Genomic DNA, 144,179 nt, shown 5'->3' with positions numbered 1-144,179 from the left:
ATTCAATGTGACTCCAGGATGGTATGTTCCCTCCCTGGTGCCAGGGAGGCCACTGAATGGCTGCAGGGCATCCTGAAGGGGGAAGGTGATAAGGCAGAGGTCATGGTACATGTTGGTACCAATGACATAGGTGGAAAGAGGGATGAGGTCTTGCATTAAGAATTCAGGGGGTTAGGCAGTAGACTAAAAAGCAGGACCTCTCGGGTTGTAATCTTTGGATTACCACCAGTGCCACATGCTAGCAAGCACAGAAATAGGAGAATAGCGCAGATGAATATGTGGCTTAAGAGTTGATGCAGGAGGGAAGGTATTAGATTCCTGGATCACTGGGACCATTTCTGGGGAAGGTGGGACCTGTACATGTGGGACGGTCTACATCTGAACCAGAGCGGGACTAACATCCTTGTGGGCGGGTTTGCCAGTGCTTTTGGGAGGTGTTTAAACTAATTCGTCAGGGGGAGGGGACACAGAATGTTAGCATACTAGGGACACATCATAATACAGCAAAACAATCAAGTCAGAGGGAGTACAGCTGCAATAAGCTTCAAGGGAGTAAGGCAAGGCTGGATGGTCTATACTTTAGTGCCAGGAGTATTACAGGTAAAACGGATGAGATAAGGGTGAGGATTCACATGTGGAATTGTGATATAGTAGCCATCACTGAGACGTGGTTGAGGGAAGGGCAGGATTGGCAGCTCAACATTCCGGGATATAGAATTTTCAGGCGAGAGAGGGGAGGCAGTAAAAGAAGAGGAGGCATTGCATTATTAGTTAAGGAGTCTGTTACTGCAGTAAGGAGAGATGGTATCATGGAGGGGGCATCGAATGAAGCTTTGTGGGTAGAGTTTAGGAATAAAAAAGGGGCAAAGGTGTTTATTATAGACCCCCAGATAGTCAGCGGAAAATTGACGACCAAATATGTGCACAATTTGTGAAGGTGTGTAAAAACAATAACAATAGGGTAATTATATTAGGTGATTTCAACTTTCCCAACATTAATTGGGATAGACATCGTGTTAATGGCTTGGATGGAGTGGATTTCTTGAAATGTGTACAGGAGAACTTTTTAGGTCAATATGTAGAGGGTCCAACAAGAGACGGCGCAGTGCTGGACCTAATTCTGGGGAATGAAGCTGGACAGGTGGCTGAGGTGGCGGTGGGGGAGCATTTTAGTGATAGAGACCACAACATGGTACAATTTAAGTTTGTTATGGGCAAAGAAATCGACAAGTTGCAAAAAAAATTTTTGGATTGGGGGAGAGTGAATTTTAGTAAAATAAGGCAGGATCTGGCCATGGTAGACTGGGAACAGCTACTTGTGGGGAAATCTACAGAGGAGCAGTGTTGGGGGGGTGGGGGTGTTCAAAAAGGAAATGGGAAGGGTACAGGCTCAACATGTTCCCTCTAGGGTGATAGGAAGGAGTAACAAGCCCAGAGAACCATGGATGACCAGAGATATTCAGGATATGATGAGAAGGAAAAGAGAGGCTTTTAGCAGGTACAAGGGGAGCAAATCAGCAGAGGCATTAGTGGAGTACAGACAGTGCAGGGTGGAGCTTAAGAAAGCCATTAGGAGAGCAAAGAGGGGATATGAGAAAGCTCTGGCTGGTAAAAGTAGGGAAAATCCCAAGATATTCTATAAGTATATCAATGGGAAGAGGATAACCTGGGAAAGACTAGGGCCCTTTAGGGACCAAAGGGGCAATCTATGGGTGGAGCCAGAGGACATCAGTAGAGTGTTGAATGAACACTTCATGTCTGTCTTCACCCAAGAGAATGAGGATGAAGGTATCGAACTGGGGAAAGAGACTGCGAGGTTTTTGAGCAAATTGATATAGGGAGTGACAAGTTTTTGGAGGTGTTGGCTGGCTTAAAAGTGGACAAATCTCCAGGTCTGGATGATTTGTGTCCCAGACTGCTGAGGGAGGCAAGGGAGGAGATCGCAGGGGCTCTGACCCAAATTTTTAATTCCTCTCTGGCCACGGGGGAGGTGCCAGAGGACTGGAGAACAGCTAATGTGGTTCCAGTATTTAAGAAGGGTTGTAGAGATAAGCCAGGGAACTACAGACCAGTGAGTCTCACGTCAGTGGCAGGGAAACTATTGGAGAAAATTCTGAAGGAAAGAATCTATCTCCACTTGGAGATGCAAGGCTTGATCAGGGATCGTCAGCATGGCTTTGTCAGAGTGGGTCAGGCCTAACAAATTTGATTGAATGTTTTGAGGAGGTGACCAGGTGTGTAGATGAGGGTAGTGTAGTTGATGTAGTTTATATGGATTTCAGCAAAGCCTTTGACAAGGTCCCACATGGGAGACTTCTAAAGAAGGCAGATGCACATGGGATACAGGGTAATTTGATAAGGTGGAGTCAAAATTGGCTTAGTTGTAGGAGACAGAGGGTGATGACAGAAGGATCCTTTAGTGACTGGAAGCCAGTGTCCAGTGGCGTACCACAGGGATCTGTGCTGGGTCCCCTATTATTTGTCATTTATATAAACAACATAGGTAACTTTGTGGGGGGTAGGATTAGTAAGTTTGCAGATGACACAAAGATTGGCCGGGTGGTTAACAGTGAGGTTGAGTGTCTTGGGCTACAGGAAGATATAGACGGGATGGTCAAATGGGCAGATAAGTGGCAGATGGAATTTAACCCTGAAAAGTGTGAGGTGATACACTTTGGAAGGAGTAATTTGACAAGGAAGTATTCAATGTACGGCATGACACGAGGGAGTTCTGAGGAACAAAGAGACCTTGGCACGTGTGTCCATAGATCTCTAAAGGCAGAGGGGCATGTTAGTGGGGTGGTGAAAAAGGCATATGGAACACTTGCCTTTATCAATTGAGGCATAGATTACAAATGTAGGGAGGTCATATTGGAGTTGTATAGAACATTGATGAGGCCACAGCTGGAGCACTGTGTGCATTTCTGGTCGCCACATTATAGGAAGGATGTGATTGCACTGGAGGGGGTGCAGAGGAGATTCATCAGGATGTTGCCTGGGATGAAACATTTAAGTTATGAAGAGAGGTTGGATAGACTTGGGTTGTTTTCGTTGGAGCAGAGAAGACTGAGGGGCGACCTGTTTGAGGTGTACAAGATTATGAGGGGCATGGACAGGGTGTATAGGGAGCAGCTGTTCCCCTTAGTTGAAGGGTCAGTCACAAGGGGACATAAGTTCAAGGTGAGGGGCAGGAGGTTTAGGGGGGATGTGAGGAAAAACTTTTTTACCCAGAGGGCGGTGACAGTCTGGAATGCACTGCCTGGGAGGGTGGTGGAGGCGGGTTGCCTCACATCCTTTAAAAAGTACCTGGATGAGCACTTGGCTTGACATTCAAGGCTATGGGCCAAGTGCTGGTAAATGGGATTAGGTAGGTAGGTCAGGTGTTTCTCACGTGTCGGTGCAGGCTCGATGGGCTGAAGGGCCTCTTCTGCACTGTGATCTCTGAACCTTTTCTGAACTGCTTCAAATGCATTTAATTCCTTCCTTAAATAAGGTGACCAATACTGTACACAGTACTCCAGATGTGGTTTCACTAGTGCTCTGTATAATTGAAGCATAACCTCCCTACTTTTGTATTCGATTCCCCTCACAATAAATGTTAACATTCTATTAGCTTTCCTAATTACTTGCTGTACCTGCATACTAGCCTTTTGCAATTCATGCACTAAGACACCCAGATCCCCTGCATCTCAGAGCTCTGCAGTCTCTCACCATTTAGATAGCATGTTTCTCTTTTATTCTTCCTGCCAAAATGGACAATTTCACATTTTCCCACATTATGCTCAATTTACCAGGCCTTTGCCTACTCACTTAACCATCTATATCATTTCCTAGCCTCCTTATGTCCTCTTCACAACATACTTTCCTATACTTTATACTTCCCTACCGATCTTTGTGTCATGAGCAAATTTGGCAATTATCCCTTGATCCGAGTCATTTATATAAATTGTAAACAGTTAGGGTCCCAGCACTGATCCCTGTGGCATACCGCTCGTTACATCTTGTCAAATTGTAAAAAGACCCATTTATGCCTTCTCTCTGCTTTCTGTTAGCCAGCCAATCTTCTATCCATGCCAATATATTACCCCCTATACCATGAGCTTTTATTTTATGCAATAACCTCTATTGTGGCACTTTATCAAATGCCTTCTGGAAATCTAAGTACAGTACATCCACCAGTTCCTCTTTATCCACAGCACATGTTACTTCCTCAAAGAACTCAATAAATTGGTTAAACATGATTTCCCTTTCACAAAGCCATGTTGACTCTGCCTGATTACCTTGAACTTATCCAAGTGCTCTGCTATAACTTCTTTAATAATGACTTCTAACATTTTCCCTCTGACAGATGTTAAGCTAACTGCCCTGTAGTTTCCCACTTTCTGTCTCCTTACCTTTTGAAATAGTGAAGTTACATTTGCTATCTTCCAATCTAATGGGACCTTCACCGAATCTAGGGAGTTTTGGAAAATTAAAACCAATGCATCAGCTATCTCACTAGTGAGGAAAAGATGGTGGGGTAGCTCTGTTAATTAAGGATGACATTAGTACAGGGAGCAGGCTATTCGACACCTGGTAATGAGCAATGAGACAGGTTTAATCAATTACCTCACAGTAAAGGAGCCTTTGGGGTGACATAACATGACCATAACATGATAGAATTTCATGTTCAGATTGAAAGGGTGAAGCGTGGGTCTAAGATTAGTGTTTTAAACCCGAATAAGGGCAATTATAAAGATATCAGAGTAGAGCTATCTAAAGTGAAGTGGGAAACTAAGTTAAAAGGTAGGACAGTAGAGATGCAGTGGGAGACTTTTAAGGAGATATTTAATAACTCTCAGCAAAGATTTATCCCAGCAAGAAAAACTCTTTGAGAAAGATGCATCATCTACGGCTGAATAAAGAAATTAAGGATTGTATTAAATTGAAAGAAGCACTGTACAAATCTGCAAAGATCACTGGTAGGTCAGAAGATTGGTCAAGTTTCAAAAACTTGCAAAAAATGACTAAAAAAAGAAAAAAAGAGGGAGAAAGTTGAGTATGAGAGAAAGTTAGCTAGTAATATAACATAGATAGTAAGAATTTCCACAAGTATTTAAATAGGAAAAGAGTAACTAGAACCAGCGTAGGTCCTCTAGAGAGTGACTCTGGGGAATTGATAATGGAAAGCAAGGAAATGGCGGAGGCATTGAACAGGTATTTCGTGTCTGTCTTCACTGTAGAAGATTTCGAAAACTTCCCAAAGATACTTGAAAATCAAACGGTGAATGAGAAGGAGGAACTTATAACAATCACCATCATTGGAGAAAAGGTGTTGGGTAAACTATTAGACCTAAAGGCTGACAAGTCCCCAGGGCCAGATGGTCTGCACCCTAGGGTCTTAAAAGAAGTGGCTGCAGAGATTATAGATGCATTAATTATAATTTTCCAAAATCCCTTAGATTCTTAAAGGATCCTAGTGGATGGGCAAATAGCTAATGTAACACCTTTATTCAAGGAAGGGGTGGGGGGGGGAGTGGAGACAGAAATCAAGGAAACTATAGGCCAATTAACCTAACATCAGTCATAGGGAAATTGCTGGAACCCATTATTAAGGAGGCTGTGGTAGGATGGTTGGAAAATCATTATGTGATTGGGCTGAGTCAACATGGTTTTGTGAAAGGAAAATCGTGTTTAACTAATTTATTAACATTTTTTGAGGAATTAACAAGCAAGATGGATAAAGGGAAACTTGTAGATATGGTGTATTTGGATTTTCAAAAGGCACTTGATAAGGTGCCACATCAAAGCTTACTGTATAAGATAAGAGAACATGGTATAGGGGCAACACATTCGTATGAGTAAAGGTTTGGTTAGCTAACAGGAAGCAGAAAGTAGGAATAAATGGATCTTTTTCAGGTTGGTAAGCTGTAACGAATGGAGTGCCAAAGGGATCAGTGGTGGGGCCTCAACTATTTAAAATCTACATCAATGATTTGGATGAAGAGACCAAACATATGGTAGCTAAATTTGCTAACAAGACCAAGATAGGTAGGAAACTAAGTTCTTAAGAGGAGGTAGAGAGACTGCAAAGAGGTATAGGTAGGATAAATGAATGGGAAAAAAATTGGCTGATGGAGTATGATGTGTGAAAATATGAACTTGTCCACTTTGGCAAGAAGAATAGAAAAGCAGCATACTATTTAAATGGAGAGAGATGGCAGAACTTGGTGGTACAGAAGGACCTGGGTGTTCTGATACATGCATCACAAAAATTTAGTATGCAGGCACAGCAAGTGATTAGGAAGGCAACTGGAATGTTACTGTTTATTGCAATGGGAATGGAATATAAAAGTATGGAGGTTTTCCATCTAGAGTACCAAGTTTTGGTTTCCTTATTTGGAAAAAGATATTATTGCCTTGAAGCAGTTCAGAGAAGGTTGACTCAAATCATTCCTGGGATGAAGGGCTTATCCTATGGAGAAAGGTTGAACAGATTGGGCCCACACCCATTGGAGTTTAGAAGAATGAGAGGTGATCTTATTGAAACATATAAGATCCTGAGGGGAAACCTCCCTGTCTCAATTTCTGGTGATAGACTGTCCACCAATATTCATTACAAGCCCACTGACTCCCACAGCTACCTCGACTACAGCTCCTCACACCCCACTTCCTGTAAGGACTCCATCCCATTCTCCCAGTTCCTTCGCCTCTATCGCATCTGTTCTGATGATGCCACTTTCGAAAACAGTGCTTCTGACATGTCTTCCTTTTTCCTTAACTGAGGTTTCCCACCCATGATGGTTGACAGGGCCCTCAACTATGTCCGACCCATCTCCCATGCCTCTGCCCTCACACCTTCCTCTCCCTCCCAGAAAAATGATAGGGTCCCCCTTGTCCTCATTTTTCACCCCACCAGCCTCCGCATTCAAAGGATCATCCTCCGCCATTTCTGCCAACTCCAGCATGATGCCACCACCAAACACATCTTCCCTTCATCTTCCCTGCCAGCATTCTGCAGGGATCGTTCCCTCCGGGACATCCTGGTCTACTCCTCCATCACCCCCTACACCTCAACCCCCTCCCACGGCACCTTCCCATGCAACTGCAGAAGGTGCAACACCTGCCCCTTTACTTCCCCCCTCCTCACCGTCCAAGGGCCCAAACACTCCTTTCAAGTGAAGCAGCATTTCACTTGCATTTCCCTCAATTTAGTCTACTGCATTCGCTGCTCCCAATGCGGTTTCCTCTACAATGGAGAGACCAAACGCAGACTGGGTGACCGCTTTGCAGAACACCTTCGGTCTGTCCGCAAGCATTACCCAGACCTCCCTGTCACTTGCCATTTCAACACACCACCCTGGTCTCGTGCCCACATGTCCATCCTTGGTCTGCTGCATTGTTCCAGTGAAGCTCAACGCAAACGGGAGGAACAGCACCTCATCTTCTGACTAGGCACTTTACAGCCTTCCGGACTGAATACTGAGTTCAACAACTTCAGATCATGAACTCGCTCCTCCATCCTCACCCCTTTTTGATCCCCTTTTTTCAAATATTTATTTTTTAATTTTTATATATATATATTCCCACCTATTTCTATTATTATTTTAAAAATTTATTTCCATTCATTGTTTTATCCCCACCTTTTAGTCTATTTTGATCTTTTCTCCCACACTGTCCCCTCCCCTCACCCCTGTCACCATTAGCACCTCCTTTAGCCAGTATCACCACCAACGACACCCCTTCGACCTTTTGTCTATGACATCTTTTGCAATCTGTCCTTTGCCTCCACCTATCACTGGCCTTCAATCCAGCTTCATCAGTCCCACTCCTTTTAAACAGCTTATATTTCACCACATTTCTACTTCTCTTTAGTTCTGATGAAGAGTCAGACGGACCCGAAACATTAACTCTGTCTCTCTCTCTCCACAGATACTGAGTTTTTCCAGCAATTTCTGTTTTTGTTTAAGAGCCTGAGGGGACATGATGGAGTGGATACCAGGAGGATATTTCCACTTGTGGGGGAGATTAGAATGAGGGGACACAATTTAAGAATAAAAAGTCGCCCTTTCAAGACAGGGATGAGGACTACCTGGAATTCTATTCTACAGAAAGCATTGGAGGCTGGGTCGTTAAATTTAATCAAGGCAGAGTTAGACAGCTCTTTGATAGACCAGGGAGCCAAGGGTTTTGGGAGGCAGACAAGAAAGCAGAACTGAGACCAAAACCAGATCAGCCATGATCTGATTGAATGGTGGAGCAGGCTCGAAGGGCTGAATGGCCTATGCCTGCTCCTAAGTCCTATGTACCTAGATCAATCCTGATCTCACTGAAAACTGGTAGAACAGGTTCGAGGGACTGAATGGTCTACTCTTTCTATATGTTCCTAGAAAAGAAAGACTTGCATTTATGTAGCATTTTATCACTCCTTCCCTGCCTCCATCCGATTGCCCAACTTCTCAGTACAGTTCTGCTCCCTCAGAAATAATGGCTACAAGTTAATTCATATCCACCTCCACCATCCCCCCTGACCTTGTTGTCTATCACGGGATCTTGACACTTCTAAGACCCCGATCACTCACAGGACCTTCACGAATCATTTCTTTGCCCCTCTTACACTTTAATGAGCCCCTCCAGTTTATGGACCTCTTTTTTAGATTCAGATTTGCAGCTTGCTGTTTCGCGAGTTGGATTCAGTAGATCTGCCTCTCAGACTTTATGTCCTCGATTGTCTGAGACCCCCCCACCCCCCCCACCCCTGTCCTCCAACCTCATCTCACTTTGCAGGTTTTGCCTCTGTATCTCCTGCTTCCTTTCCACCACTGAACTGAACCAAACATTGACATTCCCTGTGAAACATCCCAAATGTGCGCTTGGACTGGGATCGTTGGCCAGCTGCTGATGGTGCAGTCCTATCCAGTAGTTTGTTTTTAATTTAGAGATGATTATGGAAAGATGGTATCTAATGTGAGACGTTTCCGATGCAGGTGGGGATACATCTGGGGAGGGTGTGCCTGGCAGCCAGCTGTGTGAACTGGAGACCTGGAATCATTTCTCTTTGGATGGGTTAGCTGGCCATCAGGTTTTGATTACTGTGTGTTTTTTTTTTGCAGTTTCTCGGATAAATCAGGGTAGAACTGCTCCCAGTCCTTCCACTTGCTTTGAACACCATGCAGCTGAGAGGAACCTCCCTCGTGCTCTTGGTTCTGTATCTCCTGCAGACGACCCATGAGCAGTCACCCAATACCAAGCCAAGGAAGAATGCGGCCCTAAAGAAAGGTACACCGGTGATCTAGTCCTTTTGCTTAGAGCAGGTGTAGGCTCCCTCGATTGCCCAGCGTTGGTTACAGTTACTGACCCACACAGAGGTCGACAGACTCAAGCCCTGGGTCTGTGCTGACCTCCGCTGAGGCAGTAACAAGGAAGGCAACAGCTGACTTCAGCCCAGGGACAGAATTGCAATGCCCACCAGAGTCAAATAGCTGCAGTCATTCACCGCAGGGACTCGCAGCAAGTGAGAGATGCGAGCTTCAGTAGGGGACTAGTTGAGGAGGGGGAAGAGGAGGCTGTGGAGCAATTATTTTCAGGACAGGAGGGAGAGTAGAGAAATAAATGTGGGATTTAATAGAATAGAAATTGATGCAGAAGATGCTTGTCAAAGGACCGTGTGATAAAATTTCACATCTCTACCTGTTTGTTCATGAAACTAGGACATTTATATAGGAATTCATTGGCAGTGGAAGGGTCTCCTGTGCTTAAAGTTCTCTTGTCTCTCTATACATTACAGATAAATATGTTCATCTGATCTGTAAACTGTACTAACATGTGTACTGGTTGTGGTCATGCCACTCTGAACTGCATTTTTATTATTAGTAATCATGCTGTCACTTGTTCTCAATTATGAATTTATATAATCTCCATGAAACAGATAGAACACTTCAAGGAAAGGATAAGTGAACCGATAGCAGAAAAGAGATTATAACAGGATCCATTGACTTAGAACAAAAACAGAATTACCTGGAAAAACTCAGCAGGTCTGGCAGCATCGGCGGAGAAGAAAAGAGTTGACGTTTCAAGTCCTCATGACCCTTCGACAGAACTGAGTTCTGTCAAAGGGTCATGAGGACTTGAAACGTCAACTCTTTTCTTCTCCGTCGATGCTGCCAGACCTGCTGAGTTTTTCCAGGTAATTCTGTTTTTGTTTTGGATTTCCAGCATCCGCAGTTTTTTGTTTTTATCCATTGACTTAGAGCAGCACATTGAGGCAGTGATGATGTGGGATCTTTTACATCCATCTGAGGGAGCAGATGGGACTTCGGTTTAACTTCTCTTCTGAAAAATTTTACCTCTGACAGTGCAGTGCTCCCTCAGCAATACACTGGAGTGTCAGCCTTGATCGATGTGCTCACGTCTCTGGGTTTTTGTGGAGTTAATCAGCACAATACAAGCTCTCATTGGTTGCAATTATGTGCTACACACAATGTCATTTATAAATGGAGCACTGAGTGGATATTCATTCCAAGGAAGAGTGGAGTGTGGTGGTGATCTGTTGCCAATCTGTTGCACAGTACAGAGCCGCACAGACCTTCGGGGTCAATGTAGCGAGACCTGGGTCTATATGGACCTCCGCTGTGGTGGTAATAGGGAAAGGCAACAACCAGCTTCACCTGCACCCCCCCCCCCCCCACCCTCCACCACCCCTGGCTGTGGAAGCGCAGGGACAGAATTGCAATGCCCACCAGAGTCAAATAGCTGCTAGCATTCATTGGAAGGACGTGCAGCGAGTCAGGGATGCAAATTTTGGGAAGGGACTGGGGGAGGGCAGCTGTGGGGCTGGGACACCAGGACCATGTGCCATTTTCTGGGCAGAAGGAAGGGAGGAGGAATTAACTGATGGCTGGTTGACACACCCAAAGAGAAATGATTCCAGATCTCCAGGTCACATTGCCGGATATCCCCTCCCCTGACTCAACCTCACCCGAGTAAGAAATGTCACGCGTCAGGGGTAAAACCGAGGCAGTCTCAATAAAGGACCAGTCACTGACCGATATTATTTTCAGAATACTTTCAAATGGTTCTTCCTTTGTATGTGTTTGCCTCAATATTGAAACTCCAAGAGATATAATGACAATGCTGCATGGCCCCTACTCAAAACTCTCCAGGAGGATATGTAAGAACCTTCAACAAGCAAGGCTTGCATTTATGTAGCGCCTTTCCTTTTAAACTCATCTGTATATCGCCAAATGCAAAATCTGCTGCTCAACAGCACAATCGGTCAGCATCTTAGATGGTAATTTTAAAATATATATATATTTAAGAGTGGTAACTTGGTAAATTTTGATTAATGCAGATCAAAATGTAAAAAAATTAAGCATATTAATCAGCATGTCAAGCTCACTATCTGTGAGTAACCCCAATTTTAAATAACTGAATAAAATAAATTATTCAGAACCACTGACTAGTTAGATTGGTGTGCTCAGTTTCTTAGTCAATTTAAATTAAAAAAAAATATATTCAAAAGCTTTTAAAATGTGTCTATTAGTGTCTTTGTGCTTAAAGGAACCAGTTCAATTTTTGGAGCAGACTTGTAGGCCCACAATGAGTGAGTGGAAATAGCAGGAACCTGTCCTGGTGGTTGATTCATGCTGGGGGTGGCATGGCATTTTTAGGGGGCAGGGCTGTCTTGCAGCATGATATTTTTTAAAACATGCGCAATGGGTCACGGTAAAGCAAGTTACATTGAACACAATTTGTGCTTGAAATTCTGTGGCCTTTTGCACTGGTTTTGCCTTAAAGTGGAGTCTCTGGGCCACAAGGTTTCTCTCCAAGGAATATTGAGAGCAATAAATTGGCACTATTACAGAAAAAAAGAGACATGCTGTCGAAGTTTTTCGTCTTGTACTCATCAGGACAGATGTAAGAATGCCAAATTTTAGAGGGAGCAACATTGACAGCATGTCTCTTTTTTTTTTTAGCAGTGCTTAACTTCTGTACTACCAAATTGGTATCAGTTGTATTTTGTGGGTGAACAATTCCTTGATCTCCCTGGCTGGTTTTGTCATCACTTTTAGACTGATTTTATTCATACTCAGCGTTTTGAGGCCTGACCACTCACTTCATTTTCTTCACCTTTGTTCAGCGGTGGTGACACTAAATATGATTGATGACATCAAGAAGCAGATTGCTCACATCTTGGAGGAGGTGAGCCTACTGAAGGAGAACCAGGCACTGCACACAGGTAATGGGGGGGTGTTGGGGGGTGGGGGGGGAGGGATGGAATATAAACGTCGGGAAGCCTTGCTACAACTGTATGGGGGCATTGGTGAGACCACACCTGGAGTACTGTGGACAGCTTTGGCCTCCTTACGTAAGAAAGGATATCCTCCCATTGGGGAGTTGGAGTTATTGGGGTGGGTGTTGGAGGGTTGGTGGGGGAGGCAGAAGGTCGGTTGGGCCGGAGGGTCAGGGTTCTCAGAGGGTAGGGGTGGAGTCAGAGGGTCAGGTGTGGGGAGGTGCTCAGCGGACAGTTGGGGGGGTGGTCAGTTTTATAGTTACCCAGGAGTTAGATAGAGTTTTTGTTTCAATCTAACATTTCCTGGATAACTATCTGGGAAGTGAGGTAAGCAAGTTGGAACCATCCAAAATCTCCGACTCTAACTCAGAGTTGGAGACTTGTTCTGGATGCAGGGGGCTTGCCCATTGGAAGTTGAAACTTCCCAGGCAATTCTCACAGAGTACTTGTGTTGGAACTTCCAAGAGGTCGCATAGCACATCCTCTGGGGTACGTCTGGTCTCTGACCATTGGGAGACTAGAAGATCTGGGCCATTATCTCTGTTGCTCCCTCCATAGATGCTGCCAGACTTGCTGAGCGTTTTCCAGAATTTTCTGTTTTTGTTCCTAGTAGAAGCTTGGTGGGAGTCGGCTGGATAGATCATGGCTGGGACAACATGCTCCTGTGTTTGCCAGCTGGTCATGTAGGATTGGAGACCTCTACCTGCCCCTTCAAGAGTATTCTTGTAAGGGGAGGCACTGGAAAATGTGAATGTGGGGCTAGTGGGTTGAGGAGTATTGATTTGGATATTCTTGGTGGTCAAAATGTGCTCTTCTGGTACAGGCCTGACATGGAAGCCTGGGGCCTACATTGCCAAAGGCTTTCCCACAATAGCCTCTGGTGCCCCTTCCCCCCTCCACCTTACTACCCACCCAACCAACTGCCAGTGACTGTTCCCACGGGTCCCTGGCTGCTGTTTCCGCTCAACAAATTCCTCCTGAACTGCACCCTCAGTACTGCAAAAAGGACATAACTGGGCTCAGGTAGGTCTCTCTGGGGGAATTTATGGAAATGAGGCCAGGCCTCCACATATCTGGGTTTCCACCAGCCCCCACCACTGGCACTCCCCTAATCACTGCTTCAGGTTTCACTCACAACACCCCACCCCTCTTCCCCCATTTTAAAATCGGGGCATCGACGGCTGGGTTGGCACAGAACAAGAATGGCCACTTGGATAAAGTATGAGAAAGTCCAGCACTCAGAGAACTGTATTCCTGAAGGGGCCAACACCTTCAGCTGAGGAGGAAGACAGGAGAGATCATTTACTGAAAGATGAACAAAGATGTTCCTCTCTTCAGTCGATATTGCTTTCAGTTCAGTCAGGTTTTACCAGGCTGTCCCATGATCTGAACCTCACAAAAAAGAAATCTCCCAGTGTTCCAACTTAGAGGAGAATCCATTCTTTACAGTCTGAAATATCTAATTGGATTTTTACATAAGAACAGAAGAAATGAGCAGGAGTAGACCATTCAGTCCCTCAACCTTGCTCCACTAGTCAATAAGATCATAGCTGATCTTAATTCCACTTTCCTGCCTATCTCCGTCACCTTTGACTTCCTTGTCAAATCAAGAATCTGTCTAACTCAGCCTTGAACATATTCAATGATCCAGCCTCCACTGCTCGCTGGGGAAGAGAATTCCAAAGACTAATGACCCTCTGAGAGAAGAAAATCCCCCTCATCTTCATCTTAAATGGAAGACCCTCTTATTCTGAAACTGTGTCCCCTTGTTCTATATTCCCCCACGAAGGGAAACATCCTCTCAGTATTTACTCTGTCAGGCCCCCTTTAGAATCTTACATGTTTCAGTGAGATCTCTTCTGACTCTGTCGTTGGATGTGGTTACCTGGTGGCTGTGGTAGTGTGGCAGCAACTTGGACTCAAACTTCATGGTGGCAAGTAATAAAACTGAATTCAATAATTCTAATAACTCCTGAGGTGGCAGCAGAAAAGTAATTAATAACATGTGCCAGACTATTGTAAAAACTCAGTTAGTTGATGAAAGTCCTTCAGGGAAAGGAAGCTGCCACCTAAAGTTGGTCTCGCATGATGGGGTTGACTTTCAATGACCTTAAGGCAACTAGACATGGCACAATATATATAGGTTTGCTATTGGTGGGTCGCAAACAAAACAAGCCCTCCGTCCAAATTAACTCAAGTCACGTTAAGTGTTGGGAAATGTGTCGCTGCAGTATCAGTAACTCATTCCAACCCCTATATTCCCTGTCCAGTGTGCCTGAGAGGTATGAAAGTTTACAAGAAGTGCTTCCTGCTGATGGCTGGACAGAAGAGCTTCCACGAGGCGGCTGACGACTGCATCTTGCATGGGGGCACTCTCAGCACGCCCCACAACCACGACGAGAATGACGCTCTGTACGACTACGCCAGGACGACCTTGGGAGAGGACCACAACATCTGGGTCGGCGTGACCGACATCGCGGTTGAGGGAGTATGGATGGACGTAACCAGCAAGAGCGCCAACTACACCAACTGGGAGATGGAAATCACCAAGCAGCCCGATGGTGGTACAAAGGCCAACTGTGTGGCGCTGTCGGGTCTGTCCATTGGCAAGTGGTTTGACGAGTCCTGTAGGCTTCAGAAGAATTACTTTTGTCAATTTAATATTCCTTAAGCATTTTGGTGTTTCTCCTCAAGTATAGCCTGACTGGTTTAGTTATGCTACTGATGCTTAATGAGTTACTGTTTCAGAGAAGATATCTTGTGAGTGGTGCAGATTATCATTGACTTTCAACTCCCTCAGGTTGTATCTATTCTGGATCTTCCATCAGGATTTTTGGAGAAGATAGAGAAGAGTAGGGAGCTTGATCCTGTGATGCCATCTGTGCCAATCACGCACGCAGCTACCGCTGGATGCAGCCCGATGGAACCCCCACCCCTGTCCCTTGTGTTTCCCTGGGGAAGGGGGTCCACCTGGTGCCTCAGTGTGTAGTGTGGTGGAGATCAGGATCTGAGCTGAGTAGGGGGCGGGTGTGGGGTGGGGAGGGTGGGGGTGGGGCCTCCCTTGAATGGCCCTCCCACCTCTCAATGCCAGTGCACTTTGATGCTCCAGCACACATACAGTCCTCAATGCTGCCCTCGGTGTGGAATGTTTGTAAACTCAGGAGTTCACGGCTTGCTTGGCTTTGAGGCTAGTCCAGTTTCCTTGCAGTGCACGGTTGTAAACACACTATGCATGCTACTGTTCTGTCCAGAAATAAAATCCATTCATACAAAAATGAAGTTGCTGTATCTTATTCCCGTCCAGTTTCCTTCCATTTCAGGGAGACTTTTAAACACCTTCGTTCAGAGTGCTGGGGGCATTGGAATATCTCCATGACTATCGGCCAAACGACCCTTTGCATCCCACTAGTAGAAGCAGGGATGCAGGTCACAAGTGCAACAGGTGGAGGTGCTCCCCTCTCCCCCCGACCCTCCTCCCTCATGGACTCCGCTTCCCCCGCCAGGGGCATTTGCTCAAGGAACGAAAAAACCACACAACATAAGATAACTTTAGTTTTCTCTACTTAACGAGGTTCCTCATAAGCAAAGGTTACAATCACAGTTTAATAAAGGTTGGCCTCTGTCCTCATGTTCCAGTGATGCTTAACACAATCTCGAAGAACAATGTCTCACCTTTTGAGTCGGTGCCAATATTCATTTCAATAATTTCAGATCATAGCCACTACTCCTATTTCTTGGAAAGCGGATGCTAATAATGGTTTTTGCTGTTGCTATTCACACCCATCTTTTGTTTTGTGACCTACCCCATCACCACCCTCTTTTGCCTTGCAGCATCAACCCTTTTGTCATTTAATCTCTCCTGCCTTCCACCCTATCATAGACTTTCCCTTACATTCTTTCCTTCCTTCCCTCCTCCCCACCCCCTTTCCCCACCCCTGTACTTCCTGAAAACCTGTTACATCTCCAACTTCTTCCAGTTCTGATGAAAAGTCACAGATGGTCCCTGGTCTGCTGCATGTTTCTGGCATTTTCTGTTCGTGTTTATTTATTAATAATAAATGTTGTATCATCTCAAACTCCAACAACAATTCTTACTGGCATAATGGAGACACAGTAAGAACACATAATTATGAGTAGGAGTCAGCCATACAGCCCCTTGAGCCTGCTCTGCCATGATCATGGCTGATCTGATCTTGGCCTTGACTCCAATTTCTTGCCTGTTTCCCATAACCCTTGACTCTCCTATAGTTCATGAACCTGTCTAACTCAGCCTTGAATATATTCATTGATTCAGCCTCCACTGCTTCTGGGATAGAGAATTCAAAGATTATTTTTTCTTTATTCTTTAATGGGATGTGGGTGTCACTGACAAGGTCAGCTTTTGTTGCCCATCCCCAATTGCCCTTGAACTAAATGGTTTGCTAGGCCATTTTGGAGGGCAGTTAAGAGTCAACCCCATTGCTGCGGACTTGGAGTCACATTAGGCCAGACCAGGTAAGGACAGCAGATTCCCTTCCCTAAAGGACATTAGTGAACCAGATGGGTTTTTACAACAACCGATGATAGTTTCATGCTGTTACCACTCTCGATTCTGTAAGCTTCAAGTTACAAAGGACTTTATTTACAAGCATTTGTTGGGGGGGACACAGCCTGATTCTTCACTAGCCCTCTATCCAGCTCTACTGGTCCCACCCCCCTTAAACCAGCTTATATTTCACCTCTTTTCTATTTTTCCTTAGTTCTGTTGAAGAGTCATACAGACTCAAAACGTTAACTGTGTTCCTCTCTGCAGATGCTGTCAGACCTGCTGAGTTTTTCCAGATATTTTTATTTTTGTTCAGATTCTACGGGGTGTCTCTCTGATACAAAGGCTGCGTAGCATACTTAAATCTTTTAGTTATCACATTTCACTATACTGCCTAGTACAACCTCCAATTACATACCTAATGAGCAGAATTATTCAGGCTGCAGATGTCCTCTGTTACTTCACTGGGAGACTAGGAAATGTTTTGCATCTAATACCTCCCATTCTGTGCTCTTATTGCCCTAACATTTGTTTACCCATCCTGTGAAGGTCATTAAGTTTTATGTCTTGTGATAGTTAGTTGGGTTCCTGCAGTGCTGGCTATATATCCATCATTCCTATGTGTTGGTTATATTTCCCATCATGCCTAGAAAGAGCTCTCATAACTACATTTGTCTATTGTACAACTATTAATACATGTCCTAATATAAATCTTATGAAGTGTTACCCCACTTCAATGCTCGCCATTTCTGAGACTAGCTTTATATTCCATATTTATTAATTGAATTTAAATTCCACCAGCTACTGTGGTGAGATTTAAACCCTTGAACCCAGGGCCTCTAGAGTCCAGTGATATTACCACTAACCAACTTCTCCCCTCGTTAATGATCCTCTCAGAGAAGAAGTTCTTCCTCAGTTCCATCATAAATGGGCGATTCCTTAATCTGAAATGATACCCACAGTTCTAGACTCCTCCCACTTGCTTCGGGAATTGAGAAATGAATAAACACTCCCTCAAACCACCCCTTCCTCCAAATCTGGCCTCTCCTCCATCCACACCACCAGTGGTGGTCATGTCTTCAACTGCTTGGGCCCTGAGCTCTACCCACACCAAAAATAAGCAGGTCTATGAGGTTCAGGTCCACGTGGGGAGATTAGGGAAGGCAGAGCCAGAATCTGTTCACCTGGCAGAAAAGGAATTCCAAGCCAGAATAGATCAGAACTTGAATCGACTTGATAAACTGACCAGCAAAGACCCTCCAAACGATGGCAGAACATCAAACTCGAGTAGTTAAATTCTCTCCCTAAACCTCTCCATTTCTTGACCTCACTCTCAAGATCCCCCATGATAGACACCTTCTTGGACCCAGCTTTTGGCTGCCTCTCAAGAGTATCTCGGTGTTTGTCTCAGTGTCAGTTTTCCCCCCTGTGATGCATCTTGAGATGTCTTTTCCCGTTAAAAGGCACTATGCAAATATAAACTGTTGTTGTACAATGGAATAGGTGAACTGAGCAACTGCATTTGTGAGGTTTGGTTTCAAGCAAATGAAAACTGAGAGAAGGCATCATTAGAAATTTTCAAAATCCAGAATCTACCTGTGAAATTGCCGGTTCACTGCTAAAAAATAGCTTGTAAACATGTGCCCATTCTTTAGGTAGCTTTACAACCCAGAAATAGGCCATTCAGCCCAACATGACCATGGCAGTGTTTCTGCTGAACACTAGCTCCCCCTCGCTTCATCTAACCTCACTGACATATTAGAAGGACATAATAAATAGGAGCAGGAGTAGTCCATTCGGCCCCTCAAGCCTGCTCTGCCATTCAATAAGATCATGGCTGATCTTCTACTCAATACTACTTTCCCACCATTTCCCCATATCTCTTAATTCCTTTAGTGCCCAAATATCTACCCAAATATCTACCGATCTCTGTCCTGAGCATATTCAATGCTCTGGCATCCACAACCCCATGGGATAGAGAATTCTAAAGATTCACAATCTTCTGGGTGAAGAAATTTCTCCTCATCTCAGTTCTAAATGACTGACCCCTTATGGCTCCTAGTTCTGGACTCTCCAACTTCTCAGCATCCATACTCTCAAGCCTGCTAAGAATTTTATACATTACAATGTGATCACCTCTCATTCCACTAAATTCTAAGGAATCTAGGCCAATTCTACTGAATCTCTCCTCATAGGACAGGCCTCTCCTCCCAGGAACCAATCCAGTGAACCTTTGTTGCAAGTATAATGTTCTTAGTTAAGGAGACTGAAACTAACATTGTTCTGCATGTGCTGTCTGACCAAAGCCCTATATAATTGCAGCAACACTGTTAATGTGACATAAAAGAATTTTCAAAAGGTATTTGAAACAGTGCCACACAACAGACTTTTGAGCAAAATTCTAGCTCAAGGAATAAAAGGGAAATTAGGCACTTGGATAAGAAATTGGCTGAGTGACAGGAAACAGAGAGTAGCGATAAATGGTTGTTTTTCAGATTGGAGGAAGGTTTATAGTGGAGTTCCCCAGAGGTCAGTGTTGGGACCCTTGTTCTTCCTGATAGATATTAACGACCTAGACTGTGGTGTTCAGGGCATGATTTCAAAATTTGCAGATGATACAAAGATTGGAAATGTTAGCAATTGTGATGAGGATAATAGTGAACTTCAAAAAGACATAGAGATGGTGGTGGATTGGGCAGACAAGTGGCAGATGAAGTTCAATGCAAGGAATGTGTGGTGATTCATTTTAGCCAAAGGAATATGGAGGGACAGTATAAAATAAAGGAAGAAACTCTAATGGAGGTGCAGAAACAGAGGGACTTCAGTGTACATAAGTCATTGAAGATGGCAGGGCATGTTGAGAGTGCAATTAATAAAGTATATAGTATCTTCAGCTTTATTAATAAGGGCATTAAGTTCAAGAGTGAGGAGGTAATGTTGAATTTGTAATAAGACACTTGTTAGGCCTCATCTGGAGTACTTGTCCAGTTCTGGGCACCATGGTTGAGATATGAAGGCATCGAAAAGAGTATAGAGGAGATTCACAAGAATGATTCTGGGGGATAAAGAACTGTAGCTATGAGGATAGATTGGAGAGTTTGGGACTGTTTTCCTTCAAGAAAAGAAGGCTGAGAGGAGACTGGATGGAGGTATTCAAGACCCTGAGGGGTATGGACAGGGTAAGCAGTGAGAAACTGTTCCCACTCAAGAGAACATCAAGAACTAGATGGCACAGATTCAAAATAATTGGCAAAAGGAGTATTACTGATGTGAGGAAAAATGTTTTCACCCAGAGGGTGGTTGGAGTCGGGAACAAACTTCCTGAGAGGATGGTGGAGGCAGGTTCGATTGAAGTATTCAAAAGGGAATTGGATTACTATCTGAAAATAGAGAATGTGCAAAGTTACGGGGTTAAGGCAGGGGAATGGGACTAGGTAGAATGCTCTTTCAGAGAGCCAGTGCAGACTCGATGGGCTGGATGGCCTCCTTCTGCACTGTAAAGATTCTGTGATTCTATGACTTCCTTAATCTTCCACTGCAACCTTTTTGTAATAAAGATTAACCCATAATTTACCTCTCTAACTGCTTGCTCTATCTATATGTTAATTTTGTGTGTGCGGTGTGCATGAACACCAAACATCCACTGAACATCAACATTTGCCACTCAGTCTCTCACATTTTAAAGAATATTCTGCTTTTCCAATCTTTCTACCTAAGTGGAATTTCATGTTTCCCCTCGTTGTGCCACCTTCTTGCCAAATCATATAACTTGCCAATATCCTTTCATTTCCTTTCTCCCTCAACTGTTTATCTAATTTCCCCTTGGCTGTACTATTTGTCTCAACTGCTCTGTTTAGTCATGAGGCCCACATTCTAACCACTCTCTGGATAAAGAAGTTTCTCCTGAATGCCCTATTGGGTTTGTTAGTGTCTTATCTTGTATATATGGCCCCTGGTTCTGGTTTCCCTGCAAGGTGGAGGATCTTCTCTCCGTCTATCCTATCAAACCTTTCATCATGTATAACCTCTCAGTTCTAGCATCAGTCTAGTAAACCTTTTCTGTGCCTTCTACAGTGTCTCTATATCCTTTCTTTAAATAAGAAGACCAAAGCTGTTCATAGTATTTCAAGTGTGGTCTAATCAAAATTCCATAAATTTTTAACATAACTTCCCTGCTTTTCAACTCTATCCCAATAGAAATGAACTCCGGAGATTTGTTTACTTCTTTATTCGCCTCTGTTGCTGTTTTAAGTGATCTGTACCCTCCCCTGTCCCTTAACTCACTTACCTTATTTTCCAAAGCGTATGTGACACCTTTATTCTTATGACCAAAATGCACCACCTCACACTTATCTCGATTGAAATCCACATGCCGATTCTGAAAGTTCTGTCTTCCTATATTTTGTGCCAATCCTTCTCTGTATCAACCAAAGGCTGCCAATTTGGTGTTGTCCACAAATTTTGAATTTGTTCTTCCATTCCCGAGTCAAAATTGTTTACAGAAATTGTGAACAACTACAGTGATCCCAGGATTGATCCTTGTGGAATATCACTTTCACCAGTCTGAATACCCACCTAGTGCTCTGTGCTTTGGTTTGTATAAGCTTATGATCCATTCTTGTCCCCTAGCTGACTCCACGTATCCTGACCTTAGTCATGATGTGGCTCCTTGTCTATCAAATGCCTTGCATTGAGCCATTAGGAACAAGCTGAGGAACATCGTAAAAACTGTGAGACGTTTGAGCTAAATCTGACCTGATGAACGACTGTACCTAAAAGCTGTTAACTTTGATTGTCATATGACAGAGTGCACATGGCAAAGGCACTTAGAGGACAGATTCTTCAATCAGTGGAAAATTGCCATCTAAGCAACAAACTCAATGGACTAAATTACCCTTTTTGGTTCCCATCAAATTTTTGTGGGAGGCATCTGTAACTTCTCTAGCTTTCTTCAGGACACGTTTTGTCTTTGAATAAGCAAAGCCTAAAAATTATAAGATATAACTAATTTTTCTTTTGGGTATTTGGGTGCCTGACACTCAGCTAACTAATAATAAGCATGCAGCATTTTAGTTTTAAACAATCGCTTGGTATTACAGAACGTGAAGATTGGTGAAAAGAGAGACATATTGCTGAAGCTTTTCATCTTGCATTCATCAGGACAAATGCAAGATTGTCAAAGTTCAAACCATAATGACAATTTATTTTACAGGAGACAAGGGTGCTGATTGGTTGGCAAGTCAACTCTGATTTTTTAAAATTCATTCATGGGATGGGGACAACACCAGCATTTATTGCCCATCCCTCATTGCCCTTGAGAACTGAGCAACTTGCTAGGCCATTCCAGAGGGCATTTAAGAGTCAACCACATTGCTGTGGGTCTGGAGTTACATGTTGCCAGACTAGGTAAGGATGGCAGATTTCCTTCCCTAAAGGGCATAATGAACCAGATGGATTTTTACAACAAACATTATTAGACTTTTAATACCAGATTTTTTTTTTAAATTCAAACTTCACCATCTGCTGTGGTAGAATTTGAACCTAGGTCCCACAGAGTATTACCCTGGGTCCCTGGATTAATAGCCTAGCGACAATGCCACCACCTCCCTTGATTGGCTGAGGCGTTGCCATGGAGAAGGCAACAGGAACCATAGGCACACCCATGCTAATGGGAAATTCAAAAAAAGTGCAAAGCTTGAACATATTCCTTTTGTTTGCAGAGAATGGGTCCCTTCATCTGCAAGCTTAAATAAGGCACATTACTAGCTCGACTGATTATCTTAACAAAGTGTCACGAAAGTACAATAATTCTCATATTATTGCGATTTATAGAAAAGTAGGATAATAGTGGTGTTTGGACTGTGTTTGTGTGTGTGTGTGTGTGTGTTTGTGTGTGTTTGTGTGTGTGTTTGTGTGTATGTGATTTAATTCAATTGGAGACAGCTGGTTTGGAGGCTTTGACTCTTCAAAAGAAGCTAGGTTTGAAATGCTAAATACGTAAACAGGGCTGAAATTTTAGAATGTCAGGTGAGGAGAATTTATATTTTTAGATAAATCAGGGTAGTTTGAATTTCAAAGAGATGGTAAGATGTTACACCTAGCCAGAGAAGCTTATTTATTTTTCCCAAAGGCTACTGATAATATTAGCACCATGATAAGATTTATATCATGAGAAAGATAAAGTTCCAAAGACACATGGGGACAAAGGGATTTATATTAAAAGGGAGAAATATTTATAAAGGGGAGTGAGGCTATGTGTCAGAGAAGGCATTGTCAGATCTACCAGAAGTGTGAAAAGCCTCCATTATTTGTGCATTAAGCTGCTGTCTACAGAAACCAAAGCTGGGAAAAGCCATTTTGAATTCTCCTGTCCAGGGTATTGTGGTGTTTTGCCTGGATCTGTTTAAAATCTATTTTTTTTTTACTGTTGCCTTAACAGGGTTGGAAGCCAGATTAATTAGGGGTTTTAGGAGTTACTGCAGCAGTAATTTGTAGACCTATGTGTGTGCTTGAAATCTTTTCTTTTGTTAATAAATGTTTAATTTAGTCTTCTAAAAAATCTCTGAAGTCCTAGTGGACTTGTTACTACTGAATTCAGGGCCCACATATTGAACTAAAATACAAATTGAGAAACCATTGTGACTGCGTGATCAACTTTCCCTTGTGGATTTGATCCACCTGGCACACATCATCTGTCACATCATAAAACAAAGTTTATCATCTCAAACCTTTGTCAGTTCTGACGAAAGGCCATCAACTTGAAATGTTAACTCTGTTTCCCCCTCCTCTAAAGATGTTCAGATTTGCTGAGCATTTCCAGCACTTTCTGTATTTATCCCCATAAGATAAATGAAGAAATTGAAAGGACTCTTAAAAAGTGACATCCAGAAAAGAAAATGTCAGCATTTCTACCACTTAATCAGACCTGAAAAGCTACAGAGATTTCTTCTAGAGGGCAAAGTGGAGGGCAGCAGAAAGAAGGGTCAACCTAGGCATAGTTGGACGATGGGTGTCACAGAGAAGTTGTGGACGAGCTGCAGTGGGTGTGTGAGGATGGGGCACGACGGACGAGCTTGGCAAACCATGACAGCAGATCTCCTGGTAGGAGTAACTACAGGCAAGTAGACAGACAGATCCTTATTTGGTCATTCCCGGCAAACTTTGACACAGATTGGCAAGAAACCAAAGCTGAGCGATCCCATGCATATGTACAGCCTTATTTGGAACTTAAGCAGTTAAAACCAGGATCCCTGCCAACATAAAGCACTTGTAGGTTTCTATTTGTTCCACTAACTTGACCCTATCTGAAGACAGTATAGCAATCCCAGAGACAGATCAACCAAATCAGATTCCATTGATGAGCTAGGCTTGCTGACCAATCATCAATAATGCTTCAGAATATTTACAAAGTATTATCAGTAATGATTGCAGAAAACCTCTCTGTAGGGCAACAAGAACTTTCACTTATATACAGCAGCTTTAACATACTAGGATGTCACCAAGCACTTCTCTGGAGTGATAATCTGACAAAATTTGACACCCAACCACATAAGGAGGTATCAGGGCAAGTGAACAAAAGCTTAGTTAAAAGTAAAAAACTGCAGATGCTGGAAATCCAAAACAAAAACAAAAATACCTGGAAAAACTCAGCAGGTCTGACAGCATCTGCGGAGAGGAACACAGTTAACGTTTCGACTCCAAATGTCCCTTCAACAGAACTGTCAGAACATCAGTTCTGTTGAACTGTCATTTGGACTCGAAATGTTAACTGTATTCCTCTCCGCAGATGCTGTCAGACCTGCTGAGTTTTTCCAGGTATTTTTGTCTTTGTAAAAGCTTAGTTAAAGAGTTTTCAGGAGCATTTTAAAGGAGGAGGAGAGGTAGAGAGGTTTATGGAGGGAATTCCAGGGCTTAGGCTCAGGTAGCTGAAGGCACAGCCACCAATGATGGAGTGATTAAAGTATGTTTATTAGTCATAGGAGAAGCAGGCCATTCAGCCCATTGTGCCTGCAGCAGCTCTTTGATAGAACTATCCAACTAGACCCACTCCCCTGCTCTTTGCCACAGCTCTGCAAACTTTCTCCTTTCAAATAATTACCCTATTCCCTTTTGAAAGTTACTATTGATTCTGTTCCCACCACCCTTTCAGGTAGTGCATTTCAATTCACAACAACTCACTGAATAAAAAATGTGTTTCCTCCGTGTTACTCTGATTTTTTTTTACCAATCACCTTAAACCTGCATCCTTTGATTAACCCTTCAGCCAATGGGGAACAGCTTCTCCTTATTTACTCTATCAGAACCCTTCATGATTTTCAAACCTCGATCAAATCTCCTCTTATCCCTCTCTCCTCTGAGGAGACTCTCCACATAACTGAAGTGTCTCCTCCCTGGTGCCATTCCAATAACCCTCTTCTGCATCCTCTCCCTAAAGCTTTGACATCCTTCGTAAAGTGTGATGCCCAGGACTGAACAGAATATTCCAGTTGAGGCCTAACCAGTGACTTGCAAAGGTTGAGCGTCGGGAGAATTGGAAACTGTTCTTATGCCGCCCGGTTTCCGAACTTTTGGCTCCAGCTCGATCCTCTGCTCCTGCCTGTCAGGAAACCTGCCATGGGCAGGCTGGGAAAAATTCCCCCCCCCCTTAGTGTGGGGATTACTGATTTGAATCTACGACCTGGAGACAGTTTAGGGTGAATCAGGTTCGGTAAGTGTGCACCTGCCAAAATGGAAAGGTACAGTGTCGAATCAGGTTGACACACACACATCACGCCCCCTCCTATGAATAGTTGGTTGGTAGTACGGAACTTGAACACTGCTGAAAAAAAGAGACGTGCTGTCGAAGTTTTTCCTCTTGCACTCATCAGGGTAGCTCGCAAGAACTTTCCAACAGTAACATAACGTAACATTCTCCACCAGAGTCCACTTGCCAACCAATTAGCACTTCTCAGGCAGTATAAATTGTTGTTCCCACCTATGGTTGGTAATTTCTTGTGAGCTATCCTGATGATTGCAAGATGGGAAGCTTTGACCATGTCTCTTTTTTTCAAGCAATACCCTCCCTATGAACTTTAACTCATCCAAAAATTGGCTTCCCCCTAAATTATTCTACATCAATTTGATGGAATTGTAGAACCTTACCTCACAGAAGGAGGCCACTTGGTCCATTGTGTCTGTGCCAGCTCTTTGGAAGAGCAATCCAATTTGGTATAGACATCCTACTGTGCTCAGTGAAACAGCGAATTTTAATTGTGCAAAGTGTTGACTAATCAAATTAATAGTTTTTCCTGCAACACAATCAATGATAATTATTGCCTTTGTCATTGTCTCCCTCAGGGAATCAGTGAATATATATCGCCATTCCTTCATTGTTGTTGGGTCAAAATCCTGGAACTCCCTCCCCATCACTGTGGGTGTACCTACACCGCAGGGACTGAAGCAGTTCAAGAAGGCGGCTCACCATGACCTTCTCAAGGGCAATTAGGGATGGGCAATAAATGCTGGCCCAGCCAGTGATGCCCACATCCTGTAAATTTAAAAAATGTCTTCTCTGCAGTGTGCACCTTTCATATAATGTAACTGATGCAAAGCAAATCTTAGAAGAAATGATACAAACAGAAAATGCTGGAAATACTCAGCAGGTCAGGCAGCCTCTGTGGAGAGAGGAAGAGAGTTAATATTTCAGGTCGGTCACCTTTCATCAGCAGTTCTGACGGTGGGTCACAAACTTGAAATGTTAACTCTGGTTCTCTCTAAAGCAAAAGAATAATGTGTAGCGTAGAATGTTACAGCCCCCATCACTGCTGGGGGGGGGGCCAAAAAATACAGTGCATGGCCTGTCCACCGCCTACCCCAGCCTGTCTCCTGTTTTATGGGGTGGGAGTGATGGAGACGTCAGGCAGTCCGCCCGCTCTTGGGCCCATTAAGTCCTTTAAGTGGTCCATTGGTGGCCACTTAATTGCGTCACTCCACCAGCCAGAGTCCAACAAATTAGCACTCTCTTCTCAGGCAGTATAAATTGTTGTTCCCACCTTTGGTTGGTAATTTTTGCTTTTACTCACTGCAGAGGGAGGTCTGTGCCTGGTTGATAGCCCTGCAGCTTTTACTGGGTGAGCTGGTGTGGGACAAAGGGAGAGAGGGGGGACCTCCTTTAAAGATCCTCTGTGCCCATCAGAGGGGCTGCCCCCACACGATCATACCCACCCTTTAACCCAGCCCTCCCCCACCCCCTCCCTGGCCTCTCAACCCAGCCCCCCAACCCCCTCACCCCACTCCTTGCTGGAGTCCTGCCGACCTCACCAATAGCCCAGACTGACCTTCAATCTAGTCTCCAGTAACTCCGCTTCTTTGCGGATTGCCTGCAGTCCCAGAAGTGGCCACCATTCAAACCTGGCGCTGCAGGAACCATGGAGCTGTTGGCCAATCGGGTGGTCAGCTCTCTAAGATGGGACTTCCTCCCCAGAGGGGGGCGCAATCCTCACCCTTAGCCAATGAATGCCCCGCCAAACATGAAATGGCTGCAGGGCAGTCAGCATCGGTGGGGATGTGCTCCCCACCAACTCTTCACGCACTGGGGGGGGGGGGGGGAACACTGCCAATCAAAAATTCCCATTTTAGTCATCGTGATCTGCCCTAGGGGAGGTCTTCTGCTCATTTCTCCACCCCTCGCGTTCCTGCACTTTCCTCTTCAGTTGTTCATAAGAGCCTCCCATTTTCAAATTAAATGAGAAACATGACTGGGGAAAAGGCTACACAAGGTAGTATCCCCTCTGCATTCCTCACGTGTCCTTAAAATAAGCACAAGTCCTCTTCCTGAAGAATCTTCTGCCTGTAAGCAGCTGGTGTCTGCCAAGGTTTTAGCCCTTCCACCATCTCCACAGAAAACCTGCTGGCTCCGCTGTTGGCCATGGCTCATAATGCCAAGCACAGGACCCCTACCTGGGTATGCAGTGCATAGTATAATAGTCTATTACTTGTCAACAGCTTATCCTTTGGCTTGGGAGATTTGCTAGTGCAAGAAAAGTGGTTTTCAAACAATGGAGCTTCCTACCCAGAGTAACTGGAAAGTCCAAGTGACTCAGAGTTCCTGAACTTCTCCGTGCACTGCTGCTTTAATGCGGACTCAGTGGCAATTCACCACCTTTGGCCCAAGATCAAGATGCGTAAGGAGCACAGACAACAGATGGACCTGAGTCAGAGGACAGATCACTAATGTGGATTTATCTCATCTGTTTGAGTTCTGAGTGACGTTTGTGTTCTGATGCTCCACCCATTCTAGGTATTCTGGAAATCCTGAGTGCTGACTAGATGAGTTTCTTCATCGCAGACCTATTTCTGTTCAAGTTTGTAAGTACTAAATGCCCTCTAAATTTTAGATTGCCAGTAAACCTTTCACCCCCTTTGCTTATCAAGAATCTATCAACCTTTGCCTTAAAAATATTCAAAGGCTCTGCTTCCACTGCCTTTAGAGGGACATCCAAAGACTTACTTTCTCCCTGGAGAAAACATTTCTCCTCATCTCTGCCTTAAATGGGTGACCTCTTATTTTTAAATAGCGACCCCTAGTTCTAGATTCGCCCACAAGAGCAAACATCCTCCCCAAATCCAGCCTGCCAAGACTTCTCAGGATCTTAAAGGTTTCAGTCAAGTTGCCTCTTGCACATCTAAACTCCAACCTAGTCTGCCCAGCCTTTTCTCACACGTCAACCCGCCAGTTCCTGGTATCAGTCTAGTAAACCATCTGTGAACTGCTTCTAACGCATTGGACAATTGTCAAACCAAGTAGCTCAACGGTTGCAGAACACATTGGGGGTGTGTTGAGGCCGTGGAAAGTGTTGTCACGATACAATGTGAGTCACAAGCCCACGCTTTTGCAGCCTTTTCTCATGGTGCAGGAGACGTGAAGGTCAAGGGGACAAGGCCAAGTTAATGGAGTCCGGTCCTCGAGAGGAACAAAAGCGATTAAGAAACGAATGCGTGATGAATAAAAAAAAATCTTTATTAAAATGTTTCAAACAACAACTGCAATTTTGTAGTTTCAAATATTTGCATTTTCAGATTTGTAGTTACAAAAACTTGATGGTAGCGAGCCGCACCTGACCATTCGCTGACTCTCAAACTCAAGCATATTTACACATCCAGCCTCATAACGAGTGCTTTGTACCATAAATAAATTACATATTGCCCCAAGTTCACTTACATCCACATCCTGTCCACTTATTTTACATAATCTATTTACACGTGTTTGATTAAAGTGGGGATTTGGCTGTAGCGAATTAAACCTGGGGAGCAGCAGGCAGCACAACATCCAACAGTGCAAGCTGTCACTCGAAGATCCAGGGCTGAGAGATATCATCGGTATCTGGAGAGCAGAATGAAAACTGAACACCCCAAAACCAAAATTGACACCATCTGTTTGAAGTGCATCAGTGCTTACATGGCACTCATTTGAAGTTTCTCTCCATGCTAATTCTACCAGAGACATTACCTGGTTTCAGTAGTGTTGCAGACCAAGGTGTTTCAATTGGGTTAAGTGCTCCTGCCCTGGTAACTCTCTGTACCGAGCTCAGGGCCAAAAGTGTCTGCCTGGCTTTGGTTTTCCATTCGGGATGTTGTGGTTGGGAGTCTTGTAACATAGTAAAATTCTTATGCAGACATTCTGTGCCAAGGACTGTACAGCCTTGCTTAAGTGCCCACAAGTGCTTGGTGGGCTGCCATTAACAACCACCCAACCTAGTACTTGGGGAATAGAGTGACATGCTAGGCACCCAATGTATAAAATACAGAAATCAATAATACAATAGGAACTTTCCATTTTTCTATTAGCAGTGCCAACAGGTACAGGGTATACATAATAACCTGAAACACACAACAGCAAATTCAAGTACATTCAACTAACGAATTACATGCTCCACAAAACACAAGTCACTTTGAAAGAAGTCTATTTAATTTTGTACAAGCTTTCAAAACAAGCATAGGCAATTTTTGGAACCAAAAGAATAATTTTATTTTAAAATGAAACGAATTTAAAAAGTAATTTTATTCTGACCTGCCAACGTGCTAACCATGGAAAACTATTCCGCTTTTAAGAGACAGGAGCCCATTGTAACAAGCCAGTTGCCAACAAAGCCCCATGTGAACTGGAAGCGGCTGCGACCTGGTAATAAGCTGTAGACCACAAAGGATCTTTGGCATCTCCCTGTTAGAGAGAGACAATTGAAAGCTTGGGAGGCACAACTCCATAAGCATGGAGCATGGCGAGGAGGTAGGCCTTCAAGAACTACATGCAATGAAAGCGTGCACGCAGTGCCTAGTTCAGTGGCTCATCTGGCACTGCATCATCACTTTAAGGAATGTGGTGTTAGGGCTGGATTTTCCATCTTGGATCATAAGGAGTATGGAATACGAGGGAAAAATGCCAATCTCTGTACGCAGTGCTACTTTCAATTGACCTGACTGGCAATGGTTCTGCCCCAGGATACCACGGAGGGGAGGTCTAAAAGGAGATGGACTTTACAGTTTTAAAATGGTTCTCTCTTTATTTCCAAGCTCAAGAAAGATAATCATCAGTCTTGAATGTGGAAGAATAGACCATGGAAACTCTGAAGGGGAGAGGTTCTGGCCAATTGTCAATGCTTGTGGAACTAGACCCCAACGCAGAAAGAAGCAAAGTTGTGGAGGGCAAAACATTATGTTAAAACAAAAAATGCCCCAAAACTTTGCTACATTCAGAGGGTTCAAACCAGGGAGGCACTGCCCATCAAAAGTGGAATTAATTTGTTTGTACAGAGTAGATGTTATGCACATACAAACACACACACAGTTGTAAAAATCAGATAGATTTGCTATGAACTGGAATCTTTTTCACTATTCCCAAGAAAAGTGACCATCTCCCCATTGCTCTTCTCCACATCTCGCTTCTTTACCGAAAATGTGTACAGGTCATTGGACACCATAGGCACAGCCTCTGGACTGGCATCCTTGGACGTGGCGCCGCGGGGAGGGGGGAGATTAGGTGGCATGATCGGACCATTGAAAGATCGATACACGTCCACCTCCGGGATGGACAACATTCCCGGCTTATTGAAGTAATCGGCATAAATACGGTCCTCGTCGATCACAGCGTAAATGTGTGAGTCATTGTCCTGCCTCCCCTTCACAAACTTCCGCCTCCGAGCCAGCATTCGGCTGTTCACACCAGGATTGTAAATGCTGAGATTAGGCTGATGCTGCTGCCTTTTCCTGTGTGGGATTCAGAGTAAAAGAGCTTAATATTTGAGAAGCCTCCGATCACCTCAGCACGAACGTTAAGAATTGAAAAATACAAGGTGCAACCAATTGGAACTGCACAGAGACTCAAATCTATGCAGTCATCCTTGCAATTGAATGCCCTACCAATATTGGAGGTGACATTTTGAGAAGCGTAGTTACCATTTTGCCTCGGCAGAAATTTGAACACCAAAAAAGAAGGGGGTAGGGTGGGAGGTGGAACTGTCCAAATTCTGGAAACTGACTTTAACCTGTCTCCTTCTGGGTTTCACTGAAACAAGGGCATGTCAGCCAATCCACCCAAAGGAAATGGATTGGCAATTTAAATACATTAATTTGATCTGGTTTAACCTGCTCTCCAGTTTTTACACCAACGGCCTGGTTCGCAGGAAACCTGGCAGCTGAAGGGAGGCAAGGACAGCTTCAGGAAAGGTAGGTGCCTTTTACAGCACTGCTTGTGGACCAGGAGGAGCAGTAGTGGTGCTTCCTCCCAGCTCCCGAGCACTTAGAACAATCAGCCACCCAACACGGCCAGCCCCCACTAAAACAATCCAAAGACCCCACTATGGCCATGGATCACACCCTGAAGGGTCAGATATGCCCTCCTTAGCTATTCCCCACCCCTGGGTCAGAGATCAGTCCTGCAGCCTGCTGCAGAGGGCCTCTTGCTCAATTGGACTCCAAGCCTGCTGACTACTGAACCGGCACACACCACACACCAACAAAACCCCAGGCAGTCTGCAGACCTAGGTTTTTAGCCACTCTCTCAGATCAAGAATTTCATGAACGCTGCTTTAGTGTCAACTGAATTTAGTATTTAATTCTAGAAAATAAAGCACAAAAATCTGAAACATAAAGTTGGCTAGACACCAGAAAGGGTAAACAAAACAAGGTAAGAAAATGTTCCTTGAATCTTTGTGAAATATAATCTTAACAAGGAGACAAAGACGATTAACTAAATATTTTCTGCATCTCACAGTGACTTTGAAAAGACCCCCAAATGCATCAAATATTTCTCTGAACTGTACTAGTAATTTGAATACACAATACTTCTGTCATTCCCCATGCTCTCCCTGCCAAGAGTAGCCTCGGGCAGAAAACAATACGAAAATAAAACGTGGGCAGAACACAATAGAAAGCTGCCACAGGCTTAGACACATTGGAAAAGCTATTGTAATGATAAACCAAAGCTCGCCATCAGTTACAGAGCATGAGAGCCTGCAACAGGGTAAAGGATTAAAGCAACTGCAGTTTGAGGAGTCGGCAGAGAGATTAACGCATCAGTCGTCTCAAACTGAGGGGCCAAAAATGGGGGAGTCATATGTCAAAAATGGGTGGCCCAGTTCAACAGCATCGGTGCCACTACTAACAGCCCGAGTCTTCATGCATCAATTGAGGGCAATTACATTGGAAGAACAGGAGAACAAGGTAAACTGATAGCAACAGATGCCAAATTGAGTGGATTATCCCAACAATCAAGCAGATGGTAGAATTAAATCAACAGTTAAGCTGTGGTGACACATTAAGCACGGAAAAAACCCACAGTGACTAGATATAACATGATTATTAATATTATACTATTTGATCTGTTGCTGAATCACAGGCACTAAGGGCTGGATCTTGCTTGCGGACAGACCGAAGGTGTTCTGCAAAGCGATCGCCCAGTCTGCGTTTGGTCTCACACTTTCCTCTCCCTCCCAGAACCATGATAGGCTCCCCCTTATCACCTCACCAGCCTCCGCATTCAAAGGATCATCCTCCGCCATTTCCACCAACTCCAGCATGATGCCACCACCAAACACAAGTTCCCTTCACCACCGCACCCCCCGCACCCCCATCCCGTTGGCATTCCACAGGGATCGTTCCCTCTGGGACACCCTGGTCCACTCCACCATCACCCCCTACACCTCAAACCCCTCCCACGGCACCTTCCCATGCAACCGCAGAAGGTGCAACACCTGCCCCTTTACTTCCCCCCTCCTCACCATCCAAGGGCCCAAACACTCCTTTCAAGTGAAGCAGCATTTCACTTGCACTTCCCTCAATTTAGTCTACTGTATCCACTGCTCCCAATGCGGTTTTCTCTACATTGGAGAGACCAAACGCAGACTGGGTGACCGCTTTGCAGAATACCTTCGGTCTGTCCGCAAGCATGACCCGGACCTCCCTGTCGCTTGCCATTTCAACACTCCACCCTGCTCTCAAGCCCGCATGTCTGTCCTTGGCCTGTTGCATTGTTCCAGTGAAGCTCAATGCAAACTGGAGGAACAGCACCTCATCTTCCGACTAGGCACTTTACAGCCTTCCGGACTGAATATTGAATTCAACAATTTTAGATCATGAACTCTCTCCTCTATCCCCACCCACTTTTCTATCCCCCCCTTTTCCCCCCAATAATTTATATAGATTTTTCTTTTCCTACCTATTTCCATTATTTTAAAATGTATTTCCATCCATTATTTTATCTCTAGCTTTTAGCCTATTTCGATCTCTTCCCTTCACCCCACCCCCACTAGGGCTATCTGTACCTTGCTTGTCCTGCTTTCTACCCTTAATTAGCACATTCCTTAGATAATATCACCACCTTCAACACCTCTTTGTCCTTTTGTCTGTGACATCTTTTGGTTATCTCCACCTATCACCGACCCTCTATCCAGCTCTACCTGTCCCATCCCCCCTTAAACCAGCTTATGTTTCACCTCTTTTCTATTTTTACTTAGTTCTGTAGAAGAGTCACACGGACTCGAAACATTAACTGTGTCCCTCTCCACAGATGCTGTCAGACCTGCTGAGTTTTTCCAGGTATTTTTATTTTTGTTTTGGATTTCCAGCATCCGCAGTTGTTTGTAATCTTTTTAAATGTACATGTTCCAGTTGTCACCAGAGCTCATCCCCATATAATGCAGTAGGTGGGCAGGCACTGAAATCAGCAGCCCACTCACCTTATGTAACTAAATAATTAAGGGTCAACTGAGCTTGTTAACAAGCCAATTGACCCCAATAATGCGCTTCGCATGCCATAATATGGTTGGTGTGGGCAGGCGGTCAGGAGTGGGTAGCCCGTGTTTTAAAAATGTTTTTAAAAGGGTAGAAACAGAGGGAGGGGTACTATCTTCAGGGGGTGCCCTTTGCACATCGGAGGCAGATAGTTAATGCCCCATTCCTTGCTACCTGCCTGCCCTCCAAAACCCATCACCCCTCCCTGTCACCCCTCCCTCCCTAAGCTGGCCAAACCCTCAACTGCCAAATACCCCGGACTTACCTCACTCCGGGATCCATTGGGCTTTCTTCTTGGGGCTGGTTGCAGTTCCGGCAGTGCCCACTGCAGAGCTCTTGGCGCTGCTTGAGCTGCCGGCCCATCTGAACGGCTGGCAACTCCTGAGGGCGGGACTTGCTCCCCAGTGAGGGGCAGAAGTACCACTGTTTGTCCGCCCACGGCATCTTATGGCTGTGGGGTAGGCTCACACGGAGCAAGGCGCCTTCCAGCCAGCTGGGGGGGGGGGGGGGGGGGGGGGGGGGTGGGGAGTGAGGTGAAGGTGGTAGCTGTCTGCCACCCCCATCCCCCCCCACACCAATAAAATACAATCCTATGTTAGAAATGGTTGTTTTATAAAGACAGGGCGTATCCGCACTACAGAATATTAAGGTGCAGTAATAAGTATTCCATTGTAATCTTTTTAAACATACATGTTCCAATTGTGAGGTCAGTTAGGGAGACATTTCCTTTCAGCAGAGAACTCAATAGAGGTCAGAAGGAAACTAAGGCTTTTCATTAAAAAGCAGGAAATGTTTTATGTATGACAGAATGGCTTCAAGACAGTTTACTGTACACCAGCAGATCTCCCGTGGCATTGCTCATAAGACAGACGATACAACGATTGAAAAGGATTGAAGTTTTACACATTCCGTTATGAAGTTAAAGGCACAAAATCTATTTATGAAGCAAAGACAAAGCCAGACCATTCAGTTAGCATTTGTTCAAGGAGGTTTGCAAATTGTACGCTTTTCATCAGCTTTGTGCTCGGGTTTGGAGCACCCAAGGTTAAGTAAGTTTTAAAAAAAAAATGTTCTTATAGAATCATAGCATGGTCAACGGTCCATTGAACCCGCATTGGTTCTCTGGAAGAGGAACTTAGCTAGTCCTACTCTGCCACCCTTTCCCTGTAGCCATGCAAATTGTCTCCCTCCAGGTGCTTATCTAACTCCCTTATTAAGTCCACCATTTCAGACAGTGCATTCCAGAGTATAACCACCTACTCAGTAAAAACGTTTTCCCTCATGTCACTTTTGACTCTTTTGCCAATCATTCATGATCTCTGCTACTTGACCTTTCTGCCATTGGGATCTCGTTCTCCCTATCTGCTCAGTCCAGACTCTTCATAGTTTGATGCAACTCTAATAAGTGTCTCAACCTTCTCTTCGAGAACAACCTCAGCTTCTCCAATCTATCTATCTATCCACATAACTGAAGTCCCTCACCCCTGGGGCCATTCTCATGAACCTTTTCTGCACTCTGTCTAAAGCCTTCGGAAAGTTTCGTTTATGTATTTAAAAAGTGTGACATCTGGATTTCGTTGACAGCATGTTAACACATTATTGGTGGATCTCCTGTGTTGCAGCTCACAGTGGTGTAGGTTTTATGCTGTTTGATAAGGACATTATCCCATTGTAAAGCACAATGTATTATTCTGGTGCTGAGTTGAAACTACGTCCAAGACAGCAAAGTATAAATGTGGTTAAATGCTGGTTGGAGTCATACCCAGCACAAAGGGATGATGGTTGTGGTTGTAGGAGGTCAATCATCTCAGTTCTAGGACATCACTGCAGGTGTTCCTCAGGGCAGTGTCCTAGGCCCACCCATCTTCAGCTGCTCCATCAATGACCTTCCTTCCATCATAAGGTCAGAGATGGGGATGTTCGCTGATGATTGCACAATGTTCAGCACCATTCACGACTCCTCAGACACTGAAGCAGCCCATGTCCAAATGCAGCAAGACCTGAACAATATCCAGGCTTGGGTTGACAAGTGGCAAGTAACATTCACACCGCACAAGTGCCAGGCAATGACCATCTCCAACAAGAGAGAATCTAACCATCGCCCCTTGACATTCAATGACACTAACATTGCTGAATCTCCCACTATCAACATCCTGGAGGTTACCATTGACCAGAAACTGAACTGGAATAACCGTATAAATACTGTGGTTACAAGAGCAGGTCAGAGGCTAGGAATCATGCTGTGAGTAATTCACCTCCTTATTCCCCAAACCCTGTCCACCATCTACAAGGCACAAGTCAGCAGTGTGATGGAATATTCTCCACTTGCCTGGATGAGTGCAGCTCCAACAACACTCAAGAAGCTTGACATCATCCAGGACAAAGCAGCCCGCTTGATTGACACCACATCCACAAACATTCACTCCCTCCACTACCCGCGCAAGGTGGCAGCAGTGTGTACCATTTACAAGATGCACTACAGCAACTCACTAAGCCTCCTTTGACAACACCTTTCAAAATCATGACTGCCATCATCTAGAAGGACAAGGGCAGCAGATAGATGAGAACACCACTATGTGGAAGTCTCCCTCCAAGCCACTCGCCATCCTGACTTGGAAATATATCGCCGCTCCTTCACTGCCATTGGCTCAAAATCCTGGAACTCCCTCCCTAACCGTGGGTGTAGCTACACCACATGGACTGCATTGGTTCAAGGAGGCAGCTCACCACCACCTTCTCAAGGGCAATTAGGGATGGGTAATAAATGCTGGCCTAGCCAGCAACACCCACATCCTGTGAATGAATAAAAAGACACTAGACAAGGATCAGCTATAACTGTTCTCTGAAATAATGGCATCTTTTCTTTATATGTAGAAAGGCTGGTTCCCATGGCTGGAGTATCCAGAACTATGCTTCACAGTCTCCAGACAACGGGGTCGGCCATTTAGAACTGGGATTAGGAGAAATTACTGTACTCAGACGGTTGTGAATTTTTGGAATTCTCCACCCTGCAGGGTCTGGATGCTCCATCACTGAGCATATTCAAGACAGAGGTCATTAGATTTTTGTGCATTATGGAGTAAAGAGATTTGGGAGCAGGTGGGAAATGGAGTTGAGGTGGAAGATCAGCCATGATCACACTGAATGACAGAGCAGACTCGAGGGGCCGAATGGTCTACTCCAGATCCTAATTCTTATATAAAGGTTTAACTGGTAAAGTCAGTTGAGTTGGTGTCAATTAAGGTACTTTCAATTCTTAGAAGACTCAAAAGCAATATAATGAATGGGAAATGCAAACTTGACATGCACGCCAAGTATTAGTTTTCCTGACAAGCTGTAGAACAGCTGGAGAGAAAGTACAAGGCGAGTTTGAAAAGAGGCAGTTGAAATCTTGATGTTTTGATTATTGGGAGATTTTAGTGTTCAGCTGGACCCTCTGTCAACAATGTCCCCCAGCTGTTTAGAATTCCTGGCAAACCCTTCTGTGGTTGCTGCTGAAAGGAAGCCAAAATACAGAGTCTTCACCATCCACCATATTCAATCTAAATAAATCTGTCTGGGAAACTTTCCAGCTCAGATGGACTGGATTGTTGTTTTTTCTGGAGCTTCTTGTGATCTGGAATGAACCGCTTGAAAGGGTGGTGGAAGCAGTAACTTTCTAAAGGGAACTGGATAAGTTCTTGAAGGCAAAAAAAAAAAACATTTACAGGGCTATGGGGAAGGAGCAGAGGGCACAAGATAGCTCTACCAAAGAGTCGACGTTTGCAGGATACCTTAAGTGACCTCCTTCGGTGTTCTACAATTCTATGATTTGAGTACAATAGCCCCCCACCACCCCCAGATTGTCACTTCTGCACAAGGCACAGGGTTGCCCTAATGACAGTGGTAGTATTCCAGAGCAGGTTTACTGGCTAGAAAGTTGAAATATAATGTTTTTTTTTTAAAAGAGGCTTGTTATCAAAAATCTATAGCTGGATTATAGCAATTTGGTTCATTCGCCTGGATGAACTTTCACTCATTCATCCAAAAGCTTGAGTGCTTATTAAACAGCAATTTGCAAAATATTATTAAATAAATTAAACCTTTAGCAACTGGAAGGCAGATTAACACAAGTCGGGAAACGGAATTGTTCACACAGAGTAAGAGAGAACCGGGCAGTGACAAACTTACAGTTACCCAAGATTATACACAGAGTGATCAAAGGAGCGATTACGTGCAGAGTAATAAGCACCGAATAGCAGTCATACAGATGATAATGGGCACTAGGGAGTGATAATGCAGGCAATAAAAAATCCAAGTGAACAAGTGTAAGAAAGAAAATGATCGAACCAGGGAATCAGAAAGTGGGATGTCTCTGACCAATTTATGGTTATCATCAAAATGAGGTTATGCCCTTGAATTCACTTCAACACAAGTACTTGTACAGGGGCTTTTTAAAACTGTATATATCATACATTTTATGAACCTTTTATGCTCATCTTTTTTCCAGCAGCTGCCAGTGGACCCAAATTTAAGTGCACTTAAACGTATTACAAAATTCTATTAATTTCTAGAATTCTAGGCAAGGCAACGTGTCAAAAAAATAATCTCCCATTCATTGTAGGCCCATTTTTAAAGCTATCAGTTGGGTGAACTGCACGTATGTAAGCATTTCAAAATGCAGCTTTTGGTTTGTAATATTGTAAGGGACGTTTCTCTCTTATAATTAGAAAAGATTCCAGGTTCCCAAGCAGAACTAATAAATACTACAGAACACAGGAAATATCGGACTGGTTTTTGAGATGGTTCTAATCCCAGCCATACCTCAAAGTTTCTCAAACAGAGGAATTGGAAACTTTAGACATATTTTGGACAGCCGAGTATCTGAAGCCATTGAACCCTTGACAGGCAAAAGAGAAAATCCCAAGTTCAAGGTCCAGACATCCACCCAAATTCATCCTGTTTAGTAAGCGAAGTTCAAGAAGCCTCTAATGGTGTGCTCCATGGTGATCGCAGTACTCCAAAGCCAAGAAGTATTTACAGTAGGGAAACAAGCCATTCAGCCCAACAGAGTCCATGCTGCTGTTTATGCTCCACACAAATATCCTCCCAAACCTTCTTAGTCTAACTCCACAAGCATACCCTTCCATCCCTTTCTCCCTCATGTGCTTGATCTTGCCTTTCCTTGAATGCACCAATGTGATTCCCCTCCACTACTCCTTGTGGCAGCGACTTCCACATTCTAACCACTCTCTGGAGAAAGAAGTATCTTCTGAATTCACAATTGAATTTATTAGCGACCAGCCTACACTAGTGGCCCCCAGTTCTGGTTCTATTCCACAAACTGGTCTTGTCCAGCTCAGTTCTCTTGTCAGCCCATCACTGTACAGCATTCAGGCGGTTGCCATGAACTAGGTGCTGATTGTCTCAACCCAATTGAACAAGATACCATCGAGATGAAGGGTCCCTGGGTAGGAGGAGGAGGTGGGGCAAAGGAATAGTATAGAAGGTACATACCGTCGCTTCATGCAGAAGACTATCACAGCAATAATGATGAGCAGGGCGAGACCTCCAGCAACAGCAGCGGCAATAATTATAGTGTCCGTCATATCTGTTTTATTTAAGAAAAAGCAAATGGTATTACTCTTCAACTGGCATATTGGAAGAGTACATTGTTACTAGCCCCATTTCTATGTCATGAGTCTTACAAACTGACAAATTAGGGCTTACCACAGTAAACTATTGCCTAGCTGGCTTCAGAATTGACCAAGAGTAGGTTCTTGGCAGGAGGTGGCCATTCAGCCCCTCAAGCATGTTTTGTCATTCAATGATATCAAGGCTGATCTGTATCTTAACTCCAAGCACCTGCAAAGGCCCAATGCTGTCCAACACTGAAGAACACAGAGCTTCAAAAACAATAGCTCACCTTGCAGGTTGAAATCTAAAAGAAAATAGAACTTAGAGATGATCTCATTACTTGGCAGGGTAGGCTCAAAGGGCTGAATGGCCTACTCCTGCTCCTAATTCTTATGTAACATATTTGGTAGTAACGAATATTCAAAAGGAAGTTTTGAAGATTGAAGGGTTCAACAGCAGTTGGATAATGGGTCATCTGGTTCTGTGATAAAGCCCAAGTGCTTACAGAATATTAAAAGATTTGCTGGAGTTGATCAGAGTGGGAGATTACCCATTATTGGGGCCAGTTGCTATCACAGAAATTGTTGAAAATTTCAATAGTGGCTGCTAACGTTTTCTTCTTGAGTCCTCTGCCCAGAGGTAGGTCCACCCCACAGCACTACGACCTCCATCATGGCCGCAGGTCATGGTTAGGACAAAGGGGCAGGTCCCAGGTGGAATGGGGATCGAGACCCGTTACTGTCGGCAACGCTACGGCGGCCATCCAGCCAGCTAGCCTCCCAAGCAGTCAGTTGCTGTGGCAACGTACACTTTTACATGCATGTTGTAGCCCAGAGCTATGGCTGGTGATGCTAAAGGAACTTTCTTCCCATCGCATGGCTGACCAGGAATCTGTCCTACTCTTACCGCCTGCCATTGGCGTGTGTTGGGAAAATTTACAGGTTGATACTCAACCTGTCACATTACGAACACAGATCCTGGGGTGGGATTGAACACAAAACTTCTGGCCCAGAGGCAGGGATGCTACCCATTGCGCCATAAGCTCTTCCTGGCTGACATCCCAACCTGTGGAAAAGCTATCGAAAATCACTGTACAAGTGATAAATAATAAAGGTCTGTGACCATGACTACAGCTCCAAGGCAAAAGTGGAATTGCTTTTTATTGCATTAAGTTTCAGGCTTTTTATTGCTGTTTGGAATGAAGTTTGGCAATTAAGTTTGTTATCTGTGAAAACCGAAATAAAATTTTAAAAAAAGAAACCCACAAAAACATGTGATGCAGTGCGGCTGCAAGAGGACGTGGCATACCCAATACTAATTCAGGTTTATTATTGAGGGGAAAAATAAAGTCAACAAAAAGTGCATTAATGGGATGAATGGGGCAATTGCTGCAAAATATATTTCAAGGGGAGGTCTGTGGGCACGCCCCTGAATGAACTTTGATTTCTGATGCTATTGAAAGTGCATTTTGCCTTAAATTGAAATGTTGTGTGAGTCCTGCATACATTACAGCAGTAACTACACTTTAAAAAATTCTTCACTGGTTGTAGAACACCCTGGGACCTCATGGGCAGCATCATAGCCTTTACTTTCTCAGCTTTTTCTGCTCCTTTGCTGCGCTTTCACTTTTTGATACAAAATTTCTAAATGTTATGCCCTGCAATTGAAACTTACCCCAATTATGCATCTTTATATGTGCCTTCACCAAAACCTATATTCCATAACCATTACATTAATCTCATTTAAGTTTGGAATCAAAAAGCCTGAGAGAGTTTACATGGTGTTAGAAGCATTGGGCCACACTCACTGACCTGGATCTTCAGAATAAAATGGTGTCTTTTAATTCAGCGCTCAATTCCTCCATTTGGTAGGCAGCTAAACAACTTTGGTGGTGCGTTCGTTTCGTCACAACATTTTACTCTGATCAGCAAATACAAAATGCTTAAAGCTTCTTACAGGTGTTAGTGACTGTGATTTGAACGCTAGTTAGAAATTTGGTTGGGACAACTACTTTTAAAAAACACATGCACATGCTCCTTAGATCCACCTCTGGGACATATCTGTTGTGCCTTGCTGGTAGACCTCTTTGCACCCTGGTTGCACTCCAGGGTGCTGGCAAGTGACTCTTCATTGTTTCATGGGATGTGGGTATCACTGCAACACTGGCATTTGTTGCCATTCTCTGGTTGCCCTTGAACTGAGGGCAATTAAGAGTCACTCAAATTGCTGTGGATCTGGAGCTGCATCAAGGCCAGACCGGGTAAGGATGGCAGGTTTCCCTCCGTTTGGGTCTTTATGACGATCGATGATAGTTGTAGACTCATTCTAGCTTTATATTCCGGAATTATTAATTGAATTTAAATTTCTGCCATGATGGGATTATACCACGGCATTAGGCTTGGCCTCTGGATTACTGGCCCAGTGACAGTACCACTACACTATCATCTCTCTCATATCCCAGAAGTTGACATTCATCAACTACAGTGGTGTATAGTGAAAGGCGTTCAAGTCATTGGCATTATACCTGCAAGGAAGCCCCTCTGTTCTGATGTGAATAACCTGTGGCTCCTGACTTTTTCTGCCATCAGGACATTGCTGATGTGTGGAGGTTTATCAGAATCAATCTGGTTTAAATTTTGCAAAGAAATGTTTCTTTACAGCTTTTGTTCAACCTCATATCTGATCAAATTATTTCACTTAAAGCAAAGCAATACTGTAAGAACAATAATATTATGAATGCCTTTTTGTAGGCTTACTGATTAGGTGAAGTATTCAAGGATAACCAACATGTGGATTTGAAAAAAACATACAAAACACACTGGATTTAATAGAAGTGCTACTGTACAGGGCACAGGTGACACCACATCTGGAGTATTATGTGCAGTATTGGTCTCCTTATTTAAGGAAAGATGTAAATTCGTTAGCAGTTTAGAGAAGGTTTACTAGACTAATACCAGGATTGGATGGGTTGTATTCTGAGGAAAGGTTGGACAGGTTAAGCTTGTATCCACTGGAGTTAAGAGTAAGAGGCGACCTGATCGAAACCTTTAAGATCCTGAGGGGTCTTGTCAGGGTGGAAAGCGGAGAGGATGTTTCCTCTTGTGGGAGAATCTAGAACTAGGGGTCACTGTTTAAAAATAAGGGGTTGCTCATTTAAGACAGATGAGGAGAATTTCTTTCTCTGAGAGTTGAGTGCCTTTGGAACTCTCTTCCTTAAAAGGCAGGGGAAGCTGAACATTTTTAAGGCAGAGCTAGGTAGATTATTGACTAGCAAGGGGCTGAAAGATTATCGGGGATAGGTGGGAGGTTACAATCAGATCAGCCATGATCTTATTGAATGGCAGAGCAGGCTTGCGAGGCTGAGAGGCCTACTCCTCCTCCATGGTTGTATGTACCTTCGAGTCAATTCACTGCTCTTTTTTCTGAATGTTGTAAAGTTACAACCTTACTCTCCATTGACCTACGCAAACAAAGACAGCCACTCTCCGAGCCTCATCAGTGACTGCGTGCTGGGCAGCTCCTTTTGAAGAAATATTTTATTTATTTTGATGCAATGAGGTCAGGTTTGGGGGTCGAATTCAAGAAAGAAAGAAAGACTTGCGTTTATATAGCACTTTTCACGACTACTAAACACCTCAACGTGTTTTACAGTCAATGAAGTACTTGTAAAGTGTAGTCACTGTTAAAATGTAGGAAACGAAAGAACCAATTTGCGCACAGCAAACTCCCTCAGAGTCATGTGATATTGAACAGATAATCTGTTTTTTGCAATGTTGATTGAGGGATAAATATGGCCAGGACATCGGGGATAAATCCCCTGCTTTTCTTCAAAATAGTGTCACAGGATCTTTTGCATACACCTGAGGAGGTAGATTTGTTGTGGGGGGGGGGGGGGGTCTCAGTTTAGCATCTCATCTGATGTGCAATATTCCCTCAATGCTGCACTGAAATATCAGCCCAGTAGTGGGAACTGAGCCCGGGTCCCTGGGACTCAAAGAGGTAAGGCTGCTGCTAAATGAGCCCCAGCTGGCACACAAATTAGGCTGACTGCTTCCTACCTTCATATTCCAACACACGCACTTCAAGCATAAGGTTTAGCTGTCCACTGGAAGACTCGCAGTTGGACACGTTCAGCCAGAATGTGTGGGTCAGAGAGTCGAGCGATTGTGGCAGGCTGTCAGTTTCCCTGAAACCCAACAAGGTGGCATCCTCCCGTTGTTCTATGATGCCAATCACCACATGGCTACGTTCACAGTGGGGAACAGAGTGATTCACAAAAGTAAGCTCAGCCACATGGTCTGGAGGAACGGAGATATTCCACGATGCTGTTAACTTATTTGGCATTCCAGGTCCCCAGTTAGGAGTTAGGAGAAGCACTGGGGAATCGACATCTGGGATGACGTTCATAATATAGTCCTCTGCCGAAAAAAGACAAAGACAAACAAATGAGTTTAAATGGAAAGAGGGTGATTGATGGTGAAATCTGATCATCCCCATTTGTAAAATACACCAACAAGCATTACCATTACTGCAACACTCCTGAAGCAAAATGTCGTCTCAAAACACTTAATAACAAGGGTGGAGAAAGCTGCGGAAATCAAGCAGGAAAGAACAAGAGGAAGTAGACAGGTCTGGAATGGAAGACAGCCCTGGTGAATAAATTCACAATTCAATCGTGGCCAATAAATTCACAATTCAATCGTGGCCAATAAATTCACAATTCAATCGTGGCCAATAAATTCACAATTCAATTGTGGCCAATAAATTCACAATTCAATCGTGGCCAATAAATTCAGAATTCAATCGTGGCCAATAAATTCACAATTCAATTGTGGCCAATTACCTGCCATTTCAAGTGGGTCAATATCGAGGAGCCATCGGTACAAAATCATTATGAGGGTGTTGCCAGGACTGGAAAAATTGCAGCTATGAGGGAAGATTGGATAGGCTGGGGTTGTTCTCCTTCGAACACAGAAGGTTGAGGGGAGATTTGATTGAGATGTACAATATTGTGAGGGGCCTGGATAGAGTCAATGGGAAGGGCCTATTCACTTTAGCAGAGAGGTCAGTGACCAGTGAGCATTGGATTTGAAGCGTTTGGTAGAAAGATTAGAGGGGAAATGAGGAAAATTATTTCAGCCAGAGGGTAGCAGGGCTCTGGAACTCACTGCCTGAAAGGGTAGTAGAGGCAGAAACCCTCAACTCATTTAAAAAGGTGTCTAATATGCACCTCAAGTGCTGTAACTTGCAAGGCTACGGACCAAATGCTGGAAGGGTTGCTCGCTTTTCAGCTGGTGCAGACGTGATGGGCCAAGTGGCCTCTTTCTGTGCCACAAACCTTCTGCAATTCTATGAAGGGCAAAAGACCTAACGAGAAGAGGAGGAGAAATGTTTTCACTAACTTGTCAGGACCTGGAGTGTCCGCCCTGAAAAAGGTGGTGGAAGTTGATTCGGTGAAAAATTTTTTTAAATGAGTTGGACGGGTAGCTGAGGATAAGGAATTTACAGGATTACAGGCGGCGGGGGTGGTGGTGGGGAACTTAGCACGATTGCTCTTTCAAAGAATCAGTTCAAGCACAATGGGCTGAATGGCCTCCTACAGCGTGGCAATTTTCTATGATTTACTCTGGACAATATACTAAAGCTGCTGAATCATTACAGATATCACAATTAGTTGCATGAAATTGCTGCATTAATGTGTAACAGCTGGGACACAGGATTCCCTCATGAATCTGTCTTTCATCCTCCATTAACATTGCAATGTTTTCTCTGAAAAAGAAGAGGGCTTGGGTTGAATGCACAAAGAGAAACAAACCTTTATTTATAGTTTACCCTTATAACTAACAATGCAAATGCACAACCAAGTCCGTTTAGCATAATCCTTTTTACGTCAGGTACTCAAGTTAGTTTGACATCAACCTCAACTTAACACACAAAGCCCAGCTAAACGTACTCATAAATCTGCTAGAGAGAAGTTTTCAAATCCTTTTTGCGTTGGCCCAGATGAGATGGGGTGACTTTGTGTCAGGTTAGAACTAATTTACTTTTTGAGCGCAAAACAGAAAACGCTGGAGAAACTCAACAGGTCTGGCAGTATCTCCGGAGAGAGAAACACAGTTAACGTTTCAAGTCCGTATGACCCTTCTTCAGAAGATGCACCTCCTGATGATGCTACCTTCCAATCGACTCTTCTGGCATCATTTTTCCTTAACCAAGAGTCCCCCCCATTGTGGTTGACAGGGTCCTCAACTGTGTTTGGCCCATCTCCCGCACCTCTGCCCTCACCCTTTCCCCTCCCTCATAGAACCATGATAGGGTCCCCCTTGTCCTCACTTTTCACCTCACCAGCCTCTGCATTCAAAGGATTCAGCCTCTGCCATTTCTGCCAACATGATGCCACCACCAAAAACATCCTCCCCTCACCCCACCCTGTCAGCATTCCATAGGGATCATTCCCTCCATGACACCCTACTCCACTTCTCCATTACCTCCAATTCCTCATCCCCTTCCCACGGCACCTTCCCACCCAAATGCAGAAGGTGCAACGCCTGCCCCTTTACCTCCTCCCTCCTCTCCATCCAAAGCCCCAAACACTCCTTTCAGGTGAAGCAGCATTTCACTTGCACCTCCTTCAATTTGGTTGACTGCATTCGTTGCTCCCAATGCAGTCTCCTCTTCATTGGGGAGAATAAACGCAGACTGGGTGACCGCTTTGCGGAACACCTTTGCTCAGTCCATAAGCATGACCCAGACCTTCCTGTCACTTGCCATTTCAACTCACCACCCTGCTCTCATGTCCACATGTCCGTCCTTGGCCTGCTGCATTGTTCCAGTGAAGCCCAACACAAACTGGAGGAACAGCACCTCATCTTCCAACTAGGCACTATACAGCCTTCCGGACTGAATGTTGAGTTCAACAACTTCAGAACATGAACCTGACCCCCCCCCTTTTTAAAATCCAATTTTTTTTTACCTTTTATATGTTTTAATCTTTTATTGATTGATTTTTATTTATTTATTCATTTAAAATGTTTTATTTATTTTATTTTTTTAATATCCTTTTTCCCTAACCTCCCCATAGCAACAGGACTGTCACTTGTTTCTATGCTTTGCTTTCATGGAGCGCTGACTCTTGTTCTACTCTCTTACCTTTATGCCACTATCAGCACCTTCTTTATGCTTTAACGCTACCATTATATCTCCCTTTGTCTCATGTCAATGACATCTTTGTCAAATCTCCCCTGAGCTCCCAACTATCGCTGACCACCTATGTTGCTCCACCTGCTCCACCCCCTCTTAACCGGTATAAAATCCATCACATTTCTACTTCTCTTTAGCTCTGAAGAAGAGTCATACGGACACGAAACGTTGACTCTGTTTCTCTCTCCACAGATGCTGCCAGACCTGCTGAGTGTTTTTTTTCTCTCCAGCATTTTCTGTTTTTATTCCTAAAAATAGATCATTTGGTCGCTATCTCATCAGGGTTTGTGGGAGCTTGCTGTGCGCAAAATTGGCTGCTGCATTACAACAGCGACTACACTTCAAAAGTTCCTTCACTGACTGCAAAGCACTTTGGGACATCCTGGGACACTATGTAAATGCAAGTCTTTCTTTCTTAAGCAACGTGTTACGAGAAACCTACAGCGGGATTGGTAAAATCCCGAATGAGGAGTGGGGAAAATCGAGGGTTGAGTCCAAGAAGTACAGAACCAATGCCTCAAGAATCTAAAACATGGGGTCAATCTCAGAATAACAGTGGATAAAAATTAAGCATTTTTGAAAAAACTGGTGCAGATATGACGATGGGCTGAATGGCCTCCTTCTGTTCCATGGATTTTCCATGTTTCTATGTTGTTGGTTGTTGGTTCGCAGGTCACCATTTAACACATGGCACTTGCTGCTGGCATTACAATAAGCTACTGATTTATGACAAGTATCGAAATAACTTGGATAAATTTACTGCATTTGCATGTAACACAGCTGGGACACAGGGACCGCTTATTAATCTGCTTTCATCCTCCATCAACATTGCAGTTTTATCTTCGAAACAGTGTTGTAATATAAATGACTCTAGTATGCCTTCTCTATCAAGGGCACTGCAAAAGATTGCTACCAATGGCTCCATTTACAACAACAATGGATACCTATATAGCACCTTTAACACAACAGACCATTCCACATCGCTTCACAGGAGCCTTGTAAAGTACAATTTGACACTGAACCACAAAAAGAGATTTTTTAAAAATTCATTCATGCGATGTGGGCATCGCTGGCTGGGCCAGCACTTACTGCCCATCCCTAATTGCCCTTGAGAAGGTGGTGGTGAGCTGCCTTCTTGAACCACTGCAGTCCATGTGGTGTAGGTAAACCCACAGTGCAGTTAGGGAGGGAGTTCTAGGTTTTTGACCCAGCGGCAGTGAAGGAACAGCGATATAGTTCCAAATCAGGGTAGTGAGTGGCTTGGAGGGGATTGGTCAAAGAGGTAGGTTTTAAGGAGCAACTTAAAGAACGAGGGAATTCCAGAGCTTAGGGACCAGGGCCTAGACATGGCTGCTAACGGTGAGGCGTTTAAAATGCTCAAGAAACCATAATTGGAGGAGCGCAGATATCTCGTTGGGTTGTGGGGCTGGAGGAGATTACAGAGATAGGGAGGGACGAGGTCATGGAGGGAATTGAAAACAAGGGTGAGAAATTTAAAATCAAGGTGTTGCTTGGCCAGGGAGGGAGGGGATGATGGCTGAATGGGACTCGGTGCGAGCGAGGAGTTGGGCAGCAGAGTTTTGGGATGACCTCAGATTTACAGCAGGCAGAACGTGGGAGGTGGGCAAGGAGTTTGTTGCAATAGACAAGTCTAGACAAGCGGGTGAGGGTTTCGGCAGCAGATGAGCTGCGGCAGGGGGGCGAAGTTGGGCTAATATTAGCATATTCCTACAGGAATAGACCCATTGATGCATGTTTTTGATGTGCCAGCCTGAAACCTTTGCACCACAACCCGCAAGAAAGTGTTCAGGTTGGCAGGATAGGGAGCTTCGGCGATTCCTCAGCAACGATAATAAACTCAGCATAAAATTCGTCTGATCAATTCACTTCTAAATAGAATATTTCAATATCCACATCTTTCAAACCAGTGATTGTACTGACATATTAGGGCTGTGTGGAGCCATCTAGCAATCAGAAATGGGATTGAACACCATGGAGCAGAAATTGGTGCCTGCTTTCTGGGTGGAAAAAGGAGTGGGTAAAAAGGAGAGATTTCGATGAGGCTGGGGGGTGGGTGGCGTGGGTGCCTGCAACATCTCGGGTACGATCACCTGCTGCATTGCGGCGCCACCCTATAGGTTAAAGTTGCATCGCAACATAAAAGGGACCTGCTAGATGGCTTTGAGTATGTTAATGAGGGGCCTGTCTAACCAGGTTTTGCTGAAATATGCTGGCACTGCTTCACACAATTGTTTGGTTCCTAATGTGACCAAATTAGTGGTTCATGGAAAAAAAAAAGAAAGTAAGAAAAGCAAAAAGAAAAAAAAATTTTTTGCATTTATATAGCGCCTTTCACAACCACCAGTCCTCCCAAAGCACCCTACAGCCAATTAAGTACTTTTTGAAGTGCAGTCACTGCTCTAAAGCAAGAAATACGGCAGCCAATTTGCACACAGCAAGCTCTCACAAACAGCAATGTGATAATGACCAGATAATCTGATTTTGCAATGTTGACTGAAGAATAAACATTGTTCAGGACATGGGGAACTCCCCTACTCTTCCTTCAAAACAGTGGCGTGCAATCTTTTATGTCCAAGGGGCCTCAGCATAATGTTTCATCTGAAAGACGGCACCTCCGACAGTGCAGCACTCTCCCAGTACTGCACAGAATTCCTGTCTTTGGAGTGGGACATGAACCCACAACCTTCTCACTCAGAGGCAAGAGTGCCACCCACCGAGCCATGATTGGCAATAACAGTGGAAGAATTGCTGAAGGCCAAAGGTAGCTGCTGAAGGTAAGTGGATGGAGGGCTAGCAGGACTACTCCTGGTTCCACAGAATTTCCAAAGGCCACTACTGGCTCGTGATCACCCCCTTCCAACTCAACCATCTCCCCTTCCTTAGGAGCCAGCCAATGGCTAGTGACGGATAGGCAGCCCAGCCCACCCAAGTTTGCCCCTGTCAACATAAGGACATAAGATATAAGAGTAGGCCATTCAGCCCCTTGGGCCTGCTTCGTCATTCAATAAGATAGAGATGAGGAGAAAAAAAATCAGAACGGATCACAATAATGCTCCCTTTTGTCTATTTAGTGGTGAAGATGAGAACATAAGAAATAGGAACAGGCATAGGCCATTCGGCCCCTCAAGCTTTCTCCATCAGTCAATAAAATCATGGTTGTTCTGATGTGACCTTAATTTTCCTCCACCTTCCTGTCTGATCCCATAACCTTTCGACTCCCTTGTAGATCAAAAATCTGTTTAGCTCAGCCTGGAATATATTCAATGATCCAGCCTTCGCTGCTCTCTGGGGAAGAAAATTCCAAACACTTAAACGGCCCTCAGAAGAAATTTCTCCTTATCTCCATCTTAAACGGGAGACCCCTTATTTTGAAACTGTGTTCCCTAGTTCTAGATTCCTCCAGGAGGGGGAACACCCTCTAAGCATCTACACGTGGGCTGTCTCGGAGTGCCGAATGAGCGGCCGCAGCTTACTGACAATTTACTGACAAGGCCCAAGGCCCATTTCTGGGTGAGCCTCCAGCCAGCTGGGAGCGCGCCATCCATTCCAGGGCTGGTCACCGCATCTCAGCGCATTGTTAGCCCCAGCAGCTCAGAGGACAGCGCAGCTGCATTTTGAGAAGAAGGTGCTGCATATTCTCCAAGGAGGAGGTTTGCAAATAGGCCACAAGCCTCCAGATGGTGTCCAAACAGAGATGGGAATGGAATGGGTCATAAGAGGCTGTAAGAAAACGCTACGGAAGCAATAATAACTTGCATTTATGTAGCGGCTTTCACGTAGTAAATTATCCCAAAGTGCCTCACAGCAGTGTGCAACATTGAGCCCTGGAAGTTATTTTCAGAGCATTTCTTAAATTGTGAGAGATTGGGAAGTGTTGATGTCCAAAGGGATGTTGGTGTCCTTGTTCATGAGGCACTGAAAGCTAACATGCTGGTACAGCAAGCAATTAGGAAGGTGAATGGTATGTTGGCCTTTATTGCAAAAGGATTTGAGTACATGATATAAAGATGTCTTGCTGCAATTGTATACAGCCTTGGTGAGGCTACACCTGGGGTATTGTGTACAGTTTTGGTCTCCCTACCCAAGAAAGGATATATTGACCATAGAGGTAGTGCAGTGGAGGTTCAGCAGGCTGATCTCTGGGATGGCAGGATTGCCTTAGGCAGAGAGATTGAGGAAACTGGGCCTGTATTCTCTAGTGTTTAGAAGGAAGAGGGGAGATCTCATTGAAGCGTACAAAATTTTTACTGGGCCTGACAGGGTAGGTTCAGGAAGGATGTTTTCCCTGGCTGGTGAGTCTAGAAGCAGGAGACTCAGTCTCAGAATAAGAGGTGGGCCATTTAGGACTGAGACGAGGAGGAATTTCTTCAGAGAGTGGTGAATCTTTGGAATTCTCTAGCCCAGAGGACTGTAGAGGCTCGGTTATTGAGTATATTCGAGACAGAGATTGATAGATTTCTAGACATTAAAGATATCAAGAGGTATGGGGGTAGTGTGGGAAAATAGTGCTGAGTAGAAGATCAGCCATGATCTAATTGAATGGCGGAGCAGGCTCAAGGGGCTGAATGGCCTACTCCTGCTCCTATTTCCTATGTATTAGGAATAGGTTGGCCAAAATGGTTGATTTTAATGAGTGGCTTATGTTATGGCACATCCAATGGTAAATGTTGAGTTGTCCAGATCCCAAAAGGAAACTTGAAACAACTGCCACAACTTGTTTTGCAATTTGTATAAATTTCGAGATGTGTGCCCTGAATTCAGTAGTAATAAGACCACCAAGTCTTATAGGTTTTTACAAAACTAGATTAAACATGTATTAATAGAAGAAATGACTTTAAATACATACATAGATTTACAAATTACTACTTTGATAACTTCTAAATCCCCTACTTAATCTGACCCCCAGTTAAACTTTCATTAAGGCAACAGTAAGACACACAGATTCTAAAAGACTCAGGCAAAGTAAACGATACTCTGGGCAGTTGAATTCAAAGTGAGTTGTCTTAGCTTCAGTCCCTGGAGGCAGCAGTTTTGTAGATACAGGCTGAAGGCGTTTCATGCTTGTTGGATCTTAAACTGTCTTCCCTTACACACATATTTTCCCCTTTGAATGCAAATACTCGTTGTTTCACTATGGCTTTGGACTTTACCTTCCTGATAATAAAAATCTCTCACAGAGCTAACTTTTACCAGTAATCTTTGGGAAAAATAAATAAACACACTATTTCTTACTACTTCTGCTGGCTAGGTATTCATTACAACTCCACTTTTGAATTCAAGCCATACTAGTTTGTTTAAAAAAAGCAAATTTCGCCCTTTACACTTCACATTCTAAGACTTCCCCATGCTTACCTAATTAACATTCCAACACACACACACACACACACACGCACACACACTTCATTATGGGCATTATTTTAGCTTCCTGACAGTTAAAATGGAGAAGAGCAGGACAGAGGTTTGGGGAGGAAATTCCAGAGCTTAGAGTACAGGTTAAATGGGAAGAAATGAAAGTAGCATCGAGTATATGCAACAGCAACAGTTAGAAAGAAACCAAAGGTTGGGTCAATACTTTGTTCTGTAGAATACGGTGAGGAACTGGAGGAACACAGAGGAAAAGGACAAATGGAACCCAAAATTATTAAACAGGTGGGTTTGAGGGAAATTACACAGTTTAAGCAATTATTTAATATCATGTGAAGTTTTTGAAGTCCTTTTGAAGTAAGATGTTAATGTTTTTCAGAAGCTGAAAAATGATATTGATGCATAAACACAATTGGGTCAAAACTCCTTAACCCAGTAGGAGTGGGGCAGGGAGAGGCCTTGGGAAGTCCAACGTTAAGGCAGGATGTGGAAGTTTTCACCCCAAAGGCAACAGCCCTTCCAGTTTGTACAGGAGCCGGGATCATTGGAGCTTCTCTCCAGCTCAGATATGACCCCTGACATCAAGGGCGGGGGGGAATTTTCAGGCTGAAAACCCTCTTAAGGTCCAGCATCCTATACTCACTGGGATGAACCTTGCACACAAGCCTTTTTAGTGTCAGGGCTTGGGCTTGGTAGGGTCTCGATTTCCCATTAGAACGCTGCAGGGGCAGGTCACGGACCCCCTGTAGAGATGCCTCTCCAGCATGGGCCTAGGAGTTTTGGAGAGGCAGGCAAGAGAGCAGCTTAGATGCACCTCATTTCCCACCCCACTCCACTGCACGGTCACCCAAGGTGGAATTGCATTGATGTGGATGCCCATCACTGCTATTTAAACGCAGTTAACCGACAGTACACAGTGGGGCCGGGATCAATAGAAACCACATTCTGCTGGCAGAGCAGCATTGAAGATTTTTGGCCCAAAGAAGCTCAAAGGCACACAGCTTCCCGAAGGTTGTTGTTGGAACACAGGCTATGAACCTACTGCCACCACTGACAGATCTTGTTCTGCCATGTGACTTAGTTAGTAGCACTCATCTCTGAATCACATGGTTCATTTTAAAAAAAATTCATTCACAGGATGTGGGCATCGCTGGCTAGGCCAGCAATTATTGCCCATCCTAATTGCCCTTGAGAAGGTGGTAATGAGGCATCTTCTTCAACTGCTGCAGTCCCTGTGGTGTAGCTACACCCACAGTGCTGTTAGGGAGGCAGTTCTAGGATTTTGCCCCAGCGACAGTGAAGGAATGAGATATGTTTCCAAGTCAGGATGGTGAGTGGTTTGGAGGGGAACTTGCAAGTGGTGGTGTTCCCACGTATCTGCTGCCCTTGTCCTTCTAGATGGTAGTGGTCGCGGGTTTAGAAGATACTCTCGAAGGAATTCAAGGTTCTGGGCCCTGAACCCAGGGCCTGAGAACAATTATCAAGGCCGACACTCCAGTGCAGTACTGAGGGAGTGCTGTCTTTTGGATGAGCCATTAAACAGAGGCCCCATCTGCGTTGTCAGTGTGGATGTAAAAGATCTCATGGCACCATTTTGAAGAGTAGCAGAGGAGTTATCTCTGCTGTCCTCAATGATATTTATCCCCCAATCAACATCACAAAATCAAAGTACCTGGTCACTTATCACATAGCTGTTTGTGGGAGCTTGTTGTGCACAAATTGGCTGCCACATTTCCTACATTACAATAGTACCTACACTTCAAAAAAAAGTACTTTATTGGCTGTAAAGCTCTTCGAGACATTCAGTGGCCGTGAAAAGCTTTAAATAAATGAGAGTCTTTCTTTAACTAGTTACCTGTAAGACGTGGAATGAAAGATAGTCTGATGTCCAAGTCGCTGGGATCCCACCCTTCAGACGTCTTCAGCTCCAGTAACACATGGTCAGCTGTCTGGATCTTCTCCATTGCTCCATTTGGACAGAACTGGCCGACAATAGATCTGGCCCCATCCTGGCTGAATGTACTCATGTTGTACATCAAGCCACCATCGCAGGTCTTGCCTGGAAGGAGCTGGCGCAGCTTCAACCGCTCGGAGGCCAACTCTACCGTCAAAGATGGCGGCTGTTCGAGTACCCATTTGAAGGTTTGCTGAGACACTGGTAGCGTTGAAAGTGCCTCTGGCAAGGTCAAGCCCATGTTAGTCACATGACAATCTTCTGTATTGTTACAGGCTTTGCGAGAAAGAAAGAAAAATCACAAAATGGTCACAGCACAGGAGGAGACCATTCGGCCTATCATGCCCATGCTGGCTCTCTGCAACAGCAGCGCATTAGTCCCACTCCCCCGCCTTTCCCCCATAGCCCTGAAAGGCTTTATCTCTTCAGATATAATTATCCAATTCCCATTTGAAAGCCACGAATGAACCTGCCTCTGCCATCCCCTCGGGCAGCGCATTTTAGATCCTCAACACCCGCTGCATAAAAACAATTTTCCTCATGTCACCTTTGGTTCTTTTGGCAATCACCTTAAATTGGTGCCCCCCCCCAACCCCCCCACCCAACTGCTGATTCCGCCTACTTAAGTCCTATTACAAGTCTAACTTTTGCCAGTTCAGGCGCGAGATCATCGACAGGAAACGTTAGTTCCATTTCCCTTCCTACAGATGTTGCCTGCCGTGAGTACTCGCAGTATTTTCTGTTCTTATGCAGGGTGACCACTTGCTCGGTTTCAAATTAGTTCAGCCTTTAAAAAGTCAGACAAATTTTGTTGTTTTTCTCGTTCTTGAATAAAGAATTAAAGGCTGGAGTGTGTGACTGACCAGCTCCAGCATTCTGCCTGAACCTGCATGTTGCGTCAACCCAGCTGGTTCTCCTGCCCCCATCCACTTTGAAACTTTGGCCTAAGGCAGACCTGAGGAAGCCTTTGACAAACCACAGAGAAACTATGAGGCTTGTAACTCAATTACCAAACCGCGTTGCTTTACCTGATCTCATTTTGGCAGCTGCAGATACAGAGTTACAAAGGGTCAATATGGGCCTTATTAATTGGGGCACAAGAGCAAAGAGGCTGAACGTGAACAAAACATTGATTGGGCCAAAGTTGGGCTGAATTTTACAGAGGCGTTGGGAGTAGTGGCCAGCGAGAGGCCAGTGATGCCTCCTCTGGGAAGGCCTGCCAGTACTAAGTGCCACTTGGGCCTCTAGGTCAGCCCAGAGAGCTGCCCCTCAACTGGCCTGCTGCCAGAAGCCTGCCTCTAGGCAGCTAACCAGCAAACCCCCCCGACCAGTGTGGGGAACAGGGGGCTGATGGGAAAATTCCACACTGCCACCTTTAATTGGAGACAAGGTCCTTAAAGAGCCCAAATCATCACATTGGGAGCGGGTAGACCGCCCAGCTCCCGAGCTCACCTCCTGTAAAATGGCCAACGCCAAGAACGGTATCGGGAAACTGGCAAGTCGGCCAGCACTGGTATTTACGGCCCCCTCACCCACCACCCTTCACCCAGAGGGCCCTGAAAATCTGGCCCCAGATCTTGGCCAAAGCCGGTAAACTTCCAGGTTATTCCAGTCGTTTCTGCCATAACTCCAAGAAAGAAAACGCGAGACCCAGGGACAGCACATTCTTCAACAGACCTTATGGTTTCGAGAAATAAAGACTACTTACAGATACTCTTGGTGGCTTCTATACTGAGGTCTCGCGTGGCGTTGCACCCAAAGTGGAAACAGATGTACAGGTGGTCCCCAGGCTCCAGCAGCAACTCGGAGCTGCAGTTGGATCTCCAGTCAGGACACTTGCAGATGCAGAACGGAAACGAAGAATCTCCCCCGGCTTCCCTCATCTGCTTAATTTTCACCCTGAAACCGTCCTCCTCTTTCAGTTTAATCTCGAATCTTTCTGCAGGATTGAAAACAAAAGTTTTAGAGAAAAAAAAACATCCCAGAGGAGTGCCAGAATCAATCAGTTCCTTTTTGTTTTTGAAAAGGGAAACTCGATTTCGGATTTTCCGGTCTGATTTGTGAGGCAAAGCAAAGAGTGCCGGGTGTAATATCGATGCGCACAGCTCCAGGAAGTTCGATCCCAAGTTTGTTTTGGCCTAGTCGCAACCGGTGCACCACAATCTTTTACATGGCTCAAGGGAAGTTCGTCGGACTTGTAACGTAACAACAGCAACAACTTGTGTTTATACAGCGCCTCTCATGCATCCCAAGGTGCTTCACAGGGGACGTCTTAAAACGAAAGCTGACAGCGAGCCACATAAGATGATATTATGTCAGGTGATCAAAAGCTGGGTCATGGAGGTAGCTTTTCAGGAGCTTCTTTAAGTGAGGAAAAGAGGTGGAGAGCAAGAGGAGGAGAGGTGCAGGGAGGGAATTCCAGAACTTGGGGCCTAGGCAACTGAAGGCACCGTTGCCAAGGGCGACGCGTTGAAGCTGGCCAGAACTGGAGGAGCGCAGACATCTTGGAGGCTTGTGGGTTTGGAGGAGATTGCAGAAATGGAGAAGGGTGAGGACACGGAGGGATTTGAAAACCAGGATGAGATTTCTAAAATCATAATGTTGCTTGCGGTGGGGGGGTGGGGGGAGGGGGGTCACTGTAAATAAGAGAGCACAGGGGTGAGGGGTAAGTGGGATCTGGTGCAAGTTTTGGATGAACTCAGGTTTATGGAGGGTCAGGAGGGTCTAACAAGAGGTCAGCCAGGAGTCCATTAAAATAGTCACATCTGGAGGTAACAAAGGCATGAATAACAGCACACACTTCAACTTCAGGTTTATCTAATTTATACCATCTTAACTGCTTAAATCGGGGTCTAAATATAAGATGAGGAAACAGCATTTTTTTTTTCATTCAGGGATGTGGGCTTTGCTGGCTGGGCCAACATTTATTGTCCATCCTTAGTTGCCCTTGAGAAGGTGGTGGTGAGCTGCCTTCTTGAACTGCTGCAGTCCATGTGCTGTAGGTACACCCACAGCGCTGATAGGGAGGGAGTTCCAGGGTTTTGACCCAGCGACAGGGAAGGAGCGACGATATATTTCCAAGGTCAGGATGGCAAATGACTTGGAGGGCAACTTCCAGGTGGTGGTGTTCCCATGGATCTGCTACCCTTGTCCTTCTAGATGGCAGAGGTTGTGGGTTTTGAAGGTGCTGTCTAAGGAGCCTTGGTGAGTTAACTAAGATTAACTTAGGCTTAAACAAAAAACAAAACATCGAGAAGGTCAGTTTGCTTGATGGTTGTATAGCGAAATCTGAATTTCTGGTTTGCTATACTTAAAATAATGATAATTGCTGATGTCCTTATATTATTATCAATGCAGTTTTAGTCTGAATAATGCAGGTCCACAAATCCAGAGCCATTTCAGAATACTGGACTCTTTCTAAAATGTTGATAAGACTCTGCTGGGATAATATGGACACACAGTTTCGCCTACATAAAGGCACTAAAAAAAAACTGGTTTTGACATCAAAGTGCTTGAACTGTCAACTGTAGCTCAGTTGGTAGCACTCTAACCTCTGAGTTGGCAAGGCTGTGGGTTCAAATCCCTCTCCAGACTGACATTCTGGTGCTGTACTGAGGGAGTGCTGCACTGTCAGAATATTTCATCCCAAAGACAGGATCTAAACCAAGGCCCTGTCTGCCCTTACAGTGGATGTAAAAAAAAAATCCCATTGGCCCTAAGCAGGGCAGTTGTTAGAGGTGTTCTGGCTGATATTTATCCTTCAAATAAACCTCATAAAAACAGATTAAAAGCAAAATACTGTGGATGTTGGAAATCAAATAAGAAAGGAAAATGCTGGAAAAACTCAGCAGGTCTGGCTGCACCTGTGGAGAGAGAAACAGTTAATGTTTGGAGTCCGTATGACTCTTCTTCAGAGCTTAAGAGAAGTAGAAATAAGGTTGATTTTATGCTGTTTAAGAGGCAGGTGTAACAAAATTGAAGGTCAGGGATAAGTGACAGCTAAGAAAAGATTGACAAAGATGTCAGAGACACAAGACAAAAGGGAGTGCTAATGGTAGCGGTAAAGAGTAAAGAAGGTGCTCATAGTGGCATAAAGATGTTAATAGCAGAACTAGGGTCAGTGCTCTGTGAAAGCACAACATGAAGACGAGTGACAGATGGCCATGGGGTGGGGGGGGGGGAGTGGTTTAGGGACAAAGGATAAAAAAACTGAACAAATAAATAAAATAATAAAGAATGAATAAATAAATAGAAATTGGATTAAAAAAGGGGTGTAGATAGAGGATAGAGTTCATGACCTGAAGTTGTTGAACTCAATATTCAGTCTGGAAGGCTGTAAAGTGCCTAGTCGGAAGATGAGGTGCTGTTCCTCCAGTTTGCGTTGGGCTTCACTGGAACAATGCAGCAGGCCAAGGACAGACATGTGGGCATGAGAGCAGGGTGGAGTGTTGAAATGGCAAGCGACAGGGAGGTCTGGGTCATGCTTGCGGACAGACCAAAGGTGTTCTGCAAAGCAATCACCCAGTCTGCATTTGGTCTCCGTAATGTAGAGGAGACCACATTGGGAGCAGCAAATACAGTAGACCAAATTGAAGGAGGTGCAAGTGAAACGCTGCTTCACCTGAAAGGAGTGTTTGGGGCTTTAGACGGTGCCGGGGAAGGAGGTAAAGGGGCAGGTGTTGCACCTTCTGTGATTGCATGGGAAGGTGACGAGGAGTTGGGGGTGATGGAGGAGTGGATCAGGGTGTCCCTACAGAATGCTGACAGGGGAGGTAAGGGAAAGGTATGTTTGGTGGTGGTATCATGCTGGAATTGGTGGAAATGGCAGAGGATGATCCTTTAAATACGGAGGCTGGAGGAGTGAAAAGCGACGACAAGGAGGACCCCATCATGGTTCCGTGAGGGAGTGGAAGGGGTGAGGGCAGAGGTGCGGGAGATGGGTCAGACACGGTCGAGGGCCCTGTCAACCCCCACTGGATGCCTCGTGTTTTTCATTAAAAGTTGATGGTGGTGGTGGGTTACAGTACACTCAGGGAGCCCAAGCTCCGATGTTGTAGCCTGGAGCTATGGATAGTGATGGTAGAGGTACCAATTTCTTTCCATCACATGGCTGATTAGGAATCTCTCCCACCCCTATCGCCTGCTATTGGTGTGTGTTGAAAGGATTTGCAAGTTGATACTCAACCAATTTGGCCACATTATGAACACACCTTCCTTGGCCATGAAGTCCTGGGGTGAGACTTGAACCTGGAGTTTCTGGTTCAGAGACAGGGACACTACCCACTGCACCATTAGACTGCCACCTTTAAAAAGGTGCCATTACCTTTAATTGTCCACACCCAAGGGATAATTTTAAACATAACCACCGATCATTAGTATGGTGAAAGCTTACTTCATTCAAATTGCAGTCAGCAAGTTCAGTAGCACATTAAATATTTATTTCATTCTTGGTCCATAGGCAGAAATTATACTTAAAGTGATAAAAGTGCTGTACTAGGATCAGCAGAATCAGATCATTAATTTCAACCTTGCAGGTGGGGGGGGGCTTCAAGTTTCTTTAATGATCTTTCCCGGCCTTTCCTCTGTTGGGTAACCATGGTGACAGACTTTGGAAAACCCGGCAGGAAGACAAATTGAAATTATTTAATGCAGCTGCTCCGATTTGCCTGACAGTCAGAAGCTGCCACCCTTTGTCCTGTCGTAGAGTCACTGGAACAGGCAGAGCCCACTTAGTCTCTCAAACCCACTACCCATTCAACGAGATGGTGGATAATCTGCTTCATATACTCATCTTTGCCCAATGACCTTTAATTCCTTTGATAGGATTTTTGTTAACCAATCTCGGTTTTAAAATTAACAAATGACCTAACATCAATTGCTATTTGTGGAAGAGAGTTCCAAACCTCTAGCACTCTTTCTGCATAGAAGTGTTTCTTAACTTCACTCCTGGAAGGTCTGATTCTAATTTTTAGGCCATGTCCCCTAATCTTAGGTACCTCAGCTAGCAGAAATAGTTTCTCTCTGTTTTCCTTAATGTCTTGAAAGATTCAACCAAATCACATCTTAATCTTCCAAATTCCAGGGAATACAACCCTAATTTGTGAAATCTCTCCTCTAAATTAGTTAGTAAACCCACTGGGTTTTTATGACAATCGATGATAATTTCAGAGTCACTATTATGGAGACTAATTTTCAACTCCAGATTTTATCAAATTTAAATTCTACCAGCTGCCGTGATGGGATTTGAACCCATGTCCCCAGAGCATTAGCCTGGGCCTCTGGATTATTAGTCCAGAGAATCCTTGGAATCCAGGTATCATTTTGATAAATCTATGCTACATTTCCTCCAAGGCCAATATATCCTTCCTAAGGTTGGTGCTCTAAGGTGTACATGGAGCCCCTAAATCTCTTTGGACCGCCAGTGTTTCTAGTTTCTCCCCATATAGAAAGTGCCCTGTTCGATACTTTTTAGGTCCAAAGAGGATGAACTCATATTTGCCTCCGTTGAATTCCATTTGACACAGCTTTGCCCGTTCACTGAATCTATCAACATCTCTTTGTAATGTTACCCTCCTTTCTACACTACTCACAAAGGGAACATAGGAGCAGGCGTAGGCCATTCAGCCCATTGAGCTTGCTCCGCCATTCAATATGATCACGGCCAATCATCCACTTCAATGCCTTTAACCCACACTATCCCCATATCTCTTAATGTCATTGATATTTAGAAATCTGTCAATCTCTGCTTTGAACGTACTCAATGACTAAGCTTCCACAGCCCTCTGGGGTAGAGAATCCCAAAGATTCACAACCCTCTGAGTGAAAACAATTCTCCTCATCTCAGTCCTAAGTGGCTTCCCCCTTATTTTGAAATCATGTCCCCAGTGGCACCGATCTTTGTGTTGTCAGCAAATTTGGATATGTGGCTTTCTATTCCATCATTTAAGTCATTAATAAATACAGTGATTAGTTGAGGCTCCAACACTAATCCTTACAGGATACCACTTGGCACATCCTGCCAATTAAAGTACCTGCCCATTATCCCAACTCTCTGATTAGTAAAGAACCACAATATAATTGGGCACACATACTTAAACTCTTTTTAAAGTTATCTTGATCAGTGGGATCAATTTGAGACATCTGCTGTGCCACAATTCTTTGACTTTGCATCTGAGGTTGGAGAAGGAATTGGAGACTTGTACCAACTGACTAAACTGGAATGTGATACTGAAGAGTTACAAGTGGATCTGGGTAGTGATCTGTTCATGTAGAATGCAATGTTACATCAGAACCATTCATGATTAAACATGCAGAGAGAGTGAGTGGTCGCATTGCTCATTGTGGCCATGTATGACTGTTCATACTTGAAACATAATGTTACATCAGACAAAAAAGGGGTGATTTTCCTTGCTGTTGCGGGTGGATCATTGATGCTGAAAAGGTGTGGGAAATTTCTTCCAGACAGGAAACTTACAGGGACTGTCTCTGGAGCTTGAATACTTTGCATAAACTTCCCCCGACTCCCAAGCTTCCTTGAACTTTGAGGCATCCCTTGATGCACCAGTTGAGTCACCACTGGCCTCATTCACCAGTAACCGCCTGTCCACCATCAATCCCAAGCGCAGGGGTTTCCTGGACTTACCCCGCTATTGCATTCGATGCAAGATATTCTGCCTGAATGAGGTTTAGTTCTTAAAGTTGGAAATGAGATTTTCTCCAAGAGAGACAAGAGCCTTCAGGTCTTGTATTGAAGAGTTCTGAAGTTTGGAGATATTCTTTTGCATATTTCAATTCTTTGAATTCTGTCTATGGATACCTACTCTCATTTTTGAGTGCTGCTCCAAGTGTACTGCACATGTTAGAAGTAGTTCACATCTAAAATATTGGGTTGGCTTCATTCATTGAGCACAGCAGACTGTCTGGTCTGGCAGATAATTTAGTTCCCATGACTTCCATCCAAAGGAGGAGAAGGGGCAGGTTCCTCATTTTCAAAGCTACCAGATCTCCTGCTGATTAGAGTCAGGGTTTAGAGGAATGACCATCTCCCTGTAGCAGTGCCTCCTGATCTATTCCCCAATGTGACCCCATTTCAAAGCTTCAGACTTCAAATGACCCTGGAGTGGAAACTGGGGGAGGGAGTTGTTGAGTGTTTGGGAGTGGGAAGGTTGGAGCCGGGTGTTGAAACTGCAAGGTTTGCAAAAAAAAACCTACCCTTTTACAGGCTGTGGCGGTAACAGCTATCAGGCCCCATAGATCAGATCATTCGGGTATGCCCACCAACAGAAAAAACCCACAAATATTTAAAGACCATAAGACATAGGAGCAGAAATTAGGCCATTTGGCCCATCAAGTCTGCTCCGCCATTCAATCATGGCTGATAAGTTTCTCAACCCCATTCTCCCGCCTTCTCCCCGTAACCTTTGATCCCCTTACCAATCGAGAACCTATCTATCTCGGTCTTAAATACACTCAATGACCTGGCCTCCACAGCCTTTTGTGGCAATGAATTCCATAGATTCACCACTCTCTGGCTAAAGAAGTTTCTCCTCATCTCTGTTCTAAAAGGTCTTCCCTTTACTCTGAGGCTGTGCCCTCGGGTCCTAGTCTCTCCTACTAATGGAAACATCTTCCCCACGTCCACTCTATCCAGGCCTTTCAGTATTCTGTAAGTTTCAATCAGATCCCCCCTCATCCTTCTAAACTCCATCGAGTATAGAACCAGAGTCCTCAAACGTTCCTCATATGTAAAGCCTTTCATTCCTGGGATCATTCTCATAAAGGCATTTTGCAAGCTGTCAAAACTCAGTCCGAGCTCCACAGCTGTCACCTCTGCCTTCAAACTCGCAACACCAAAATCTTGTCCTTTGACCCCCACTGGCAGACCACAGTCTGGAAACCCCTACCCTATGGGCACCTATTCTTATTTTTCTTGCAGATGCCTTGCAAGAGTGGATCAGAGGAGATGGATGACTCCCCATGCTTTATAGAAGGGTCAAGGGGCTGAGGGGCCAGGGCAGCTGGTTGTATCTCTGGACATTGTTGTTGAGTCTTGCTTCACTCAAAGACTTGCATTTATATAGCGCCCTTCATGACCACAGGGGCATCCCAAAGCACTTTACAGCCAATGAAGTATTTTTGAAGTGTAGTCACTGTTGTAAGTTAACATAGGAAACCCAGCAGTCAATTTGTGCACAGCAAGCTCCCACATATAACAATGTGATAATGACCAGATAATCTGATTTTGGTTGTGTTTATTGAGGAATAAAAAGTGGCTAGGACACCAGGGATAACTCCCCTGTTCTCTTCGAAAACGGGATATTTTAAATCTACCTGAGAATAGATGGGGCCTCAGTTCAACATCTAAAACAAGGTGTACTGATCACTTCCTTCTACCCTGAGCTAATGAAATGAACGCAAGGGAAGAAGTGTTCACGACAGAGTCTGCACAATACTTCATCCCATAAGGTGTTCCCACATCCATAAAATCTGAAATAGACCTTTACTGTGCAATATCTAGCTATGTAGTAGTATGGCCCAGGGAGTTGTAATAATGCAACCCCTCCTTATATTAACTGGACACCATCACCTTGTACATGCCTTCACCTAGACCTCTGCCATCTCCCAATGGGTGAACTGATTTGTGTGGCATCCAATTGTGGCCTAAACTGATCTTGTTATCTTGGTGAGCTGCCTTCTTGAACCTCTGCAGTCCGTGTGGTGTAGGTACACCCACAGTGCTGTTAGGGAGGGAGTGCCAGGATTTTGACCCAACACAGTGAAGGAACGGTGATATATTTCCAAGTCAGGATGGAGTGAGGCTTGGAAGGGAACTTGCAGGTGATAGTGTTTCCATGCATCTGCTGCCTTTGTCCTTCCAGGCGGGGCCAGGAAGAGAAATCATGGGCGTCGGTGCTTCTCCTGTCTCCGGGCCTCTTATTCCTCCACCTCAATCCTGCATGATATTTTTCCCCTTTCAAGATTCACCAAACAATCACAGAAAGGTCCTAGTAAAATGATAACAGCCATTGTTGGCATCTGGTTGCAAATATTATCCGATATATATGTAGCGTGGTTCGTTAATATTAAGAGCAGCAATGATATAATGTGGTGTTAATTTCTGTGCATCGTATAGGTGACCCCACCATGACTATTAAACAAACCAGAAAGTACAAATTTTACTTTAACAGCATTGTGCAATACTGTTAATATGACAGGAAAATACCCCATTAGTTATTTATAACACTGTGCAGATGATAACACTGATTTTGGTGACTGCCTCAGCCCTGTTTAACATGTTCTGCACATCGCATCATGTGGACACAGTGACAGTGAATTCATATTTGGGGGAATGCTTCAATACTTGCAGCCCAGATAAATTGCACAAGATATTTTCCATTCCGTAGGAAGAGAAGACGACGACTTTCTTCTGCCCGGGTGCATGACATCATTCAATATAATTATTTCATACAAGGGGTGTAATTGGATTCTATTTTATCAGTAATCTCACAGGGTAGAAAGATCTCCTGAGCAACAGAGCGGAATGATTGAAAAATATAGGTCTCCACCGTCGATGAGAAGCGTTAGAGCCCTCAGGTGTCTCTGTGCATCATAACTTTTAAGAGGCCAGAGCACAAAGACTGAATGGTTCACAATTCTATCTGTTTTCTTGATCAAGCCTGAAGACTCTGCTGATTGTTGCTTCTCGCTACAATACATTTTCAATACCTACTATGCAACACAACTTTATCATGATAGTTCAATACCTCAAAAAACTCATGCAAGATAAAGTGAGATAACAGGTAAGTAACAATGGGATAACAGATAAAAGGACAAGATTGAAGTCAATGGAGAAGATTCTTGAGAATCTTGTGCAGTGTAAAACAGGTTACTGATTCATTATGAGCCCATTACGCACTCCTGTCCTGGCAATCTCACCCCATAAAACCTGCTCAGTAAACTTCCATTAATTAAAATAAACAGAACTCCAGCCACAATTCCACCCTCCACTCGCAAGATAATTATGGATGACAAAGGCCATCTGGCTCAGCTCATCCCATCCATCCAGAATGATATATGAACATTTGTATTAGGAGCAGGAATAGGCCATTCAGCTCCTCAAGCCTGCTATGCCATTTGATAAGATTGTCTACATTATACCAGTGACTACAACTCAAAAATACTTAATTGGCTGTAAAGCGATCTGGGACATTGTGAAAAGTGCTGTATAAATGTCTTTCTTTCATTACACCCGCATGCAGTGGGTAGAGTGACTGTAGCAATGGTGAAATTGGGGGCCCAATGCTGATTCTCTAATGATAATTAACCACAGAGTAATCAACTGATGTTAGGAAAGTGGCTACAAAGAAATCACTACATTTACAAAAACAATTCACTCTGTAGCTAACCTCCCCACCAATGCTGCCTGAAAACTCCCTCTAACTTCCCCCCAACCTCCCCACCCCAATCCTTTGCTCCAAACTCCCCCCAACTCAACCTCCCTCCTAACTCCCACCTGCCAACCCCAACTCCCCTCTACCCTCTCTAACCTCCCCTTCTCTCCCCTGCAACCTCCCACCAACCCTCCTCCAACCTCTCCCCCTCTGGACTGTCTCCACGCCCCCCCCACCCCAACCCCCCACCCCCCCCCCCCCACCCCGCCTCTCCCACTCACACACACACATAAATAGCATCAAATTTGACTTAGCATTTTTCAAGAATGACCGCACTGATTACTTAGCCCTATCGCATGCTACTTTTGCAGTTTGTCACACAAGTAGTCCTGTGTTGTTGTAGCGTCATCAGGATTTTACTTCATTTTCAGGTGTACCTGATGCTGCACTCTTCATTGACCCAGTGTTGCTCCTCCAGCTTGATGGTAATGGTAGAGTGGGGGATATGCCGGGCCATGAGGTTACAGACTGTGTTTTGAGTACAATTCTACAGCTGCTGATGGCCACAGCACCTCATGGTTGCCCAGTGTTGAGTTGCTAGATCTGTTCTAAATCTATCCCATTTAGCACGATGGAAGTGCCACATAACATGGTGGAGGGTATCGTCAATGTGAAGACAGGACATAGTCTCCACATGAACTGTGAGGTGGTCACTCCTACTGATACTATCATGGGCAGCACCAGGTAGATTGGTGAGGATGAAGTGAAGAAGGTTTTTCTCTCTTGATCGTTTCCCTCACCAGCTGCTAGACTGGGTCTGGGGTAGCTATGTCCTTTTGGACTCAGTAGTGGTGCTAACAAGCCACCCTTTAATATTGAAGTCCCCCACCCAGAGCACATTCTGTACCCTTGGCACCCTCAGTGCTTTTTCCAGGTGGTGTTCAACATGGAAGAGTACTGATTCATCAGCTGCTGGAGTGGTGGGGCGGGCTGGGTGGCGGTAGTTGGCAACCTTGCCCATGTTTGGGCTGATGCCATGAGGCTTCATGGGGTCCACAGTCAATGTTGAGAATTTCCAGGGCAACTCCCTCCTGACTGTAACCACCATGCCGCCACCTCCGGTGGGTCTGCCCTGTCAGTGCTGGGATGGTGATGGTGCCTGGGACATTTTCTGTAAGGTATGACTCCATGAGAATGACTATGTCGGCTGTTGCTTGACTAGTCTGTGGACAGCTCTCCCAATTTTGGCACAAGCCCCAAGATGTTAGGGCCGGGTTGGCCTCTGTCATTTCTGGTGCCTGGGTCAATGCCGAATGATCTGTCCAGTTTCATTCCTTTCTGTAGGCTTTGTAGCAGTTTTGATACAACTGAGTGCCTTGCTAGGCTATTTAAGAGTCAACAATATTACTGTGGGTCTGGAGACCCACACGTATGGTAGGCCAGACCAGGTGAGGATAGCAGATTTCTTTCTGAAAGGGGTGTGAGGTAAACCAAATGGGTTTTTATGACAATTGACAATGGTCACTATTACTAAGACTAACTTTTTAAGTCCAGATTTATTAATTGAATTTAAATCCCACTAGCTACTGTGGTGGGTGGGATTTGAACTCATGTCCCCAGAGCATTAGCCCGTGTCTCTGGATTACTAGTGCAGCGAAATTACCACTACGCCACCTCCTCCACTTTCGAGTGGGAAGGTTGAGGCTGCTTTTACCAGAGCCAGGGACAGGCTGGGAATAGGTTGGTTACTTAACATAAAAACAGTCACCCAAGTTCCAAAGAAGAGTCATACTGGGCTTGAAACACATACTCTGTTTCCCTCTCCACAGATGCTGCCAAACCTGCTGAGTTTTTCCAATATTTTGTTTTTACATCAGATCTCCAGTAACCTCTGGAGACTTTTCACACTTCAGTTTACATTTTCATCCAAGATTGGGAATTGCATTTTTTCATCAAGGGAATTTGCTCGATATTATTGAAAACGTGTACTCACTCGCAATTTCAAAATTAATTATTTCTTTTCCCATTTTAAGACTTCGCTTCTCCAATGACAGTGAATGATCAATTATTTGGAGAGAGGAAGTCTTAAAGTTACAGCAAACAGCACCAGGTGTTACTAACCACAGGACGATTGCAGCTCGGTCTGTAGGCAGCAAATTTTAGAGTTGTCGTCCTCTCAAATTCTGCACCCTCATTCCCTTCACCTACTTGTGCATTTTTAAAGTGGTTCAGGGGTATGTTCTTTAGAAAACCTTTGTACATTAAAACAGTCTATGTTCCAGCTTGTATTTTGCTTTTAAAGTTTAAGTTTAAAAGATCGAAACAATATTTGCATTTTCAATGGATCCACTAAACTCAGCGCCTCCAAAAGCAAACAACACTTACGCATTCTCTCCCGCCCCCGAAATTCGTAGAGGTGCCCAACCCTGCAGATGCAGTTCCCCGGGACTCTCAGCAGGATTTTTAGGCCTGATTGGGATGGGACAGGACGGGACAGGACGGGACGGGTAGGTGTGAAAATCCACAGATGGCTAGCAGCCAGTTAAGGGTCTTTAAAGCCCAACTAATGCCCATTGTTTGGAGGTACCCTCCAGGCAGAAGATGGGAGGTGGCCCCTCTCCAGGCAGGTTCTGAGGCCCTCCCCAGCTGCCTAGCTTCAGCTGCGGCCACAGCCGCTTACTGCCCCTCCCAAAGCCCCCAAGAGCTGCAGCCACAGCCACAGTCCCACCCCACCACCACCCCCCCACCCCGCAACACACCCCTCACCCCGTGTCCAACCCCACCACCCCAAACCCAACCCACCCCCTCTGCCCAACCCAACCCCCCAATCCAATCCAACCCAACACCCAACTGGTGGCCAGGCTGCTATGGCCATGTTTTGTTGAGAAGTTTGAAAAGTTGAAGAGAGGACACATTAGGAATGGAGGAGCCCTCCCTCCCCCTTACCTAAAAAGGCAGCCCATAGTTCCCTTCCATGCAGGAGCAGCTGTAGGCCATTCGGTCCACCAAGCCTACTCCGCTGTTTGACAAGATCATGGCTGATTTGATCGTGGCCTCAACTCCACTTTCCTGCCTGTCCCTATAACCCTTGACTCCCTTGTCGATCTCCATCTAACTCAGCCTCGAATATATTCAATAACCCAACCTCCACCGCTCTCTGTGGAAGCGAATTCCAAAGGCCAACTATACCCTCCGAGAGAAGAAATTCCTTCCGATCTCCATCTGAAACCGTGCCCCCAGTTCTAGATTCTCCCAGGAGGAAACATTCTCCCAGCAACTACCCTGTCAAGCCTCCTCAGAATCTTATATATTTCAATAAGTTCACCTCTCACTCTTCCAAACTACAATGGCTAGAGGCTCAACCTGCTCAAACTTTCCACATAAGACAAGCCCTTCAGCCCAGTAATTAGCCGAGTGAAGCTTCTCTGATCTGACTCCAATCCTTAAGGCAATGGCCTCCTACTGGCCCTCAGCTTCAAGTGTCCACCCACCCTCCTTAATTGAACGGTGAGCCTGCCCTCTAGACACTAATGGGCCAATTTAGGAAACACACCATCGGGTGACTGTTCCCGAACAGTTGTGATTCCCCCATTTGACACAAACATAGGGGTCCCGAGCGAGAAGGACAAAATCCTGCCCTTAGCTTCCCTTCATGCCTATGCTGGCAACTCTGCTCCATCTTCATGATGGCAGACCACCCCTCTCCTCAGAGTTCATCCTACCATCCTCTTTCCCCTCCGTTAACTCTGGAACCTTCCTACCTTCCTTCCCCCTCTCTGTTCATGCTGTCCCTATCCTCCTCCCCACAATCCCTCGGTTCATGGAGAGAATTTAGGCATTTGACTTCCGTCCACAAATTCAGCCACTTCTAATACACGCTCTGTTGTGCTTTGCATCAGTTACATTTGCTGCTTTTATGATCTTTTTCTCTCAATTAGATACGAGACCCAACTGGGTCTGGTTAAAAAACCTTAATTCAGTACCAGAATTATTTCATCAACCTGGCCACCCCATAGTCAAATCAGTAAATTGTTCAACCAAAAATTTTGATTTTTAATAATCTGTCTTACAATTCCTTCCATGTTTTGGTGTCCAAAATGCAATGTTGATCTAAAGGAATGCGAATTATATCACCCTTCAGAGAGAGAAATCAAGTTTGCAGTCCTACTCAGATTGGGACAAAGGAAGGCTTTTATGCGGGGAGACAAAGGACTTGAGAAAATATTGAACTAAATTGCATCTTAAAACACCTCCAAAGTCATAGGAGGAGGCCATTTGGCCCATCATGTCTCTGTGCTGCCCCCCTGCAAGAGCAACTCGCCTCTTTTCTCTCTCCTGCCTTTTCCCTGTAGCCCTGCAATTATTTTTTTTTTTGTCTTCAGATAATTACCCAATTCTCTTTCGAAATCCAAGATTGAATCTGCCTCCACCACACTCTCTGCTAGTGCATTCCTGATCCTAACCACTCACTCCGACCTGAAATGCTGGCGTCCTTTCTCTCTACACCAATACGGCTCGTGGATTTCCTGCATTTTCTGTTTCAGATTTGCAGCATCTGTAGTATTTTGCTTTCAGCTTAATTATTTAAAATGCCTCCACTCGCTGAAATAATTGTCTAGTTCTTCCAGGATTGTCCTCCTTAAAGTCAACCACCTCTCTGCTGTTTTTCCAGTTCCGTCTTAGACACGCACAAATTTAACAAGATTCAACCAAGACAACTGCTCAGGAATTATTACAAATTGAACAAGCAATACAAGATGCCAGATAGGAAATTTAATTGGTCTCACAGGCAGTTTTCTTTCTTATGCCCTTTTCATTCTAGCCACCTTTCTCCACATCTACAATTTACTAGAAAGTCAGTCTTTGCATTTATATACCGCCGTTCACCACCTCAGGACGTTCCAAAGTGCTTACAACCAATGAAGTACTTTTTTGACGTAGAATCACTGCTGTGATGTAGGAAACACAGCAACCAATTAAGCACAGCAAGCTCCCACACAGCAACATGCTAATGAGCAGATAATCGGTGTGCTTGATGTTGATCGAGGGATCAAAACTGCCCAGGGCACAAGGGATAACTCCCCTGCTCTTTGTCACAATAGTGCCATGGGATAACCTGTGGCCTGAGAGCGCGGACAGGGCTCTCAGTTTAACGTCTCATGATGGCATATCCAACAGTGCAGCACTTCCTCAGTACTGCGCTGGAGTGCTAGGTTTCTGGAGTGGGGCTTGCACTTTCGGACGAGTGTGCTACCAGCGGAATCATGGCTGGCACTATCACATACTATTGGCACAATCTTGCGCCCCCTCCTAATGTCAAAGCACTTCTTCATCTATCCAATCTCCAGTGGTCGCTGCAAGAACACTGCAGCTTTCCTGAGCTGATAGTAGCAGCAGGTAGGAGATTCCAATTGACATGTCGGGAGCAGCAGGTAAAAGAAGGAGGGAAAAAAACAAAAAAACTGCGGATGCTGGAAATCCAAAACAAAAACAGAATTACCTGAAAAAACTCAGCAGGTCTGGCAGCATCGGCGGAGAAGAAAAGAGTTGACGTTTCGAGTCCTCATGACCCTTGGAAGTTGGTCAGGCTTGATATTAAATTGGCAGGGGTCCTAAGATGTAGGCTCGCTGCCAAATGCAGACACCAGGTATAAAAGAGCTATTCATCGAAAGAAATGAATCATCTCTCGATCAGTAATGCTTAGTGGGGACTGGATGGCACAGTGGACGAGCTTCATGTCAATCAATCGAAATCAGCCCAGGAAACCACCTCTCCACTGAAAGAGCGCTATTGATTTTAGCTGGCTGCTTACTGAGGGGAAGAGAATCGAGTTGTGTGATGTTCTTTGAACTGTGCACACATTAATTCAGTTCTCTCACTTCCTCGGGTTCAGCCATTCTTTCAGTTCTCCCGCCCCCTCACCCACCCCCATATCATTATCAGCACCTGTCAATTAGTTTGGGAAAAAGAAGAGGGAGGAATGGTACAAAATGCAAATCTGAGTTTATGATGCCTAATGTTTAACCGTGGAAAAAAAAAACTAAGTGGATGTTGAGCTTACTTTCCTAACGCCTTGTTGCAAGCTGTTTATGTTTCCAAGTGAATCGCAAGCCCCATCCTGAACTCATTCCCAGCCGAGTCAGATACAAACACTAATTCTTACAATGAAGCGGCCTCCAAGCGTTACGCAAGCAACGATCTTTGTTCAGTTGCAGACACCAACTGGGTGACAAGCAGCCAGGAGGCAAGCAAGCCCAGGAACGTTACCAAAGAATTAATTCCTGTTGCTGTGGAAACAGGGTAAAATTCTAACAAAACGCACAATTAGAAATGCTGAATGGGCAGCGTTAATTATATCGGACAGTGCCTCGGGCTCATTTGTCACCTGGATGTATCTTCAATTAAATTGTTCGGCAATTTCCTGCAAAAGGGAGTGCGGGGAAAGCAGGTAGATGCAAAGTACCACCTCGCAAAGAGTTAAAAACACCTGTACCTTGCTCGCACAACCCAGTTATCAGCTGCAGAGTATCTCAGGAGACACAGGGATGGATCATCCCTTGGGCAGGGAGGGATATGTTGGGCGGGGTGGGGGCTAGAGCAGGAAAGTGGGGAGGGAGGTGGAAGAAAAAGTGGAGGAGAAGGATTAAAAAGTAAGCACAACAGAGAGAAAGAACTGCATTTTCATAGCGTCTTTCACAACCTCAGGATATTCCAAAACAGGCAACAGGGACCAATGAACTGTAGCCATTGGTGTAATGTAGGAAAGGCCAATTTTTGCACAGCAAGATCCCACAAACGTCATTGTGACAATGACCTTTAGTGATGTTGGTTGTGCAGGACGAATATTGGGCAGGACACTGGGGAGAACAGAACGACCTTGCTCTAATTCAGAATCATGCCATGGGGTGTTTCACATCCAGCCAAGAGGACGGTCGGGGCTTTGGTTTAAAGTCTCATCTGAGAAGCAACACCTCTGACTGTGAATCAATCCCTCAGTATCGTATTGGAGTGTCCATGCAGTGGGACTTGATGCCTGACTTGCTGATTGTCAAAAGGATCAGAGGTGACACAAGGAGAAACTTGTTTTTTTTTTTAAAAAACGCACGCGTGATTAGGATTCAGAGCGTACGGCCTGAGGGGGCAATAGAAATAGCTTCAGTATTAGCCTTCGAAAGGAAATTGGATAAAGACTTGAAGGAGAAAAACATTGCAGGGATTTGGGGAATGAAAGGTGGAGTGGGGCCAATAGGGTTGCTCTTCAAAAGAGTCTCAACGCCTCGATTGGCCAAATGGCCTGCTTCGGTTCTATATTTTAAAAAATTCTTTCATGGGATGTGGGCGTTGCGGGCTAGGTCAGCGTTTATCGTCCATCCCCAACTACCCTTGACAAGGTTGCCTTATTTCAACATGTGGTCCATGTGGTGTAGGTACACCCACAGTGCTGTTAGGGAGCGATTCAGAGGTGAAAGTGTTACCCATTGACCTAGGATGGAGACGGAACATAAAAACTGAACAAGAATGAATCCGTACTATTAAGGACCCAACCCGCAGTATTAAAGGAGCGACATCGTTATAAATAATGAGAAACACTCACCTCCATAGTGAAAGAGTTCAACTTTGAACATAAAGGTTAACACTTCAGAACTCGTTTGGTCCGTGTCACAGTTCTGCAAGGTCAGCCCAAAATCTGCTTCATATTTCTTTGTCATCATCTCGTGCAATGGTGGGCCGTTGCACAGCTCAACCGTCCTCTTCACACACTTAGGAAGGGTGGAAATCTCTACGGTGACAGTGGCATGGTAGTGCGAAGGAACAGAAAAATTCCACGACATCAGCTCATCATTTGGAAACCCACCGGACCAGTTTGCTGACATGAAGTAGGCAGGAGGACCTGGCTGTAGCACCACGTCGACAACACCGAAATCTTGAATTAGGTAAGAGATCGGTAGTTAGAATTCAGCACCAACAACTCAAGTATCTTCATGAACAGAAGAGGTACCATAGGTCCAAGAGGATTGGCTTCGCTCTACCTCCCCATCCCTAAGAGATCAATCCCACTAACCTATTCCCCACCCCTCCCCCCCAACTTGGAACAATTTCCTCAAACCCCTTCATAACCATGAAAATTTCAAATGACTTAGCTCAGATTTTACCTTTTCCGAAGACAACACACTTAATTTTCTTAACATTTCTCATTGAATTGCTTGATACCTACCATCGTCTTTGCTAATCACCTCTATCTCTTTTTGAGCACAATAAAATCCTTCTCGAATGTCGATTGTGGAAACCTTTTCACCCACCACCCCAATATCAAGTTGGAAGAATTGGAGCTGCATGATATTGAACCACCTTGTAAAGTCAATGCCTACATATGTAGTACACACACATTCACACGCAATAGTCAATGGTTATGGTAGTGAACCAGTTTGCCCATCACCCCTGGGCTCAAGGACCTATATTGGCTCGTTGTTCAGAAACACCTCTATTGTAAAAAGCTCAGCCTTGTCCCTCCATGGCCTCACACCTCCCTACCTTTATAATCTCTTCCAGCACTACAATCCTCAAAGATATCTACACTCCTCCAATTTTGTTTTCCTGCTCATCCCAGAGTCATAGAGGTCTACAGCACAGAAAAAGGTCCTTCGGCCCATCAAGTCTGCGCCGGTCAAACAAGTACCTAACCATTCTAATCCCATTTTCTAGCACTAGGCCCATAGCCTTGTATGCCATGGCGTCGCAAGTGCACACCCAGATACTTCTTAAATGTTATGAGGGTTTCTGCCTCTACCACCCTTTCAGGCAGAGAGTTCCAGATTCCCACCACCCTCTGGGTGAAAAAATTCTTCCTCACATCCCCTCTAAACCTCCTGCCCCTTACCTTAAATCTATGCCCCCTGGTTATTGATCCCTCCACCAAGGGGAAAAGCTCCTTCCTGTCTACCCTATCTATGCCCCTCATAATTTTATACACCTCAATCATGTCCCCCCTCAATCTACTCTACTCCAGGGAAAATAACCCCAGTCTATCCAATCTCTCCTCATAACTAAACTCTCCAGCCCAGGCAACATCCTGGTAAATCTCCTCTGCACCCTCTCTAGTGCAATCACATCCTTCCTATAATGCGGATTCCAGAACTGCACGCAATACTCTAGCTGTGACATAACTAGCGTTTTATACAGTTCCAGCATAACCTCCCTGCTCTAATATTCTATGCCTCGGCTAATAAAGGTAAGTATCCCGTATGCCTTTTTAACCACCTTTGGTACCTGTCCTGCTACCTTAAGGGACTGGTGGACATGCACACCAAGGTCCCTCTGATCCTCGGTACTCCCCAGGGTCCTACCATTCATCGTGTATTCATGTGCCTTGTTTGTCCTGCCCAAGTGCATCACCTCACACTTATCTGGATTAAATTCCATTTGCCACTGATCAGCCCATCTGACCAGCCCGTCTATATCCTCCTGTAATCTAAGGCAATCCTCCTCACTATTTACCACCCCACCAATTTTCGTGTCATCCACGAACTTACTGATCAACCCTCCTACACCATTCTTCACCATTGCTTCACCATTGGAGCCATCCTTTTAGCTGCCTGAGCCCTAAGCTCCAGAATTCTAGAATTCCTTCCTTAAACCTCCTGATTCTCTTCCCTCTTTTAAGATGCTCCCAAAATACCAACCTCTGGCCAAGCTTTTGGCCATCTGTCCTAATATCTTATGTGGATTGGTGTCAAATTTTGATTGCTAATACGAACATAAGAAATAGGAGAAGTAGGCCATTTGGCCCCTTGAGCCTGCTCCAACATTCAATAAGATCATAGCTGACGTGTTTGTGTTTCGAAATCCACATTCTCATCTACGCCCTGTAACCTTTGATTCCCTTGCCTAGCCAGAATCTATCTAGCTCCGCCTCAAGAATATTCAATGACCCCGCCTTCACTGCGTTCTGAGGCAGAGTTCCAAAGTTGCACAGCCCTCAGAAAAAAATTCTCCTCATTTCTGTCCTAAAAGGGTGATCCCTAATTTTAATACAGTGCCTCCCAGTTCTGGACTCACTCAAGAAGAAACATCCTTTCCACGTCTGCTTTGTCAATACCCCTCACTCTTCTAAACTCAAGTGGAAACAAGCCCAGTCTGTTCAACCTTTCCTCATAAGACAACCCACTCATTCCAGGTATCAATCCAGTAAACCACCTCTGAACCACCTCCAACGCATTTACATCCTTCCTTAAATAAGGAAACCAAAACTGCACACAATATCTGAAATGCAGTCTCACCAATGCCCTGTATAACTGAAAGATAACATCCTTACTTTTATGTTCAATTCCTCTCGTAACAAAGGATAACATTCCATTAGCCTTCTTAATTACTTGCTGTACCTGCAGACTAACCTTTTGTGACTCATGCACTGGAACACCTAGATCCCTCTGCACCTCAGAATTCTGCAGTCATTCTCCATTTAAGTAACTCTCTGCTTTTTTATTCTTCCTGCCAAAGTGTACAACTTCACATTTTCTGACATTATGCTCCATTTGCCAGATGTTTGCCCACTCACTGAACTTATCTATATCCATCTGCAACCTCATGTCCTCTTCACAATATACTTTCCTACCTATCTTTGTGTCATCTGTAACTTTAGCTACCATGCCTTCACTCCCCTCATCAAAAACATTGAAATAAATTGTAAAAAGTTGAGGCCCCAGCACAGATGCCTGTGGACTACACTCATCACATCCTGCCAATCCGAAAAAGACCCATTTATGCATACTCAGGTTTCTGCCAGCCAGCCAATCCTTTTATCCATATCCATGTTACCCTATACCATGAGCTTTTATTTTCCACAATAACTTTTGATGTGGCACCTTATCAAATGCCTTCTGGAAATCCAAATATAGCACGTCTACAGGCTCCCCTTTATCCACAGCACATATTACTCCTTCAAAGAACTCCAATAAATTGGTTAAACATGATTTCCCTTTCACCAAACCATGCTGACTCTTCCCAATTACCTTGAGTTTCTCTAAGTGCCCAGCTATAACCTCCTTAACGATCGAATCGAACACCTTCCCCATGACAAACATCAAGCTAACTGGCCTACAGTTTCCCATTTTCTGCCTCCTTCTCTTCTTGAATAGCGGGGTTATATGTGCTACTTTCCAGTCTGATGGAACATTTCCAGAATCTAGCAAATTTTGGAAAATTAACACCAATGTATCTACTACCTCATTAGGAAAGGTGGTGGCGTAGTGGTATTGTAGTAGTGGACTGGTAATCCAGAGACCCAGGGTAAGGTTTTGGGGAACCTGGGTTCGAATCCCACTATGGCAGATGGTGGAATTTGAATTCAATAAAAATCTGGAATTAAAAGTCTAATGATGACATGAAACCATTGCCAATTGTTATAAAAACTCACCCGGTTCACTATTGTCCTTTAGGGAAGGAAATCTGCTGACCTTCATATGACTCCAGAGCCACAGCAATGTGGTTGACTCTTAACTGCCCTCAGTTCAAGGGCAATTAGGGATGGGCAACAAATGTGGGTCTTGCCTGAGATGCCCGCATCTCCTGAAAGAATAAAGAAAAAAAAAAATCTTCTCCAACCCCACAACCCACACAGCAATGCGGTTGACTCTTAAATGCCCTCTAAACAAGGGCAAAAGGGGTGGGTAATAAATGCTGGCCTAGCCAGCAACGCCCACATCCCATGAATAAATAAAATTTTAAAAAGCCACCTCTTTTAAGATCCTAGGATGAAGTCCACCAGGACCCGGAGACTTGTCAGCCCGCAGCTCCATCAGTTTGCATAGCACCACTTCCCTAGTGATTGTAATTTCACCAATTTCCTCTCTCCTCCCAATTTACAGCTATTACTGGAACATTTTCTTGTGTGCTCTATAGTGAAGCGCCTATTAGAGATGCTATATAAATGCACTTTGTTGTAACCCAAAAATAATACCAGAGTGAGCTCAATAACTCTGGTAACATGTGGGCTAGCACCAGAAATGATCAAGGCAGCTGATTGCTTCTTGTAAAAGCCGACTAAAGCATTCACCGAAGTCCTGCCACCCCCAACTACATGTGACTCTACAATGTGGTTGACTCAAAGCCCTTGGCAAAATTAGGCATCAACAATCAGTAGCAACTTTTCAAGTATTGTCCACATCCCACCAACAGATTAAAAGCAGAAGTCTGAATGACTTCTGGAAGCAACCTCATATAGTACGACATGGCCATGTTCACACTAGGCCCCTAAACATACAAGCTCCACGTGTGGGTGAATTATCCCATAAGCTGACACTCTGATTTGGGTAAAGTCACAGCAATGTTCCAAAAACATTATTTATCATTTGCATGCACCCCACCACCCCCTGGACTTTATTCCAACAAATAATGACATATGAAGTAGGAGCTGGAGTAGGCCATTCGGCCCCTTGAGCCTGCTCCATCATTGATGATCTCCTACTTCAACTCCACCTTCCTGCACCATCTCCATATCCCTTCATTGCCACAAGAGTCCAAAAATCTATTGGCCTTCGTCTTGAATATACTCAACAACTGAGTATCCACAGCCCTTAGTGGGGGAGAGATTCACAATTATTTGAGTGAAGAAATTTCTCTTCATCCTAGTCCTAAATGGCTGAACGCCTTATTGTGACCCTGTCTTCTAGATTCCCCAGCCAGGAGAAACATTTTCTCAGCATCTACCCTGTCGAACCCCTTAAAATAATTTATACCTTTCAATTAGATCACCTCTCATTCTTCATTTGAGGTCGTATGGACCTAATCTACTCAATCTCTCCTTTAAGACTATCCCCTCATCTCAGCAGTCAGTTTAATGAACATTTGCTGCATTCTCTAGAGGGCAGGTACGTCCTTCCTAAGATCTGAAGACCACAACTGTGCACACAGCTCCACGGGTGGCCTCACCAACGCCCTACATAATTGTAATGCTGACATTATAGCCCAGTTCCCTTTAATAAAAGCTAACATACCATTTGCCTTCCTAATTGCTTATTGTATCTGAACGTTACCTTTCTGTGGTTCATGCAAAGGATTCCCGGGTCCCTCTGAATGCAAATATTTTCCGATCTGTTACCATTCAAAAAAAAAATGTTTTTTACTTTTCCTATCAAAGTGGATAACTTCATGCTTTGCTAAATTAAATTCTATTTACTGTGTTCTTTTGCATTCACCCAGCCTCTATATAGCCCTCTACAGTTTCCTGACACAGTTTCCTGGTTTCATACTTTAGAGGGAAGTCACGTTGACTTCATTGGAAATGAGGATGTAGAACAGATGCCCATTTTACACAAGGCACTTGAAGTCAAAATAAGGCCCCAATTCTCTCAAATATATCATCAACACACTCCAGCGTGAACAAAGAGGGAGAAAACACACTGGTTAAAAATTGAACCTTTGTAAATGGAAAATTATTCTTGAAGATTAGCAAATAAAACACATACTTCCAATGGGGGGTACAAAGGTCAGCTCAAATCCTGGATCCACTACCGTCTCATACCAGGGGACCTTCAGCTCTATCAGTGTTTTGCCTTGGGCCTTCAAGTTAGAGATGGTGCCATTCTTGCAAAAGTAGCCTATAAGGACGGCACTGGTAGCCTCGTGGCGTAGGTGGCCTGTAATCGTGTATGTAAAAGAATCTGGACAGGCGGCCGAGTCTATCTGCTGCAAGTGATTTCCAACAAAACTCATGTGCACGCCAACTTTGTAGGGCACGCCAATGTTCCAGATGTACGTCCTGTTGAGGTTTGGCAACTCCGGCAGACGCACAGCCTCTTCAGGGTCAGCATCTTCACCTGCGGGAAGAACAAAATAAATTAGCGTGGAATGTATATGCTCAATTTTTGCTGAATTGTGGCCTAATTGGTGCAGGTGGCGGCCAGGAGCTGGCAGCTTCTGATTTGCCATCGAGAGGCCCCCTCAGAAAGAACCTGCAGGCACAGGGACATTGGCCAGGGACAACAGGAGAGATGCGCCCACATTCTTATTGACAGTCACTGTTCAAACTTCAAGCACACAGGCGGCTAGGCCAGTGGTTCGGAAAACTTTCTGGTTGAGGGACCCCTTTTCAAATGGATTACTAATAATGTACCCCCACCATCTACATTATAATACTATACAGCACTCATAATATCTGTATATCCTGGAAAAAAAACTTGCCTTTCAGTTCAAAGTGATATTGAATATTTAAAAATCTCCCCTCTCTTGAACCAGGCTGGTGTCCACCACTCACTTTGGGGGTCTATTAGACGATTTTCACAGTGTTCCTTCAAGCGTGGCCCCCACCCCCCTCCTGGGCTGGTCCTATGCGGTAAGCACTACCCACATTATTTCACAGAACCCCTGGAACATTTCCATGGGCTTCCACTCCCCCCCCACCACACACACACACACACACCACCCCCCGCCCCACCGCCACAGGGTCCACATACCCCAGTTTGCGAACCAGGGAAGGTGACAGGAGGGCTCGGGTTCCTCTGAATTCTACCCAAGGAAGAGAGAAGAGGAAGTTTTGTGGACAGGACAGGACCCTTCAACAACAGTCGATGCGGCGAAAGACAAAGGCCAGTATCTCACCAACTTCTTTTTGAACTTCGATAACAAAGCTGTTTTCAGGGTCAATGCAGTTGAAGTCAAACTGGGAAACCTCGCCTGGATTCAGCTTGTGGTCCTTGTAACACTCCCCTTCATTGATGCATATTTCACAATCAGAAGCCTCCAAGCTCCCAGGCACTTGCTTGATGTTTATTGTCATACCGTCGTCAGCAGTGACTGAAGTCATCTCACAGCCTATTCGTGAAGCAAATCAAATACAAAAACATTCAAACCAATATTTTCTATACACATTGTATGAAATACTATGTAACTTTCCCAGTTAAAAGGGGGAGATTTCCTATGCAAATGGGATGAAGTAAAATAGGAAACCTGTTGAAATAAGATTCGCTAAGTTTCACTAAGCAGGGTGGATGGAAGAGAAAGACCTTCCTGTGCTCCTTAGAAAAATTTTGCAACTACTTCTTCATTTCTGAACAGGGTTAAAAATGAAATTTCAGCAGCTTTCAGTATTTGTCAGCCATGGCTTAGTTTGTAGCGCTCTTGCCTCTAAATCAGAAGGCTGTGGGTTCAAGTCCCACTCCAGAAACACGAGCACAAAAATCTAGGCTGACACTCCAGTGCAGGACTGAGGGATTGCTGCACTGTCAGAGATGTTGTCTTTTGGTTGAGACAAAGGGCCCTGTCTACCTTCATGGGTAGACGTTAAAAAATCTTGTGGCACTATTTCGAAGAAGAGCAAGGGGTGCTCTCTCCGGTGCCCTGGACAATATTTATTCCTCAATCAACAGATTATATGGATTATTGCTGTTTGTGGGAGCTTGCTGTGTGCAAATTGGCTGCAGCATTTCCTGCATTAAGACATTGGTTACACTTCAAAAATACTTCATTGGTGATAAAGTATTTTGAGTTCAGTGTGCATGACAGGTGCTATATAAATGCAAGTCTTTTTTTTTCTCTTTAAAGAAGAAAATTTGTGCAATTTCATTTACACCACTCCTCTCCCACCTAATTTGCAAATCTTCTGCACTGACAGAGAAAGACATGGCGGAGTCGAAAGGTTCTGAAGGACAGATGCCATGACTGTCCATTACCCAAATCCCACAACCTCAGCTAGGCTTGCATTCACTGGAATATAAATGGTTAAGGGGTGGTTTAATTATGGATTTTGAAAGGAATTGGTAGGGTAGGTTGAGAGAAATGTTTTTCTTCTGTTTAGGATAAGGCAACATAAACTGGAAATCAGAGCCAGGTCATTCTGGAGAGAGGTTAAGAAATACTTTTTCACACATATGATGGTAGAAATGTTGAACTGCGACCCACAAAGAACAGTTGACGCCCAGGCAATTAATAACTGTTGCTCTTTGTGGCACTGGATCACGACACAGGGGGAGATGGTGGTGCAGCGGTAATGCCACTGGACAGGTAATCCAGAGGCCCAGCCTAATGCTCTGGGAACTTGGGTTCAAATCCCACCACAGCAGCCGGAAATCTGGAACATAAAACTAGTCTAGTAATGACTTCTGGTTCACTAGTGCCCTTTAGGGATGGAAATCTGCCACCCTTACCCGTGACTCCAATTTAAAATGTGCACTGGGATCCTCCCCGACCTCAGGTGAGCCAGCACACCCAAGGGAAGCCCTCTCATCAGGTGAGAAGGAAAGGGAAGAGGTGGAAAATCAAACTTTAGTCAACGAGTCACTGGGTGACATTAATAACAATAATATCGAGGATGTCTGTAGCCTTGGGCAAGGAGATTTTAAAAAAAAGATGAAAAAAGCCAATGAAGATCTGTAGAATGCAAATCTGTATTAAGTCTATGTGATTACTATGCCACTAAATTGAATAGATTTAAGTGTTCTCTTCATATGACAATATGGTGAATTATTAAGCGGCTCTCAAAACAGGGGTGATAATGCAATCAACAGTATGCAATGCCTAAGTGATGAGATTTGGTTTCACAGTTGAAATCCACCACTTTCATCTGGCAGAGGGAAGAGTCTTCAAGGCGGTTGAGAGAGGGATAAAAACGAGGAGAAAATCAGAATAGGCAGCCAGTGGGCCCCCCTTTGTGCATATACCAGTGGCTACGATGAGAACATAGAATAGGAGTAGGCCATTCGGCCCCTCGAGCCTGTTCCATCTATCAATAAGATCAAGGCTGGTCTGATGTAGCGTTAACTTTATCCCGCCTAACCCTCAACTTCCTTGGTCATCAAAAATCTGTCTAACTCCACCTTGAATATACTCAATGACCCAGCCCCCAGCATGTGCTGGGGAAGAGAATTCCAAAGACTAACAAGCTCAGAGAAGATATTCATCCTCATCTCCATCTTAAATGGGAGGTCCCTTATTTTGAGTCTGTGCCCACTAGTCCTAGATCCCTCCATGAGGGGAAACATCCACTCAGCATCAACCTTGCCAAACCCCACTCGCAATCTTACATGTCTCTATAAGATCATCCAATTCTTTTAAACTCTAAAGAGTATAAGCCCAAACTGCTCAATCTTTCCTCATAAGAAAAACCCCTCACACCAGGAAACAGCCTAGTGGACCTTCATTGAGCTGCCTGCAATGCAAGTAAGGTGACCCAAACTGCACACAGTACTCTTGGTATGCTCTCACCAATGCACTAAGGATCCATTATGGACACTTGTAATATATTGTAAATAGTCGACTACTTGGTTATGCTGCCCTCTCTGTTGGGGAGGTGTAAATAAAGTTGTTCAACAATGGCTGCCTGCCTTTGAGCATGTGTTTTACTCTGCTACACATACACACACACAACAGGACTTGCCACATTTTTGAATCTTCTTCACCGTCATTCACTCCCCGTTTTTCTTCTATCGCTCTCCTAGATGAGGCACCAGTCTCTGCAAATCCCCTGGGTGTCAAATTCCATCACGGCGACCACAGAATTTAAAATCAGTTCATTAAACACAATAATATAGAATTATAAAATAGCAACAGTAAAAGGAACTACTGATTAACAGATGGTTCAGGGAAGTTGATTCCTGGGTTGAAGGGGTTGTCTTTTGAGGAAAGGTTGGACAGTCTGGGCCTGCATCCATTGGAGCTAAGGAGAATGAGAGGCGACCTTATCGAAACATACAAGATCCTGAGGGGAATTCGACAGGGTGGGTGCTGAAAGGATGTTTCTCCTCGTGGGTGGGTGGGAGGGGGAGGAGTCTAGGACTAGGGGACACAGTTTAAAAATTAGGGGTCTCCCATTTCAGACAGAGAAGAGGTGGAATTTCATCTCTCAGAGGGTCATTAGGTTTTTGAATTCTCTACCTAGAGAGGAGTGGAGGCTGGGTCCATTGCAAATATTCAAGACTGAGTTAGACAGGTTTGTGATCTATAGAAAAGTCAAGGGCTTTTGGGGGCTGCAAGCTAAGTGGAGTTAAGGCCATAATTGGATCAGCCACGAGTGGTGGAGCAGGCTCGAGGGGCCAAATGGCCTACTCCTGCTCCAATTTCATATGTTCTTATGATCTTATAACATAAAAACTGATCTGGCTCACTCAAATCTTTGAAAGGAAATCTGTCACCCTTACCCGGTCTGGCCTATGTGTGACTCCAGACCCACAGCAATGTGGTTGACTTTCAGCTGCCCTCTGAAATGGCCTAGCACACCAGGCAGATAATGGGCAATTAGGGATGGGCAATAAATGCTGGCCATGTTAGTGATGCCCACATTCCATGAATGAATATTTAAAAAAAAACAGGATAGGACATTCACCAAGAAATCCAATAGGGGATTCAAGAGAAACCTCTTTTCCCAGGGGGTGGTGAGAATGTGGAACTCGCTGCTACAGGGTGTGCTTGAAGCAAATAGTATAGATACAGTTAAGGGGAAGCTAGACAAGCCTATGTGGGAGAAGGGAAGCACAGAATTGTTACATCACAACAGAGTATGATAGTAGATTTAGCTGAGGCTCGAGTGGAGCATAAATGCCAATATGGACTGAATGGGCTGAATGGCCTGTTACTGTACCATATTGTCCTGTGTAACCCCAATAAATGTACGCAATCATATGCAAGGATTACAGCACGTAGAGCTATCTGCAAAACCGCAAGCCTATCCCTCAGGACTCAGAAATGTTCCTTTAATCTTATAGATGAAGCAACAGCTTTTTGCAATCCACGCAGATGTTAGCTAACTAAATGCGTTTGCCGGTAATAATTTTTCACCAATGGTCAAGACCATCAATATTAGGTTTCATACAATACATCACCCCCTTGTTGCAGTTCCACAGAGACGGAAATCACTTTCAGCCATAGATTCACTGTCACTTTTCAACCAATTAACTGCAGTTGGGAAGTGATGTTTCAAATTGCCAGGCACAGCTGATAACATTAGGAGTGCACAACTGAAGCTCTAATAGTCAATTAACTGAACATTCTTGCAGCTTCTTGTCCACAAAAAACACTGTGATGCAATTAAATCTAGAACTTGTCCTGAAACAACTTATTTGATGTGGCTGAGCGACCCAGGCTCCGACTTTGATGAAAACTCCAATTAACAGTGCCTTTTCATTTAACACCGCCGATGTAAAATGATCGTGCCGTTCTCGGTTCTGACGGATCCTGCACCTACGTAGAGCTCCACAGCTCCTGGGCCTGGTCGGGGTGGCCCATCAACAGGTCCAGGCAGTGGCTGGTCAAGTGGGTCATCCGGCCTGACTGTCTGCCCCTCTGCCGCGGCCATATTCGCAGCCGGGTGGCCCTGGAGAGGGAGTGCGCGGAGTCCACCTGTATGCTCCAGGACTTCCACGACCAGTGGGCACCACAAGGGGCTGGGGGTGCATCATCACCCCAGGCAATGACATTTTGGTTCAATTGGTTTAAGTTTCTTTTGACGTTTTTGTTTTAGTTACAGGGTCCTACCAGGGGCTGTCACCCCCTCTGATTTATTGATTTTTTTGTTCAATTAATGGATTTTTGTTTTACTAAAAAAAAGAGTATAAAGCTCTACAATTGCTCCAAATCAAAAATGGAGTAAATTTATGGTGAGAAACCTCCTCAGTCTTTTGGCCAACTTGGCAGCAATCGGGCCTCAGAAGAGAGGTTGGGGTTTGGAGCCACACTCCAGGATTTGTCTACATTTTTGCTTTACTCTTTCATAGGATGTGGGTGTCGCTGGCAAGGCCAGCATTTGTTGCCCATCTCTAACTGCCCTTGAACTGAGTGGCTGGCTCGGCCATTTCAGAGGGCATTTAAGAGTCAACCACGTTGCTGTGGATCTGGAGTCACAAGTAGGCCCAGACCAGGTAAGGACGGCAGATTTCCTTCCCTAAAGGACGTTAGCGAACAAGTTGGGCTTTAATCGATGCTTGTTTCATGATCACCATTACAGAGACCAACCTCACATTCCAGATTTATCAATCAAATTTGAAATTCTACCAGTTGCCATGATAGGATTTGACTCCATGCCCAGGGCATTAGCCTCAGCCTCTGGATTACCATCCCAGTGACATTATCGCTATACCACCATCTCTCTTACATAACCTGGGTGACGCTTTGGTGTTGGACTCAAGAGCATGACGTGTTTTTGGTGATGCGGGGCTGAATTTATAAGCCCTGATGGAGTGGGCACAGAGGTCAGCGTGACAGGTCCCCAGCCCCATCCCCACCCCGGGGCATTTTCCTGGAGGCAGGCTGGGTGGGGCAGTGGGTTGGTGAAAGGGCTACCCTGTCCAAAATGGTGGGCAGCCCTTCCACCTCATCAAGGCCTATTGCTGGAGGCCAGCTGGTGTTTTCCAGTCAGCCTCCAGACCCCCCGATGGCGTAGGGGGACAGCTTAGCTGCCTGGAGGTGGCTTCCCAGCGGAAAACTGGGGGGCACCAATACTCCAGGCAGCATTAGGGGTCCTTCCTGCCTGCCAGGCTTCAGCTGTAGGCACAGGTCGCCCTGTGAGAGGGGCCCCCTCCACAATGGTGGCCTGGTCTCCATCTTGATGCACCCTGTCTCTCACTTAACTGAAAAAGGCAGCCCGCCACTCCCTCAGTGTTGGAAGGCCTCCTATTGGCTTCGAGAGGTCCACCTGCCATCCTTAATTGGCTGCCGGACCTGCCCTCTGGCCATTAATTGGCCAATCCATGGAAAATCACTGGCGGGTGAATTTTGCCCCCACAGTGCGGGCTTGTGACCCCATTTGAGCACAATGGTGGGATCCTGAAGCAGGCAGGAAAATTCCTGCCCTGTGGTCTTTCTCACGAGTTCTTAACTGAGCGGGGTTGGGGGGGGGGGGGGGGGGGGGGGGGGTGGTTGCGGGGGGTGGGTCACCATCAGATGGATGTGTCAAGTTCTAGAAGGTCATTCGCTGTCATAAGCATTTGTTCAGCACCTTTAATCAGGATATCACTAAGCATTTCACAGACGTGATGGGGGGGGGGCGTGGTTACCAAGCCAAAACAGAAGAGATTACAGGGAACGACCAAAAGCTTTGCCAAAAAGCTGGGTTTAAGGAATGCCTTAAGGCTGAAGATTAGAACATAGGGAGGCAATTCCAGGCAGCAGGGTACAGGCAACTGAGGGCACAAGCACTGACAGTGGGGAGGATGCTCATGAGGCCAGAATGAGAAGCAAGGGGAAGATGGACTGGAGGAATTGAGGAGTTTGCAGAGATTGGGTGGAGCCAAACCAGGGAGGAAGTTAAACACAAGGATTGGAAATTGAACTGAGGCATTAGTGCATTGGGAGCCAAGAGAGGTTAGCAAAGGTTGATGTGATGGAAGAAGCAAATTTGGTGTGGATATAATGCTGGCAGCAGAGCTTTGGTTTAATTGAATTTTGTGGAATGGGCAAGTTGGGGAGCTAGCCAAGGGAGCTTTGCAGTTCCCAAACCTGGCAAAGGGCCATCAGTGGCAGATGGTCTAAGGAAGGATAGAGATGGGCGACATTATGGAAGTGAAAATTGACAAACACGCTGCTGGAGAGGATACGTGGGTGGAAACACAGCTCTTGGTCAAACAGTTTATACGGACAAACGACTCAGCCTTAAGACGATGGCAGGAGGAGAGGGAAGAAGGTCAGAGCAAGGGTCCAGCAACCCAGGCAGAGGCCAAAAGCAATGGCTTTAGTCTTCCTAATGTTCAGCCTTTGGCTACAGAGAGATTGGATATCAGACAAGCAGCCTGACAGAGCAGAGGCAGTGGAGGGGTGAAGTGAGATGGTGAGAAAACAGTTGGCACTGGAATACATATAGAATCTAACCCAGTGTCTGTGGATAAACAACAACAACTTATATTTGTAGAGCACCTTTAACATTATGAAACATCTCAAGGCACTTCATGGGAGTGTCATAGAACAAAGTATGGCACCGAACCATAAGAGGAGTTATTAGGTCAGATGACCAAAAACTTGTTCACATCGACTCTGTTAAGGCTCCTCAGGATCTTATATGTTTCAGTCAAGTCGTCTCTTACTCTTCTAAACTCCAGCAGATAAAAGCCTAGCCTGTCTAACCTTTCCTCATAAGACAACCCACCCATTCTAGGTATTAGCTTAGTAAACCTTAACATCATAAAATGTCCCAAGGTGCTGAATAAAAATACAACAGGGAAACAGGCCATTCATGCAATGTCAGACAGTCCTCAACCAACGGGGCCAACCTGTTCCCATATCCCTTTAATCTCTTTTCCTACAACCATCCATCTGACCCATTCTTAAATGTTGGCCTGGGACAGGATTGTCCCTGTGGGTTCCTGAACTCCACCATCAGGGTCAAATGGGCAGAAACAATCACTCATCTGTGGTTTGCCCCAAAGCGGTTAATAAATAGCCAGAGGGTGGGCTCACTCTTCAATGGATTCATTTGCTGGCCGTTAATTGGCCAGCCAGCGTGAATTCACGGTTGGGGGCCGATTGCGATCAGCAGACTGTTTCCCGGCCACTCCTGGACCCACCGATTGCGCGCACCCGCCAAAGGTAAAATTCAGGCCATGGAGAAAAATTGGCTCCACCTTCAATTCTCCTTCCAGGCCATTATATCAATCCCAAGTCAGTTGGTGAAGTATGAAACTAGACACTAATACTTTTCTTGACAGTAATTTATTTACAGAATGCAGCGTTACATATATGTCTATTTCCTACCCACTAGCTCAGTGTCCCAGCAGGCTCCCTTTATACTCTGGTGGAAACAAAAACTAATTAACTGATAAAGAAAAGCTAATTCAACCAATTAGTAATTCTTTAAAGTGTGCTGTAACTAAAAGAAAGTTTAAAGGAACCTTACATAATTAAATGAGAATGTAGTTTTGAGGGCTGATAATGCACTCCAGTCCCCGAGGTGCCCACTGGTCACGGAAAGCCTGAAGTATGCCAGTGGGCACTGCGTGCTCCCTCTTCAAGGGCATCCAGCTGCGAACATAGCCATGGATGTCTTTTCTTTACAAGCACTCTAAGTACCGAATTAAACAATCTCCTTCACGTACGTAACTTAACAACACAGTTGACACACCATTAACACAAGTGATCTGATTAGTTCTGATAGCCACCAGTTAGGTCTTCCAACTGTTCTGATTGGTTTATACCTGGGAACCTCCAATCCCCGGAGTGGAGGAAATGACTTTTCCTGTGAGACACTGACAAACTTGACACGCGAATTGAAAAGTCAGCAGTCTCATTGAAAGATGTCATGTTAATTGTGCTTTTTAAAAATAAAATCACACGAATGCCCTCAGGTACGAAGGAAACTGTGATCACAGCTGTACATTAATGAATAAATAAATTATCACATCACTTTATTTGAGGGGGAGGGGAAGAATGCATTCTCTAAAAGGTCAGCTTCAGTATATTGTCGCCCTAATGCACACATGGCATTATTAAATGTTTTATTTAATAATAAGACATCCTGTAACAGAATGATTGCAATAATGCAAACAACCCAACATTACACCAAAGACTTAGTGCTGGTAATATGATCTCTAAATTTGGATCTGTGACTGAATGCAGTTGGGTTGCTGGCAGCTGGTTCCACTGAAGGATTTGGACTTTGCATTAACAATCTATTTGCATTAATAATACACACATACCCACCTCAAAAATGGCAACTATGTATACAACAGACTGGCTTCAACTTCCTTATCTACCTGCTGGTAAGAGGGATGATACCTGTTCCACTGGGAGAGGAAGAGAACACAGAGGTTAAACTGATTACTGCCCTCGATGGGCCTTGCTGATTCCAATAGGAAGAAGGAAGATTGCTTTAGTAGTTTATAACTGACAAACGAGGGGTCAGATTTCAGAAAGCCATTTTTTTGGACCATTGTTGACTCTCTCCAAGAGCAATCCAGCTAGTCCCACTTCCCTGCCCTTTCCTCATAACTTGGCAATTATTTTCTCCTTCAGGGAGCTGTCTAATTCCCTTTTGAATGCCATGATGTAGAATAGAAAATGAAGCTGGGCAAGTGGAAGGAGTGACAGTGTGAGATCATTTGGTAACAGTGATCATAACTCAGTTAGTTTTAACGTAATTATGGAAAAGGACAACGATAGAACAGGAGTTAAGGTTCTAGATTGTGGCAAGGCCAATTTTACTAAGCTGAGGAGTGAATTAACAGAAATGGACTGGAAACAACTACTTGAAAGTAAATCAGTGTCAGAGCAGTGGAAGCCAATCAAAGGGAAGATTCAAGGGACGAAAACAAAAATTGCTGGAGAAACTCAGCAGATCTGACAGCATCTGTGAAGAGAGAGACAGAGATAATGTTTCGAGTCCGTATGACTCTTCAAATAAGAAGAGTCATACGGACACGAAACGTTATCTCTGTCTCTCTCTCCACAGATGCTGTCAGACCTGCTGAGTTTCTTCAGCAATTTTTGTTTTTGTTTCAGATTTCCAGCATCCGCAGTATTTTGCCTTTATTTTAGGGAGATTCAAGGGGTTCGGAGTAAACACTTTCCCACAAAGAAAAAGGTGGGATGGCTAAATCTAGAGCCCCCTGGATCTTTCAGGGTGAGATAAGTCAGAAAAGGAAAGCTTATGCCACACACCGAGAACTCAATACTACAGAAAGCCGTGAGGAGTGCAGAAAGAGAAGAGGTGAAATCAAAAGAGAAATTAGGAAAGCAAAGAGAGGGCATGAAAGGATTTTGGCAGGAAAATTCAAAGAGAACCCAAGATGTTTTATCAATACATTAAATGTAGGAGGATAACTAAGGAAAGAGTAGAGCCCATAAAAGACCAAAATGGTACCCTATGTATGGAGGCAGAGGATATGGGTATGGTTCTTAATCAATACTTTACATCTGTCTTCACAAAAGAGGGGGACAATGCAGGCATTGTAGTTAAGGGGGAGGAGTGTGAAGTATTGGATATGATGAACAGAGAGACAGGAAGTATTAAGGGGATTAGCATCCTTGAAAGTGGTTGAATCACCATGACTAGATGAAATGTACCCCAAGCTGTTAAAAAGAGAAAAGCCAGGGAGGAAATTGCGGAGTTTCTGACCATCATTTTCCAATCTTCACTGAATACAGGTGAGGTGCCAGAGGATTGGGGGTGGGGGTGGGGGGTTGGTAATGTTGCACCTTTGTTTAAGAAGGGAGCGAGGGATAGACCAAATACTTATAGGCCAGTCAGTCTGACCTTGGTTGTGGGCAAATTATTGGAATCAATTCTGAGGGACAGGGTATACTGTCGCCTAGAAAGGCAGAGATTAATTAAGGACGGCCAGCATGAATTTGTTAAAGGAAGATCGTGTCTGACTAATCTGATTGAGTTTTTTGAGGAGAATTATTGAGGGTAGTGCAGTTGATGTGGTCAACATGGATTTTAGTGAGGCTTTTGACAAGGGCCCACATGGCAGGCTGGTTAAAAAAATAAAATCTCATGGGATCCAGGAGAATGTAGCAAGCTAGATATAAAATTGGCACAGTAGCAGGAAACAAATGGTAATTGTTGACGGGTGTTTTTGTGACTGGAAGGCTGTTTCCACTGGCGTTCGGCAGGGCTCAGTATTAGGTCCCCTGCTTTTTGCAGTATATATTAATGATTTAGATGTAAATGTAGGGGGAATGATCAAGAAATTTGAAGATGACATAGAAATTGGCGACCTGATTGATAGTGAGGATGATCGCTGTAGACTGCAGGAGGATATCAACGGACTGGTCAGGTGGGCAGAAAAGTGGTGAATGAAATTCAACCCAAAGATACTTTTGGGAAGGTCAAACAAAATTAAAGAGTACGCTATAAATGGGAGGATACTGAGAGGTGTAGAGGAAGGGAAGGACCTTGGAGTGAATGTCCACAGATCCCTGAAGGTAGCAGGACAGGTTGACACAGTGGTTATTAAAGAAGTTGATTGTATTTCAAACAAGATGCACATGAACAAAAGATTTAATGGGTTCGTAACAGCTTCAAATCTTGGAGAGAAGAGTTGTGAATTAGTCAAAGCTCCTCCCAATGTTTTTGGCACATTAGGCAAAACATTTAAAAAGCAGCAGTTGTTGCCAAGGCAAACAACACAGATTAGACATTAGTCTGTTCTATGTTAGCTGTTGATTTGGACTAAATTAAGCATCATTGAGTGACCAGATCAAATATTAAGAAACTCCGCTGTTAGGGAGTCAGGCACAGCATAGATTCAAAGGTACCTCATTTATGTTCCAGTTATTCTACTGCACCACCATTATACAATGTTCGACTTGCCAGTGAGTGAACCTATATCTGGTGAACGAATAAGAAAAAAAATATGCAGGTTGTTGTTAAGAAGGGTTTAGCTGAATAAAGTATGATTCCAGTGGAGGTCAAATGGATCATTGGTTTGTCAACATTAGGTTGGTTTCAAGTCAAATCCTAAAACTAGTTTTACCAGTATTACTGAGATTTTTATACAGTACTGGCTGAAAGGTTCAGAATCTAGCTCTTACAAGTATTGGATAATTAACTCAAAGGACACCCTGAACAACAAAAACCAATGTCGAGCACTGGGTGAGGGAAGGAGACGGGAATTAATTTTCCTTCGATCGTCTCCAGCTCTCTGGGAGCTCTTGTGGCCCAGTGGGTAGTGTCCCTGCCTCTGAGCCAGAATGCTCCAGGTTCGAGTCCCACTCCAGAGCTTATTGGCCAAGGAAGGGTATGTTCATGAGCATCAACCTGCAAATCTTTCCAACACATGCCAATGACAGGCAGTAAGATCCCTGATCAGCCATGCTTGATGTGGAGTGGCACCTCCCAAGCTATGGCTTCAGGCTAGCGACCTCTCCCAGGAAGAACAGGCTATGGGAAATAGATGTAAGCATGTGATTTATGTGTCACGAGGTGAGGGGAGGGGAGTCTAAGTTTTCAGCTCTGAAACCACTACTTCAGTAGAAGTTTAAAGGATACCCCATTTACGTACCTTAATGGTGCACTGTTTTAAAATTAGGGGTCGCCCTTTTAGGACAGAGATGGGGAGAAATTTTTTTCTCTGAGGGTTGTGTGACTTTGGAACTCTGCCTCAGAAGGTGGTAGAGGTGGGGTCATTGAATATTTTTAAGCCAGAAGTAGATAGATTCCCTTGCCAGACAGGAATCTAAGATTATCAGGGTTAGATGAGAATTAGGAAATCGAAACACCAGATGATCAGCCACGATCTTATTGAAGGGTGGAGCAGCCGAATGGTCTACTCCTCTTCCTTTTTCTTACGTTCTTATCTCCCAAACCTACGCCAAAATGACCATGCTGGATCAGGAGATGGTTTGGGTAAAATTCACCAGCCCCACCTGATAGCACTGTCAATCAACTGACTTCGTCTTGAAAGGGGTGCCCAAAGCGCCTGAGTGTTACATGCATCAGACCCCATTAAGGTCCAATGACGTGAATAGAAGTGAACCCAGATTGTAATGGTTTTTTTTTCCCTCAGAGCTCGAAACTGATGATGGATGATGGAACGACGACGATGATGATGAAATGAAAGAGGCCCTGACAAAGGCAGGTGGCAAATTATTTTTTGTGGGCTTCGGAGGAGGAAGAGGTCACAAGAGTGATACAGGCCCCTGCTACCCCGGGACTTGCACCTTCCATGACGATGACATTCACCTCATCCCCTGCAACCTAACCTTGCTGGAGGCCATCATAACCCAAAACTGAGGCCTCAGATCAACGTCATTCATCGAGTCTCGTGCAGCTCGGCTGCCAAACTTAAGACGTGGTCAGGCCTCAAGAACCGCAGGGGCCTCTGCCGCCGCTATGAGGAGTTGGCCAGGCATGCTCCTACTGGCACAACGGAACAAATACAGAATGGACCTTCTGCAAGCGAGCCACTACAAGCCAGCAAAGAATCCAGTCCATCTCCGGAGTTTGAGAATGAACCATCAGGGAACCAAGGAGGAGTACAGAGATGGTGGTATAGTGTTAACGTCAGTGGGCTCTTAATCCACAGGCCAGGGCTAATTCCTCAGGGATGTGAGTTCAATTCCCACCACAGCAGCTGGCGGAATTTAAATTCAATCAATAAATCTGGAACATAAAGCTAGCCTCTGTAATGGTGACCACAGCAACCGTCATCGATTGTTGTAAAAACCCACCTGGTTCACTATATGGAAGGAAGTCTGCCACCATTACCCGGGTCTGGCCTACCTGTGACTCCAGGGGTAGAATTTAAATCTGGCGATCAGGTATAAAACCGCGTGAGAGAATGTTGGGCCAGCGTCCCGATGTCACCGCGCGCTTGCACGATATATCACCCGGCCGGCGTGAGCACAAAAGTCAGAAGCGCACCCGCGGACAATTAGGAGGGCAATTAAGCCCATTAACGGCGCAATCATCTCCGATTTTTCGTGGCCCGTCCGGTTGGGCTAATCGGCCGGGAGGCCTTTTTCATTTACTGCCAAACCTCAGCCAAGGATGGGATGAAATCTCCGTTACTAAATAAAATAAAAATAAATATCTCGTGGACGGCATTCTTACGAAGTATCTTTTCAGGTGCTCGATTGTGATGCATGGACGTTTTGTCGCAGGCCTTTTAAGCCTTTATTTCATCGTCATTTGAATGTCTACAGCTCCCTGAGGCAGCTGTCTGCCTTAAGGAACCTCCCCCACCCCCCCCCCACCCCCCACCCATCGCAGCGCTCACCCGCGCCCACAGAGATGGCTTCGCCCGCCCTCCTCCTCCTCCTGCCCCATTGTAAAATTGTGGACAAGTTGGGATGGGCAGGAGAGCAGTGGGAAGGGCATCCAGGGAATTTCAAGGGCCTCCCTCCTCCCTCCCGTATACATGCCTACCAGCATAAAATTCCGCCCAGGCAAACCAGCTGGCAATCAGAAGCGACTTACAAAAATTACGCTGACAACCAATTTCAGATAGTCAGTGGGGCTCGCAGTGTGACACACATGCGTGTACTGGAAGCTACATATTTATGAATACACAGGGCCCTATTCTTTGCAGACAGAAAGAACACGTACACACATTGCACCTGTTTCAGCTAAACAAAATAAGTGACAGCCATTTGTCGGTTCATTCCTCAGGGCAATGCCTTGACCAATCAGAGTCAAGCTGTCTGTTTTAAGTTTCAAACAATGTTTGGCAGTTAACTGTCAGTCGCCATCAACTGGTGCATTCTCCATGGCAACGCCTCCACCAATCAGCACTCTCTTCTCATACAGTATGAACTTGTACCCTCCCAACATTGGTGTTCTTGCAATTGTCCTGATAAGTACAAGACGAAAAGCTAAGACAAAATGTCTTTTTTCAGCAATACTCATAGTGAGTTAGTTACCTGGACACACAGAGGGAAGGTTTACTGAAGGGGACAGAAAGGAATCCAGTGGTGGTCATCCATGCAAGGTTAAATACAATCTATGCAAGGATTGCCCCTAAACTCGAACATAAGTGATGCAAAGAAATGTTGTGTTCACAGGGGAAAATAGTGAAGAGCAACAAGAAAATTGGAAGTGTTAGTGAGAGGCTGGCACATGGTGTCAAGGCAACAAAGCTAATCTTCATGGGTAACTGGAATTGGTTTCAGAACTTTAAGGGTTGGGACAAGAAGGGCTGTCTACACCCAAAATCAAGCAGGCTTGTGGGAACACTGAGTCAATGATCTCGAATCTTCTAAATTAGATAAAGGGGAGCTCAGATAGGAAACATGATCCACAATGAGATAGACTGTGGGTGAGATTCGCAGTATATTTACAGTACAGGAGGCCATGCGGCCCATCGAATCTGCACTGGCTCTCTGAAAGGGCATTCTACCTAGGCCCACCCCCCTGCCTTATCCCCGTAACCTTGCACATTCTCTCTTTTCAGATAGCAATCCAATTCCCTTTTGAATACCTCAATCGCACCTGCCCCCACTACCCTCGCTGAAAGTGCGTTCCAAACTCCAGCCACCCTCTGGGTGGAAAAAAATGTTTTCCTCACATCACTTTTACTCCTTTTGTCAAGCTAGTCAACAGGTGGAATTGGACAGAGAAACCCAGCAAAACACATGCAAATTTGAAGACCAGGAGCAAGTGGGCAATGGTGAACAGAATATGTATAGGGCAAGAAAGTTAGAAGCAGTTGGAATAAGATTCCAGAACTGGAGATTGTTGTGGCAGCACGGAATATCGGAAAAGTGGCTAAAGGTTAAGGATGGGTGTAAATGTAATACCTAGAGGTATAATAGGTTTAGAAAAGCCAGAGAAAGGACATAAAAACAGGGAGTGGTATGGTGACCGTAGATCACAAGGACACACCAGAGATAAACAAAGTTGATTCAGTGAAAGGGGTAAATTTACAGGATTAATTATTCATTCCTGATGGGCAAAATCCAACACGAGGTTGTGCTAACCAGCTCAGACAGCAAATAAGCAGAATCTGCTCCTTTGTCTTATGGTCATCTTATGGTTTAAATTACCCTCGACAGAGATAAGAAGGTCATAAAGGTTCAGTAATGATATTGTGAGAGAGAGAGACTTCAATCCGCTAACTATAAACTGGGAAAATGCAAAGATTTTAGAATCAGTGTTGGTAACTGTGGTGCACAATTGGAGGCATTGTACATTTAGTGCTGGCCTTTGCAAAGGATCCAAATCATGCAGAGAAAATAGAAGTCATAATGCTCCAGGAAACAATGACCATAGAATGATCAAATTTAACATGATTGGAGTGTGGCAAGTTCCCAGAATCAGGTGCCAGATAGACAAATTTAAAAAGAAATTCTGAGAAATTACAGTATAGCCAAAGCAAATAGTTTTTTTTTTGGAATTTATTCACCAACACCTCAATGGAAGGAAAGTGGAACACCTTCATGGGTATAATGCAGGAAGTACAGGATCGATACATGCCAAAAATCACAAGGATCAAGCTAAACAAAACGAGAGAGATTAATAAACAAATTGAAACTGATATAAAAAGAGGGAAAATAACCTTTACAAATCCTGCAGAAAAGGGGTAGGAGCTTACTGATAGAGAAACAGGAAATGCAGGAACAAGTTGAAAGGTGCACAGAGAGGTGGGGAGGAGAGAAGTACAGTAACAAGGACTGAAAAAAAAAGCATTTTGTATTATAACATCATGAGGACAGTCAGAGACAAGACAAAAACCATAAAAGATGCAAATCCATCCGAAACGGAGGCACAAGCCAGCTAGTAGCCTGAATGAATATTTAGGCGGGGAGATGTGAACCGTCTGTCCTCTTGCTCGAAAGAAAATACGCCAAATAAAATCAACAACTTGGGCAGAAACCAGATGGAAGTGGTAAACAGCCTGAAGGAGACCAGGGAGATGATTTGTGACCCAATTCTGTGGAAGTCACTAAACATCAGATTGGAAGGAGGCCACTGCAGTGTCTTTATTGAAGAACAACACAGTTAACTATAGCATCACCAGCTTAGGTCAATTCCATGTGAAATAAAGGAATTAATCTTCAACAGTAAAGCAGAGGACTATCTGTAATAGTAACCTAGTAAATTACAGCCAATGTGAATTCAGAAAAGGAAAATCATACTGATCAACCTTGTAATCTGCTTTGAAGCTATCACCATCTCAAGTCCTATGCAGGCCCCACGATATTTGGTCTATACTCCATGTGTCTTTGCTCACACTGACCCGTTCACCACATCATCCCCATGCCCACTGACCTATATTGGCTCCCACTCATTTTTAAAATTCTCATCCTGGTTTTCAAATCCCTCCGTGGCCTCACCTCTCCCTATCTCTGTAATATCCCACCTCTCTTGAGATGTCTGTGCTCCACCAAATCTGGCCTCTTGAACATCCTAGATTTTAATCGCTCCACCACTGTTGCCCGTGCAGTCAGCTGCTTGGACTCTAAGCTCTGGAATTCCCTCTCTAAACCTCTCTGCCCCTCTACCTCTTTTTCCTTTTTGACATTCCTGAAAACCCATCCCTTTGACTAAGCTTTTGGCCACTGCTCCTAATATCACCTTATGTGGCTCAGTGTCAAATTTTGCTTTACAAAGCACCAGTGAAGACCCTAGGGACATTTTGTTATGTTAAAGATAACAAAATATATATAAATATATATTATTGATCTTGTAAGCCCAGGTGAAAAGTTATTAATGGAGTTTCAGGATAAACCCTGGGAATGGTTAAGAACCGGCTTGAAAGCAGAAAGCAGTAAGCTTTTATCAAGGAGATAGGTTGGATTTGAGGGCAGGTTAAGTACTGAGTGGGTTGCACCGGAACCCACTTACATAAACCACTACACTTCCTCATTTGCATAAGTGTCAGAATCCAGCTCTTAATGCAAATTGTGAAGGGCAGTGGAATCAGAGGAGGCAGCACAGAACAACTACACGGAGTGATTTGGACAAAATAATCATTTGGGCAAATAAATGGCAGATGAATTTCAGTGCGGATGACTGCAAGTTACTGCACATTGCTTGGAAAAGTAAGCAACACATACAGACACAGGCAGACAGGCAGACACACAGGCAGAGGCAGGCAGAAACACGCAGTCAGGCATGTGCACGCATGCAGGGAGGCACACACACACACACACACACACACACACACACACACACAGAGGCAGGCGCACACGTACACACACACACATACACAACCACAACTAGTTTAATCTGTGGATTAAAGGAGAAGGCCTTTGGAGTTTGATATGCTAAGAATGTCCAAACAATCCAAAACAGCCATCAACAAAGTCAGAATTCTGGAAATGGAAAACAAAAACAGAATTACCTGGAAAAACTCAGCAGGTCTGGCAGCATCGGCGGAGAAGAAGAGAGTTGACGTTTCGAGTCCTCATGACCCTTCGACAGAACTTGAGTTCGCGTCCAAGAAAGAGCTGAAATGTAAGCTGGTTTAAGGTGTGTGTGTGGGGGGGGCGGAGAGATAGAGAGACAGAGAGGTGGAGGGGGGGTGGTGTGGTTGTAGGGACAAACAAGTAGTGATAGAAGCAGATCATCAAAAGATGTCAACGACAATAGTACAATAGAACACATAGGTGTTAAAGTTAAAGTTGGTGATATTATCTAAACGAATGCGCTAATTAAGAATGGATGGTAGGGCACTCAAGGTATAGCTCTAGTGGAGTTTTTTTTATAATGGAAATAGGTGGGAAAAGGAAAATCTTTATGATTTATTGGGAAAAAAAGGAAGGGGGAAACAGAAAGGGGGTGGGGATGGGGGAGGGAGCTCACGACCTAAAGTTGTTGAATTCAATATTCAGTCCGGAAGGCTGTAAAGTCCCTAGACGGAAGATGAGGTGTTGTTCCTCCAGTTTGCATTGGGCTTCACTGGAACAATGCAGCAAGCCAAGGACAGACATGTGGGCAAGAGAGCAGGGTGGAGTGTTAAAATGGCAAGCGACAGGGAGGTTTGGATCATTCTTGCGGACAGACCGCAGGTGTTCTGCAAAGCGGTCGCCCAGTTTACGTTTGGTCTCTCCAATGTAGAGGAGACCACATTGGGAGCAACGAATGCAGTAGACTAAGTTGGGGGAAATGCAAGTGAAATGCTGCTTCACTTGAAAGGAGTGTTTGGGTCCTTGGACGGTGAGGAGAGAGGAAGTGAAGGGGCAGGTGTTGCATCTTTTGCGTGGGCATGGGGTTGTGCCATAGGAGGGGGTTGAGCAGTAGGGGGTGATGGAGGAGTGGACCAGGGTGTCCCGGAGGGAGCAATCCCTACGGGATGCCGATAAGGGGGGTGAAGGGAAGATGTGTTTGGTGGTGGCATCATGCTGGAGTTGGCAGAAATGGCGGAGGATGATCCTTTGAATGCGGAGGCTGGTGGGGTGATAAGTGAGGACAAGGGGGACCTATCATGTTTCTGGGAGGGAGGAGAAGGCGTGAGGGCGGATGCGCGGGAGATGGGCTGGACACGGTTGAGGGCCCTGTCAACGACCGTGGGTGGAAAACCTCGGTTAAGGAAGAAGGAGGACATGTCAGAGGAACTGTTTTTGAATGTAGCATCATCGGAACAGATGCGACGGAGGTGAAGGAACTGAGAGAATGGGATGGAGTCCTTACAGGAAGCGGGCTGTGAGGAGCTGTAGTCGAGATAGCTGTGGGAGTCGGTGGGTTTGTAATGGATATTGGTGGACAGTCTATCACCAGAGATTGAGACAGAGAGGTCAAGGAAGGGAAGGGAAGTGTCAGAGATGGACCACGTGAAAATGATGGAGGGGTGGAGATTGGAAGCAAAATTAATAAATTTTTCCAAGTCCCGACGAGAGCATGAAGCGGCACCGAAGTAATCATCGATGTACCGGAGAAAGAGTTGTGGAAGGGGGCTGGAGTAGGACTGCAACAAGGAATGTTCCACATACCCCATAAAGAGACAGGCATAGCTGGGGCCCATGCGGGTACCCATAGCCACACCTTTTATTTGGAGGAAGTGAGAGAAGTTGAAGGAGAAATTGTTCAGCATGAGAACAAGTTCAGCCAGACGGAGGAGAGTAGTGGTGGATGGGGATTGTTCGGGCCTCTGTTCGAGGAAGAAGCTAAGGGCCCTCAGACCATCCTGGTGGGGGATGGAGGTGTAGAGGGATTGGACGTCCATGGTGAAGAGGAAGCGGTTGGGGCCAGGGAACTGGAAATTGTTGATGTGACGTAAGGTGTCAGAGGAATCACGGATGTAGGTGGGAAGGGACTGGACAAGGGGAGAGAGAAGGCAGTCAAGATAACGAGAAATGAGTTCTGTGGGGCAGGAGCAAGCTGAGACGATCGGTCTACCGGGGCAGTTCTGTTTGTGGATTTTGGGTAGGAGATAGAAGCGGGCCGTCCGAGGTTGCGCGACTATCAGGTTGGAAGCTGTGGGAGGGAGATACCCAGAGGAGATGAGGTCAGTGACAGTCCTGGAAACAGTGGCTTGATGTTCAGTGGTGGGGTCATGGTCCAGGGAGAGGTAGGAGGAAGTGATGACAATGTCAGGGTTGGACCTGAGAGAATGGAGTGCAGTAAGTTCAGAGAGAGAGACAGGTTAGAATGGGTGAGAGGAGCAGAGAAATTGAGACGACTAATGTCGCGCCGACAGTTCTCAATGAAAAGATCGAGAGAAGGTAAGAATCCAGAGGGAGGGGTCCAGGTGGAGGGAGAATATTGGAGATGGGTAAAAGGATCCGTTGAACTGGGAGAGGACTTCTGCCCAAAGAAGTGAGCCCGGAGACGAAGACGGCGGAAGAAGAGTTCAGTATCATGCCGAGCCCGAAATTCATTGAGGTGAGGGCGTAAGGGTATGAAACTAAGTCCTTTGCTGGAAATGGATGCGTTTAAGGAAGAATAAGAGACAGTATTGAAAGAACTATACGCTGGTTTTGAATGGATAAATTAACATTTGATTATATCTTTTCAGTGATAATTATTTTGCGATCTTGCAATCTCTTTGGTGAAAAGTGATTCTTTTCTTTTGAGCATAGCCGTGAACGAATCATGCAATGTTTTTTCATTTGATTTTGTCTCCCTGTTGTGTTTTTAGACAAAAAGTTTACACTTGTCTCAATATATATGCAAAACTGTAACCACTTGCACTCACCCTTGGCACTAACAGTAGGAGTTACTGAACTCAACACTGCATGGAAAAAACAATATGTACAGTCAAAGCTCGAGATCCTTTTGATCATTGTGTACTAAGTTAAATTCAGGGCCCTCATATTGTTAATAAATTACACCGCTGTCACCGACAGCAACCTGGTAACAAAAATGGGGCAGACACACCATTGCCAGCAACGATAGATGACTCATTAGCGCAATGGAAACTGCAGGTTGTAATATCTTCAGGCGGCGTTGCTCACTTATACTGGGAAATAATCGCACTGTGGTGGAGGACACAACCATTGTGTTAACTGATTTCAGTGAGGTAAGCAACTTTCCCCACAAGCCACATTCTAGACATTACCTGTAATTACATGTTGCTGCTGCTTGTAGGTACTCCCAGCAGGAGATTCACTGTCATGGTACGTGACTGTCACGCGTGTCTGTCTTGTGCGATCATCACTTATCCACTGTGACTTATCTGCAACCACTCTGTGACGTCCATCGTCTGACTAGGTCTAGGTCGACCCCTCTTTCTGCTGCCTTCCACTTTGGCCAGGAGAAGAGATTGCTGTAGCTTCTCAGCTCTGATTAAATGGTGGAAATACTGACATTTTCTTTTCTCGATATGACTTTCTAAGGGTTCTTTTTGTTCCCACAATTTCAAGCAACACTTCATTTGTCTTATGCTCATAAGGGGAGGGGGTGGTGTAGTGGTATTGTCACTGGACTAGTAATCCAGAGACCCAGGGTAATGCTCTGAGGACTCAGGTTCGAATCCCACCATGGCAAATAGCAAAATTCGAATCCAATAATAACCTGGAATTAAAAGTCTAATGATGACCATGAAGCTATCAAACTACCATTGATTTAGTGACTCCAGACTCACAGCAATGTGGTTCCCTCATAACTGCCCTCTGAAATGGCTGAGCATGGCACTCAGTTAGTTGACCATCACCTTCTCAAGGGCAATTAGGGTTGGGCAATAAATACTGACCTGCTTATATCCTGCGAATGAATTAAAAAAAAATTGAATTTTTAAACACTTTTTTTTTTAAGCATCCACATTTCTCTATCTTCTTCTACAGATCTTTTACTATTGTCCAGGTTTCTAAGGCATACAGGAAAGTGAACCTTTTCCCTTGTTACTCGCTTGAGTTTTCTTGTTGTAACGCAGCCTTCACCTTCACAAAAATTACTTCTAACTTGATCTTTTTAATTACAGTATCACATCTGCCATCTTTTGTTATCATTTGCCCTAAATAGACAAACTTATCCACTTGTTCCAGTGTGACACCATCCACTTCAATCTTCACTCCAGTTTCTTCTAACGTATTCCTTCCAACTACCATTGTTGTTGTCTTAAAAATATATAAAAACAAAAAGCTGCAGATGCTGGAAATTCAAGACAAAAACAGAATTACCTGGAAAAACTCAGCAGGTCTGGCAGCATCGGCAGAGAAGAAAAAGAGTTGAACTGTTGAAGGGTCATGAGGACTCGAAACATCAACTCTTTTCTTCTCCGCCGATGCTGCCAGACCTGCTGAGTTTTTCCAGGTAATTCTGTTTTTATATTGTTTTTGTCTTTTTAGTCTTTATAATTCGATGCCTCCAGGCATATGCCTAAAATTTACTCGTTTGGGTAGCAGTTTTAGAGGTCTTCAGCAAGAGTAGCAGGGGACATGCTTACCTATCATAATATTTTTTTTTCAGTATTTTAAATTTTAGAATTCCAACACGGCCTCGCGTCACAAAGCCAGGGGATGCATTATCCAGATTCCCACTCCCAGATCCACCGACCGAAACCCCGGGATTCAATTCATCGGGAAAAATAATGGGGAGAAAAGGACTGAGACAAAATAGAAGACACTAATAAACTAGCAGAACAGGCATGGTAATTGGTAGGAAAATTTCAAAAGAGAACAATGTGAGGTGATGAGTTTTGGTAGGAAGGATAAAGAGGCCATCATACACTCCTTGGAAAATGAAACTAAATGGTGTTGAGGAGCAAAGGGATCGCAGGGTTCAGAAAGACAAATCACTAAAGTAGCAATAAGACTAAAAGGCCATTTAGAAAGGTAAACAAAGTTGGGGCCATTTCTAGAGAGATAGAATTGAAAAGCAGAGAGGTTATGTGAAACATGTGCAGAACCTTAGTCAAACCACGCTGGAAGTACTTCGAACATTTCTGGTCTCCATATTATGAAAAGAATGTAGAACCACTGAAGAAAGTGTGAAAAGGGATGATACCAGAACAGAGAGGTTATAGCTATCAAGTAGAACAGGCCAGGTCTCTTTTCTTTAGAGCAAAAGGGGTCTGAGGGATGGCCTGACAGTGGTCTTTAAGGATATGAAAGGGTTTGATAAGGTAGATGTTGAGAAGGCATTTCTACTGGTGGGTGAGAACAGAACCAAGGGCCATTAGCATAAAATAGTCATTGATAAATCCAATGGAGAATTCAGGAGAAACTTCTTTACCCAGAGAGCAGTGAGAATGTGGAACTTGCTACCACAAGGAGTAATGAAGGTTAGTAACATATCTTCCTCTTAAATGAGTGCACAAGGGAGAAGAATTAGAAGGATGTGTTTGATTGGGTCAGATGAAAGAGGGATGCGAAGGGGCTTTTTTGGAGCATGTCAGCCTAGATCTTTGTGGGCTGTTTCTATTCTGTAATAATAGAGGATATACTTGCTTTACCCAACACTTTGCCTACTTCAGTGAATTACCTTCTCCGACTCATGCATGGCTTTCTGATGGGGCTGATGCCTGTGCTGTTACAAATGATACTCTCCAAAACTGCACTGGTCACTGAATGTGAGGGTGAATGCTGTATAATAAACATAATGGATGCTTGTATACATGAGGGAACCAGGGAGGGAAACTAAATGGCCTTATCCATGAGCCAACAGCTTAAGGTTCTTGATGTTCCCACAAACACTAAGTGCCCGAATATGTGAACACCCATGAATGATAAGCCCTACTTCAGGCAATGATTGAGAATAACATTACAGAGGCTCTGTTACACCACTGATGGTTTGGCACAAGAGAACAACTGACACAAACACACTTTGAAGTTCTTTCTCACGATGGTAAAACTACCCGGTTTACATTGCCGGGAGAAACCAGTTTGCCCTTATCCCGCCTGCCTTCCCAGTCATTTCCAAGGAATTTCAGTGTTGGCCTAATTTATGTATTAATCCTTTTGGCCCCGTTCAACCATGAACACTAAATAAGGCAAGTCTCTTTGAAACCACTTGCTTCCAAACCCACGACAACTGCTACCATCTTGAAGGACAAGGGCAGCAGATGCATGGGAACACCACCACCTGGAAGTTCCCCTCCAAGCCACTCACCATCCGGACTTGGAAATATATCACCGTTCCTTCACTGTCGCTGGGTTGAAATCCTGGAACTCCCTCCCTAACAACACTGTGGGTGTACCTACACCACAGGGAGTGCAGCGGTTCAAGGCACCTCACCACCACCTTCTCTCAAGGTCAATTAGGGATGGGCAATAAACACTGGCCTGGCCAGCAATGCCCACATCATGTAAAAGAATAAAAATAAAAGATAGGGACGGAAGTTATAGTGTGGAATCCAAGAGATGGGGGTGGCAAAATGTGCGATCATTCACTACCACAGAGCCTCCTGGTTTACAACATTTCAAATAAAAACAAGTTCCAATCAAATCACATGCAGAAGACGTTTCTCTTTTCCCCATCGAGACGATGACTTGGGCTGGAGAATTTTAAGTACTTATTTTTTGACTTCCAGTGTTTGCAGTTTATGAACTTCCAGGTGAGAGGTAAGCCTCTGGCCCACATCAGGAGTTGTCTGAAGAGAAACACTTTCCCTGGCCTATCAATAGAACTTCTTACACGTACAACAATGGACCTGGATAGTGAGCGCACCAAACAATCAACCATAAGTAACAACAAGGAGGGGAAAGGGGGGCTCCTGAAGACTGTCACAATAACCAGAAGCACCCACATCATTTCCAAAATGAGCCTTTTTTGTCCTGAAGCCTATCAGAACTATCCAATTCAACACCTCGCCTCAACTTCCTTATTCCACTGGACAATTCCAAGTTCCAAGTCCTTTTTTGATCTTTCTCTACATTGCTAAGCCTCCCTTGGAGAAAAAGACCTGCACTTAGATAGCGCCTTTCATGGTCACTGGTTTTTGTCAAGCACTTTGCAGCTGCACTGGAGCGTCGGCCTGGATTTTTGTGCTCGAGCCTTGGAAGTGGGATTTGAACCCAGAATTTTGGGACTTAAGAGGCGAGAGTGCTGCCTACTGAGCCATGTAATTTCAATAATTCTCCCCCCCCCAAAAAAACGCAGAGAAGGTACAACAGCCCTGTAAAGATTTCAATTTCTGAACAGCAGAGAAATCGACCAAAGGGGGGTGGGGTACTTGTGAAATTGAAGCAACGCTTCCCTTGTCCAGGTGAGTTTCACTTTACCTGTTTCCAGGATCCAGCCCATTAACAGGAGCAGCCACACTCCACCGCGACCCATCCCCTCCAGACTCTCAAGAGGGGGGCAGGGTTTCTCCGACTTCAATCCAAATTTTAAACCTCTTCGCGAATTCTTTCCTTCTTTCCACTGGTATCGGCCGCTTCCTGTTCAGGATCACACCTCTGCTCCTCATTCGCCTGGAGGTAAATTCTGGGCGTGTCGGGGAGACTTCCCTTCAGCAGAGTTGGCTTGCCAATCTCCAGCGCCTCAGAAAACCACAGATTGTGCAAGTTTACACAGGGGTAGACTGAAGGGGGGGGCGGTGAATGGGACTCGTTGTTCCTGTACAGGTAACTGTCGGGAATCGGGATGATCAAACTTCCCACCCAGAAATGTTAGTGTGGAAAATCGAAGTTTTTGAATTTTCTCCCTTTTGTATCTTTCACCCAAATTGGGTTCCTCCTCATTACATTCCAGTGCGTTAAAACTTACCAAACTAGCATTATCTTTATGCCATTAATGCAACTTTTTTAAAAAAGTGCTTTTAATGTAACTTCGCCCTTTCTCAGCTCATTGGCTGCTGAAACCCTCATTCATACCTTTGTTGCCTCTAGACTTGACTATTCCAACGTGGCCCCCCCCCCCCCCATGGTTTCCCGCATTCTATCCTTCGTAAACTTCAGGTCATCCAAAACTCTGCTGCCCACGTCCTAACCCGCACCAAGTCCCATTCCCCTTTCACCCCTGTGCTCACTGACCGACACCAGCTCCTGGTCAAGCCACGCCTTGGTTTTAAAATTCTCATCCTTGTTTACAAATCCCCACCATGGCCTCGCCCCTCTCTATCTCTGTAATCTCCTCCAAGCCTTACAACTCTCCGAGACATCAGCGTTCCCCTAACTTTGGCTTCTTGAGCATCCTTGATTTTAATCGTTCCACCATTGGTGGCTGTGCCTTCAGCTGCGTTGGTCCTAAGCTCTGGAATCCCCTCTCTACCTTTCTCTCCTCCTCTTAGACACTCCCTAAAACCTACCTCTTTGACCAAGCCCTTGGTCATCTGACCTAACATCTCGCTCCTGTGAAGCATCTTGGGACGTTTCATTTCACTAAAGGTGCTACATAAATATGTTGTATAAAAAGGTTCCAAGGTGTTTCATTGCAGTGTCCTCAAAAATTGACACCGATCCAAAGAAGGAGATATTGGGATAGGTAAAAAAAGGTCATTTTAAGGTGTGACTTAAAGAAGGACAGATGGAAAGCAAAGAGACTTAAGGAGGGATTTCCAGAGTTCAGGGCCTAGGCAGCTGGAGGCACAGCTGTCAGTCGGGGGGTGGGAGAGGGGGGGAAAGATATTGAGGGGTGTCCAGGATGCCAGAGTTGGAGAATTGCAGCCTCTGCAGGAGATTTTAGCACTGATGGAGGGAATTCTTTAGGTAGGGTCTTGGACCCAAGGTTGTGAATTTTCAAATCAAAGTCAATGGGAGGCTGAGAGGCAGTATTAGGTCAGTGAACATAGGGGTAGTGAGTGAGAGGGGACTTGGCATCCGTTAGAGTATCAGCAGCAGAAATTTGTATGACCTGCAGCTTAAGGTGGTTGGGAGATGGGAGGTCAATCAGGAGGCCATTGGGATGGTCAAATCCAGAGGAGGGTCAGGGTTTCAGCAACAGATAAGTTGAGGTTCGAGAGGAGATGGGTCTTGCAGCCAAGATCGGAATAAGCAGTCCTTGTGACGGAGAACAAAAACAGAATTACCTGGAAAAACTCAGCAGGTCTGGCAGCATCAGCGGGACGGAGAAGTTCAGCTCAGGGTCAAACAGGGGACACTCAGGGTACAAACAGCCCGCTTCAGCCTGGCATAGGTGGCAGGAAGAGGGATGGATTCAGTGGTAAGGGAACAGAGTTTTGGGGCGGGGAGCAAATACAATATCTTCAGTCTTTCCAACTTTGTGCTGAAATGGTGCTAATGCAGGGAAGGAGTGTCAGGCAAGCAGTGTGATATTAGAGGCTATGGAGTGGTTGGAGAGTTGGTGGTGAGGTAGAGCTGGTGTTGGCAGCGTTCATGGAGGATCTGACATCATGTTTTCAGATCTCAGGCCTAACTGGAGTAGCCAAATACTGTGGCTACAACAGGTCAGAGGCTGGAAATTCTGCGATCAGTAACTCACCTCCTGACTCCCAAAGCCTGTCCACCATCAACAAGGCACAAGTCAGGAATGTGATGAATACTCTCCACTTGCCTGGATAAGTGCAGCTCCAACAACACTCAAGAAGCTCAACATCCAGGACAAAGCAGCCCGCTTGATTGGCATCCCATCCACCACTTCCAGCATTCACCCACTCCACCAGCACTGCATAGTAGCAGCAGTGTGTACCGTCTACAAGATGCACTGTAGTGACTCACCAAGGCTCTTTCGACAGCACCTTCCAAACCCATGATCTTTACCATCTGGAAATACAAGGATAACAGATGCATGGGAACACCACCACCTGCAAGTTCCCCTCCAAGCTACTCACCATCCTGACTTGGAACTATATCACCATTCCTTCACTGTCACTGGCTGCCTGGAACTCCCTCCCTAACAGCACTGTGGGTGTACTTACACCACAAGGACTGCAGCAGTTCAAGAAGGCGGCTCACCACCACCTTCTCAAGGGCAATTAGGGATGAGCAATAAATGCTGGCCTAGTCTGTAACGTTCTCATCCTGTTAAAGAATTCTAAAAAATTGTTTTAAAACATCATTTATGATTTAAATTGAAAACTCTCTTACATTAGAAGGTCAAACATAGCAAGCAATCATTTGCAGATAAACAAAAAAATGATCTGATTCCAATATTTCCCAGGGTGCAACGTTTTGCTTCCTTTTGTGCCTAGCAGAATTATACTGTTCTGTTTTTTCATTCAATACTCAAACTATCACCCTGTATCACGTGGAAGCCTGTGGTGACGAGAGCAGTGTGTAAGATTCTGGCAGGGAGTGTCTCATGTCCACCCAGGTGATGGATTTGCCCCCTGAAATTCAGAAGCGAGATGGTAAAAATTGCCTTTAGACCAAAAAGAAAGGCAATTTTTGACTGTGCACAAATATCAACTTTGTTCAGAACATCTTTGTTTAAAAATGAAAGTGCTGACTTGCAGAAACACGACACACCATTCCCGAGCCACCCCTCAGGAGCTGGCCTGCTCTTTTTTTTAAATTATGCTTTCACAATATGTGGGAGTTGCTGGCTAGGCCATCCCTAGTGGTCCCTGAGAAGGTGGTGGTGAGCTGCCTTCTTGAACCTCTTCAGTCCATGTGGTGTAGGTTGACCCACAGTGCTGTTCGGGAGGGAGTTCCAGGATTTTGACCCAGTTTCTGGTCAATAGTAACTCCCAGGATGTTGAGGATGGGGGGGATTCAACAATGGTAGTGCCGTTGAACGACAAGGGGGAGGTGATAAAATTTTCTCAATATTCTTAATTAGGCTCTGCAGAATTCTCGAGCAGTTGCTCAAAGAAGCAAAATATCCCTGCGCGTTCTCACATGTTGCTCAACAGTTTAACTTCCAGAACAAATCAGAGGGGCTGCAGAATAAAATGGTTGAAAATTATACTTGTTGCTCCCAACTCATTTTAATTTTAAATTGAATTTTTGTTCCATGACAAAAGCAGTAGAAGGAGACACACAGCAGAATTGTCTGGAATTAGTGTACAGTGATGAGTTAAAAAGCATATAGAACTAATCTTATTACTGGCTCTTAGACCTGGTTTATAGCTTTATAACTAGTATGCGTCAGCATGGTAATGGTATGTACATGTTTAATCAAGGATATTCTCTGCCTTAAATGACGAGAAGAGAACCCTAGAGGCTTAGCCTGATTATGACTGGTGTTCATTGCTCAAGCTGTTATACATAGTTGTGGTTGCTTTCAGATCATTTGTATAGTCCTTCCTCAGATAACTTGCTGACACTCTGAAGCCTGCAAACCACGTGTCAGTAATTTACACATGACAATACAAAAAGGCATTTAAAAAAAAGCTTTGACAAATTGGATCTCCTTACTACCATTGAATAGTGTTTTTGTAAATGAAAAAGACCTTGAGATTAATTTGATTGATTAATAAATTAATTTCCAGCACTGCTAATGGTGCATTCTGCTATCGAGACCCTAAGCTCTGGAAATCGCTCCCTAAATCTCTTCGCCTTGTCTTCAAGAAACTCCTTAAAACCTACCTCTTCCATCAAGCTTTTCCATCAGCTGCTCAAATATTGCCTTATGGTATCAAATTTTACAATGAAGTGCCTCAGAGCTTCCTGTTACTTTCAAGGTGCTATATAAATGCAAGTTGTTGTTGATTCATTTACAGATGTAAAGTCTAATCTTTCACTGTATGTATTTGACAATTAAAAGATATATTTGTCCGCAATTCTAGAGTAACTGTTACATACATGAAAGTATGTTGGAAAGCTGGAACATACCCTCAGGGTGCCACATTCTCTGTCTGTCTGAACCACAGGGTGAACCTTGATTTCCCTTTCTGAGAAATGAGAACTCAGAGTAATGGATCAGGGGATGGGAATAGATAAGCCATAAATTATGAGACTGCATTGTCTCGGGACAAGGCAATATGCTGCGTCATGTCCATTATGTGAGCCACTCCTCTCAAACAAATATTGAGATTCCTCAGTCCCTGTGCTATGAGGTAGAGGTGTGTTAGTTCCAAAAACACTCCAGGGTTATCGGTCCCCCCCACCCACTGATTCAGGATTCAATGATGCGTCCCCTGGAACACCATTTGGATGCTGTGGAGACCAGCCTTGATGTCCTCTACCCCCACTCTGACCACAGGAGGGACAGCAACATCACCAATCCAACACCAGTGGCAGTGGTGTCAGTGCCAACGCCCTGCAAAAGAGGACAGCCACCCAGTGCCACAAGAAGATGAATGATCTCTTCCGTTCTGCCAGGGTAAGTCACTCTTCTCGTCACTCCCAACTCACACACTCACAAACCCATCACACATCCACAGGGATCTCACTCACTGCCAGTTCAAGAGGCATCACCTTTCACTCTCTCACACACACCTTCATTGTCCTCATCCCATTCATGGGACCACTCACCACCTACACATTCCAGACATACTTATCATCTGGCCTGGCTGGCATCCAGCTTACACTCTCTCCATCTGTATTCATGCAAGACAAGATGGCACACAACAAGAGGGAGAGGTTGCAGTCTGGTGGAGGAATGTCTGAAATCAAGGTCCTCAAAGACTTTGAAAACAGAGCCATCTAGCTGGCCGGCGAGAATCTGGACCAGTCCTGTGCTCACGGTGAGATCAGCGTTGCTCTACCCAAGTGAGGATCCAGCTTGGATCCTTTATGCTTCTAGTCATCATTGACGCCCTAATTCACCAACCATAACAGAGATATATTTGTCGTTATGTGACATTCACAGCACATAAACAGGCCATCCAGCCAACTGTTCCATCAGACAGCCAAGCTGTGAGTGATGTGGCTTTACAGGCCACTGCCATGCACTAATTATCACTCCTCGCTCTCGCAGACACATCTGGGAAACAGCCAATGGAGTCCATGGCCCAGGTCCTCCACTCAAGACCCAAAGGAGCCTTGGAAGAGGAATCTGCTGAAACCCTCATTGCAGTCATATCACAGCGCTCACCCACAGCCTCCACCAGTGCAGAGACACACACCCTGGGACCAAATTTTATTGCAGCCTCAGGTCACAATCTGGTGAGCACATCACACTGTCTGATCCACAACAGGCGGCAGCGGGGACTCCCCAGGTGTCCAGCACTCAGAGGACCTCTGGAGACCAGAAATCTGCTGAATCTGAGTCAGATGACGAGTCCCTGGACTCGGTCATACCTCAGCTGCTGGAGCTGCAAGGGCAAGCTCGGGAGCATCAGGAAGGGATGTCCGCTGCACTCCTCGGATTGCAAGGCACGATGGAGGTGTCTGTTCACCTTCAGGCTGAGGTGATAGCGCTGGCATGCCAACGCACTGAGGTCAACACTGGTAGGATTGCAGCAGCCATGATCCCAAGGTGTGTGTCTCTGCACTGGTGGAGGCTGTGGGTGAGCGCTGTGATAAGACTGCAAGGATGGTTTCAGCAGATTCCTCTTCCAAGGTGCCTTTGAGGCTTGAGTGGCTTAATCACTTGTACATAATGTTCACTTTGTTAATAAACTCCCAAGAATGTCTCCCTAACTGTGGTTCCTTGTTCTCATGAGCAACGTTCATGTCACTCAGATGTGAAACCTTTGGTCCCTGCACAAGAGAAAGACAAGTGACTCAGTCCAGGGCGTCTTCCCTGTGCTTTGTGCAGCCTTCCCAGCACGTTGATCATGCTTTTGCTGTCACTGGGCACATCAGTCATGCCTGCACCTCGATGAGGCTTATCATTGCTGCCAGAATGTCCTGGGCCGGTGGCGCAGAATTCCATCATTCTTTCTGTGTGCTCCCAGCACCTTTAAGGTTGTTGAAGACTGCGCATGTCCAGGGAACTGGTCGGTCACATCTCAGCTCAGGCGCAGACATTCTCCTAACCCACACTGCAGGGCTGCACTGTTAGCTTGAACCATGGAGGAGACTGGTCCAAACTGGGATGATGACATCGCAAGGGTCTGTTACTGCTCCACAGCCAGCATTAGCAAGGAGATTATACATCGTGCCCAGCCGTCCAATTGTTCTGCAGCCCACTAAAACGCTCTTTACTTTGCAGTTTGTACCCGAGGGGTGAAAAACTCTGGATCACTTGGTGGCACTTTCACGCCTCTGCATTGCTTGAGTGGGCAGATAAGCTAGAGGCCCAACATCAAGCGTGTCAATGTGGCTGCACCTAAACTGTCTTGCCTGCAGAGGAATGGTCACTTTATACAAGGTGTCCCAAATGCGTGGCCGCTTCCCTCCCTCCTGCCCCTCACATGCTTTTGCATTCCCAAAGTGCAGCCCTTAGCTCCCCCACAACTCACCTTGACCGCAGGGCAGCTCTTGCCCTTGGCACCGGACTGTCAGCCAGCCGGGAAAATGCGACTTGCCCGTGCCCTTGCCCGCGCCTGAATATCCGGCACCTCAACATTGAGGTCCAACAGGTGACCCGCGCGAGCGCTGCCCAACGTTACTGTGTACTCACCTCCGAGCTCCAGTTAAAGTACAGCTCGCCAGGTACATGCCTTAGAAACGCTGTTGTGGAACATGTCGGTGTGCAATCGCTCCGACACGCTCGGATGATCCAGCGTGGGGGTTGGGGGGGGGGGTGTGATTCCGGGGAGTTGGGCTTATGATGAGACGCAGATGTAGGACAATGAAGTTCCCGACGTGCGGCAGTGGGGAACACAGCCTGTGATTGGTGGGCGGAGCGGAGGTTGTGAAACCGATTTCCAGGCTTTCCGCCATATTGTCTGCTCATGCCACCAGCACACCCGACACCAGCAGGTACAGAAAATTCCGCCCTGTGCTGCTACCTGTCCATGCCATGCTAATGAGGACTCTCCCTCAATTGACTCTGGGAGAAACAGTTCTTGAGAGCACCGTTGGACGCAATATTGGGATTACCACACTGGCACTGCGACATATGGAATTTGAAGGCCGATATATTTTCAATATTAAAATTCCACATGTGCCACTTGTACCACTTTAAGTAGCTGCTAATTCTCATATTGCATTTAGCCTGAACGATGTAGCTGCCAGGGAGGCTGGTTCATTCAGTTGGTTAGATGGTTAGTGTGGGGTTCAGAATAACGCCAGCAGAGCGGGTTCAATTCCCATTCCAGCTGAGGTAGACTGGGAGCTACCTCCTCACCCTGTCCCTGAGAGGGAGATGGTGATGTAGGTTAGTGTCACTGGGCTGGCAACGCAGAGGTCACAGCAGCTGTTGGAAGATAAAGCTAGTTCTCGGTAATGGTGACAATGGCAACTATCGTCGGTTGTCTAAAAACCCATCCGGTTCATGAATCCTTCAGGGAAGGAAATCTGCCATCCTTACCTGGTCTGGCCTACATGTGACTCCAGACCCACAGCAAAAACATGGTTAACTCTTAACTCACCCGCTGCAGACCTCTCAGTTCAAGGGTAATTATGGATGGCATAGTAGATGCCAGCGCCACGTATACCCCATGAAAGAATAAAGACAAACATCAGCTGGTGCTGGAGGACCATCAACTCTGTGAAACTCTGACGAAAGCAGCTCAGGATGAAGCCAAGTTCCTGCCTTTGTGCTGAGCATATGTGCATGAACGTAACCACTATTGCCACCGGCTGGAAAGCACCGTGCATTACAGGTAGAAATTTGCATTACAGACTCATAAAAGCAAACAGATTCTAGAAAGAGGTTTCTGCCTAAGGAAGCATTTCTGATTGTTTCTCATAGCCACCTGGCTGAAGATTAAACTGGAATTTAACACCACTGGGATTTACATAGGATATAGGGCCCAGAAACAGGCCTCTCACCCCATCCAGTCTATGCTAGTATTTATTTAATTGTTGCAGCAATCCTGCCCAATCAGCAGTAAGATTCGCTAAAGTGAGATGCAGCTCTGAGACCACTTGTGCTGCCCTAAACCATAATTTTTGACCTTATCCTCAACATGGTCTGTAGTTGGGCAAGTGCAGAGGCCACCTGAGTGATAGTTTTTAGGGTAAGAGAGGGAAAAGTGCATTGGATTTTGGATTGATTTGCCAGTTGGAGTTTGGCTGGGTTGTGGTGCGTGAGTTGGGTTCTCCATAGGGAGAGAGGGGAAAGTTCAGCTTGTGCTGTCCCCCTGTGTCTCCTTGTTGTCTCCATAGATAGGAGTGAACTGGCAATTAATGCACAAAGGGAAATGGATAAAGAAAAATTAAAAATAAATAAATGTACCTTCGTAGAAGTTGGACATCTTTTTAAGATACTAAAAATCCAAACTCAATATAATCAGGCCCTCAAAATGTACTTATTGAACAATTAAATGTCTTTAATGGTACATATGAAGGGATATGGGGATAGTGCAGGAAGATGGGGTTGAGGTAGATGATCAGCCATGATTTAGTTAAATGGTGGAGCAGGCTTGAGGGGCTGAATGGCCTCCTCCTGTTCCTATGTTCCCACATAGATAGATGACTGGCAGTAATATGGGTATGGTAGCACTGTGGGTCTATTACTGAGCTAGTAGCTAGTAATCCAGAGGCCTGGGTTAATGATCCCGAGGTATGAGTTCAAATCTGGAATTTGTAATGATTGATAATGGTGACCATGAAGCTACCAGCTGGTCATTAAAAACCCATCTGCTTCACTAATGCCCTTTAAGGTAGGAACTCTGCCATCTTTTCCTGGTCTGGCCTACGCGTGAATCCAGATCCACAGCAATATGGCTGATTTTTAACTTCCCTCTGAAGTAGCCTAGTAAACAATTATGTTTATAACAATAACGCTTTTTCCTATCCACTCAGTTGTCAAGACAGCAGTTCACTCAGTTGTCAAGACAGCAGCTCACCACCACCTTTCAAGGGCAATTAGGGATGGGCAATAAATGCAGGTCTAGCCAATGATGCCCCCATCCCACGAATTATTCAATGAAAATGATGAGAGCTATAAATTACCCAGCTAGCAGGTAACTTCAGCCACCAGTGTTCTTAGATTTCTCAATGTAGCTGGACGCCAAGTGAAAACCAATGTAAATCCACAAGATTTCAAACCTGCGGCCGTTTTGAGAGGGCGGGGCTGTGTTCAAGAGCCTTTAAGGGTTTCCGCAGATGTCCCTGTGAAGCACTGTGAAATTTCCAGGCAACGCGAAAACCAGCTGAACTCGCCGCCAGAGTTTTCTCCTGTCCTCTCAGCCAAAAGCGTTAATGCGATGTAGACACCTCGTTGTTTTGGCTCACGTTACCAGGAAGGTCCCGGCCAAGATGCAGTCGAAACTGTGACCAGTACAAGAGGCATCAGGTGGACCGAGTCACATGAGCGGGAAGCATTTCCCCATAAGAGACCAAAGCCATCTGAAATCGTCTTATTTCACCCGATCCATTTCGTTTTCTGTTAAACCGGATGTTTGGCACTATTACTCCCCCACGACACAAGGTGAATCTAGGAAGCAATTATGTTTATAACAATAACGCTTTTTCCTATCCACAAGGAAACAGACTGTGCAGCCTGGGATCCAGCTGTGTTTTTGAAAGCCCTGGACTTTAAGTTCAGGAAATTACTAAAATACCCAGGAAAATACAGCAGTCGGCACAACAGCAATGCACACTGAGAATTCTGGGTAAGCCATGTCATGGATTAGCCAAACTGGAAAAATTTAAGATGCAAATGGGTGAATTTCCTCGCCATTTTCAGTCTACTTACTACACTTGCCTCTGAACTACAAGGTCCCCGAGTTCAAGTCCCACTCCAGGGCTTCAGCACAAAAAAAAATCGAGGCTGACACTCCATTGCAGTACTGAGGGAGTGCTACACAGTCGGAGGTGCAGTCACCCACCGTGCTGTTAGGAAGGCAGTTCCAGGATTTTGGAGTGTGTGACTTGGAGGGAAACTTGCAAGCGGTGATGTTCCCGTGCGTCTGCTGCCCTTCTAGGCGGTAGAGGTAATGGGTTGGGAAGGTGCAGTTGAAGGGGGCTTGGTGAGTTGCTGCAGTGCATCTTGTAGATGGCCCACACTGCTGCCAGATTTATTAATGCACCAATTTGTGCATGCACTCCATTTTGCTGTGTTGTCCCTTTGTCTTACATGTACGACTGTGCAATAGGATCCTTCCCAAATGGTTAAGTGGTGTCTTTCAGAAGGGGTAGGTGTGGAAGATTCCTGACAGCAAGCTTGACTGCTCGCCTGCCTCTTACATGAAACGTAGATCTCCCTACGTCCGAGGGAGGGACTGGCCTATTCCGACTGACAGGATCCGAGCGTATCTGCTCCGAGAAGGTTTGACAATAACCTGAACTCCAGCAGCTGGTTCCTGTGCTTTTGTTTTTGTGCCAGTGTTTGGGAAGTGTCTTGAAGATAACTATTGTGCACTGAGACAGTGGCACTGGAAGAAATCGAGCAACTCTTGCATTTCTATAGCACCTTTCATGGCCTCAGGGCATCACAAAGCACTTTAGAGCCAATTCTGAAGTGTAGCCACTGTGTTAATGTGGAAAACACGGCAACCAATTTGTGCACAGCAAGCTCCCACAAACAGCAAGGTGATCTTGACCAGGTAACCTGTTTTAGTGATGTTGATTGAGGGATAAATGTTGGCCAGGACACCAGGGAGAACTGCTCCTTCAAAATAGTGCCAGAGTGGGATCTTTTACATCTACCTGGGTGGGTAAATTAGGCCTTGATTTAACATCTTGGGGTGAATTTAGGGGGGAGGGGTGGGGGTTGTGTTCCTCACATGCACCCCCTCCCCGCCCCACCCTAGTTAAAAAGTTGGTCGGCATCTCACCAACTTTAAGCCTGGCAGTGATAATACGCTAGGGGCAGTCTTAATGACTTGAGAGTGGGATGTCTGCACCTCAAGGACATGCCCTTGAGAGCTGCCAGCCAATCAGATTGGATTCGGAGGCCAAGGGGAGAGTCACATGATGGATACAATCTTGGTTGGCAGGGGGGTGCCCAATGGGGACAGATGAACCCCCCCACCCCAGAAGGAGTTCCCTGCCCTCGACCCTTCCTGCCCACCTTTAGTCTGTGCAATGAAATCTGCCAGCTGGTCGCTTTCCTTCCACCTTCCCCAGCCCTACGTATTATGGTGGCAGAAGTGGAATGAGGTCTTTAAGTGGCTATTATTGGTCCCAACCACCAGCCCCCACCCAATTACGAGGGCAGGGGTGGGTTGTAAAGCTCACCTCCTTACCTGACAGGACGGCACTTCTGATAGTACAGCACTCCCTCAGTACCACATTGGAGCATCAGCTGTGCTCCTGTCTCTCGAGAAGCTTGAACCCACAATTTTCTGACTGAGAAATGAGAGAGCTACCCACAGAGCCACAGCTGATACTAAGACTGAATAGGAAGCCTCTGCACCCTCCATTCATGTTTGCCCCAAGTGTGTTTCTAAGTGCCTGAAAGTATGTAGCTGGGAAGATGGACTTCAATAATCATACTCCATAAAACCTTTCTCCTTGGTTTCAATTTTCTCCCTAATCACATTCCACCAAAATAATTCTACACAAACACATTCCAGTTAAAAGAAATCCTGCATGAGAATTCCTCACCCAAATAACACTAAAAATAACATTTTAAGAAATACAGAATACAACTATTCAGGAAAAAAATTGCAAACATACCTCCAATCATCTCTCAGATGGGGTAATATTGCATCCGCAGCCAGATTTTCTAGCCCTGTGTCTTATGTCTTGAGTCTACGAGTTCACTAGTGGAGTAATCCCAAATTGCACACCTTCATATTCACTTGTTAGTTGATGCTCGCTATCAATAATGGAGAGAGACCAACATAAGAACAAACTGTGATTGTTTATCGCAACAGAAGGCAGAGCACTAAATCCTTGCATGCTCCCACAACCACCTCCAGCCAGTAGCCCGCGCTGTACAGTGATTGGTCAGTACTGTCACAGGGTTAGTCCACTTGCATTCTCTTAAAGGAACGTGGTACTCTACCACAGACGCGCCACTCACAGTATGAGTGCCCACCATAGCTATGCATCTTTCATTGATCCTATATACTCCAGTGGGGTCAGTGCTGAAGGTCGAGCACAACTTGGGGCATTAGTCTAACAAGGAATGCAACCTCACTCCATAGTTGTCCCAAGTCTGTATCTAGTTCCTCAAAGCTTTCTACCTTTAAATGTGGCTTGGAAGATGGGCTTCAATAATATTGAGACAAAACATTCCTCCCCAGTTTTAATTATCTCCCTTATTGCATTCCGCTAAATATAATTCTATACAATCATGTGACGGTGAAAGAAATTCGGCAGGATCCCATGATAGTTCCTCTTGTCCTTGGCAGTTCCTTTCTTCAGCTCTTGAAGGAAACTGGCACATGACAGCAGCTTGATTTGCTGATGCTTCCAACTCCTACTCATTACCGGCAGTAAGAAACCACATCAGACTATGATTCTCTACAGATTTTAACAGCCTTTGTACAGATTTTAAATTATTCCCTTTTAAAGTTGCTGCTTTTCACACTTTGTCACATGCCTGTGCAGCTAAGACAAATGGCTTTTCTGCTAAAGTACGCCTGTGCTCTGACAGAGAAAATCTGATGTGACAGATTCCTTGAGGTTACACTGCAATGCAGTACTGAGGGGGTGCTGCCTTGCTGGAGGTGCAGTCTTTTGGATGAGGTGCTAAATTGAGACCCTGTCCGCTCTCTCGGGTGGATGTAAAAGATCCCTTGTCACTATTTCAAAGAAGAGGTTATCCCCGGTGTCCTAACCTAATATTTATCCCTCAGTCAACATCGCTAAGAATAGATTATCTGGTCATTATCACATTGCTGGTGGTGGGAGCTTGCTGTGCGCAAATTGGCTGCCATGTTTCCTACATTACAACAGTGACAACACTTCCAAAGCAATTCATTGGCTCCAAAGAGCTTTGAGATGTTCTATAGTCATGAAAGGTGCTATATAGATGCAAGTCTTTCATTTTTAAATGCGGTGGGACTGCCATGTGGTGGCTTCTAAAGCAATGGTTCACAAACCTTTTTGTCCACAGACCACTTGGGGGGGGGGGGTGGGGCAAAAGACCCCACTGACCGCCTCACGGTCTGTTCAGTTATAGCGTGTAGGCTTATGGAAACTACAAATAATTTGCTGCTTTTTTGCTGTTAAAGGTAATAAATTTATGTGCATTTTTAAAAAAAATTAAATGTCATAAGTAAATTGTTAATTCATGCCAAAAACAAAAGTATAGACATTTTCACATGATTAACAATAACACTTCAAGAGAAGATGTTTATTTGAAACATTCTATGATAATAATATACTTCTGAATAAACAAATACTTACACTGGGGTGAGATGATGGCGTAGTGGTAACATCATTGGCTGAGTGATCCAGGGGCCCAGTCTAATGCTCTGGGGTTCAACTCCCACCATGGCAGCTAGAATGTAAACTATAAATCTGAAATGCAAACTATGATTGTGACAACCCATCTGGTTCACTAATGGGGGAGTGAAATTTGGCCCATGTAACTCCAGACCCACAGTCATGTGCTTGACTCTTAACTGCCCTCTGAAATGGCCCAGCTGGTCAGAACTCAGTTCATTGGGTAATAAATGGTGGTCTTGCCAGTGATGCCCACAGCCCATGAAAGAATTCTAAAAATCTATATTCAGCAAATGGATTTGAAGCAGCATTCTGGAAGAATGTGCACTTTTCTCTCTCTCAAACCTTTCCAATGGTAGGTGATAATCTAGAGGACCAGTTGTGAACCTTCTGCCCTCAGCAATGGAGCGTTGTGCAGCTTAAGGACTGGGCAGTAATTGTACCTCTGATGAGCTCAAAGAGGGAGCCTGGAGTTCACCTCTGTGAGAAATGCTGCCCTTCATTTAATTATCTAAATATATAATATGAACTGCAAACTGATCTTTAAAAGCAGAAATTAGCAGTATTACACAGTGCAAATGTCAAATTCTACTCTGTAATGGAGCTGTCCCTTTGGCAATAGTGGGAGATGGATTTCGACACTGGACAGCTAAGGAACTGTTGTTTTATGTTGCTCAGTCCCAATTGGTATAACACAGCTTTTTAGGTACCACACCGGCAGTGCTTCCCAAAGTTTTCCCAGTGTGATCCCATTTTAATGCCTCAGACTTTGTGTGACCCTGAGTATGAGAGTTGTTGAGCAGGGGGGGCAGAGTTGAGGAGGAGGGAGCAGTTGAGTGTGCCCCATCTCCCCCTCTTTCACCTCTTCCCCCTTCTCCCCTTCCTTCATTGTTGTTGTCTTATGAGGAAAGGTTGGACAGGTTAGGCTTGTATCTGCTGGAGTCTAGAAGGGTAAGAGGCAACTTGATCGAAACAGATAAGATCCTGAGGGGTATTGACAGGGTGGATGTGGAGAGGATGTTTTCTCCTGTAGGGGAATCTAGAACTAAGGGTCACTGTTTAAAAATAAGAGGTCACCCATTTAAGAAAGAGATAAGGAGAATTTTTTTTTCCTAAGGGCCGTGAGTCTTTGGATCCCTCTTCCTTAAAGGGTGGTGGAAGCAGAGTCTTTGAATATTTTTAAGGTGGAGCTAGATATATTCATAATAAGCAAGGGGGTGAGAGGTCATCAGGGGTAGGTGGGAACGTAGGGTTGAGGTTACAATCAGATCAGCCATGATCTTATTGATTGGCAGAGCAGGCTTGAGGGGCCGAGTGGCCTCACTCCTGTTCCTAATTCGTGTGTTCAAATAATTGTATGTTCATCAGCTATCTACCCCCTCCATGTTACCCTTTCTACACCTCCCATGTCCCCCACCTTCAACCCCCTCATGTCCCCCACCTTCAACCCCCTCATGTCTCCTACCTTCAACCCCCTCATCTCCTCCACCTGCAACCCCCTCATGTCCCCCACCTTCAACCCCCTCATGTCTCCTACCTTCAACCCCCTCAACTCCTCCACCTTCAACCCCCTCATCTCCTCCACCTTCAACCCCATCACCTCCCCCACCTTCACCCTCCCCAGTGAGTTGATGAGAAGGCAGGGTTTGCCCAAAAAAAAAAACAACCCTTACTACCTGCTAAAGCGGCTAGATCCGAACAACCAAACTCTTACTGGAGACAGTATGTCTTCGTGCTCTTTTCAATTTTATCCCAAAAGGTAAAGGCATGGCAAAATAATAGTTAATTTAAATTTCTTGTTTTCTTGCCTCACTCCGTAATTGCTGCAGAAGTCGTAGGCTTTCTTTTGCAGCTACAATTGGGCCTCGGAGAGCAGTCCATTTTACCACACCCACCGATAAAAAAAAAACCGTGAGGATTTATAGGGGCCTCCAAAACAAAAACAGAATTACCTGGAAAAACTCAGCAGGTCTGGCAGCATCGGCGGAGAAGAAAAGAGTTGACGTTTCGAGTCCTCAATATAGGGGCCTCCTTGTTCTGAGAAATCAGCCTGAGCTCTGTGGCAACCCCTTGCTGTCTCGGAGTCCGCGACTCCCAAATCTCGTCTCGTGACCCCACTGGGGGTCGCGACCCACAATTTGGGAAACCCGTGCCTTAGGTGCTTTGTGTAATTGATGGAAGACGGGCTGTCTGAACCCTGTTGAGCTTTTAGCTTCCTCCGTGACCTTGCTACACCTTTGCTAACTGATTTTTCTCTGGCCAAAGTCCCGCTCAACCTGTACTCTCCACCCCTCTGATTCTTTATTCCTGCTTAGTTCCCCAAAACGGTGATTCCCAACCTTTTTCCCATTTTAATACCTTCATGTGACCCCCAGAGTGAAAATTTGAGGGGGGTGGGGCGGTGTGGTTATGAGCGTTGAGCAGGGGTGGGGTGGGGGTGGAGTGGGATAATGACATAGAAGCTTCAGTTGTTAAGCAAGCGGGTGTTTTTGTTTTGGTTCTCCAATGGGAGGGGATGTTTGTGAACAGGAGTTGAGTATGTTTGGGGGGGGTGGGGGGGGGGTTGCGGGGGGGTGCCGGGGCGGAGTTAATGAAAATGCAGAGTTTCTCAAAAAAACTAACACGTGCCTACTCAGGCTTGTTTTGTAGCAGCAGCAATCGGGCCTCAGAGAGCAGTCCATGAGGCCACGCCCCCCCCAACAGACAAGAAAATGCAAGGATTTAAAGGGGCCTTGCAGCTGTAAGAAATCAGTCTGAGCTCCGGGGCAGGTGTTGGGTTACTCTTATGGATTAATGAATTAAAGGTGTTGGGTTAATTTTACGAATGAATGCTCCCAGTGTGAGATGGATGTGTGTATCTTCAACTTGCGTGCAGTAGTCAGTCTTCGAGTCCCTATATTTTTAATGGGTAGAGAATTTGCATGGGACTAATGTCTCTGTTTTAAATTCCCAATATGTGCTCATGGTCTGTGCTGGGGACTCCAATTTCTAGGACAAACTCCTTGTATAAATGAGTCCTTTTTGCGTTCACTCATTGCAAAACCTGACATTGTGCCATGTTGCAATTGAACAAGCAAGAGTCCATCACCAGCAGGTCATAGGCCATTCTTTAGAGAGAACATGTCATTGCATACACTTCCTAACCATGAGTTAGTGAAGGTACAGCTTGACCGCAAATGCAGAGCTCCAGGCAGAGCCATTCCTTTGGCAGATATATGTGAGAAGATATTCAATTCCACAAACACCCATTAGTTACATGATGCTAAAGATGTCGTCACATCCTCGTGCCAAATTATCCCAGCTGTATACATAGTTCCTTTATTCATGCTAAACTGTGTGTGGAACAGATGGGACATGTTTAAGGTTTCCAGGTAGGCAGTGAACGTTTTCCCTTAAATCTGCTTAGCAACCTTAATCCGTGAAACTCCTGCAGGCGCAATTATAAACCACATGCTTAGATTGAATTATTAACCAAACAGGCACATTCCCCAAAGTGGTAGATGCGTGGAAGATTTTTTTTTTAAACATCTTGCCACGTTAGGTCTAATTCCTCAGTAAGTGAAGATCCTCAGACTATTTCTACTATTCTGTAACTTATACAAATTTCAGAGAGTCCAAAACAACGCCAGAGTGTCACGCTGCCAGTGGAGAAACTGCTCAGCTCAACGCTGGAGATATCTGAGCTCCTCTGATTCTGCCCTCCTTGCGCATGCCCAGTTTTAATCATCCCACCATTGGCGGCTGGGCCTTCAGTTGCTGAGACCCCCAAGCTCTGGAATTCCCTCCCTAAACCCCATTACCTCTCTCACTTTCCTTCTGTAAGACGGTCCTTAAACCTTTGATCTGACTTTTGGTCATCTGCCCTAATATCACCTTATGTAACCTGTGTCAAATTTTGCTTTATAATGCTCCTGTGAGATACCTTGTTAGGGCTGGCTAGCTCAGATGACTAAAGCGTGGTGTTTAATAACACTGACGACATGGGTTCAATCCCAGGATCAGCTGAGGGTGAGTTCTTGGGACCTTACTCTCTTATTTGCCCCATTGTGATATCAAGGCGTCATTGAACCATGATTAGCCACCATCGGACAAGGAGGACACTACATGGAGAGATGTTTCATTTTGTTAAAGGCGCTGTAAAGTGACAGGTTGTTGTTGTTTTATGGACATCAAAAAGCTACAATAAATGGCCAAGGAAATGGACCACATAAGGCTTGACTTTTACCTTTATGTGGTACCCAGTGGTGTGAGTAACCCTTGATCCACCTGCTCTGTGCGGCCATTTTCAGGCACAAACTGATTTCTAGGCCCTGCCATCCATTTACACAGCACAGTGACTATGCTTCAAGACATTCCATTATAAGAAAAACCCCTGGGTTGTTTCACAGCGACATAATAGTTGCCATATATAAGGAAGTTTCAAGGCATGGCCTTGTAATGGTAGTTGAGGTTATTAAGGAATAAGTCCTTGCACTAGCAGAACACTCAGGATGAATGTTTATGTTTAGTCTTCATGTGACCTAGCTAAAAAAACACTTTGAAAGAGTGAATTGAGTGACTGACAAGCCACTGGCAAAGTCATGCCATTATAAACCCAGTAATAACCATGGCATGTTTTAAAAATTTGTGCCATCACATCTTCTGCACAGATTCTTAAACTACGCTCTGTGGAATGCCTCGGGTTCATTTTAACGCTGGGCAATTGTGTAAAATGGATGGTAGCAATTTAGCCATCCACTCTACACTCCCCACCCCACCCCGACTCGTTTCACTTTCCATTAACTTCACTGGGTGAACATTAAAATATGAGCATGAGAAATAGGAGCTTGGGGTCTCAGCAGCTGAAGGCCCGGCTCTCTGGGATAGAGAATTTTTAAGATTCACGACTCTCTGAGAGAAGAAATTCCTTCTCATTTCCGTCTTCAGTGGGAGACCCCCTATTTATAAACAGTACCCCCTAGGTCCAGATTCCCCGATAAGAGCAAGCATCCTCCCTGTCAAACCCCCTCAGAATTTTTTATGTTTCAACACCTCTCTTTCTTCTAATTTCCAACAGGCCCAACCTGCTCAACCTGTCCTCATAAGACAAACCTGCTCATCGCAGGAATCAGCCACATGAGCTTTCTCTGAACTTCTTTCAGTGCAAGTATATCGCTCCTTAAATAAGGAGATCAAAACGTACACAGCACTCTAGGTGTGATCTCACGTGCTTCCTGGCCAGTCTGATATTGTCTTTTCTGTAACTCCCTCATGCCCTGCAGCCCAATTAACGACAGAAATCAGACAAGATTACCATGTGGAAAATAACATTTTGTGTACAATGCTTTGTTTCTTATGCTATGCAGCTCCTCATATTAGCCTGCTGTCAGTGACCACTCCGTGTTGTTTGTGGGTGGTTGAATGGGAGTTGGAACCCTCCAGAGAGTCTGTCCGGAGGCAAGACGAAAGCAGCCACAAGTAGCCTCACTCTCACCCCAGTCTTTGGCTGCCTGATAATGTCTGACAGAAGCACAGAGCTGAGCGGATGACGGTGTCTGTTTTCTATCCTATTAATTGGCGTTAAAGCCAACTGCAAATAATTTGTCTCAAACAGTTCTGTGTTCCACTACAGTGAAAACCAAAAACATTGAAAAAGCTCAGCATTTCTGGCCACCTGTGTGGTGGGGTAAACAGAGTGAACTTTCCAGATCGATGGCCTTATGTCAAACAGCACACAGTCTCCTGGTCCAATTAAAGATGGTGGGTTGGCTCCTGATGCTGCCGGCCCAGTCAGAGGGTTGGCAGCTCTGAAGCTTCAGCAGTGCCACTGGGAGAGGTGGGCACTGTTGAGGCAGGTAGGAGACCAGAGGGGGCGTCTCAAAATGGAGGTGCCCTCGTACAGGTTTCTGAAAATTAACGTTTAGGATGGTCAAGGGCGGTACGCCCCAAGGGAGGGAGGGAAAACCCCTCTGGTAGGGAATTGTTGGGGCCATGAGTGCTAACTTTAGTGCCTGTGGCCCCTATTTGGGCCTTGGAGCCTCTAACTCTGATGGCCTCTCCTCTGGCTGTTGCAGGGAGGCTGCCACTGACAGTGATGGGGAACTGTCATGATACAGATCCCAGCTATTTTAGCGGCTGCTCCTTTCCTGCCACCTGTGAATGGTAAAATTGAGCCCACTCTTCTGCTTACCAAACGCCTGGATAAAGCTGGCCTGGATACGATCCTATGTTGCACGGGTCCTGGCGCAGTGAGTTTTCTAAGCGACGCAAGATAGGTACAGCTGACTAATGGTCACTTGGCACATTTTGGCCCCAGAAAGTAGCTAATGTCTGACCCCTCCCACCACCCCCATATCCCATTATGGCATCGAACTGTTGATGTGACGGTTGCAGGGTTCCCATCCTTGACACACAGTACAGCATGGTGTCAGAGCCCCAGCCAGTGACTGGGGTTGCAGACGATAACTTACTCCTGATTTGTGCCTTTTAGGTGGTGGAGAGGCTTTGGGGACTCAGGAGATGAGCCATTCTGAGGAGATTAACCAGCCTCTGGCCTGTTTTCATAGCCAGGGCTGGCATAGGATTCTGACTTCAATTTTGACACACCTCCTTTTCTTTCCCCTCACCCCTCCACCCCCACCGAGATTGGGCATCCCTCAACCTGCTGGGCATCTGAGCATTCACACAGCTAGCTGCTGACACAACAAAGCCCATTGCACTCCTGCACCAAGATACTCCCAAACATGTAAAGGGCCTGAGCTTCCGCCACAAACAAACTCAGATTCCCGAACCCTAGTAAAAATATTTGACAGCCCCTGCTAAAGTTGGCTGTCTGCTTGTCCATACCTTGCTACTCACTTCACCGCTCCTGTTAGCGCAATGATTTACTGAGCAAGTTTATCATGTGGTGATTCATAGAATCAGAAAATGATCACAGCGCAGAAGGAGGCCACATTCAGCCCATCGTGCCCGTGCTAGCTCTCTGCGAGAGCAACTCATCCCACTTTCCCCTGAAGCCCTGCAAATTTTTTCTTTCCCGGGTAATTGTCCAATTCCCGTCGCCGCTCTCTCAAGCAGTGCACTCCAGATCGTAACCACTCATCCCACTTTTTCCTCATGTTACATTCACCTTAAACGTGTGTTCCCTGCTTCTTGATCTTTCCGCTAACAGGGAGTTTCTCCCTAACTACTCTGTCCAGGCCCCTCATGATTTTGAATACCTCCATCAAATCTCCTCTGAATCTACTCTTCCCCAAGGAGAACAGCTCCAGCTTCTCCAATCTGTCCACGTGACTGAAGTTCCTCATCCCTGGAACCACTCTCATGAATCTGTTCCTGAACCCCTCTAAAGCTTTTACATCCTCCCCAAAGTGTGGAGCCCAGAATTGGACGCAAATCTCCAGTTGAGGCCCAGTCAGTGTTTCATACTGGTTTATCATCATTCCTTTCTTTTGTGCCCTTTGCCTCCATTTATAAAGTCCAGGTTTCCATTGGCTTTATTAACTGCTTTTTCAATGTGTTCAGCGCTGGGACAGCCTAATTTTTCAAACAGAACTTACAGCAAGTGTGGAACCCTTATTTTAATCAGTAGTACTTACCCAAAAGGAGCGATGCCAGTACCCACTCACAGCAACAGGCATTTATATAGCAAATTTAATGTGGTACAATGTCCCAAAGTGCTCTGCAGGAGCACCACCAAACAAAATATCTCACCGAGCCACATAAGGAAATATCAGGTCCGATGACCAAAAGCTTAGTCAAGGAGGTAGGTTTTATGGAGCATCTTAAAGAAAGAAATCGAGGCACAAAAGGCAGCAGTTTAGGGAGTCATTTCCCAGAACTCAGGGCCCAGGCAGCTGAAGGCATGGGCCACCAATGGTGGAGCGATAAAAAGCGAGCGTGCAAAAGAGGCCAGAATTGCAGGAGCGCAGAAATCTCGGAGGGCTGTGGGGCTGGAGGAGATTACAGAGGTAGGAAGGGGCAAGGCCATGGAGGGGTTTGAAATCAAGGATGAAAGTTTTCATCTCAAACTGTTGCTTAAACGGGAGCTAGTGTAGGGAAGCGAGCATAGGAGGGGAGATGGGCGAACAGAACTTTGCGGGGGTTAAGATATGGGTGGCCGAGTGTAGGATGATTTTACTTTAAGGAGAATGGAGGATGAGGGGCCAGTCAGGAGCACGCTGGAAAAGACAAGTCTGGACGTAACAAAAGCGTGGATGAGGGTTTCAAGCAAAGGCGGAGACTGGCGACATTCAGGAGTGAAGTTGTTCGCCCTCTCCAGCCTCTGCATCCACAGCCAAAAATGACTCAGGAGTACAAGCGAGACTTTTAAAAGTTTGCAACGATTTAAGTGTTTGTGGGTGTGGTGCCAATCAAGCAGCCTGCTTTATCCTAGACAAGCTTCTTGAGTGTTGTGGGAGCTGCACTCATCCAGGCAAGTGGAGAGCATTCCATCACACTCCTGACTTGTGCCTTGTAGATGGTGAACAGGCTTCGGGGAGTCAGGAGGTGAGTTACTCACCACAGGATTCCTAGACCCTGACCTGCTCTTGTAGCCTGAGTGTTTATATGGCTAGTCCAGGTCAAAACTGAGATGAAGAGAAATTTACTTCACTCAAAGGGTTGTGAATCTTTGGAATATTCTACCCCAGAGGGTTGTGGATACTCCATCGCTGAATACATTTAAGACTAAGATAGACAAATTTTTGGTGTCTAATAGAATGAAGGGATATGGGGAGTGGGCGGGAAAATGGAGTTGAAGTCCAAGATCAGCCATGATCGTACTGAATGTCAGAGGAGGCTCAATAGGCCTTATAGCCTACTCCTGCTCCTATTTCTAGTGTTTTTGTGTTTTTTTATGCTGTTTCTGTTGTAATTTCTTGGTGCAAAATCCTGTTCCACAGCAGAACCTCATTTTTTTTGGTCCCAACAAATAAAGTTACAATTGCATGCAATGCTTGCAAAAGATACTTGTTGAAGCATTTTGGAGTCAAAACGTATTTATTAATAGTTGCTTGGTAGTACAGAATTAGAGTATTGCTGAAAAAAGAGACATTGTCGAAGCTTTCTGTCTTGTACTCATCAGGACAGAATCACAAGAATGCCAAATTTCAAAGGGAAACAACAATTTATACTGCATGAGAAAAGGGTGCTGATTGGTTGGCAAGAGGACTCTGATTGGTTGAGATGTTGCCATGGGGAATGCACAAGGAAACAATTATCCCCCAAGCTTTTGTTTAAATTCGGACCGGGAAAATCAACTCTCAATTAACTATTAAGGATGACTGTTCCCTGGTGTTGTTTCCCTTTGAAATTTGGTATTCTTGCGGTTCTGTCCTGATGAGTGCAAGACAAAAAGCTTTGACAGCATGTCTCTTTTCTCAGTAATATTTATTGATAAGATGTGGAGTTCAATGTGAAGTCTTTTGAGGTACAATAGTGCATTCAGGAATGACAGGAATGCATAAAGGACCTATTTGAGGGTGTAACATTTTTGGCCCTAGCAGTGGCCTTTATTGCTAGGGGAATGGAGTATAAAAGTAGGGAAGTCTTGCTACAGCTGTGTAGCACATTGCTGAGACCATATCTGGAATTCTGTGTAAAGTTTGGTCTCCTTATTTAGGGAGGGATGTACTTACATTGGAGGCAATGTTGTATTCAATTTTTCATTGTTTGGTTGTGTGTGTCTTTTGATTGCTCAGTGTGTGCTGTTAGACAAGCTTGTGGGGGTGTAGTCACAGATAAATTGAAAGCAAACAGTAAGCATGCAAATATAAAAGCAAAAAACTGTGGATGCTGGGAATCCAAAAGAAAAATAAAAATACCTGGAAAAACTCAGCAGGTCTGGCAGCATCTGCGGAGAGGAACACAGTTAAAGTTTCAAGTCCGTATGACTCTTCAACAGAACTAAGTAAAAATAGAAAAGAGGTGAAATATAAGCTGGTTTAAGGGGAGAGGGGTAGAGCTGGAGAGAGGGCCAGTGATAGTTGGAGATAGCCAAAAGATGTCATAGACAAAAGGACAAAGAGGTGTTGAAGGTGGTGATATTATCTAAGGAATGTGCTAAGGGTAGAAAGCAGGACAAGCAAGGTACAGATAGCCCTAGTGGGGGTGGGATGGGGTGAAGGGAAGGGATCGAAATAGGCTAAAAGGTAGAGATAAAACAATGGATGGAAATACTTTTAAAAATAATGGAAATAAGTGGGAAAAGAAGAATCTATATAACTTATTGGGGAAAAAAGGGGGGGTTCGGAAAGGGGGTGGGGATGGAGGAGAGTAAGTATGCAAAGGCAGAAATTTTAACAAAACATTGAAATAAACCTCCTGTTCACACATAAGAACTGGTGTCACCTCTGCATACCTCAGAGGCACAAAACACAGCAGGCAGTTCAGAGAAGGTTCACTAGATTGATTCCTGGGACGAAGGGGTTTGTCTTATGAGGACAGGTTGAGCAGGTACTCATTAGAATTTAAATGAATGAGAGGTGTATTGTTGAAACAGATAAGATTCTGAGGAGATAAAAACAAAAAAACTGCGGATGCTGGAAATCCAAAACAAAAACAGAATTACCTGGAAAAACTCAGCAGGTCTGGCAGCATCGGCGGAGAAGAAAAGAGTTGACGATTCGAGTGATAATATTACCAACTTTAACTTTAACACCTATGTGTTCTATTGTACTATTGTCGTTGACACCTTTTGATGATCTGCTTCTATCACTGCTTGTTTGTCCCTACAACCACACCCCCCCCACCTCTCTCTCTCTCTATCTCTCCGCCCCCCACACACACACCTTAAACTAGCTTATATTTCAACTCTTTCTTGGACTCGAACTCAAGTTCTGTCGAAGGGTCATGAGGACTCGAAACGTCAACTCTTTTCTTCTCCGCCGATGCTGCCAGACCTGCTGAGTTTTTCTAAGATTCTGAGGAGGCTTGACAGGATAAATGCTGAGAGGATGTTTCCCTTTGCAGGGAAATCTAGAACTAGAGGGCATAGTTTTAAAATATGGGGTCTTCTGTAAAGATGGCAATGAGGAGGAATTTCTCCTCTCAGAGGGTCATGAGTCTATGAAATTCTCTACCATAGAGAGCAGTAGAGGCTTCATGGTTCATTGAATATATTCAAGGCTGAATTAGACCAGATTTTTGATCTACAAGGGAGTCAAAATTTATGGGAGGGCAGGCGGGAAAGTGGAATTGAGGCCACATCAGGTCAGCCGTGATCTTATAGAATGTTGGAGCAGGCTCGAGGGGCCAAATGGCCTACTCCTGTTCCTGTTTCTTAAGTTTTTATGTTAGTATGCCTTAGATGTCTGACCTGAAATTGGGACCAACCATTTTTCAAACATAAGGGGTCACCTAAAATAGACATTAGGCCACTTCCATGGGCTAATGAGGGCTTGCATTCTCCTGCAGAGAGGAGTTTAATTTAATATATATTTTAATTTAATTAAATTAAAAGGAGAACTCCTCCTCCATTAATATCCAGCTAGTGTGTGATCACTACCAGGAAGTTAGACAAGTGAATGCTAAGTTCCCTGGCGGCTCCGACAATGATCTCATCCTCAGACAATCCACCCTTGTTTGAAGAAGAGCAAAGTCAAATGTCTGGTTGCTAGGAGACTGTAGACTCTCACTATTACATGTACCCTCACTGGGGCCTTAATGCCTGCCTAGGTAATGCCCTCAACATGTATTTAAGCCTCAAGAAGAAATAAGGCCTCAGGGAAGTGATGTTAGGGGAATTTGCCACTCCCAGTGCACTGCCCACAGGGAGTATTCATTTTCTTAGGCTTTGAAAAATATCAGCATCACCATCATCTGTGCACTCGTAGGTGATCGACTCCTCGAAACCATCTGTCTTGAGAGTAATGGCATTTAAAGGGTGTATTTCATAGCTCTCAGGTTTCAGTGAACACTTGATGTAATGTGGAAAAACTCAGCAGGTCTGGCAGCATCGGCGGAGAAGAAAAGAGTTGACGTTTCGAGTCCTCATGACCCTTCCACAGAACTGTCCTGCTGAAGGGTCATGAGGACTCGAAACGTCAACTCTTTGCTTCTCCGCTGATGCTGCCAGACCTGCTGAGTTTTTCCAGGTAATTCTGTATCCGCAGTTTTTTTGTCTTTATCTTGATGTAATGTGTTACGTCAAGGCCAGCTATGCTATAGATTCCTTAGCACCTGCCGTGATTGGATCGGCAAGAAGCCAGCAGCTGGCAGCACCTCCTACTGGTGGCATCACCGCTTGAGGGAAATGCTGTGTTCACACTGTAAGGATTGTCAGCTCTGACAACCAAATATGGTTTGCAACTCAATTCTTTAATTGTATTCAACCAAATCATTAACACATGCAATGTCTTTAAGCAGTGCACACACACACACACACACACACACACAGACACACACACACACACACACACACACACAGAAATAAATGCAATTACCCTGTTTTATTTCCCCCGGTTAGAGATGTGACCTTTCAACTCTGATTCTCTCTACAAATTGTAAAGGAAAACACGAGATCTTTATAGGATTCTAGTCACGCACACCATCCTAGATCAGCGCTGTTCAAACATTTTCCCAGTGTGACCTCATTTTAATCCCTCAGACTTCACGTGACCCTTCAGTGAAAGTTTGGGGGAACGAGAGTTGTTGAGTGGAAGGCGGGAGGAGAAGCTTTCAGCTGTTAAATTGGGGAGTGGGGTTTTAGTTTAGTTCTTGACTGGGTTGGGGGAGGTGGGGGGGGTGGGGGGCGGGCGGTTAGGCGAACAGGAGTTGAGCATGGGAGGAGTTGACGAAAAGGTAGGGTTTCTCCAAAAAAACGATCACTTACCTTTTCACAAGCTTTTTTGCAGCAGCAGTTGGGCCTCAGACTGCTGCTCATTAGGCCATGCTCACCAACAAAGACAAACGCAGTCTGTCAGCAATCCTCGGAGCTTGCGACCCCAAAATCTCACCTTGAGAACCCACTGGGGGTTGTGACCCCCAGTTTGGGAAGCCCTGTCCTAGATGAGTGTAACCTCATAATCAACCATTGTGATCAAGACCCTCAGAAATGAGATGGTTCCTACAAAACAGTAGGTGCCAACTTAGCCCTGTCCAGATGTGTAACTGATAGTCTTGGTCCCATTTGCCCCACCTCCTATCACTATCTTGAGTCCATTAGAATAACACAGTTTAGTCAACAGAGTCACATGTCTTGCACATGCAGCAGAAGCTAAACAACACAGTTAGCTTAATTGTGCCCTGATACATTAAACCCTAAAATATCCTGGGAATGAACATCTTTAACCATTTCATTGTTTCTAGCCATAATACAAATCCAAAAGCTATTGAAAGGTAAAAAGAAAGCAAACCCTTAACTGTTTGAGATTAAGCAAATCCGATTCCTACAATATTTGTATCTAAAGAGAGTGTGTTAATTGTATATTAATTGTGTTTAATTGTATGCAGGAGGTGGGGAGTCACTTGAACTCACATAAATAGACAGATTCTGAGACTGAAACTGTGCTTATTGGGTTAAGGCTTGTAATATGTAACTGTAAATAAAAACTATTAAGATGCATGTAAAGATTGGCTCCTGTTCTATCCTTCACGAACTGGCTTTCTGGATTATTAACTTGGATATCTTGCGTCAAGTGATGGTTAAAACAATGATAACAATAAAATCCCATTTCCTGTGTGCGTAGGGAAACCAACCTATATCGAAATGGGACAATTGTTAAATTGTGATGGAATACTCTCCACTTGCCTGGATGAGTTGAGCTCCGACACTCAAGAAGCTTGACACAATTCAGGATAAAGCAGTCCCCTTTGAGTGGCACTCTGTCCACCACTTTAAATATTCACCCCCTCCTCCACTGACACACAGTGGCAGCAGTGTATACCATCTGCAAGATGCACTATAGTAACTCACTAAGGCTCCTTCCAAACCCACAACCGCTACCATCTAGAAGGACAAGGGCAGCAGTTGCATGGGAACACTGCCACCTGCAGGTTCTCCTCCAAGCCACACACCATCCTAACTTGGAACTATGTCACAGTTCCTTCACTACCACAAGGTCAAAATCCTGGAACTCCCTTCCTAACAGCAACGTGGGTGTTCAAACACCACATGGACTGTAGTGGTTCAGGAAGGCAGCTCACTGCCACTTTCTTAAGAACAATTAGGGTGGGGCAATTAATGCTGGCCTAGCCAGCGACACCCACATCCTGTGAAAGGATAAATAAAACAAAAAGTAAAAAAGTAATAAGTAGCAAGCATAGCTGGCACACAAACACTGTAGCAAGGCACTGCCTTCACTTTCCCACTGTCCCTCCTTCACCACACCAGAGGTAGCACTCTTGCTGGTAGGATAGTGTAATAGGGTACAGCTTGTGAGTCGGCTAGAGTCTCATCCTGCCATAATTATAGCGATAGAGTAGAAACAGAGGAAATTCAGATGCTTACAATTCCAATGGATGGGGGGGGGGGGGGGGGGGGGCGGGGGGTAGGGTGGGCGAGGGAAGTGGCCACGCATTAGGCGTGTCTAAAGTGACCATTCCTCTGCAACTGAGGCAGTTCAGGCACAGCTACATTGATATGATTGGAGTCGGGTCTCTAGTTTATCTGCCCTCTCCTGCAATGCAGAGGCATCAAAGTGTCACCAGATGTTCCAAAGCTTTTCACCCCCCCCCGCCCCCCACCGCACCACCCCCCCCCCCCACACACACACCCCCAACTCCCAGCACAGACTGAAAATTCATGCAGAAGAGTTGGATAACTGCAAACGTTGTACAATCTCCTCCCTAAAGCCAGCTATAGAGCAGTCACTGCTGGAGGCACTCGCTGCCCCTTGCAATGTCACCATCCCGGTTTGGACCAGCCCCCACCATGGTTCAAGCTAACAGTGCAGCCTTGCAGTGTGGGTAAGGAGAATGCCTGCACCTGAGCTGAGAGCACAACGTGCAGTCCAATGGGCAAAGTTGCTGCCAATTGGTCGGGTGGAGTCGGGCAGGGTGGGTGGGGTTTCGGGCAACCATGCAGCGCACTAATCTCTGGCCATCCAAGTGGTGGCCAGCACTCTCCGGGAAGCATTAAGGGGCCTTTACACTTAACCAGGACATGGCCTTAGTCCACCCATGGTAACCACGTGTCTCTCTCTTTCATCCTGCAGGAGGAGTACCTCAGCAGCATGGAGCCTGGTGATCTAGCTGTATGCCTGATGGCCTACAGAGAGCGAAGATGACAGAGGAGAGAGTGACTGAGGCTCCTGGCTGCGCAGAGGGAGGAGCAGCGACCTCAGGAAGAAAGGACAGCATTCCGTACACGCTGCTGAAGAGCCAGAGTGAGCTGTCACTGGTCAGCACCTAGCGATACCCAGGGTCTATAGACACCGCCTTTCATTCCTGCAGATGACCAAGAACCCGTGACACTGAAGACTGCTCATGTCCAGGGAACTGGTTGGTCACATTTGCCAGTTACTGCAGGATTTGGTGCCACAGGGACATGGGGGGCATCCACTGCTAGTGGGAGTGAAAGTAACTGCGGTGCTCAATTTCTATACCAGTGGCTCCTTTCAGGACTCCACAGGTGACCTCTGAGGGATATCAGAAGCCTCCATGAGATCACGGATGGCATCTTTGTGAGGGCACATAACTTTGTGCATTTCGCCCGGGACCAGGACAGCCAGGATGTAAGAGCGATTAAAATGGCCCAAATCTTGGGTTTCCCACAGGTGCAGGGTGCAATTGACTGCACTCATTTGGTGCTCAAATCTCTGTCGCGACACACGGTGGATATATCAACTGCAAGGGGTTCCACTTGTTGAACGTGCAGCTGTTTGGAGTGCAGCCACCAGAAACATATCCTGCAGGTCTGTGCACGGTTTCCAGGGGGTGTGCATGATGCCTACATCCTCAGTCGCTCACAGGTCCCTGGGGTCTTCCAGGGCGCACAAAGGCTGCAGGGATGGTTCTTCGGGGACAAGGGCTACCCACAGAGGCCGTGGCTGATGACACCTGTGCAGCAGAGCGAAGGTATAATGAGGCTCATGCAGCAGCTCACAACTTGGTGGAGCAGACCATCGGGATGCTGAATATATGGTTCCAGTGCCTGGACTGGTCTGGTGGGGCCCTGCAATACAGTCCACAGTGGGTGTCACGCATCATCATCATGTGCTACGCCCTTTACAACCTGGCACTGCAACGGGGAGACAAGCTGGCTGAGGAGGAGATGGAGGAGCTGCACATCTCCCCTGATGAGGAGGACGCCGATGGGAATGAGGGTGAGGAGGTCCTTGGAGACGACCATGACAGAGATGAGGCCCTCGCACTGGCTGGACAAGGCAGGTGCACACAAGATGCCCTCATAGCTGCTAGATTTGTGGAAGATGATGATGACATGCAGTGAAGTGACCCCACAGATCCTCACATCGTATCTGTGAACGTTTGACTCCAGTCTGGCTTATGGCAGCGCGGGTACCCTCTGTGAGAATGCTCCTGTCATGGAGGTGCAGTGCAGGCCTTAATAATCGCTTGATTTTAGGAGGATGATGACGACATGCAGTGAAGACACTCCATAGATCTTCACAAAGCCTCTGTGAATGTCTGACTCCTGTCCAGCTGAAGGGAGCTCGCTTGTGCTCTGCGATCAGGGTCATATCATAGAAATGCAGCCATCAAACTTTAGAACCATCTGATCATTTGTCTGTCTTCAGCACCTGAGCCCTTCAGGATCACAGCGTCACTGGTCACAGATGCTGAAGAGATGGGGCCAGCCCCACCTTAAAGGTGCTGAGAGCACACAGAGAGAATGACAGAACCCTGTGGTGCCTGCCCACAATATTCCGACAGCAATGCAAGCACCACCAAGGTGCAGGCATCAGTAATGTGTCTAGGGAGTGTGAGGCTGGACCATCACTTTGGTCTGAAGGCTGCACAGACACAGGGAAGAGGCCCTGGGGTGAGACACCTGCCTTTATCTTGTGCAGAAAGGTTTCACATCTGAGTGACAAGAACACTGCTCATCAGAACAAGGAGCTATAGGCAGGGAGATATTTTTGGGACTTTATTGACAAAAGTGAACAGTATTTACAAGTGATTAACACCCGTGTCCAGGCTGTGCAACTAATTCTTCTTAACTTTCCTAACCGTGCCGCTTATGTCTTGTTGCTTCCCGGATATCCACAGTGGAGGTGGAGGCAGCCTGCTGACTGCTACACCCTGTCTGTGATGCCCTTGGTGGGTGTCCTCTGGAGGGCCGAGACCTGGAGGGCCCTGACCTGCTTTCGGGGTCCTGCTGTGTGGCAGTGACACCCTCCTCGGCCTGTGGAGCTGGAGCTGCTGAGGTCACAGGAAGAGGGGAGCCGGATGGGCTGGACACTCTTGGAGTTACCTGGGTGGATGGCCCGGACTGTGCACCTGCTGATCCTCCTCCCTACGGGTGCCCAGGGGCCCCAGGCTGGCTCCTTGATGAGAAGGGGTAGTTGGGTGAGATTGGGCTACCCAGCACTCCTCTTGCATACACACTGTTGAAGGCCAACTATGGCCTCAGCAATGGAGTTGAGCCTGTGCAGCAGTGCAGGAGCGACACGCTGAACCAAGGTCTCCATGGCAGCCGCCATCCTACCAGCGTTGACCTTGGTGCGTTGGCATGCCGGCGCTATCACCTCAGTCTGAAGGCGGACTGACTCCTCCATCGTACCTTGCAATCTAAGGAGCGCAGCGGACATCCCTTCCTGATGTTTCTGAGCTTGACTTTGTGGGCAGCAAACTTTGTGTGGGCAACTTTGTGGAGGGTGTGAGTGAGCGCTGTGACGGGATTTCAAGGAGGGTGCCTTCAGATTCCTCTTCAGAGGTCCCTTTGGGGCTTGCCTGGATCATGGACTCTGTCAGCTGTTTCCCAGATGTGCCTGCAAAAGCAAGGAGACATAATTAGTAAGTGGCAGTGGCCTGTGAAAGAGGACACATCACTCAGCATGGTTGTCGCACTGCTGGATCCTCACTTGGTAGAGCATCACCGACCTCACCATCAGCACAGGAATGGTCCAGATCCTCACCGGCCGGCTGGAAGGCTCTGTTTTCAAAGTCCATGAGGATGTTGATCTCAGGCATTCCTCCACCAGTCTGCAAACTTTCCTTGTTGTTGTCTGCCAGCTTGTCCTGCACGAATAGAGAAGGAGAGAGTGAAAGCAGGATGACTGCCAGGTCAGATGATATGTATGCTTGGCCTGTGTGGGTGGTGAGTGGTCCCATGGACAGGATGAGGACAATGACGGTGTGTGTGAGAGAGTGAATAGTGATGTCCCTCGAAACAGCAGTGAGTGAGGGCCCTGTGGGTGTGTGATAGGTTTGTGAGTGTGTGAGTTGACAGTGATGAGAAGAGTGACTTACCCTGGTGGAACTAGGGAGATCATTCATCCTCTTGTGGCACTGGGTGGCTGTCCTTTTTTGAAGGGCGTTGGCACTGACCACCGCTGCCCATCGCCTCCCAAGCCTGGTTGGTGACACCGCTGCCCATCCTGCAGCCAGAGCGGGGGTAGAGAACATCCTGGCGGGCCTCCACTGCGTCCAAAAGGTGTTCCAGAGACACATTGCTGAAGCGGGGGGACTGCAGTCTTTTTGCCTTTTGGGGCCATCCAGTCTACCTTGCAGCAGTCGTGGGCTGGAAAAACTGAGGTGTGCGCTTGCGGCTGGACTTTAAATATGGCGCTTGGCGTGATGAAGCGATGAGGTGATGGTGGGCAGGTGAATGACAGCCCACCCGCCATGGAAACGGCGTATTTCCCAGCCACAACTGCACTTTGGGCAGAACCATCCCAGATTTGTACTTTGTCCTTCTCATGTGAACCAATTACGTAAATTCAGGTTGTATTGCCTGGATAGGGTAGATATAGAGAACTAATTTCCAACAACACAAGAAATAGGAGCAGGGGTAGACCTCATGGCCTGCTCCACCCTTCAATACGATCATGGCTGATCTTTGGTGTGAGTTCCATTTTCTGCCCACTCCCCATATCCTTGGATTTGCAGAGAGACCAAAAATCTGTCAATCCCAACCTTAAATGTATTCAATGATGAAGAATCCACAATCCTCTGGGGTAGAGAATTACAAAGATTCAGAACTCTCTGAGTGAAGTAATTGCTCTTCATCTCAGTCCAAAATGATCAGCCCCTCATCCTCAGGCTGTTCCCCCCATGTTTTAGATTCCCCTATTCCACTGACTGGGGAGTTGAGGACTAGGGCGCGTTGTCTAAAAATTAGAGCCAGGCTTTTCAGGAGTGAAATTAGGAATCAGCCCTTCAAGCAAAGGGTGATAGAGACTTGGAATTCTCTTTTGGATGATTGATCATCCAAATTGAAAAATGTAGCAATGAGATTGATAGTATTTTGTGAACCAGAGTTAATAAGGGACATGAGTCAAAGGCGGGTGTGTGGTGCTGGGTCACAGATCAGCCATTATCTCACTGAATGGTTGAACAGGCTTGAGGGGCCAAATGGCCTTGGGTTACACTGTTTCTGTTTAGCTTGTGGCATTTAATTCAGAGCGACATAAGCAGAGCCTCAGAACAGATTTCCACCTCCGTCTTTCAGTGGCTTACAGTGTGAGGCAAGTTAGTTGGAGATGAGAAGAAATAGGTTTGAACTACCTTCAAATTTATGAGGAGAATCTTATTTTAATGTTGTGTCACCTGTCAGTGGGTAGGGCTAGTTCACTTTCTTCCACTGACAACTATAGTTGTGTTTGTTAGTAAAACAGACACAATGACGCACATGTTTTTACAAGAAGCCTCTATGTTACTTTATTGTGTCACAGAGGCCAGTGGTGCAACCATCTTGATTTGCTTTTTAAAGTACAGCACAATCAAGAGTACAACTTGACCTAAGTTGTCCTTGATATTCCCTTGTTCTTTCCTGGTGCAAGTTATGACTATTGCTGTAGTATGAGTTTACAACACTAACAAATGGCAACTCCACCTCTTTACTGGTGAAAAACATAGCCAAGCACTTCACAGTGGCACAGAAACAGATGTAGGACTAAAGAAAGAGGAGAGGCCAAAAAGCTTTGTCAAAGAGGTGGGTTTTTTTGAAAGTTCTAAACTGGGAGAAGGAAGTGCCACAAAGTGCCAGGCAATGATTATCTTCAACAAAAGAGAGTCCAATCACCTCCCCATGACATTCAATGGCTTTAACATCGTCAAATCACCCACCATATCCTAGGTGTTGCAATTGACCAGAAACTCAGCTGGACCAGCCACATAAGTCCCTGGGCTACTACACACTGGGTATTCTGTGGAGAGGAACTCAGCCCCTGACACCCCTAAGCCTCTCCACAACCTACAAGTAACATTCACGCCACACTACTGCCAGGCAATGACCATCTCCATGAGAATCTAACCATCTCATCTTGACAGTCACAGGAATGTTGAAGCATCGAACTTAGGAGCAGGAGTAGGTCATTCAGTTCTTCAAGCCTGCTGCGCCATTCAATAAGTTAATGGCTGATCTGGTCATGGTCTCAACTCCAATTGCCATTGCTGAATTCCCCACCTTCAACATGGTGGTTACCATCGATCAGAAACTTAGTTGGAGCAGCCATTTAAATACTGCGGCTACAAAAGCCGGTTAGAGTCTGTGAATTCTGCAGTGAGTAACTCATCCCCTGATTCCCCAAAGCCTGTCCAGCATCTACGAGGCACAAGTTAGGAGCATGATGGAATACTTTCCACTTGCCTGAATGAGTGCAGCTCCAACAATACCCAAGTAGCTCCATACCATTCAGGACAAAGCAGTCCACTTGATCAGCAATCCCTCTCCACCACCAGCGCACTGTAGCTGCAATGTGTACTAACTACAGGATGCAATGCAGCAACTCGCCAAGACTTCTTCAACAACATCTCCCAAACCTACAACCTCCACCACCCAGAAGGACGAGAACAGCAGAAGGATAAGAACAACCATCAGTTCAAAGTCATGTACCATCCTGACTTGGACATACATTGGGTGTTCCTTCGTCATCACTGTGTCAAAATCCTGGAGCGCCCTATCTAGTACCACTGTGGCAGTGTGTATATCATATGCCTGCAATGGTCCAAAGTTCACCATTAACATCTCAAGGAAAACCAGAGGTGGGTAATAAATGCTGTCCTTGCTCGTGAGGCCCATATCTTGGAAAGTGGGGAGGAATGTAAGGGTTTAGTAAGGGAATTTCAGAGCATGGAAGCACAGTCTCCAATGATAGAGAAAAGGAAGGCAGTTTGCATTTGTGACAGAAGTGTGTGGTTATTTTACTGGGCTAGTAGTCTAGAGGTTTGGATAGTGAGTTCAAATCCCATTGTGGCTGTTGCGAATTTGAGTTCAGTTTAAAAAGATTTGAAACTAGAAAACCACTGGTAGCAGTAAAAACATAAAGTGATTGGGTTGTCATAAAAACCCAAATGGTTCACTAACGAGGAAAGGAAACTTAGGGATACAAATTGTTTCTCGTTGCCCTGGTTACACCAGCTGGCAATGTTTAGGGAAACAGGATCTAAGCAGTGGTCCATGAAGAGATTTAAAACGTCCAGGAGCAAAAAGATAAACTTGTCAAAAGATTCTTAATTGAATTTGGAATTGGGAGCAGCTTGACAAAAGGACAAATTTGGGATGCTGCTGTGCTTCATTGGTGTCTGGCCTACATGTGACTCCACCCCCACACCAATATGCTTGACTCTTAACTACCCTCTGAAGTGGCCCGGCAAGCCATTCCGTTCACAGGACATACCATCATCTCAGGAAACTTCTTCAGTTCTCTGAACAAAGGCAGGTCCAACCCACAGCGCCAAGACCTCCGCCATGGGTAGGGCAAGGAGGCAGGTCCCAAATCCACCCCAGCCAGAACAGGGATTGAACCCCATACTGTCGGCACCAATCTGGTCCACAGCAGCCATCTAGCCAACTGCCCCCACAAGGAGTCTGAGGCACTGTACACTTTTACATCCATGTTGGAATCTGGAGCAGAGAATGACGGTAGAGTTTCCATCACATGGCTGACCAGGAATCTCTCCTTCTCTTACCACCTGCCACTGGCATGTGTTGGAAGGATTTGCAAGTTGATATGGTTGAATATCCTTGTGGGGGCAGTTGGCTAGATGGCTGGTGTGGACCAGATTGGTGCCGACAGTATGGGGTTCAATCCCTGTTCTGGCTGGGGTGGATTTGGGACCTGCCTCCTTGCCCTACCCATGGTGGAGGTCTTGGCGCTGTGGGTTGGACCTGTCTTTGTTCAGAGAACTGAAGATGATGGTACTTCCTGTGAACAGAATGGCTTGCTGGGCCACTTCAGAGGGTAGTTAAGAGTCAAGCATATTGGTGTGGGGGTGGAGTCACATATAGGCCAGACACCAATGAAGCACAGCAGCACCCCAAATTTACGGCCGTGTTATGACTGCACCTTCCCTAGCCATCAAGTCTTGGAGTGGGACTTGAACCTGGGACTTCTGACTCAGAGGTCAGGAGGCTACCCACAAGACCCCCTCTCAAGAGATTAGGGATGAGCAATAAATGCTGCCTTGCCGATAATGCCCACATCCTAAGAATGAGCTTCTAAAGGGGCCAGAGAGAGTTATGGGTGGGTTTTAGGGCTGGGGGAGGTTACAGAGATAGGCAGAAGCAAGGCTGTGGGAGAATTTAAACCTAAGGATGAAAGTCTTAAATTGGACAGGGAGCTAAAGTATATCAGAAAGGAAAGGGAATTGCTGCAGTAGGATCCAGGTAGAGTTGTGGATGAGGCAACTGAAGGCACAGCCACCAGTGGTGGAGTGATTAAAATTGGGTATGCACACAAGGGGCCAGGATTAGAGGAATGCAGATATCTCTGAGGGTTGTGGGGCTGGAGGACACTATAGAGATATGGAGGGGCGAGGCCAATGAGAGTTTTGAACAGAAGGATGTCCAAAAATCTGATTCAACCACAGTACGGAGACAGTGGCGAGAGTTGAGAAAAGTGGTTGAGAGGTAGGACTGGCTACTATCTGCTTACCTGTGGAAGCTGGTTTAACCCCTTCAGGCTGATGTTGCTGAGGGACAACGTGCAGATGAGGAAAAGGAGGGGCCAAGAGTAAATTCTTGAAGGACTTACGAGGTGATGGCATGGGATTGGGAAGAGAAACTGTTGCTGAATATTCTATGGTTACAATTTGATGGGTAAGAGTGAAACTAGAAGAGGGCAGTCCCACTGAGCTAGACAATAGAGGATGGCATGATCCTCTGGAAGACTGAAGAGAGATTGTAGATGCTAAAGAAGGATAGTGCACCAAAAACATAGTGGGTATTATTTGTGCCTTTGATTAGAGCTGTGATATTATTATGTAACATTTAATATCCATCTATGTTACAATGTCCAATTGTTGCTCAGTGAATAGAGCCTCAAGCAATAATACTATAATTAGGGACTATGTTGAGTGAGGTCAGTCAGAGTTTAATTGCTTTTCAGGCTGCTAGCCAGAAACTCTAATGAAATGACTGACCGCTTCCTTTTCTCGTAGTGTGTTTTTTAAGTTCTTTCTTAAGTCACAGACTTCGGGGATCTTGAGTCCAAAATTCCAGGCATGCCATTGTTCTGCCAGAGGGGAGACAGCAAGATTTCCACCCGCTATGATGTCCTGGCACTAACCCAAATGTAAATGGCGAGACTAGATAATTAGCACACTGCAAGAAATGCAAGCTGTGTAAATACATAAAATTACATAGAAATTATCACATGAAAACAGACCATTTGGCTTGACCAACCTGCCATTTATCCTCTATATTATTCTGCCTGTTCCCATATCCCTTCATTGCCCTTCTCCATCAACAGTCTGTTTAAGCTATTCTCAAATGTTAACAGCGTTGCTGATTTAATCATCAACTTACATTTATATAGCGCCTTTAATGTAACAAAATGTCCCTAGTTGCTTCACAGTAGTGTTATCAAACAAATTGTTGACAATTTTTTTCTTTATTGGGATGTGGGCATTGCTGGCAAGGCCAGCATTTGTTACTCATCCCTAACTACCCTTGAAAAGGTGGTGGTGAGCCCCCTTGACAACTGAATGGCAAGGCCATTTCAGAGGGCAGTAAAGAGTCAACCACATTGCTGTGGGTCTGGAGTCACGTGTAGGCCAGACCTGGTAACGATGGCAGATTTCCTTCCCTAAAGGGCACTAGTGAACCAGATGGGATTTTACAACAATCAATGATAGCTTCATCTAGCTTTTGTTCCAGATTAGCTAATTGAACTTAAGTTCCACCAGATGCTGTGGTGGGATTTGAACACATGTCCTCAAAACATTAGCCTGGGCCTCTGAGTTACTGGGTCAGTGACATTACTGCCACACCACCATCCCCCCATATGAGCCACTGTGCCACATGTGGAGATATAAAGCCAGTTGACCAAAGCTTCTTCAAAGGGGTATGTATAAGGGGCATCTGAAAGAGGAAAGGCTTAGAGAGGGGATTCCGGAGTTCTGGGCCTCAGCAGCTGAAGGCATTAAATTGGGAATGCACAAGAGATCAGAAATGGTGGAGGGCAGATGCGGGTGCCGGACGGCTGGAGGAGGTTACAGAGACAGTGAGAGGTTGCAACATGGAAGGATTTGAAAATAAGGATGAGAATTTTAAAGTCAAGGTGTTGCTTAATCAAGTATGTAGGCTAGTGAGCGCCGGGTAGATGGGT

General features: G+C 45.2%; 2 protein-coding genes across 2 annotated transcripts; one reads left to right on the top strand and one right to left on the bottom strand.

Moving 5' to 3' along the window:
• The first annotated feature begins 9,113 nt into the window (after positions 1–9,113).
• Positions 9,114–15,546, top strand: clec3ba (C-type lectin domain family 3, member Ba). The gene is made up of 3 exons (XM_041184558.1): positions 9,114–9,258; positions 12,119–12,217; positions 14,542–15,546. Exons 1-3 carry the CDS (start codon positions 9,150–9,152, stop codon positions 14,940–14,942), a joined length of 609 nt encoding a protein of 202 aa, XP_041040492.1. The 5' UTR covers positions 9,114–9,149; the 3' UTR covers positions 14,943–15,546.
• A 13,227-nt stretch (positions 15,547–28,773) lies between these two features.
• LOC121275664 (CUB domain-containing protein 1-like) lies at positions 28,774–105,727 on the bottom strand. The gene is made up of 9 exons (XM_041183179.1): positions 105,565–105,727; positions 80,203–80,415; positions 79,071–79,421; positions 73,202–73,531; positions 55,925–56,155; positions 54,118–54,492; positions 43,736–44,095; positions 39,558–39,651; positions 28,774–31,037 (listed from the first exon to the last, which is right to left on the bottom strand). Exons 1-9 carry the CDS (start codon positions 105,617–105,619, stop codon positions 30,641–30,643), a joined length of 2,406 nt encoding a protein of 801 aa, XP_041039113.1. The 5' UTR covers positions 105,620–105,727; the 3' UTR covers positions 28,774–30,640.
• Between the last annotated feature and the right edge of the window lie 38,452 nt (positions 105,728–144,179).

This window comes from Carcharodon carcharias, chromosome 3 (genome assembly GCF_017639515.1).
Source record: "Carcharodon carcharias isolate sCarCar2 chromosome 3, sCarCar2.pri, whole genome shotgun sequence".
Classification (NCBI taxonomy): domain Eukaryota; kingdom Metazoa; phylum Chordata; class Chondrichthyes; order Lamniformes; family Lamnidae; genus Carcharodon; species Carcharodon carcharias.
Note: the sequence above shows the minus strand (reverse complement) of the source record. Positions and strands in the feature narration are given on the sequence as shown.

Coding starts and splice junctions, on each gene's coding strand:
- clec3ba (XM_041184558.1), top strand. CDS start 9,150: ATGCAGCTGAGAGGAACCTCCCTCGTGCTCTTGGTTCTGTATCTCCTG. Junction 9,259..12,118: donor GAATGCGGCCCTAAAGAAAG/GTACACCGGTGA, acceptor ACCTTTGTTCAG/CGGTGGTGACACTAAATATG. Junction 12,218..14,541: donor GAACCAGGCACTGCACACAG/GTAATGGGGGGG, acceptor TTCCCTGTCCAG/TGTGCCTGAGAGGTATGAAA.
- LOC121275664 (XM_041183179.1), bottom strand. CDS start 105,619: ATGGGTCGCGGTGGAGTGTGGCTGCTCCTGTTAATGGGCTGGATCCTG. Junction 80,416..105,564: donor GGGCTGGATCCTGGAAACAG/GTAAAGTGAAAC, acceptor CTTCACGAATAG/GCTGTGAGATGACTTCAGTC. Junction 73,532..79,070: donor CTTTGTACCCCCCATTGGAA/GTATGTGTTTTA, acceptor ACCTAATTCAAG/ATTTCGGTGTTGTCGACGTG.